This window comes from Corvus kubaryi, unplaced genomic scaffold, assembly GCF_017639235.1.
Source record: "Corvus kubaryi isolate FWS band 111438036 unplaced genomic scaffold, C.kubaryi_AGA036_p1.0 65201, whole genome shotgun sequence".
Lineage (NCBI taxonomy): Eukaryota > Metazoa > Chordata > Aves > Passeriformes > Corvidae > Corvus > Corvus kubaryi.
In genome coordinates this window covers 1-110,764 of record NW_024581834.1, presented here as the reverse complement: position 1 = coordinate 110,764, position 110,764 = coordinate 1, and the positions used below count along the sequence as shown (strand labels likewise).

The 110,764-nt window shown below is 45.0% G+C and overlaps 3 protein-coding genes across 7 annotated transcripts; 1 reads left to right on the top strand and 2 right to left on the bottom strand.

Moving 5' to 3' along the window:
- Positions 1 to 16,822: 16,822 nt before the first annotated feature.
- Positions 16,823 to 90,664, top strand: LOC121673116 (ligand-dependent corepressor). Of its 5 annotated transcripts, XM_042046181.1 has the most exons (9): positions 16,826 to 16,945; positions 27,928 to 28,031; positions 28,712 to 28,805; positions 30,348 to 30,413; positions 30,830 to 30,909; positions 45,192 to 45,324; positions 49,897 to 50,184; positions 53,036 to 53,129; positions 79,738 to 90,664. In XM_042046181.1, exons 7-9 carry the CDS (start codon positions 49,947 to 49,949, stop codon positions 84,224 to 84,226), a joined length of 4,821 nt encoding a protein of 1,606 aa, XP_041902115.1. In that variant the 5' UTR covers positions 16,826 to 16,945; positions 27,928 to 28,031; positions 28,712 to 28,805; positions 30,348 to 30,413; positions 30,830 to 30,909; positions 45,192 to 45,324; positions 49,897 to 49,946; the 3' UTR covers positions 84,227 to 90,664. The 5 variants fall into 5 exon arrangements, with proteins under 5 accessions (XP_041902118.1, XP_041902117.1, XP_041902115.1 ...); XM_042046184.1 differs by lacking the exons at positions 27,928 to 28,031; positions 79,738 to 90,664 and adding an exon at positions 55,904 to 65,426 and having other exon boundaries at positions 16,823 to 16,945; XM_042046180.1 differs by lacking the exon at positions 27,928 to 28,031.
- A 561-nt stretch (positions 90,665 to 91,225) lies between these two features.
- LOC121673117 lies at positions 91,226 to 92,598 on the bottom strand. Its single transcript, XM_042046186.1, has 2 exons — positions 91,735 to 92,598; positions 91,226 to 91,425 (listed from the first exon to the last, which is right to left on the bottom strand). The coding sequence occupies exons 1-2, from the start codon at positions 92,596 to 92,598 to the stop codon at positions 91,285 to 91,287; spliced, it is 1,005 nt and encodes a 334-aa protein (XP_041902120.1). The 3' UTR covers positions 91,226 to 91,284.
- LOC121673115 (slit homolog 1 protein-like) lies at positions 91,226 to 108,928 on the bottom strand (the record flags this gene model as incomplete). The annotated part of the gene is made up of 33 exons (XM_042046179.1): positions 91,226 to 93,536; positions 93,627 to 93,838; positions 94,190 to 94,478; positions 94,549 to 94,703; positions 94,795 to 94,925; positions 95,013 to 95,250; positions 95,717 to 95,854; positions 96,028 to 96,121; positions 96,499 to 96,638; positions 97,297 to 97,394; positions 97,625 to 97,749; positions 98,104 to 98,267; positions 99,791 to 99,862; positions 100,161 to 100,232; positions 100,455 to 100,526; positions 100,909 to 100,977; positions 102,073 to 102,205; positions 103,261 to 103,427; positions 103,545 to 103,688; positions 103,947 to 104,090; positions 104,319 to 104,393; positions 104,529 to 104,673; positions 105,123 to 105,146; positions 105,257 to 105,420; positions 105,569 to 105,712; positions 105,835 to 105,906; positions 106,011 to 106,082; positions 106,327 to 106,398; positions 106,905 to 107,052; positions 107,449 to 107,612; positions 107,921 to 107,992; positions 108,398 to 108,469; positions 108,611 to 108,928. Coding segments are annotated over 33 exons (4,444 nt in total), but the record flags the coding sequence as incomplete, so codon positions are not given.
- Positions 108,929 to 110,764: the final 1,836 nt, after the last annotated feature.

The window sequence follows — 110,764 nt, the reverse complement described above, 5'->3', positions numbered from 1 at the left end:
CCCCGCCGGCCGCCGTGAGGCGCCGCGCCGGGCCGGGCCCCGCCCTGCGCCGGAGGGGGGGAGCCGGGAGGGGGGTCCTGCCCTGCCCTTTTGTGCGGCCCCTGTCAGCGCCGCGCCCGCTCCTCCCCGCTCGGCACGGCCCGGCCCGGCCGCGGCCCCTTCAAACTTGTTTACGGCGGGGCCGCGCCCGGCGGCGGGGAGCGGCCCGCCTGTCACTGCCCAGGGGCGAGCCCGGGCCGGCCCACCTGCCCCCGGCCCGGCCCGGCGAGGCGGGAGGGAGCGAGGCCGCGGAGCCGGCGGGAGGAGCGGCGGGGGAGGCGGAAAGTTGTGGATCGCGGTGCCGGATTGACGCCGTGAATCCGGAGCGGGGCCGCAGGGTTAAAAGGATGTGTGATTGCTTTTCTGTTCTCCCCCCCACCTCCTTTTTTTTTTTTTCCCCTCCTCCTCTCCTTTGCGCGTTTCTTGTTGGGTAGGCTCCATGCAGTCGAATGTTTGGGGTTTTGAAAAAGAAGTCCCTTTCATCTCGAGTAACTTTTTCCATTCAAACATACAGATTTTGCCCTTTTCTCTTTCCCTAGTAGGAAATTGAGATCTTTTCTCTGCGTCCCAACATTCACATAAACGTCAGCTCTAGGCCAGTAATTCAGTGTGTGTCTCCAAAGAAAAAAGGTTTGAGAACAGTAGACTGTGAACTTGCAAAGTAATCTTAAAAATCCCTGCCTAGAGCATTGGTATGTTTCATCTTGTTTGGCCTTCTGTTTCTATTTGAGCACAAATCCTCGTTTTATTTTTAAATATGCAAATATGGCCATAATCTGCCAGTGACTGCTCAGCATAGGTAATCTGTAGTAACAGTCACAGATTCACTTTAGTTCCTTGTGTGCAGTTAAACCTCTTATTGTCAGTTAGGTCAGCATCCCAGTTCATTATCAGGGATTTGAAACACCATTTTTGGTTACACCAGGATGTGTAACTGCTGCTGTGTATGTTTTTGACTTCATCTAAATGTTTAATTTTCTGCAATATAAAAGTGTGCTCTAGATGCTTGTTAACTTCAGATTAATTCAAGCAATTAATTTATTTTATGCATAAAGCAATTGAAGGACAATATGTTACTGAGAAACTCACACTACATAAAAGTGTTGGGTTTTCTTTCCAACGAATAATTGCTATTTTTAGATTCAGTTTGCGGGATTTTACTTTGATTCTATCTCTGTTACATTCTATTCCACCTCTCCTTGAACCAGATTTATTTTACTTCTGTCTCCTTCTCTTGATTCCTCTTTCATCATGCTGCTGGGGTTCAGCTGTTCTAGTTCTTTTTAAACTCCCTATTTGCAGCATGTCATCTTGTCTTCCTCTCAGTCCCTGCTGCTCTAGCATTGGGTCCTTGAATCCTCCAGTGGAGCTGTCCTACTGCTTGGAGTTTAACTAGATAGCTGTGAGGAGTAAATTTGGAGGGAAAGAAAGAAAGAAGGAAAAAACCAAAAAAGAGTTTCAAAGCTGCTGTTGAAGATCTTTTGTTGGGGTGAAATGCAGGAATTGTCTCTATTCATTATGCTGCTCTTTGGGAAAATTCTGGGTAGCTAGAGAAGTTTATGTCATCTACACACTCAAAGAAAACACTACGTTATTGAAGTTCTTAGCAACCCGAAGTGCTAAAACTTAAACCAAACACCCCACCTCCACCCCCATTAATACACACCCTGTTCCATTTCCCTAAAGCCATTTAAATTGCCAGCTTCTCGTGAAGTTGCTTTCTCCCCTTGTGCCCTCCATACTCTTCCTCATACCTAAATTTAATACGTTTTCTTCCTCCAGAAGATTTCCCTCTCTGAAAGTCCCTCTGTGTGTGTTTAACAAAAGATACTGTGAACACTGTTAAGCACAGAATTGTCTGGGGTTTTTGGGAGGTAAAGTACAAAACCATTTAAGAAAAATAAAGTCCAAAGTGTAACAGTGCTCTGTGACTTTTATCTTGATGGCACTATGTCGTAAATAGTTTCAGCTTCAAATTGATCAGCTTTATGAGGTTTCAGGATCTGCCCCGTTCCGAGTATGAATCTTGCGTAAATTGTTGGGTCATGTAAATGTGTTAATTGTTACCTTTTTTGTTTTCATATTTTTATAACATTATAAAAGGTTTATTGCACTAGCCCAGGATCTCCAGCTGAAGTTATGTTGTGAATCTTAACCCCTTGCTCTAAATATACTTGTCACCTTTTTAAGTGAATTTTGACAATATTCCTCGAGATTTAGAAGTGGACTGTTAAATTATGTAATGTTCTGTTCACCTTGGCCGTTTGTAGAAATCTGTGAGAATTTTTTTCCTGTAATAAACACTCTGCTTTCCACTATTTATGTATCAGTATGGGAAAATCTTTCATGTTACTTCAGAAATATTCATTCATATTTAGTTCCGAAAGTAAATGAGGCATGTGGGATTTTCTGTGTTAACATCTTTCCCTGAAAAGTCATTCTAATACCACACCATGTGGCATTCAGAAAAAATATACCTGTGGTTTGAACTAGTGCATTTGGCAATAAAAATGGCTTAAGTAATTCACTTTCCTCTCTTGTTTCTTGGTTCTGCAGTCAGCTGCTCCTTTGGACTGTGGGTTCACGGCAATTTGTCAAACTAAGCTTGTGCTCTTAAGGGAGCAAAAACACAGAGGGTCTGACGGACCACCTGTCCAAAAGGAGCCGATTCAGGGGAGCTGTCCTAGCGGAAAACATCTTTTGGAGGGAGTAGAATAATTTTCTGCTGGTGTAGTTCCCTGAACTGGCTGGCTGTCAGGTCAAGCAAATACCAGCACTCGCACAAGGAAATGTGAGAATGCAAAGCTGGTGGAAAGGAAAAGAGTGAGAACGAAGCCGCAGAGATACAGATCAGCTTGAACTGTCACAGAGTTGCATCTTTGGTTGTCCCAGTGTGGCTTTTTGTGGGAGATAGCTCAGGGAACTGATCTATCTGAAACCTCCCTTCACTGTCATGCATTTCATCCCCTTTTTGTGAGGAGGGGAGGTGGTGAGGCTGGTGGAGCTTAGGTCTGTGAGCAGTTCTGTTGATCAGTGATGAAATTACGGGAGCAGCATGTCATTGCCTGGATATGGTAGGAAGTGTGGAGAAGGGGTGTTTAAGCCTTCTTAACAGTGAGTTCTAATGGGACTGTGGAACCACAGTGCAGGGGTAGGTGGGACTGGCACCTGGATCTTGATGCCCTGGTAGGGCTTTATAGAGACACAGTGTGTCAGATGATAACTATCTGATGCTGACATTTGTTTTCTCTGTACCAGTCTTGAGTGTTAACATCTTTTTCAGTGGTCAAAAGCAGACAAAGGCATGTGGTGATTTTAATTTTTTTTTTCTCTCTCCCAGCCTCTAATCATCTTCTGTTCAGACACTTGCTGAGTTTGCAATGGTTGATGAGGTTGGATCTGCTAAGGAATGGGGAGTTTGAGGAAGGAAATAACCCACAGATCCCTGAAACCCTCCTGACACCTTTTATACAGGCAGTAATAGCATGGCAATGCTGTGTGGTCACTGGAGTAGTAGTGTGAGGTGATTGCATGCATTTCTTCTAGCTGGTGATGCTTGGCCCTTTGTTAAATATTAGCTGTACTCTTGGAGACTCCCTGACTGAATTATGGTCTGTATTGGGGGTGTAGGGGCAGGGAGGGAATGGTTCACTACTCTTCAGCAGTGATCCTAGTTTTGGGAGCAAGATGAGGATTTCAAGGGAAAATCTGTAACATTCTTATAAGATTTCCAATCATCTTGAGCTCTACCAGTGTTTCATTGAAATGCTGCTTAGCTGTTGATTTTACTCTTATGCTGTCAAAATATGCTGAAGTAATTGCCTTTTTTTTTTTTTTTAAAAGTTATTGTTGCTGATGAAATACTGCAACCTAAGTACCTGATCTTTTTCTGTTTAGTTCATTGTATAGTGGTGGTCTTCTGTGACCTTGGATATTTAGGATTAAAGTGTGGATTCTGAGAAAGAAATATGATATATCAGGAAGTATTAGAAGCTAATAATAATCAAGAGAAGGTGTATTGCAGTTGAATAATTCTGAAATCTTTACTACTTTTCTTATCTTGATTATGGCTCCTGTATAGCTCCAGCCTGTGTGGGATATGAATTAGCTGCTGCTTCTAAACAGTTAGCTGTGTTATCTTGTTTTGGGAGTAGGCTTGAGTCTCCAAGTGTTTAATGTAGTTCTAGTTCAAAGGTCAGATTGTATTTCTTTGTTCCAAAATGAGAAAGCTTATTTATAGCTGTGATGTTGATGAAAAATAAGAATAAAAAGCAAGTTAAAGTTTAAATGTAGGGCTGTTCTATACTGGTATTTGTTTTAGATACACCCCCAGCCTTGTCCCCAGCAAATGTGTGAGTGGTACTGTTTGCCTTATCTCAACCTGCGTGCAACGTAGCTGCAGCTTGTGGCTTTTTTTATTAATATAAATCCATTGTACAGCAGTTTTACAGTATAGTAGCTGAAGGCTTGTTCAAGAAGATCTGTTCTATGCTCCAACCTTTCTGCTTGTTAGCGGTATGAATAGAGGGAAGGAGAATTACCCTTTTATGACAAAGTTACGCCAGGAAAAAAATCTGAGGCAACTGTCATTAAAAATAAAAATCCTTAGTTGTAAGGAGTAAAGTTTACAGTTTGATATTTTGCTTTACTTTAAATGTGCATGGAAGGATGGTATGTGTCTGAAGAACAGTAGAAGTTGAACTGTGGGGGATGAATCTGTTCCAAATACCTCTTTGAATTCACTACAGATCACTGTGGATTTGCCCTTGTTTCCCTCCTTGCAAATGAAGAATAACTTCTCTCCTTTCAGGGACGATGTCAACCAATGAAAAGCATATTCAAAAAAAGTCTTGATAATCACTTTAAATTATACCATCTTGAGGTCTACTTCTGATGTCTGTGACATGAAAATTCAGACTAGGCCTAATCATTTGGTTTGTTTCACATTTCAACAAAAATGTATTTTAATTTGTGTGAGGTAAAAACAGTCATTGCAAGGTGGGAGGTTTCCTTCTTGGGATATGTTTGTCCTACAGAAAGTATAGGTGTTTGAACTTTTTAATGGAGAAATAATGACATTCAGAATTCATCCGCTCTAATGGAACTTCCAAAATTAATTACAGTAATCCATTCCAAGCATGTAGAAAATAGTAAAAATCCACCTAGATAAAATCTTTTTAGCATTTTTGTTGGGATGTATATATTACAGATTTACAGTTTCATGGTACAGCACCATTTTAAAAGAGTACCTGAAGGACTGCTCCAAAATTTTAAGCCATTTCTTCATAGTTTGTGCCCTATGTTGATGGTAGGCCAAATACTGTTATGTACAGAAGTCCAATAACTGCACTTTAATTGAAAATGGGAGATAAAAAATTCCAATTTCCATGCTCAGTTGTCTAAATCATTATTGCGTGGTACTTTCATGACTCAACATTCTGCCATCTTAGGCTATCGTACATCCAGGCAAGTATTGTCATGTGTCTTTATGGGGGTTTTGGGGTTTGTTTGGTTTTGGTTTTTGTTTGCTGTTTGTTTTTGTGTGAGAACTTGTGTTCTTCCATTGCTATTGTAAAACCACGAGAAGAATATTTCCTAGAAGTCAGTTGAGGCAAGGTTTGAGGAAAGACAGGCCTTTAATAGGGTTAAAGAAAATTAGCCCTGTAGTCTTACAGGTTGGGACAGAGCAAACACTACTGCAGTATTTTACAGACTTCCAATCCTCTGCTCATCCTTCTATGTGTATATGTTTTCAGTCTTTAGAGGATGAGGCTTTGGTTCTCAAAGGTTACTGGGATGGATATTTATATCTCTGAGAAATACACAGCTTTTGGGATTGTCTGAGGGCAGGGTTGGATGGGATGGGATAGGCTGAGCCAGTTTAGGGTCTGCCTCTGGCTAAGAGGGGTTGTTAGTGCTTATTTTTACTAAACTGATAGAAGTCTGCAAAACCAGCTAATCTTCTGGTGATGCGTAGTAACCTGAGTCATCCTAGCTGGGAATGAGATGATCAGGAGAGCTCATCCGAAACACTTGATGGGATCATATCTCTGGGGGGAAGGGAAGTGGGTAGAATAGCCTATTCCAAAGGCACAAAGTCTTCTAGTTTGTATCTTGTTTCTTGTAACCATGTTACAGACTATGGTTATGTTTGACAGTAGTGCTGTCTAAACTGGCTTAAATAGTCCCCTCTGTTCTAGCGCAGCTATGTGTGGCAGCTTGGTGAAACAGTTCCCTGACTAGACCTGACTGGAAAACTATTTTTTTAAATTTTTTTTTTTGCTACAACATGTGCAGGAGGAAGAAGTGGCAGAGAATGAGGAGTTGAGACTATTCAGCTGGTATTGTAACACATGCAAAAATACATCTTTCACTGAGTAGGTGTTAATTTTTGTGTGCTTCATGTTCATTACAGAAGCAGGAAGATTGAAGCAATCTCCGGCTTCATGCTCCCTCCCTGATAATGAACTGTGGGCTTTGCTTTCCCAACCAGTTCCTCTATTAATAAGTTGCAGCTTTGTACCACCTCTCCCCAGTATCTCTGCAGGCCTCTGGGGTTTCTCATTTCTCTCTGACAAATCTATGTGGCCATTTTGGGAAATGAGAGCTTCAACTTCTTTCTTTTACTCTTGAAGAATGCCTCACTGTTATTTCTCTGGGTATCTTTAAGTCAATTACCTTTTACCTCAGATTTAGTTCACCTTGTATGTTGTGTGTAGTACCGCGTGCTCTTTATGGTGAGTTGACAAAAAACTGAACTCTCAAAGCTAAGCAGGAGATTTGAGTTACGCATCAGTACTGCTGACACATGAAAGATGAAGTAGAGGTTATGGTTTTGCAACATTTCTGCAGGACACCACTTCCTCTGCAGTAAAATTGCTATTAGATGATGTCTCCATCTGTTTTTTCCACTCTTCTTACAGAGAAGAGGAAAGATGGTACTCCTCTTACATTTTCTAGGAGGGGTGGCAAAGTGGCTGCACAGGGAAGACTTGCCGGAAGACAAAGGATGTTCCTTATGCCCTGAGGACCACGATATTTTATGGGAGGGAGTAGAGGGGGAGAAAAGAGGACTGGACAAGAGCCTAGTATTCATTAACAAAGGAAGCTTTCAGAAGCTGAATCCAGCAGTGTGGAAAGACATCAGAGGCCACCAGTCTTAACTCTTGAGCTGAGTTTACTAATGAAAACTTTTCTGGTTGTCTTTGAATGTTTTATGCATACACTTATAGTACAGGTGTTTCAGTGTGTAACTGGGGAGATGAGTCCATTGGATGTCCTTTGCCCTCTGCTGCTGCAGGGGTGGTGGTCGTTTCGAAAATAGAGTAACTGCCAAAATAGGAAGAGGAACAGGTAGTCAAGAGTCAGAGTTCTTCATTTCTTTATTTGGTTTTTTGTTAGTTGCCCTAACAAAAGGATGTGAAAGCTTCACCCCACAGCCTGTAATTCCCCACTCTTAAAACTTCAAGGTCAGTTCTTAGTCCTGAGGCTCCTTACTCTGTGCTCCTGTACATGTCATGGTGTCTGTAATGAGTCTGTAGCAATGCGCTGTTTGGCTCCTTTTGCTGCTGTGTTTATGTGACAGGAGGCAGCTTGCTGTTACCTGTGTAATAAACTTTTGAGTTCAGCCTGCAGTTTTGCAGAGACAGGCTAGTCCTGCAGCTGTTAAACTTTCCACAGCAGTTCAGATGCACAGAGCTCTTTGGTGGTCAGCCTGTACTTACTGTGCAGACTTAACATGCAGGTCAGTTTTGAAACTTTGTCACAGATTAGTCAGAGTAATGGAGTAACGTGCTTGTGCACTTCAGATGGGGAGTCTTGTGATCAGAAGAGTCCTCACAGCCTGTGCCTTGTGTCCTGTAGTCTTGGGCTCCTGGAGAAATGTTTTTATATATTGGAATGCAGAAAATGGATTTACTTTGGTTTAAACAGCAACCTGGCTTACTTCTTGCCTTCTTTGGCAGTTATTTTGTTCTCATTGTGAACAAGTTGAAGATAAGCTAGTGTTACAGCAGACCTTTGTCTCAAGTTTGGTCATCTCCTGGGTTAAGATTTGTCATTGTGGCAAAAATGATGAGAGCTGCTTTCTAGGTGGTGCTTTATCGTGGTCTTTAGATGCGTTTCTGAAAACATGCAGTTGTATCCTTTGCCTAAAGAAAATTTTTGCAGGAGTGGATGCTTAACTTCCATTTTGCTCTGCAAAAGCAAGAGAATAGGAAAGCATGGAGGTAATTTCCTTTTCTGATCTAAACAAACTTAAAAGCAATCTTCTTAAAGCAGTGATTCCATTTACATCCTTCAGAATAGGAAGGATGTAAATGTAAATGTAAAATAGCTACCTTATCCCTAGCTTTCTCTCCTGTTTTAAAGTCATTAGTGAAACTTAAGTTTCTGTGATACCAGAATGTCTCCTCTGGGGTTTCTCTCAAGGGTCTTACTTTTATCTTATGAAGAAAAAAGCCATCTGACAGTGTTAACTTCCAAACGAGCAGTGAAAAAAACTTTAAAAAAAAAACCTACTGCACTTTTATGTCAGTGATCATTTCTTCATCTAATTGTCCTCTTTGCTAAATAAGAGGAGTGTCCCTTGCTGGTTTTAAATGTCCTTTGGAAAAGTTGTGCTCTTATTCAACTGGAAATGGAAAGTTTCAGTGACCTTAGTGGTTATTCTTTATATACATGTTGTACTTTACTATCTTTCAAAATATTACAAGATTGAGAAAAGGATGAGGATGTGTGAGGGGAAAAACTAAATGTGAAATATTAGTTATGTGGTGGTTTAGGTGAATATCCATACTTCAGAATGTGTTGTGTAAGACAAGTGCTCTGAATTTTTGTCAAAATGAAGTGTCAAAGTCTCTTGGAGGGGGGAACGGTAGTTTTTTTCCCTGAAATATTTCTCATGAATGTTTAGCTTATTCGAACTTATACTTGGTGGGCAAAATCGTATCAAGTATAACTGGATATATAAGAAAATTGTATCAAGTATAAGTTTGGTATTTCTGGTTAAATGCCTAACTACTGCCCACACATTTCTCTTGGTTTTTTTATACTTTCCTCTCATCCTTGTCAATCCTGTGCATTCATACAAAATAAGAAAAATGTAATCATCTGGAACTGTATGGTAAGATGCTATGAGAACCTTGTTCTTTTATCTCACAGGAGTATTTTTTTAAACTCTTTACAAAATCTAGTGCCTTGGTCTTCCCTCTGCAGTTTTCCTTGAGACATGTGCAGTCATTTGGGAATGAATGGCTTTAGTGCTCAGTTGAGATAGGCCATGCAGATGCTGCATTTATTTCTTGAACAAGCCTACACCATTGAGAGAAGAACTGTGTTTTGCCAGAGCTCTCTTAAATCAGTGTTTTTCAACCTGAAGTTGGCAAGAAGCAACTGTGGAAAAACAAGACTATTGCCAATAGTTTAAATTGTGTGGGGTTTTTATGCTTTTCAGGATTCCACAGTTTGAAAATTACTGCTCTAAATGATTTGTAAATGAGGGCTATTTTTCCTTTCCAAAGTGGCTGTAGGTGCTAAGGAGTATGAGCTGATATTTAGTGATCCATTAGATTAGGATTGATTTTTAACTTTCCTTCCTCTTCTCATACTTTGCTATTTAAAAGTGTATTTTATCTAAAAATGGATATCATGGAGGATACTAAGCCTGGAAAACTTCATCTTGAAGGCTGACTTCTGAAAAAATGTTAGAGTGCTGTTAAGTAGGTCTGTTTACAGAACTGCACTCCCTGTATGTAGAGGTTCTGTATTTTCCCTTCCAAGAACCTTGCTATGAAGGCCAAACTCCTGCTAGTTTGTGTTAGATCTAAAGATTTCATTGCATTCCTACCTTACATGGTTGTGAAAGGAACTTTAAATATGCAGGCTTGAGCATAAACTGACATAGTCTCCGTGTGGTACATTGGCAGATGCCCTGAAACAACAGGTAAACCACCTTTCAGGTCGCAAGAGGGCATGGATTTATTTATTTTAATGACTAGAAGGCATTTGAAGTATGGGATGGATGCTAAGCTGTTTGGTAATCCCTTGGTGCACTGCTGTTCTGGGTATCAAAACCCAAATAGTCTCCATCCTGGCCACTGTCCTCCTGACTCTTTTTTGCTAGAACCATAGCTGAGGTCACAGTTTGAGCATACTAACAGTAAATTGAGTAGAATTCAGAGGTTACTCTGCTCAACAAGTTACTCAGTTTAAAATTAGATTAAAATTTGACTTCATAAGTTAAAGATGTTGCAGAACTGTAGTTGACTTTGCCATGGTGGCTGCTCTCCTTGCCTGTTACAGATTGGTTCTTGTTCCTAAATCATCTGTTTGCCTGTGACTAATGTTGAATTTGTATCTTTCTGCTGCTTGTAGTTTGAAGTGAATTCTGTGCTCCAAATAAGAACAGCAGATAGGGCTTTATTTTCTCAACTCCTTGTAGGCCAAGGACTGCTCCTGGCCCTAGGATAGGAAATGCCTTACGCAGCTTGGTATATAATGGGAGATGCTTGAGAGGAAGGCATGTATTGAGAAGTCGATCACAGCTGCTTTGGTCTATACTTACTGGCATGGTGATGAACTTTAGCAGCTAAATGCGCTTGTGATGACACCTCACAAACTTTAGAAAGTAAGCAGTTATTTTTAGGATTAAAACTACTAAACCTACTTAAAAAAAAGTCTATGCAAAAACACTTTTTCCCAGGAAATCGGCACCTTCTGCTTATCATGTTTGTGGGCATTTCAGCATCACAACCCTATATTTCTTGATGTTCCTTCTTGTCTGTCTTTCTATTGTCTGAAAGTTGGAGGGCTTTCCACTGCTGTAAGGGAAGTAGAATAGTTCTTTCATATTCAGTTAGGAGAAGGAGATAAGCAATCCTCTGATCTCACCTTTCAGGCAGATGGATCTTTGCTCTCAGCATGCCATGGTGCTGCCTAGGGGGGTCTTCATGGTTCTGCTGGTTAGCAGCACACAGAGCTAATTTCTGTGTTGCTTTGTACTAGCAGACTTGAAGGGTTAAGAGTGTTAAATTACTGTGTGGTTTTGAAACTCTGTTGGTGGTGTCAAAAATTTCTTTATTAAATAAATAAATAATGCTCTGAACACTGGTTTGCTGCCCCATAGTTTTGCCAGTGTAGCTGTATTTGATCTGGTTTTAAGCCGGGTCATGAAGTCAAGGTTTAATAAGCCTTGACTGTAATGAGGAGTCACAGGTTAGTCTGAGCAGAGACTGTGGGACCTTAGCTGTGAGTGGGCCAGAACAAGAGCCATGGATGTGGGTGTGTGGAGGAATCCCTGTGAGGGGTGTCCTTGCCTCTGGGGTAGGAGCCATCTGTTCTCAATGGCTGTGAAAGGACACCAGTGCCTGCTGGAGCACCTTGTGGTTATGTGTGTCAAGTGAGGCTCTCCTGAGGACTAATTCCTGCTTTCTGTCAGCATGGCAGCCAGCGTGCAAATGTGCTTCGGCTGTTAGTGCAATAACTGCCTCACCCTCTGCTGTCAGTCCACACTCATGTGGGGCTGGGGTCTAAAGCAGCATGAGTCAGGTGGTCTTAGGAAATTGATCATCTTGTTTCAGATGACCTCACAGAAGGTCATAAGCTTACAGTTGTTTTCAAAATGACATGTAAAATACTTGGCTGTGGGCTTTCAAACTCCTTGGTAAGGCATTCTTTAACCCAGGTGGCTCCTCCCTGTTAGTTCCTTTTGAGGGGAGGTAGAAATGAAAATTAACTAACAGGACATCATAGCCTTGAAATATCCCAAGAGTTCTTCTTCTTGGAACCTGTGAAGGAAAATGAATATCTCTTCAAAACTAGGTCTCTTGAAAATCCAGATGTGGCATAAATGAGGGTCAAACTTCACAAAGAATGCATTTAGAAAAGGAAATGATGAGCTTTAATAGCAGTATAAAGACTGAACTCTTCCAAATACATCTTAAAGCATTTTTGGGGAATGGGCAAAATGTTTCCCACGTTAGAAAAAAAAAAAAAGCCAGTTTCAGGTAACTAACTACCTGATCTTCCCATCAATGAGAAAAGTGTATTCTTTTGAAGCCTTTGCCTATTAATGTTCTAATGTAAAACTTGAGGGGACAGTGTTTGGGGAGGCACTGGTGGGAGAAGGCAGGCAGGTTCTGGTGGAGTTTTTTTTGTTTTTTTTGTTTGTTTGTGGTTTGGGGTTTTTTTGTTTGGTTTTGGGTTTGATATTGTTGTTTTAAGCTTAAAAAGTCAAATAGAAGTCACCATGAAAAAGCTATTCTAAAAACATACTGTTTTCAGTTAAAGAGTTAAAGGTTAGGACAGCTTAGAGATGTGCCTAGCTAGGTTCTCTGAACCTTTTTTTTAAGGAAATTAACAGAAAATGGTTCTCAAGAATATCTAATAAAATTACTGTTGGCTTTTGAGCCATAAGTTATTCTTTGTCCAGAATTAAGTTAAACATTATGCTATTTTTTTAAACTGTATTGCATCACATTAAGCAAGTTTCTAGAGGGCCAGATTTCTGAAAAGGCATGAAATTATTCTCTTTGCAATAGCACTGTTTTGGTGAAAAACATTGAAATGTGTTGATTATAGTTTATATACCCTAAAAGTGATGTTTAGTGTGGGGTAGAAGATGCTATAGGAAACATTAAGTAGACTTTTTTTCCTTTTTGAAATAGAGGAGGTTATGCTAGAGCAACTGTAATAAAGCATTTCACCCTGATTTTGAAGAAACTGCAAGTCCACATTACAGACCTTGTCAAACTGCAACTTTGTATTACATTTAGAGTGGGTACAGGTTTGGGCAGTAACTCTTACAGTAATTTCTGAGAAATCACAATTGTATGTCTTTTAACCTAAATGAGCAGTATGGGAGCCTATAGTTGTTTAATGCTGGCCAATATATAAGATTATTCAGGAAAGATTTTGGTTCCACCACAGGTAAATAGAATGCATGTCCAAGGGATGCATAGCAGTAAAAGTGAATTTCCTTATAAAAACACAGTTCATGGTTGCACAGCAGTTTTGACTCTCACACAGATCTAAAATGCTGCAGGAAAAGGGTGATCTTACCACCCCCTTTGTGCCACTGCCCTCACTTTGTGTAAATGCGTGCTGGGTTGGATCAGGAAACTGATCCCTGAACCATCTTGTCATGTTACTGTGCAAATGCAAGATGAGTGAGCATCTGGGGGGGTGGGGAGGATGAGTGGGATCAGCTCTTTCAGTGGAGAGGTGGATTTATCATGGATTAAAGTGCCAGGTGATCAGTAATCATAGCTTCAAAACATTGAAGATATGCTGCAGAATGAACTTCCCTGTTACAGTAACCTTCAGTTTGCAGTAATCTGTGTTCTAGTGACTTGGGATAAATGAATTGTGGAATTTTGTGTTTTCTTACTCTGCTTCTCTTAATTAACAATTTTTGCACGATACATTTTGCAGTCATACATTTTGCATGCATGTGCATTTTACTGCTGTTTAATTTTTATCACCCTCCTTTAATGCACTTGAGTCAGGCAAGCCTCATTCTACTCTTGATGCCGCCTTGCTAGTGAATGTGCCTCAAGTTGCAGAAATCTTGATAAAGATCTTTATCCAATATGTTTGTTTTTCATAAAATTAACAGGAAGTTACAGAGAAACTGATGCTGTAATGGGGACATTTGGGTCAGTACTAGTTAGTGTTAGCAAAAAGTTTTCAGGGATGAAACCAGCGGAATCTGTCTTCATATCTCCTAGTAGTCAGTCTCATAGGTATTTCCTTGCTCTGGTTCCTATGACATAGAGGTAGTCTAAATTCTCCTTTTGAATGGAGTCAACACACTTTTGAATGTTGGCCTAAAGGAAGGGATTTTCTTTATCTCTTTGGGTAATCTGTGTATTTGGGCTTTAACAAAATGACAACAGTCTCTGCTAGGGTGCCTTACACCTTAGGTTTATGATGCCAGTTGGGGAGATGGGCCGGTGCTGAAACAGCTTGCCTGGGGTCCGTGTTCTCCCAAACCGCAGGGGCAGTGGGTTTCTAGCCATGGGAACCTTCTGAGCCTCAACCCCTCATTACACCAGACTTCGAAGCATTCTTGGTCTAGTGCAGTATCTTCCATTTTCAGTGAAAACAGTCTCTACAGAGGGATACATAGGTTTGGGCTGGGCTTTCTACGTGATCAGCCAATCAGGATGCATATTCAGCATGACTACTGGTTTAGGGATTTTGTGTTAAGACAATGTTTAAAGTTGTTACAGGGCTTGCTTCCGAACAGGAGTCACTAGGGAAAAAAAGCAGGTAGAGCTAAGGGCAGTTGGCGCTTTTGCTGAGTTAATCTGAGATTCATCAGCCAGCAGCTCCTGATGGCTGACCAAGGAGCACGACAGGGCTGTGTCAGGCCAGCTCTGCATTCATGAGAGTACTGGAATAAGAACCACTCCCAGAAAACCTCTGTCTGCTCATTCAGCAGTAGGTCCCATTGCCTTCCACACGAGCTCTGTGATCCGTGTGGTGGTCTCTCCTGCAGGAGCATGAGTCTCCTGCTCCTGTGTGCCTCACCTGTTCTCTGCAGCATGCTGTGCCAAAACCTACAGAGCATGGAGTGTTGTTGACTCTCTCTCCTTTCTGTTCTAACAGGCCTTGATTTTCCAGCATCTTTGCTGTAGCATGTATCTCTCATGTTTTTCACTTGAAAAGAGTCCAGTGCAGTTACACATCTAACAAATTGTATGCTCTGTTCTTTAACAGCAGCTATGCTTCTGCTTCTGAAAAGATGTATTCTGGGATTTGCTGGCCATGCTTTTTGAGATGGCGTTGTTTAAGGCAACCCCTTGTGTTGCCACTTACACTTTTTCGCTTATTGGAATTGGGATTTGGGCTAGTGGAATCTTTGTCTTAACCCTGAGCAGCCATTCTCATGCAAGGTGAACTTGTACAAGTTACTGCTTAAAAACAAAAAAGAAGTGAGGGGTGTGTGTGCAAAACCACTTATCCTTTCTGCAGTCTCATGAACTTTTACCAGTGTAGCTGATGCAGTGTGGGAGTAGGAATGAGTGATGGAGTAGAAGGAAAGGGCTGCAAAACCTGCTGTTGCTACTGAAAGATCTGCTCAGGAGACCGTGCTTTGAATCTGTAGGCTTGATTGGAGTTTGCTTCTATGAATCTTGCCTCATGCTAGCACTGATCTTTCAAAAGAGGCAAAAGATTACAGAGATACTTTTCCAGTGTCCTCTGGTGCAAAAAGCAGAGATTAATTTTTGTTATGTCTGAAGTCTTGCATCTTCCTGAAATGCACTGAGTTCTTCAATGAGATGATGTGATTCTTGGTTCTGTACTGTCTTTATAGTTTGAACTACTTTAAAACCTGTCCACGCTGTGTTTCATGTGCCTTTGGCTTGAGGGATGCCTGCCAATCTGTTGTTTAAATCTCCTTTGAAATATACAGGATTAACCAGTTTCTGTCAAAGATGAGGGAAACTGGTAGGAGCTGTTTTGTTCTTGCCATCACATCACAAGCAGCAGCTGTAGATGTTCATAGGGTGACTTATTTCAGAAATCACATCTTTTAGCAGTTGTCAGGAGGAGGGAGAACCTTCAGTCTGCTGTTCTCTTGTAATGATGGGATGCATTGACTGGAGCATGAATCTCCATACTGGAGCTTCTCCTAAGATTCAGCAACGTGATAGGCAGAAAGATGGCTTCTGGTAAAATGTTGGACCTTTTGGTTTGGGGTAGGGGTTTTTTTGTCTTTTTCCTTTTTTTTTTTTTTTTTTTTTTTTTGTCTGTGGACTGCCATGAGTATAAAGCATCTACATGGTTGCCTCATGGAACCCTTGTTACTGAGAGAAACAAATCCTGTGAAATTAGCATATTCTGTTAATTTGGGAATGATTCAGAATAAATGGTTCTTAGTTTGTGCTTAGAAATATTTCTGAAAAACAAAGGCTTGACAGTCCTTGAAGATGTATGCTGGTTACTTTAGCTTTTAAATTTACATTTGTCTGCTGTGGGTGGAGATCCTCTTTCAATCTTTCTAAAGGTAGAGTCCGTTCTTTCCTCCTGTTATCTTTGCTGTTAAAGCTGGACAGTGCTGACATCTGCCTTGATGGATGAGTGGATGTCATTCTTGGGAAAAGTAAATTTGAGGCAAAAAGTAAATGGTGAAGGGGTTTTTTTTATTCTTCTTTCTTTTTAGTAGTTGAACTAGCTGTTTTGGTTTCTTTTCTTGAGGACCACAGGAATAAATCTGAACAATAAAAGGTTGAGTTGCACCTGTAAAAATGGATTCATTTTCTTAGCTTCCTCCTGTTCTGCACAAAGCCACAAGCAGCAGAAGTACTGGAAGAGCCTGCTGCGTAGGCTTATGCTAACCGTATGTTAACTTTGCTTAAAAAAAATTAAACCCTACCTCCTGCAGAACTTGATTTGCCATTGAGAGAAGCTTTCCACTTGCTGGGAGTGAAGGGGAATTTTTCAGTCCCTGGCAATTGTGTGGAGAGATGGCTATTGTTATTGGCTCAAAGACTGTAGAAAGAACTTTAATTTCCCTGCTCTGTTTGGTGCCTCTGCAACTCCAGACTGTCTTTCAATGCAAATATTTAGCTGACTGTCCACTGTTGCTGCTTCTAGGTTCCTTTCATTTTACATTTTCTTCCGCTATCCTTGTGGTTCTTCTACATTGAGTGTTTGGAGTTATTTTTCATGAGATGTTTTTATTTCCAAACTAATCTTATTTTCTCTTTAGGTCATTTATGTATTTGTCTTCACTAATGTTTGCAACATCTCCGAACATAGTATCCTCTGTGAATTTAACTAACGTGCTGTTTACCCTTTCTTCCAGATCCAGTTTCTGATCCTACTTCCACATTTGGGAGTATGCAAGGGACAAACACATCTCTTTGCGTAGCTTGACTGGATATCCCAAGACTAGGATGTTAGTATATTTAAACATTTTTTTTTGCATTAAAATGTTGCCAGTGTCTTAATTGCACATAGACTATTATTTCTTAAATGTAATTAACTTGATTGGCATTATGCATATTCAGAAGCCTGCTGGTGGAAACATTCTGCAGTCTGACTAGTGCTTATTGGTGACTTTAAAATGGGTGCAGGAGTAAAAAGAATTTCAAGGTTGCTTTTTAAATGAGCTTATTTAGTGTTACAGCTTTAGCACTCATTCTTGAAAATGTTGGCTCTTTGTGTAATAAGATTAACTGTAGGTTAATCCACGAACATATAAAATCGTTAGACTATGTTCAAGATATTTATGAAAGACCATTTCAGACTTCTGAATGCATGAAGAGAGATTTTTAAATACTTGAAATAGTCAAATATCTATAGAAATACTTGCATCAAATAAGCGTTAACAAAACCCAAAATTGCACACTGAAGTCTTTTTTGATTCCCTGCATCTCAAGTCATATTATTATTCTGGGACTAGTAAGAAGCCAGTTGTCTGGAAGAGTAAGCCCTATGCTAAACTCTTTTTGCAGATTTGATAATGCAGCTTCCTTAAAAATGTGTTTTGTGATTGTATCACTATTGCAAAATGGGGTATTGCATGTTTTCTGTTAATGTAAGTAATTGTATGGAGATAGTTAGCAGTTCAAAGTCAGCATTAAAATATGTGGTATTTTGAAAAATGTTGGGGTTTTGACTTGGCTACTCTTGGAGTGTTCCATGTATTCAACTACTACTATATTTAATCAAATTACTTATTGAACACTAATATAAGCAAGTATTTAAAATAGTCAACTACTACTATATTTAATCAAATTACTTATTGAACACTAATATAAGCAAGTATTTAAAATAGTGAAGTCACTAGGATACTGAATGCAGTGTTCACTGTGTAGCTGTGGATTTTGCAGGTTCCTCTCCAGCCTTAGTTTTCCAGTGTGCTTCTGTTCTTTTTCCCCTGTAAATGAAAGGAAGCTTCTCTTCATGTGGTTTGAATTTCTTTTGTTAAAACTGCTGCTGACTTTCTTGGCTATGATTTTAAAGTGATGGTATAGTTTCTCTGCTTGGATTTTAATTTGTACTGTTCAGCTCTGTACATGGGTAATAAATCCAGGTAAAATTGCAGTTCTTCTTTAGCTTGGCTACTTTGGCAAAAGAAGAACAAGTGCAAGTTGTTCTGCAGCACTTGTTCTAGTAGCCCAGTGCCTTTTGTTTTAGTGTCTGATTTCATTCACTCATACCTCTTGTATTATTGTTGTTGTTTTATAGGAAAGTAAGTGTGTGTTCTAGAAGTCAAATATTCGTTGAGCTTGGAAATATTTCTGGTGTCAAAGATAATTTTTTGAAAAGTTGGCTATATTTGAAATAATCTTCAGAGTATTTAAGATATAAAGTTGACAGTAGTGGGGAACAAGGCACTCACATGAAGTAGTTAGTAATGCTTCTTGCACACACAGTCGTCAGCACTTTACTGTTCACTCTTTATACCATACTTCATTCATTACGTGTGCATGGTAGTCTTTTTCTTTTAGAGAAACTTACATATGAAGAATTCTGTAGGGGAAAAAAATTACCCTTAAGGGAAGGTATTTACAGTGTCATAGACATCAACCAACTTTGAATAGTTGTTAGTGCTACTGTGGCCTTTTAATCCCTTAGGATCTGGTGATTAGGGTGTAGCCTGCAGAAACTCAGTTTGTGTCAAATTCCTTTACTGTTTATATGGCTGTACTGCATGCAGTTCCTAGCCATGGACTGATTAGGAAATCCATTTCTGAGATTTTGCTCTGAAAGAACAATTAAGAAGTTAGAAAAAGAGCTGCTTTGAATATAAATGATACTGATCTTAGAAGCTGAAGCTTCTAGCAAAGCAGCACTCAAAATTGTGAAGGGTTTCTGTTGTTTCTTCATATACAGGTTGTACAGATACTTCAGTCTCTTGATGAATTTAGCAGTACAACAGAGTGGGCAAGCTTGAGAAGATTTGTGTATAGGTTAACTGGAAAACTTAATTCTGATTTGGAACAAAGGACCAACTTCTGATTTGGAAGGCTGAGTGCTCTCCCAGTGTTTCTTCACTTAGCATCAAAGAATTGGTTTCAGATCTTCTGATCATCCCAAATAGTGACTTCATTCTTTGAAAATTTCTAAGGCACTAGCAGGTTTACTAAGACCTTTTTATTGAGATACCAACTGTAAAATTAGAGCAAGACTGGCTGTAGATGTCTTATCTCCAGATGTTTTGACTTTGTAACAGTTTGGTGTTCTTGACTAGAAACTTTGTAATTTGTTTAACTGTTAGCATAGCCTGAGATTCTGCTGCAACACAGTGACATTGAGAAACTTAGCATGCAGAAAGTATGGAACTGCTGTCTTCTGTCAAGTTCAGATCACAAATGATGCTTTGAAGCAAAGAACTTCAACTAGATTGAAAACAAATGTGTGAGAGTATAGGCTGGCCTCAACCAAAGTACAGTGGATTAAACATTTGACTAAAGAAGGCCAATAATAAGTGCTACGTTTCAAGAATTCCAGAAGGTCTGGAATAAATGAGATGGAGAAGGCTGCAGTGTCAAAAAGCTGCAAAGAACTGCTTGGTTTGAGGAAGACTTAAAGATGATGATAGGAACTGAAATTACTGTGTATATGACTCAGTTAAGTGCACTATAAGCTGTTAAATATACCATTAGACACCAAATTCACTGTAGCTATCCAGAAAAGATACTTGGGAATAACTTTGAAATGCTGAATGGCCATCATGAAATTTGTGTTCTCTATCATGTTACTTTTGCGTCAACCAAATCCCACGGGATCTTTTCTGGCTATGATCTTCAGTTCTGTTCCAGTAATTACTTCAGATGTCTGTCTCAGATCTGAATAAGGGAAGGGCAGTCTGAGAGAACAAACAACTAAGTCGGACAGATCTTGATTTCCACAGTGTTGTTGTCTAAGATGTCCCTGGTCCTGCCACTTGTTCCTGGTGGTGTAACTGGACTAGGCCTGGAAATTTTTCCAGCCTAGAAATAAGGCAAGCAAAAAAGATTTTTTAAAAATCTTCTATATGTTCTTGTGTAGTCATTTATATTTCCAGTCAAAAGCGTGATTAGAAATGCTGATGTTAAGTAGCCTTTCTCCTGTCCCATGTTGCTGTCAAAGAGGAAAAAGAAAAGCTCTGTGTAATCCCAATTGTAGTTGAACACAAAACGCCTCAAAGAAACGGGTGCTTCTTTTGAGAAGCTCACCTGCAAGCATAGCTTACAGAATTGGTGATGGATGTCTGAGGCTAAAAGGTTAGTAAGACTCCAAGAGTTGCCACATGAAATGATGGTAGACATGATGTGACATCAAAAGTGAGGGAGAGATTTATCAGTCACTTGCTCTTTGGGAAAATTTGACTAAACCCCAAAGGTCAGGCTTTTTTACAGCTATTTACTGTGTGTTTCTTGCATCTAAGTGTAGGTTTTTTTTCTAGAGAAGGTTTACTGTTCCTAGTCTACACAGAGTAATGTTCCATCACATCTGGCAATTTCAGTTCCCACAGTTAATTTCAGCACCAAATTGTTTTTCTGCTGTAATATTTTGTTACAAAGTTGTCAGCAGCTGTGCTTATGCTTTTCTGTTTCAGTAATACAGTAATATCTGTAAAAAAACAGTAATACAGGTGTATCTTCCTTGCCGTACGCAAGAGTGGTCATGTGCTTACTTTGTACCTTTGTGTTCTTAATACTGCTGCTGTGCAAACAGCCATAAAGCTGGAGAGGATTTTTAGGCTTGGCTTTACTTCCTTTGGGTTTGCACCTGGTGTTGTAGATTCATGGAATGCCTTGCTTGCTGGGTACTTCCAAGTGTGACTTCAGTGATGACAATTAGTCACTACAACCTGCCCTGTAGCTAGTATGAATTCTGTGTCTTTCAGTGTTAAGATACTCCTCTTTGTGTGTTGATTTGTTTTTAGGGTTTAAGGTGGATAACTTGTGATCCCCTTGCCTGCTTTCATTTACCCTTTCAGTTTTGTGTAGCTGCCTGTGTCACCTTCAGATTTTCCCTAGATCATTCTTCCTTTTCAGACAGAACTGAGCTGTCCATGTGAAGAGGCTAAGGATACTTTTCTGGAATTTCTGGGAAGCCTTCTCAAAACATCACATGTGCTTCATATTCACTGTAGTCATGATTCAGCTTTCTTTCCATGATCTAGATCTTTCTTTGCTTTTGTTAGCTTCTTAATCAGAATTTAGATATACTCACTGGTGTTGTAGTGAAATAATCACTTGACTTTTTTAAGTGCTGTATCTTTGCATACAGATCTTTCAGGATGCTGTGAGCTAGCTGGAATCAAGGTGTACTGTTCATTGAGGCAATTATGTAATGGCTTATCGTCGAGGTTTATTTTACACCAGACAGACATACAAATAACAGAGTAAAAATGCTCTTGGCGATTTTTACCTTACAGGTAAGCTCAGTATACTCACCTCTCAAATCAGAAATGTTCAATTGTTTTCATGGGTCTATTCATTGAAGATCATCAGATTTTCAATGATTGGTGATATAATTATGTTTAGTTTCCTAAACAGAATCATGTTTTCATTCCCATTTGCAGATTACTGTATAAATCTGAAAAATCTATGTAGAGATGGTGAAAGGGATAGCTGTAACTTGAGAGTGAAAAGAATAATATATTGAATTAATTCAGTAATGAATCATGGTATAAATGACCTCCTGTGGTAAAGTTGAAACTGAGTCACATTTCAGAAGTTTTTTAGATCACAGCTGTGGTTTGGTAGATGCTTTTTCTACTGGCAGTCCTTGTTTAAGTGGATTCAGCAGCTTGTACCTACCCTTTCTGGGCTGATTTTTAGCTTTGAATTATTTCAGTTAATGTGATTTCAGTAGGTGACTGTGTTGCAGATAGGGAACAATGTCAGGCAAGACTGAATTGCTGAGGGAAGGCAACCATCTTCAAACAGGACAGTTGTGGAGTGTGAAATATAGTTCATATCTCAGCCAGTTTAACTCATGCCTCTAATGCTTTTGCACTCTGCCAGTATGTGTCTCTTGAAGTTGGGGTGAAAGCCACTGGTGTCCTGTGCTTCCACATAGACAGCTTCTGTGGGAGAGGGAGGGTTCCTCCATGATTTAAAGTGATGTGGACCTCTGGTGTACTTGCTTGTGGCAGGCTGTTCCTGATTGCACACCTGGCTCTTGCTTATCTGTGATACGAGCATTACTATGGCCATGAAATAAAGTGAAGCAGTGAACTGATGCTGCTGGAAATCCCATCTTTTTTGTGGGAGGCATTTTCCAGGCAGATCAATTCCATCTACTGCAAGGCTATTCTTAAGTTTGTGCCTTAGGAGCGTGGGGTATGGGGATAAACACTAGTAGTTAATCAATGTCACCTTACCTTTGCTTTGGAGTGAAGCATTAACGGACTGTCTCCAATGGGAAAAAAGTTTCAAGTTTTTTATTTTGCTGCAGTAAGTAATGCAACACGGTTAGAAATCGAAAAAAATTGCCTCAAGTTTGAGAAATGTTTGGGCCTTCATATTTTGGTCCATGCTGCTTTGTGCTATTGTGCATTCTCATTCTTGAGCTATTTGACTCTTATATGTTCGTAAGCTTCCTAGCTAGTTGTTATAGTTTCTTATCAGTGAAAGTTGTACCTGCTGGAACTCCATACCTGGAGGTTGAACAAGTAAGAGCACTGTCTTTGAACTGAGATACTGAAAAGCAACTCCCACTTCAATTTTTAGTGTTAAAACTTGTTTGTTTGGATTTTATTTATTTATTTTTTATTTTAAATTTAGATCCTATTCTACCATTAAGTAAAACTTAAATTTTTAAGGATGCATAGAAAGTCGATAGTTGCTGAAACTCTTCTCTTGTAATTCTTTGCCATTTTGTGCTGTCTGTATTTTCTGGTTTATTTTCTAAAGTAATAAAATGCAAGTATTTACATGAGAAGATTCCAGTCAGGTCCTGCATTAGTGCTGACTGGCTGTGAAGGAAACCAGCTAGTCATACAATAAACCTCCTGATCTTGAGTTAAAATGTAAAACAGAAACCCACAACCCCTGGTTTGAATTAAGTAGCCAGATTAGTGGTACAGTATCTACAAATTGGAGGATCCTTTCGCCCCTGAAAATCCATATGAAGATTACAGCTCAGCCTGCCAGAAAAATTGCAGAGTCCTTAGCTTTCCTTGAATTCTGCTTCTGAGACTTTTGATTGGAGATAAGAAGTTTGCATGCCTTTGTGTAATTCTCAATATCAGATCGCACACACAAAAATACTCCTCGTGGGAGGGAAGCAGGAGATGATCCATATTTTGCTATACTCTGCACTCTGGCAACAAGCTTTATTACTTGTCACTTCTGGTTTTTGGGGTTGAATTTTCAGTTGTAATCAGTGAGATAGCCTGCCAGTTAGAGTGCTAACATTGGATGGAGAGTCCCGTTTCCATTTCTTGCACTGCAACACAACCTGGTAACTTGCTTTGCTTCTCTGCTCTTCCTTGTAGAGGGGAGAGCTCTCCCCTGTTCTAGGGTATTTGGCAGGGCACTTTTCTGGTGTGAGCTATAGTTCCAGTATGTAGCTGTTATGCTGTCATATTTAGCTCATTAAATTTTAAATGCCTTGCTGTGAGTTTGGGATTGCATCAAAGAAAATGTTCTTAGACTTGGTTCTCAGAGGAAAAGGAATAGCTTGGTTGAGAGAGATGCTTGGAGAGAAGAGTGAGGATGGTCTGCTGCAGCTTTTTTATTAAAATTACAGACTAATAGTGGAATTTTAATTAAGTCCTGCAGGATGAATGGTCAGTTAGAAGCACTTCTGTCAACAGTTTTTGTAGTTTTTTGCTGGTTTTTTGATTTCTTAGCTTACTGCTGTGGTAAGTTACTGTAACAGTGAAGTGGCTGTTTGGCAGAACGTGCACCTTGTTGGCTTCTTGATTGCTTCAAATGAAGCTTCTCCACTGGAGATGCTGTTCTACCATGAATGAAGCATTACTCTAATGCCAAAGAATTCTTTTTCTCTTGAGCTCCAAGGGCCTGTTTAGGGACCCCAGCACACGATACCCCTTCATTCTGTCTTGAGAACAGAAGGTGTTTTGGTGCAAAAAGCTACAGAAGAGCTGTGTGTTGCTATACAGAACTTGGATATACATCTTCTTTTAAACAGTACCTGTCTTGACATCCTTAGTTCTTTTGTATACATGTGTCTATATTGCTCTTATAGAACCAGGTTATTGATGTTTAAGGTCCCTAGAATCCTCTGGAGCAGGAATGTCTGCAGTAAGTCCCTGAACAGTGCAGTTTCATTAACAAGAATGGGGAAGCACGAAATTTGAAAAATTGGTTGATATGCGCAGCTTTTTCTTTGTTCCCCAAGAAGCTAAATCAAAGTTGATTTAACTTGTAGTTGGAATCCTTAATTGGTCTCCACCCAGATAACGAGATCTCTCATCAGAGGTGGATGGGAGTTTCTTTCATTTTGTTGCATGAATAAAAGAATATTCACAACTTATAATTATATGCATGTCATGAGACTCAGTGTATATTAATAACTGTCCTGTGACTTTTTTCCCCCCTCCCTTGTTGCTTGGTCTTGCTTTTCTATTAAGATGCCTGTGACTGAAACATTCGAGTTTAATAGATTATTGTCCTGAAAGAGACAGAATTCCCATGTTACGCATAGACTGTAGAATTTTTCTGAATTAATTTCTGCTTCAAATCCCATAGCTGTGGATAAATATAACCAATCTTGACCAGCAAATCTAGGCATGAGAAATCCAATAAAAACCTGATGTGATGGTGGTGGCTCTTGCTTCATACTAGTTAATGAGACTCCTAACATGATGAATCCAAGTGCTGGGGGAGAGGGAAAGGGAAATAGATCTTAGCGATCAGCCCATGCTTTACTAAATAACACTTCCAGAACCCTAGAGTAGGGAAAATGATGATCCAGTCCTAGAGTGCATGTCTTTTGTCTTCAGTTGGACCTCTGTAAAATTAAAGAGAGAGTGTCTTATGTCTGGCTGAGTTTGATCAGCTTCCAGTTTCAGCTGCTGGATCTGGGTATGTCTTTGAGAAGCTGTTTTTCCTGTTCCTAGATGTGTGATTTGTGGCTTTCTCCATTCCGTCTACTCCTCTTTCCAAGTAGTGTTTAATTGCATTTGCTTTGGTAAGCAGCCTCTGTGACCTGGGCTTTTTGTTACTTGCTGCTCTTCCTGTCTTTGTAGCTCCAGCAAATTTACTGACTACTTTCTTCCTAGTCACTGACTAGGACTGAAAAGGCAAATGGCACAGGGCCAAGAACCAGTACCTGATGGACCTTGCTACCAGTAGTTTCTCATTTACACCAATATTTCAAGAGCTGTCACTTAATTGACTTTTAATGTTTTGTATTTATTTGACTGGTTTTGTTTGGTTTGGCTTAGGGATTTTTTTTTTTTAATTTTGGGGGGTTTTTTTATTTCTGATTTTAGTCAAGATGTGTCATGCCAGCCCAAAAGTCTAAAAATATTATATCAAACTTGTTGTTAATTAAAATTCTGGTTTTGTAAGAGTCTAATAAGGATTTCTCTAAGCCCATGTTGACTGACATAATTTTTGCTATCAATGCTGGAGAACTGTTCATTGGTTTTGAAAACCGTTACCAATTTGAGACCCCAGTACTAACTTGTTTAATGTTGTGACATTTCAAAGAGATAATTTTTTTTTTCTTTTTTGAGCCCATTGGGACTTTCTCAATATTTCAGGACTTTCTGGAATGAAACACTGCTGCAAATACTCTTGAGTAACTGACAGAAAGAAAACTGACACGTGTCCATTGTATATTAAGACAATTAACTTACAAGTATTAGTAACACCATCTTGATAGATTTTGTTGAATGATTATATGCCTTTCTATCGAATGTTTCATAATATACTGCCATATTCTTACATATATTACCTAAAAAATCCAACGTATATGTGCCTTGGTTTTGATTTTATCTTTGCTTACTTTAAAGCTGTGTACATCTCTTCTCTGACGTTTGTAACATTTCTGAATATATCTTCTGTGCTCTAAATCTTTCTGTCCATCTTCTAACCTCGTCTCCTCTTTGTGCTTTTACTCTTAGTTACTTGGGTTTGGGTTTTGTTGGTTTTTTAGTTTGTTTTTTTTCCCCATTTAGCAGGTCAGGTTTTTTTCCCCCATGGTTTTGATGGTTTCTAATATGTCCTTAGATAGTTAAGAAATTTAAACAAAATACATAGCCAACTAATGTCTTAAGTGACTTGACTCAATTTCCAGCTTTTTGAAGTTGTCCTTTTGTGTAAATTCCTATATATTAGGCTGACTGTTTATTATAAATAAATGCTGATGACTCACTTATCTTAATTTCTATTGCAACTGGTCCATTGCAGTTGGATTTGATCCTTTTGGATCACTTTCAACTCTGGATATTCTGATTCTCTGGTTCTATGACCTACTATACTTAACTGCTGCCCTGGCTAATACTTATTTAGTCTGCTGAGGTTTAGTTTATAAATTGGTATTCATAGATTAAATTGATATGCACAGATAAGGGCTGAAGAGTTGACAGCTATGTATGTTGGTTTTTATTTTCTGCCCTTTCTGTGTTGATTTTGAGTTATTAACAATTTATGTAATAATACATTCAGAGCGATTGTAGTCTGTATTTTTTTACTACCCTCGAAATGATTTGTACCTCTAAGTTAAAGTCAAGCTTTACTGCTTTGACTGGATACATATCTTGGGCTGAATTATGTAGTGACTATTCAGAGGTATATTTGAGCTGTGCTGTCTTTAGGGGAAAAAAAGCATTGTTTGACATGCTAGGCTCTGTGTCAATGGCACTCCAGAAATGCATCCCTGTCTTTTTCTGAAGATCTTGCATTCCTGTAGTTCATAGTAGAGAATGTGTCTTTGGCTAATCCACATTGCTAGAGATCAGCTGTTGACTATGGACTATTGACTTCTCCAATACTGTTATCTCAAGGAGCCTGGTAGCAACTTAATGGTTGCAAGGGCTCTCAGTTTGAAGGGAGAAGATGACATGAAGGCCTAACTGGATTTTTTTTTTCTTTGCAAAGGTTAAATTAAACTGTTGTGTTAAATTGTTGTCTTAAAGCATTAGCTATCAAACTACAATTACAGTTTTAATTTATGACAAAATATTTGGTTATGGATGGGTAAAAATGCCAAGAAAAGATGAAAATAAAACTGTTTAGGTGCAGAGACAAAACTAGTGAAAACTGATCATGCTGAAGACTGCATAGTCAGTCAACCTTTTTTTTTTCCCCCCTTCTCTTTAGTTTTAATATCTTTCCTTGCTACTCTTAGCAGAAAAATGGCACATACATTTTTATCAGAGGATGTTTTAGGGAATGCTTTACTTGGAGAGCTAACAATTATGAAATAGCAATAAGTGTGTAACAACCTCTGCATTTAAAAAGTTATTCCGCCCTTGCTTCAGTACTAAAGGCTTTCTTTCTTTGTTCTGGGATTTATTTTTTCTAATTCTTCACTTCCTAGAGAGCTTTCTGGGAAAGAGAGATGTTTTACACTTTATAAATGTTGTACTTTTAAAAAAATTTAAATCTTTTTTTCTAAATTCTTACACTAACATCCAAAAAATGTTTTTCATTGTAAAGGTCACCAGTAACATTTGTAAGAGTTAAATATGTGGCTGCTTTGATTGTGAAGAGCATATCAGAGATCTAAATGTTACTGATACTGAAAATCTAGTCTGATATGTAAATAATACTGATTACTAAAATATTGGAATCTGCTTTCTTTTTCTTTCTTCTAATTCTGTTATTCCTGCAACTTTTCCACTGGCTCTGCTCTTCAGCTGCTGTGAACTGTCAGTCACTGAAATATAGATGATGAAATTATAGAAACTGGAATTTAGCAGAGGCAGCCATGTTAATTTCTGTTCCATTTGAAATGCAGGGAAATATCATCTGCCAAATGGAAAAGGACAATCGGTGGGAAAAGAAATGTTCTTTTCAAGCTTCTAAGAGCAGTGACAATGGAGAGAAAAAATACTATAAAAAGTAGGCAGCTCCTTTTTCAAGATTTTGTTTTCAATGTATTCTGCATGATTAACTGTACACAGTTGCTCTTTTGGAGCCCTGAATGACTGAACACGACATCACAGGGCTTAAACTGCCTTTGCTGCATTGCACTTTGCATTTGGGGGGAATAGGGCTCAGCTTTATGGCAGTTTTACCAGTCTCTAGCATAATTTTTGAATACATTCATACTTCCCTTATTTGCCTTTTTTAATGTCAAACATTGCACATAAGATGTTCTGCTGTTGCTATGCAACTGCTAAATCCAATATTTAATATTAATAAAACCCGAGTGGCATTAGCATCACTCAGAACAGTGGGCTAGCAAACTATGATCGTACAATATCCAAGCTGTAAAACTTGGCAGGGACTTCAGTGTGCAATTGCATGCATGGCAAACTGTGGGGCATGAGTCACTGGCAGTTACTATTTAAAGATTGATGAGTTTGAGTAAAATTTCTGAGGTATTTTGATTTATATATATGTATTAAATGTAAGTTTTAAACAAAAAGATAAAGAACAAGGTTGGTTAGCTATTTTCCTTAAGGTTTCATTTCAGAGTCAAATTCTGAGGGTCACTACCCATATGTTAAAAACGTTATAAACTATTCAACGTTATAAACCTATGGGTCAATACCCTGATTCTCCTATTTTTCTTCTAGGTCAGGTTGGTCGGCCCTTTCCCACTGTTCCTGCCACTTCCTGAAGCCTGAATTGGCTTTTTTTGGAGGCAGTGCTACTTCTCTGCCTGACAAGGTGCTGTTCAATGGGATGTGTTTCCAGTTTCTCAGTTTCTCCTCTTCCACCTTGTTTTCTGATTTCTCCCAATATCTCTTCACTCTTGACTGTTACGTCACTTTTTTTTTCCTTTTTTTTTCTTTTTTTTTTTTTCTTTTTTTTTTTTTGGTTCTTGGTCCTTTCTGAGATTAGATTTTTAGTGTTGTACCCCAGCAATGCTTTGGCCATCTAAGTCATGTTGCAGGCTGCAAATTCTGTAGGATCCTGCATCTGATTGCTGAAGATGTTGGTACACTGACACTCTTGCTGATACCCAGAGGGGTGTAACGCTATTTATCATTTCCTTTTGTAGACTGCTCTCCAAAATATAACTTTGATATTAGATCTGGATGGAATCAGAATTATTTTAGAATTACTGCTTATTTGAAGTGTAATAAATGATTTCCTTCATAGTACATGATCATTTAGATTTTGACTGATTTCTTAAACATTGCTATTTTGGGTAGTTTATCTGTCCCTGATTCACCCACGAAGTTTCTCTAAATTTAAGACCATATTTTTGTTTCTTGAATTTTTTGGTTTTGTTTCTTCTTGTGCCACTCAAAGACTCAAACAAGTAGGACAAGCTAGAAGCTCCTAGCTACTTGCAAACCATTCTTAAATCTACAAAGCAAGAGTATTGGGGGGGGAGGGTGGGGGGGACAGGCAATATGGTAAGTTGTAGTCTTGAATTTTTCTGGTCATATTCCCTTTTTATAAGCAGGTGGAATTTGTCTATCCTTAAGTAATCTTGGTACTTTTCATACTCACTTTGCTAACCCACAGTATTGGGTAGTTAATAGCTCTGTAGATTTTTTACTGCCAGCAGGAGGTTAGTGCAATATTGATTTAACTTTTCCAAATAATGCCAGTAATTTTGGTGCACGTTTTCCCTCTTCTGGAATAAATACAAACTGATTAGATTATTTTAAGTGAGGTATAAATCATGGCATTGAAGTAAATCGGCCTCTGTGTGTCTTGGATGCAGATCTGTAATTGAAATTTCATTCCTTAGTGATATGGCAATGCTGAATCTCTCTCCTTTTAATTTTCTCTCCTCAAAACTGCAACTCTTCGGGAAACACTGATTCTAATATTTACTGAAATTCAGAAAAGTAACTGAATGCCACTGAGATGGAAGAATGTATTTTTTTAATTGGGAAAATGTACCTTCTTTCAGTTCGGAGGCTTGTATGAGAATATTTTTATTTGTGTAAAAATTACTTGGTCATGTTGTAGAACCTGCAGCTACCTATGTTCTTTTCAAAATGGTTTATTTCAATCTTGTAATGTTCTTTGTTTTTAACCTAGCTATTTACAAAAATACAGGATTCAGTGGATTCTAGACTGTGCTATGATTTATCGGTAGTTCAGTCATCACAATTGACCCATGTATCTTGTAATACTTGGAGAAAACATGTTGAGCTCTGTTCTTGGAACAGATAAATATAGAACTGCTATTGTGAATATTGTAGTGACGTACTAATCTAGAAAGCTAACAATTCTTTTATTTGCTTTTAGGGTTTGAAAGTATTCTAGAAGGCCTGTTTGGACCTGGATTATTAAAAGATCTCAGTTTGTTTAAAGGTATTCAATCTCTATGTTTGTATCTTGTTCTGCATTTCTAATGACAGAGGCAGCCCCAGCTCTGCCTCTAGAAAATGTGTGTTACCGTGGTGATTTGTGCTTTTTTTTCCCCCTCCCCCAGGCAGTGCTCACAGTTAGTTTCATATTGGCTAAAATTACTAATGAGTGTGCGTTCATCTTTATGTAGCTGGGAGTGTATTTTGCAGTGCTCAGAAAAACAGATTTGTTGTGCATAGATAAAATGTATATAGTTTGGTAATCTGGGGATTTAGAAAAATGGCCGAAATGAAGCCTGAATCCTCAGAATGCAGGCAAGAATGTTGTGAAACAGGTATTTAATTTGGCATTTCTCTTTTGGCTCCAGTTGTGTCGTGGTTTATGAATATGAAGTAATTTGCTATTCTTCTGATTTACAGACTGTGAGCCTGAAGGTGTTTCTGATTGGTCTTTTGATGAAAATTGTCTTTTCTGCTGCCTGAGAAGAGAAAAAGTGAAGGTAACAATGCAGATGTGTGAAGGTAGTAGTTGTAGGGGAGGGACAAAGGGAGGGAGTTTGCTGCTCCTAGTTAACTGAACATGGAAAATCTGCTACCTCCTACCCCTTTCCCCTACTTTGGAAAAAGGTTTTCTGATTTAAAATATGCAAATTAATGAACAGACTTGCCTCTTTCTCTGCAACTTTTTCTTTGTAGTATGTAATGCAGCAGTGGGTTTCTTCTTATTTTCCCCTGTGCATAGCTCTTTCTGTTTGGTGTTATTTATTGGTTTTGGGTTTTCTTGAGTTCTCTGTAAGAGATCTTGTTGGGAATCATGAAACCCTCCCCAAGGGAGCCAGACTGTGGCTTGTGCATGTTTACTACAGTCAGATGGTGGGCTTATCTTCAGTATAGAAATATGGTGCATTTTAATAATCTAGAGTCTTGTTCTGTATCTTGAAATCTCCTTCTCCTGTGGGCCCTATCCTTTCATTAAAGTGCTCTTGTGCGTGGTAGATTTTGTACTGTGCTTGTTCATAACGAAGTCAGAACCTAAACATGGACAAGTCAGGTTTGCCAACACAAAAAAACTTGCAGTTCATTTTCTTAAGGAGATTATAGTTGTATGTAAAACAAAAGCTATGGTGCTATACTGATTGTTGTTCAGCCCACGTGTTGAAATTGTGATTGTTCTATAACATAGGAAGGAAGGGTCATCTGTCTTGGCAAAACTTCATTTACTGGAATTTGTAACTACTACTTCTTCCTGCACAATGTAAAACAACACCAGAATGGATCTCTATCAACTTAGGAACAAAACAAAAGCACTCTTTCCTCTGTGGCAGCTAACATGTAGCTGCATGGCTTGTCCGTAAAGGAAATTGACACTGATACTTTCCACACTGCCAGTTCATGCAATGTTTTTGTATTAGAGTTTTTATTAAGGCATGGGAAGAGGTTTAGGAATACTTGCATTTAGAACAGATGTCACAGTTCTTTCGTTGAGACTAACAGCAGGTAACATGTATATATGCTTGTGGTGTAAGGAGTTCTGTCTTTTTTCTTACCTCATCTCTTAGAAGGACAAAATCCAGTGTTAAGCACAGCTCTAGTTAAGCCATTGAATTGATTCAGAAATTAATTTTGTGGTGGGTGAGAGACCGGTCATAGTCTGTACCAATCTGACAGTGTATGGGTAGGTATTCAAAAAGGTGGTCTTACTGCCCTCCAGCCTCTCTGTCAGTTCTGTTGGGTTTGGGTATTTTGGCTTTTTGGTTTGTCTTTTTTTGTTTGTTTTGTTTTTGAGGGAAAAGTATGGCTCCTTTCAGGGTCTAGGGTTTTTTGTGTGTCAGCTGAGAGATGATAGGATGGGAGTGCTTCCTTTCCCCTGTGGGTGCAGCAGATTGCTGCCCTGCTGGCACTGATGTCATTATCTTGCAATACAGAGTTAAATATGATTCTTTCACAAGAGCCTTCAAATAATGTGAATTTGACATCTTAATTGGAATTAAAATATCAGAGACATAATGGTTAGAAAAAAGTTTGTAACTTAATTTGGTATTTAGCTAAATAATGGACAGTCTTCAGCTAATTTAGTTCAACTAAATTAGAAATGGTACTAATTTATTTGACATCTCTTCCATTGAACATCTGGAGTGATATCTTTAACTCTTCTACTTAGGGAGTTGCAGGCTGTTCATGTGCATCCTCTCACCTTGTTTGGAGAAGAGCTGGGCAGGATGGGATGATTTGGGTTGGTGCTTGTATAGTGCTGAGTTACAGAATGAAAAGGTGTGTATCCTGCTGGGAGCAGGATAGTCACAAGCCATGCATTATGATAGCGTGTGGCTGTGGCTGGCCTGTTTTTTTTTCTTCTTTTGAATGCATAATTACCAATACCTCCTTTTGCATTAGTTGAATAATTAATCAATGTACTTGATTTTCACCTGTGAGTGACGTGTAGGTACCTAGTGCAACAAGTTCAAAACCAGTAAAAATCTTCAGAGTTTTTTTCTGGATTACATTTGCCCTTAAGAATTACCTGTAATTTAGGAGACCAGTACTTGTGCATAAGTAAAAATGAGTTCTGCACTGTAGGATGATAATTGAAGGCCAGTATTAGTTTATTGGGAGAGCTGCTTAAGGGGTAAAAATCTACATTAGCTCTCCTACCCTTTCAGTCATAGTGGTTATTGCTTTTTCAAGCAGTCAGATTCAATTACATGACTTCTTCAAAGGATGGAAAACCATCTGCTGAAGTATTCTAAAAAGATTAATATATTTGTAGCAGTAGTTCTAATTGCAAATACTGAGCAAATACGAATATTTTTTGGCAGTCAAAATACAAGACAAGTTTTGATAGAGAAATGGAATTGTGTCTTCATTTGAAAGGGATAATGAAATACGGACCAAATAGGGGGCTAGCATCTTTCCAGACATGTATTTTTCCTAAATCTGAAGGGTTATGTGCAGTAATGTAGAGCTTTTAGAAACTGGATTTTTTATTTTCATCATAAAATGCGGAATACCCAATTGTTTCTGTATGGTGTGACCAGAGAATAACTGGTTACCTATGGAGCTGCTACCAGGTTGTTAACGTGGTTGCCTGTGTGCAGAAATGCACAGGTACCTTGATGAGCAAGAAAGACAAAAAGAAAACAGTTAGCAGCTCTGGCTGCCCACATGTGGCGAGAGAAAGATTGGGTTCTATGGGACCAAATCTGACTAATTCACATTTGGATAACCTGCAATTGTGGCAATTCTTTATCGCTTGTGGTTTTTATCACTTTTTGTTCTAAAAGGTTGTGGTACAGAGGAGACCCCTCAATTCGGATGGATTGAACTTGAAGTGTACTTGCCTTCTCTCTTTTTAATTATGATTCCTAATTTTTCTGTGTGGCTTATTAAATAATCTGACAGACCTATCATTACAGAAGAGATCTTCAGCTCCATGTAGAATGTTTGTATTAAATGAGATAGTCTCTAGTGTCATTTGCTTGTAGTTGGAGCTAGTTTAAGATGTTAAGCCTAGTTTAAGAAAGGCCAGAAGAAAGGAGAAACTGGAAAATGAATCCTTAAAGAGGATTCAGTTGGGTGTATTCGTGTGGAAAACACTATTGCCTGTAGTGTCATAAAATAATTCATATGTATTAAGGGAAAAAAGGAACACACGCACATGGACACACAACTAATCTTGTTAGTTGGTGAGAGCAGAACAAGAAGGATAATACTCCTAAGCACATTAACTATTTTATAGATATATTTAAGCTACAAAAATAGCAAGAGAGAAAATGACTTTTAGAAGCATGTTCTGGATTCTTAGGCTGTTGATGCCAGAAGATTGATTCTGGTTTGCAAAGTTCTCCAAAATACCTGGGCTGCAATGAAAGGACCTCTCACAATTCTTTCATTCATGAAGAGGTGTGGTAGGGTGCAGCATTTGAAGAAGTTGTTTTAAAATTCAAAATTACTCTGACATGATTTGGGTATTTTTAAAAGCTTATAATTATTTTACAGAAATCTGGTGGCCTTTCACTATGGAGGAACATAAACAATAAGATGTGAACTGTGGTAAATGTCTGAATAATTCTGAAGAGAAGTTATCACTCATCTAAAGCATTGTGAGAGAATAATTGAAGATGGCAAAGGAAATATCTGAGAATGAGTTGAAGTTGCAGAACTCTTACAATTTTTGGTGGCTTTAGAATGTGTTTAAACTGTGTACAGAGATCCCTAAGTGTGCTGGAACATGCTCTAAAACATTTTTAATGGATTTCATCACTTAAAAAACTCAAGCATTTAGACTGTCAATTTTGTATTGTGTAATTTAAAAATAATCTGATATGGAGGCTAAAACTTGAAGAGGCTGTTTGTGATAATCTCCAGCTGTGTTTAGTGGTAATGCAGGGTTGCGGCTTTGCTTATGCATCAATGTTAATGTAAACATATTGTGGTTCCAGTGATACATTTCTTCTCCCCCTACTATAGATAATAAGTGATGGTCAATAGCTATAGATCAGTCAAGTTGTTTGTTTTAATTTGATAAATATGATGTCAGTCAACTTACTATAAAAGTATATATGTTCAGTAAGTAAGAGAGGTCTTAAAACTGATTAAACCATCTGAATTTTTATTAATGCTAAGTTGGGAGCAGTTGTAGGTGCCTTAAAGGACATGCTCAGAATTGAAAATGATCTTGATAAGTTTGAAAAACAGGACAGACAGACTTGTTTTATCAAGACACAAGTTACAGATGTCTGAAAAGTGATAGGATTGTAAAAGTAGTAAACTACTTTGGGGATTGTATCAAGAGAAGAATTTGTGTTAATACCTGGAGAGGAAAACCTGAATGCTGAAGTCAGCTGAAGCCTCAGCTGACTGTAGCTTTTTGAGAGATGTAAACAAACTGAATAGCGCTGAAATGGAAGCAACAAGAATGATACTGTCTTGCAGGTAGAAGGAAAGAAGAGTCTCTGGTGCCCTTAAAGCTTGACTACAGAAAATTGTTCTCCTTTGCATTGGCTATGAATTAAAAAGACTGTACAGTCTTAAGGAAAAAAAGCGTTGGAGAAGACAGCCTAAGGATGTTGAAACATTCCTTTCTTACTCAGTGTTCCTGATTTTGCCTTGAGGTAGCATGGGAGGCTGGATTTTATCCCTAGGGTCCCTGGGTTGACCAGTCAGCTATGGGTGGTCTGTGGGCAGCCACCCTCCTTTTTCTTCCTGAAGATGGATAGGAATTATCTCATCCTGTTCTAGATTGTGGGCTCTTCCCACTCCATCTGTGCATGTCCTGTGGCTTAAACATGAAACTGCTGTTTCCACATCTACACAACAACAGCCTGCATCATACAGTTCTCTTCATGTCAGCAGTTTAGCATTTGGAATTGCTGAATCAACATTTCCTACAAGGAGGCTCTCAGGGAGCATCCAGCCCTAGTGCTGACGAGGGCGGGCTGCCCAGGATTAGGTGGTCTCACACGGTCACACATTAACCTTGCATTTTGAAAACCTGAGCTCTGTATATCTAAGGCTCTTTGACTTAATTACATAGTTATGCTGTTTATCTTAACATACAAAGAGCTTTAGCCCTCAGGGAGCATGTGCAAACCACTCCAGGTACCGTACTTTCTCTGAAGGTGTGTTGTTCAATATAGTGATCCTGCATGTTCACTGGTGGATTCCAGGAATGCTCTGGGGCATGCTTCCCACCTGAAGAGAAGCACAAAGAGAATAGAAAGAATACTGTGTTATAAATGATATGTAAAAGTAACTGATTGGTTATAAATACCCTGAAAAAAAAAACCCCAATGACAATGCTGTCTAGATATTACTGGGTTTTTCTTCTTCCTACTACCTGCATGTTGCTACTGAAAACTTGGATGTGATTTAGAACTGTAGAGTGAGGGGGTAAGCCTGAAAGTAGTGATTCTAAATAATGATTATTGGGAAGAAATGCTGGAAAATGTAAAAAAGAACTCTAAAAAATCAACAGCCTCCCACCCCAACCAACAAAAAACCCCAACACAAACCAACCAACCAGACACTCCCAAATGAAACAAAAACCGGTCACTTTTGGAAGTTGACTTTGAATAGCAATCACAATCAAATACTTAGTGTGAAAACTTGAATTTTCTTTCCAGGGTGAAAAAAACTGTAGATTCCTGGAATAATTATGGTACAATGGATAAGAAAACAATTAAAAAGTGTAATAAGCAGAAATATTTCCAGTATATTTTGCCTCATGTAGTCAGTGCTATACTGAAGATGCCAGAAGACTTTTGTTTTTCCTATGTGCAAGGTTAAACCTGACTCTTTTACGTAACTGTATTTCTTCACATTTTGATGTCTTAGCATGGACAGTGATAAAAACCATACATGTAAGGAGATGCTCCTTAGTTGGCAGGTAAAAACTAAGCACTGCCATTTTCTTGCTATTATTCCTCTCCTCTCCTGAATGCAGATCAAGAAATCCTTTATTCAGCTGTTCACCAGCATAAGCCACTTAGAATTTTTTTTTCTTCTGGCTGATCCCTTTTTCTTCGTTCCTTCTCTATGTAGCAAGTGTAGAGCTTTAGTTAGCTTCAGTAGATTAAATTGTACTCTTCTTAATTGCCTTTATATGAGTAATATAAAATACATTTGTTTATAGTGAGGCAGGGTGCTGCTGGACTCTGTTTCTGTTGAGTTTCCAGGCTAGTATTTACAGCGTATTGTTTTAGTTGCAAAAAGTGCTAGGAAGATTTAAAATGCGTTGTGTTGGCCAAGGGTTATTTTTATTTTAGGCTTCTTCCAGAGCTATAGTCTGTTAAAAGGCAGGGTATCAGATCAGGTTGAAGGGGTAATGTTTCCTTCAAGTCTGAATTCTCTGTTTTTCCCTTGAATTAAAAAGTTTTTTGCAATGATTCATGGCACTCTAGATAGAGGATGCCAGTTAACTCCAATGGATCTTATCTCCCCAAATCTCTGGGCATCAGTTTGCAAACTTTCCTTTTAAAGCAAAACTTTGGTAAAGGTTTAGAAATTTCAGTGATTATTCCAACATTTCTGTATGTCTAGCTTATTTACATTATTAGTTATTTTGCACATCTGCTTTTTCTGCAAACTGATGAGTTTACTGTTATCCTGGTAATGCCTAAAAGATAATGGAGCTGATCTCAGACTCTCTTGTCAATAACAAGGATAGATCCTGTATACAGCTTTGTCAGATGCAGCAACACAGTTTCAAAAAGAAGTGTGTTCTGTGAAGTTCCACCTGAAGAGTAACTCTCAAAAGATGTTTGGCTTACTGTCCAGAAATATCTTTATTGTGAAATCCTGTACAGATACTTAGTACAATTTAGTATCATGGAAGTACAACTGCATTTTCAATGTGTTCATAAAATGCCAGTGCACTGCTACTGGTTGCTGGTACAGGGATGCCTGGCACAGAGGTGAACACTTTTATTATAGCTAACCATCAGTTCAAATTTGTATGAAAGAATTAAAGTCTGTCACAATAGAAGCTTCTCCTATGGAAGCAAGCGGGTTTGAATCTCTCTGGTGTGGAACAAAGCGTCAGTCATTTTGTGAGGCCTTTACTTCTGCAGGCTCTTACCTTCACAGAATCAAAGATGTTTTCACTCACCCGTTACCTCTGTCATTGCATGTTCCTTGTATTTCTGTTTGTTGTAAAATACTGCTTTGTCTCTGTACCCTGTCTGAGATAGTATCTCCCTTTGCTTTTGATAGCAAGCTTTTGGAAGCTGTTGAATTCCAAATATGATGTGAAAGCCCATGTGGTTCAGGCCAGAGTCCACAGCATTTCGTTTCATTTCAAGGTATTATTACCCTTTGCATGCAGTTCATGTGACTGCTGTGTTCGTTGATTTACTACAGGCTGGTCACGTAACCTGGCTTCTTAAACCTCTTGAAGTTGAGACAGCACAAACTTAAGAATTACTTATGTTTTCATTTATTGTGATGTATAAATGAATTTCCAGTTCTTTCCTTCCCTTCTAGTCCCATGAGGATATGAATCTGAAATCAGCTTATACAGTAGAGACCAAAAAAACAGATGCAGCCTAGATATTATGGTACCTGATACTTTATAAAGGTTAACAAAACAGAACACTCCCTAAAGCCAAAGAGTGGCTGTGTATACATTCCTGCAGTAGGTAAATACAGGTATCTTTAATATAGCTTAAAATGAAAGTGGAAGGAGAGAGCCAGTAAAGAGATTGTTCTCCTGAGCAGGAGCAAGGCATTACACTGAAAGAAATGAGAAAAGGGGTGTGCATCTGGGGGTGGAACCTAAGCATTTAGATTTTGTATTTTTGTAATCTTGTCTTCTAGTTTCTTGAGTGTATTTAAAATGATTGGTTTATCCTGGCATCTCACATGCTTAATCATTGTAGTTTGAATATATTCTAGACTGTGAGAATGGATTTTATTTCATTGTAGGTGTTGTAACAGCTAAGTTAAGTTTGTTTCACATAAAAGTAGCTGCTACTGAGCCTCTTCACAAAAGGACCTGTTTGTTGATAATGCTTGGTCATTTTTTGCTCAGTTTGCATAAATGATGTATAGAGTAAGGAGAACTGCCTATGTTTTGCATTCAACAGTTATTTCTTGGATCTGAAAGTAATAGCCAAAGAACAAGTGCTAGATATGAGATTTGCAGCCAAATGTAAAATATCTAGGTTTTCTTCTTTATAAAGGGCTCTTATTTTCTGTATTGTTATCAAATCTTATCAGCTTCTGCTGCATTTATGTCTTGGGTTACTGGTTGTACTCTGGCTTTGTGGCTTTAAGCCAGTGTTTCTGTACTATTGCCTTTATTGTAATTTTCCTATTAAATTGTAGCTGTCTTGAAAGCTCTTGCAAGGTGTTTGTGTGGGGTTAATTCCTCCTGCTGGTTTACCTTCAAACCAGCTCATATTTTGGTGCCCAATGTGTGGCATCCTGAGAGAAGTTGGAATTGCAGTTTTGCTTTGTATTACAGAAACTGCCTATTCACCATGATGCTTGACATGTTTACATGGATGTTTTACCTTGCTCTCTATATTTTTCCACATATGGGGAAATATTTGCCAGTTGTGAGGCTTCTTTTGAGACCAGGGAATGGTATGAAAACTGCTTTTTAGTTTATTATGTCTATTGCATGATAACATCAGAGTCAATGAACCTCATTCAGAATGTATATTCAGTTTTGTTCACCTGTCCTGGTCTGGGCTGCTACCTCTGGGGCCTCGTTAATAGTCGCACTCAGCCCATAGGGGGAAGAGTAGAGAATAGTTTCTTCCAGCCTTTCAGGCCTGACACAGCAGTTTTTGAGAATATTGAGGTCTGTGTGAATGTCAAGGACAGCATAATCTTGTTGTTAGTTTTGCTTTGTCTTCTCTGTATGCTGCACTGTGTATACCATGCTTGGAGTTGGGACAGTGCTAGGTGCGGTAGAGCATATTCAGGAGGAGAAAAGAAGCAAATCAGCAGGCACCATGTTCACACAAACTGATCTCAGACTCTCTGAGAAGAAGAAAAAGAAACCAAAACAACCGGTGTTTTTGTGTCCACACAAACTGTCACTGAGCCAGGACACCCTAAGCCAGTAGCAGTTGCCCCGATTCAGAAAAGGAAATCGAAGAGCAAATCAGTCCATATAGTGACTGACGAGGAGGCAGCAGGACCTTTGCACCCAGCAGAGGAGATGGAGCCAGAAATCATCACTCAGTCTCTGTCCCTGGGTGAGCTGCATGAGCTGCGGAGAGAGTTCACCCGCCAGGCAAACGAGTCCATTCTCACCTGGCTGCTCCGCATCTGGGACACAGCAGCTAATGACACCATTCAGGAAGGATGTGAGGCTGGTCAGCTGGGACCTCTGTCCCAGGATGTGGTCATTGACCAGGGGATCAGAAGAACCCAGGAAACTCAGCCTCTGGCAGCGACTGCTGGCAAGTGTAAGGGACAGATACCTTTATAAAGAAGACCTCCAGGTGCACCAGGGAAAATGGAGCACAGTGGAACAAGGTATCTGATGCCTGAAGGAATTGGCTGTGCTGGAGATCATTTTCTCAGAAGACAAGAGATTCCCTGAGATGTCCAGGGATGTCCAGATGCCCAGACATCCAGATTTGCCCAGTGCGCATCTCAAATGTGGTTGAAATTCACATGGCTTGGACCAGAAATATACTCCCGCTACTTAGTAACGCTGCAATGGAGGGAAGAAGAGGACAAGGTGGATGCATTGGTCAACAAACTAAGAATTTACAAGGACGCTGTCACTGCCCTGTTATGCACTCATGTCTTGTCCATGGAAATCTGGCTGAGCATGTCTGAAGCTTGGAAGAGAAAATTGAAGAGGCCCACCAGAAGCTGAGGAAGGAGCTTAAGGAAAGAATTTACCACATCTTGCTGGAACTACCAAGAGTCTCTGCCATTAGGAACAGGTGTCCCTGTTCCTGTCTCCCCCAGCCAAGGAGAGAGGATACACTCTGCGGGATAACCTCTGGTTTTTCCCTCAGGAGCATGGAGAAAACATGAGGAAGTGGGATGGGAAACCCACCTCTTCCTTAGCCACCTGGCTACATGAGCTGAAAAGAGGAACAATGACCACAAGAAGCTCATCTAGGGTCAATGCTGCTCCGGTCTCTCATAGACAAGACTCCAGATGGTAAAGGAATGATGATATGATTAATCCTCTTGAAGGGACCTCAAGGTCATGTTTACAGGAGGGGAGAGCAATGTGTACCATTACCAGGATTAGAAGGGCCCTGCCTCTAGCCAGGTAGAGGAAAGGGACAATCAGATCTATTGGACTGTGTGGATCTGATGGCACATTTGCCCCACAAAGGTGTACGGCTTTGGTTGTTACCGGCGCTCAATGCACTCTGATGCCATCAAGGTATATGGAAGCGGAATCTATTTCCATTTCTGGGGTGACAGGGGGATCCCAGCAGCTGACTGTACTGGAAGCTGAAGTGAGCTTGACTGGGAAGGAGTGGCAGAAACATCCCATCATGACTGGTCCAGAGGCCCCGTGCATCCTCGGCATAGACTGTCTCAGGAGTGGGTAATTCAAAGACCCAAAAGGACATTGCTGGGCTTTTAGGATAGCTGCTCTAGAGACAGAGGAAATCAGACAACTGAATGCCCTGCCTGGTCTCTCAGACAACCTCTCTGCTGTGGGACTGCTGAGAATTGAAGCACAACAGGTACCAATCGCCAGACCAACAGTGCACCATTGGCAATACCGCACTGACAGAGACTCTGTGATTCCCATCCATGAGATGATTCCTGAACTGGAGAGCCAGAGGGTTATCAGCAAGGCTCGTTGATCCTTTAACAGCTCTAATATGGCCAGTGCGTAAGTCCAGCGGAGAAGGGAGTCTGGTAGTTGATTACTGTGGCCTGAATGAAGTCACACCACCACTGAGTGCTGGTGTGCTGGACATGCTGGAGCATCAGTACGAGCTGGAGTCCAAGGCAGCAAAGTGGTATGTGACCATTGACATTGCCAGTGATTTTTCTCTGTTCCTTTCGCAGCAGAGTGCAGGCCCCAGTTTGCCTTTACCTGGAGGGGCATGCAATATACTTGGAATTGACTGCGCCAGGGGTGGAAGCACAGTTGCGCCATCTGCCATGGACTGATCCAGACTGCACTGGAAAAGGGTGAGGCTCCAGAACATCTGCAGTACATTAATGACATCATCATATGGGGGAACACAGCAGGGGAACTCTTCAAGATAGAAGAGATTATCCAGATTCTCCTGAAAGCTTGCCATTAAATTAACTAAGGTTAAGGGACCTACTCGAGAAATTCAGTTTCTAGGAGTGAAGTGGCAAGATGGACATTGCCAGATTCCAATGAAAGTGATTAACAAAATAGCAGCTATGTCTCCATCGACCAACAAGAAGGAAACCCAGGCTTTCCTGGTGTTTTCCTTTTCCTAGGTGCTGTGGGCTTTTGAAGGATGCATATCCTGGAGTACAGCATGATTGTAAGCTCGGTCTGTCTTGTGTCACAAAAGAAAAGCTATTTCCAGTGGGGCCCTGAACAACAACAAGCTTCTGAACAAATTAAACAGGAGATTGCCTGTTTAGGCAGTAGCCCTTTGGCCAGTCAGGACAGGGCAGGATGTAAAAAATGTGCTCTACACTGCAGCCAGGGAAAATGGTCCTTCCTGGAGCCTCCAGAAGAAGGGACCTGGGGAGACCCAAGGATGATTGCTGGGGTTCTGGAGTCGGGGATACAAAGGATCTGAAACCAGCTATACCCCAACTGAGAAAGAGATTCTTGGAGCCTACAAAGGGGTTCGAGCCACCTCAGAAGTGATTGGCACCAAAGCACAGCTGCATCTGGCACCCTGTCTACCAGTGCTGGGCTGGATGTTTGAAGGGAAGGTTCCTTCTACACATCATGCCACTGATGCCATGTGGAGCAAGTGGATCACTCTGATCACACAGCAAGCCTGGATAGGAAATCCTGATCGCCCTGGGATTCTGGAAATCATAACAAACTGGCCCAAAGGTGATGAGTTTTGGACTATCTTTTGAAGAAGAAGAGGAGCAGGTGACATGTGCTGAGGGGGCCCCACCATATAACCAAATACCAGAGAATGAAAAGCGATAATGTCCTCTTCACTGATGGTTCCTGCCGAACTGTAGGAACAAACCAGAAATGGAAAGCTACTGTATGGAGCCCCACATGGAAAGTTGCAGAAGCTACCTAGGGACAAGGTGGATCGAGTCAGGTTGCAGAGCTTAAAGCCATCCAGCTGGCTTTGAATATCACTGAATGAGAGAAGTGGCCAAGACTCTATCTCTACACCGACTTGTGGATGGTAGCTAATGCTCTGTGGGGGTGACTCAATTGCTGGAGAAAGGTCAACTGGCAGCAGAGAGGGAAACCCATCTGGGCCGCTGAGATTTGGCAGGACATTGCCATCTGGGTAGAGAGGCTGACCATGAAGGTTTGACACATGGATGCGAATGCCCGAGAGTCAGGCTAATGAAGAGCGTCGTAACAATGAGCAGGTGGAGTGAGCTGCCAAGGTTAAAGTATCTCAGGTGGATATGGACTGACAGCACAAGGCAGAATTATTTCTAGCTCGTTGGGCCCACAATGCCTCCGGTCATCAGAGAAGAGATGCTACATACCAATGGGCCTGTGACCAAGGGGTGGACTTAACCATGGACAGTACCTCACAGGTCATCCATGACTGTGAGATGTGTACTGCAATCAAGCAAGCCAAGCAGATGAAGCCTCTATGATATGGTGGGCAGTTGTCAAAATATAGTTATGGGGAAGCTTGGCAAATTGATTACATCACACTTCCCCAAACCCGCCAAGGCAAGCGCTATGTGCTGATCATGGTGGAAGCAACCACTGGATGGCTGGAGACCTACCCTGTGCTTCATGCTACTGCCCAGAACACCATCTTGGGCCTTGAAACAGCAAGTCCTGTGGAGACATGGCACCCTGAAAGAATTGAGTTGGACAATGGGACTCATTTCAACAACAGCCTTATAAGCACCTGGGCTAGAGAACACGGTATTGAGTGAGTGTACCATATTCCTTGTCACGCACCAGCCGCCAGGAAAGTTGAATGGTGCAACAGACTGCTAAAAACCACCTTGAAGGCATTGGGCAGGGGGACCTTCAAAAATTGAGAGCTGCATTTAGTGAAGGCCACGGGCCTCCGTCAATCGAGCTGGTCCTGCCCAGTCAGAAGCCTTGCACTCGTGGACACATGAGATGTATGTTAGGAAAGATAGTTTGGATTAATCCCACCTCAGGCACAGGCAAATCCTTCCATGGGATTGTTTTTGCTCGAGAACCTGGTTACACTTGGTGGGTAATGCAGAAAGATGGGGAAACCCGTTGTGCACCTCAAGGGGACCTAATTTTAAGTGAGAACTGTGTGTAATGTTTCATTGTGTATGTATACACACATATATATATGTAAGTAGAGTTAAAGAAGGGTATTAATTTGGGTATGATGTAGATGGTGTAGAATAAGGGGTGGCTAATGTCTTGGATTACAATTTAAGGTGTAACCAGAGTATGTATTCTACCACCACCTGCATCACCTTCTGATGAACTGTTAATGGTGGGTCCTTTGCAACAGCTGCATACCCCACCTAGGAGTTGGGTGTAGTGTTCTCTTTGTTACACCCAGCCTAAGGGTGGTCATCTCCACTTAAAGTGCCATCAAGGACTCCCCAAAATATCCTATGTCTCATAGGATTACATCATTCCATTGTAAAACTCCCTGCCTTGGGGGAGGTACTGAACATACCTGCCTGGATTCAAGGGTATATAATCTCAAGGTTGGGGGACTTGGGGTAACCACCACTGGACCTCCAGAGAAGGACCAGGCCTTTCCACAGGACCACCGCTACAACAAGACCACATCCATCATTTCAATGGGACTGCAACCACCATTTAATCAGACTGCTACCACCACCCTGACCAACAGGATGCCAGGTTACACTCTGGCTTTGTCAGTTTAAGCCAGTGTTTCTGTACTATTGCCCTTATTGTGACTCTCCTATTGAATTGTAGCTCTGTCTTGAAATCTTCAGCAAGGTGTTTGTGTGGGGTCAATTCCTCTGGCTGGTTTACCTTCAAACCAGCGCAATTTACAACAAGAGAACAGGACAAAGTACAGTGTTGTGAAGCAGCCGAAAAAACAAGTTTTGATTTCAATAGATTCAACTCTGTACCTAAAGAAGTTTTGAATTTAGTAAAATATTGAATGCCTAGGGAACTTTATTAATTTTGGAGTCAGGAAGATCTTACAAATATTAAATATCTTTGCAGGAACACTTAGTCAGTCTGGATGAGCCAGCCTCGGAAGCTGGACAAGAAGCTCTGCTTAGACAAGAGCAAGCAAAAATCATTCGTTTTGAAAGGCAAGCAGAAGAGTTCCTCAATGCAGTCTTTTACAGAAAAGGTTGGTTTTGATGGGGGGAGGACGATGTGGGAAATAGTCTCTCTTGTGGTCTTTTTGCATGCAATGTAGGTATCAAAGATCTGATGTTCAAGTTGTCACTGTATGTTCAGTATTTTTCAGTCATCTTCTTTGTATATATTTATCAAGGGTAAAAATTGATTCTCAAGTAATGCAGTAATACAACAGTGTGGGCTTGGGATGGAGGAAGAAGGTATAACTATTTAACCCTAAACCAAATCTCTCCATGGGAACACTGGTGTTTTCACTTTTGGAGAGATGACTCAGTTCTTACCCAGCAGAACTGTTCCCCATAACCAGTGTTTAGGTGAGTGGGCTGTTGGGAAGAAAGGTCAAGTGGCGGTAGTGGTAATAGGTGGGTAATGTGTTTTTTTAAAAATATTTATTTTATTTTGATGGGATATGTACTCATGCAGTTTTTCTTAAAGGTCATCAGTCTTTTCACTATTGGTAATGATTACCCACACTATTCTGAACAATTTACAGTATAAAATATTATTAGAATAATGCTAAGGGGGATATATGGAGAATTCAAAATGTGATCAGCAAAAGAATTGCTTTGGAATATGCTGAGAACATGCTCAATGCTAGAAAATCGCCTAAATATCTTTTGGAAAGTTGTTGCTTAAACTGTGCTCTTAAGAAAGGCACAAAGCTCATTTCACCGTTTTCTACAAATCTGGGAAACATGAATCCAGAGGTTACTTCCAAACGCATCCTGAATGAAAGTACATCATACTTATCAGTCTAACCCATGTGTGAGAAAATCTGCCAAATCAGTAATTCCAACCTATCTGCTGGGGGACAATGCAAGGCTTCAGTTTAACAAATCAGAAATTGCTGTAGCCAGTCCTCAGCCCTTCCTTCTAGTGACCAAAATATTTAAAGGTGTTTTAAGTAGATAACAGTATCTTAGCCTTTCTTTTATGACTCGAATAAATACAAGCTATACATTATGATGCTTCTATACTTCTTGCAATACATGCAGGATGGTAGGAAGGATAGTTACTGCATTACTACTGATAGTTCAGATAATGCCTTTATTCCAAGGCTTCCTTTTCAAGTTTTCTTTTTTCTTGTAAGGTTAATGTTTCCTTTTGCTTTTGAGTTTATCCCATTTATCTTCAAATCCAGAAGGAATTTAAGAAAACTAAAGTCTAGAGACAATACAGGTTTTTTCCATATTGCTTTTTCTGGTGAGGAAAGAAAAAGCACTTCCATCACTTCCAAATTGTTTATTAAAGACTTCATTCCTTTAGCACTAAACTTAAATCTTTATGTATGATGTGTATGTGTGTGTGTGTCCTTTAGGAAAGTATGCTTTTTAAAATTTGTTGGGGAGCCAGCAGCAGATGTTGCAGTGTGCTTATGAAGGGTATAATACTCTGTCCATGGCCAGATACCCAGAATGAAGATAATGAAACATGTCAGATGTGTAAGAATCTTCGAGGATTTTTTTAAATAAACACTTGTTTTCTTTCCTCGGACAAAGCTGTGCTTGGTGCAAGAGTAATAGGTGAGGGGTAGAAGCTTGGCAGGAAGTCAGTTCTGAATCCTTAATGCATCATTGTCAAGCTTACCTGTATTTAGATTGCTTGAAATCTAACTCATGCTGCTGACATAAGATCCCCTGTCATACCAAAGAGGTACTGTCTTACCAAAGAGGCACTGTCATACCAAAGAGGACACAAAGAACGGCAGAACTCTTGACGCTCCTGCATTGCTCAGAGATGCTGAGCTCTCCTGGCTTCATGCCAGCAATTAGGTTTTTTCTTCTTTCCATCCACACTGCCAGTAACATTTGAGATGGGCATTTTGTAGCCCAGGTAGATCAGAGAAAATGCAGATGTTCTCTGAACACTGGCCACACATTAATGTACTGAATATGAATAGGGAATCAACAAGATCAGCAGACTTTTTCAACAGGTTTACTGTCCATTAATCTTATGTCCTTTCTCTGAAATTTGTGTCCCTGGCGCTCTGACCCAGTAATCCTTCCTTCAAATATTCATATTTTTCCAGTCAAAGAAGAGTGGTAGTAGTTGTACTAGTTGACTGTTACCTTTACTTTGTGGCAGGACAGGACCTTCTTCTGGTTTAATGAAATCATACCTTTATTTGTTTGATACTGCCCTTTCAAGATTTCAGTGTAAAAGTCCACAAAAACTATTAAGGCTTTAAAGCTCAGAGGTACTGCTGTAGACTATTTATAGCTGATAATTATTTGCTGTATTTTTTCTTCTCTGAGGATTTCTGTGTTTTAGTTAATTTTAGTTTTATTTTCTTAAAAAAACCTAGAAAGGTGGAGTCAAGATAAATATCTGGTTGATTTCAAGTGATGCTGGAGGGGCACCAGCACATATTTTCCACTCACTTTTGAACAGCTTTAATCCTCAGCATTCAGGCTTTATATTAAGTAAAAAGCCTTTAATGTGCTAGGTACCTACCCTTCTGCTTGAAAATGGAGTTTTGTGTCCTGAATTAGTGAGTTTATCTTGAACAGCACTTGAAAGTTGTCATTCTGGGCTGATTCTTTGAAGCTGCAAATTACAAAGATGCATGGCTGTAGGCATATGTAGTATTTTATTTCTGAATGTGTAAATATGTTCAGCTGTAAGCATTTTTGAAATGAACATATGAACACGGTGCACAGTAAAGGCCTGATTCTTCGTTCAGAAAACACAAGTGCCATCGAGCTCTGCATTCCTGCCAGCCCCACTTGTATATGCTACAAGCACATGTCGAACAGTTGGTATCAGTGTGATCATGCCATCAATTTGTGCCCCTCTGGGCCTCCCTGGAGCCTTTCTATGTCCTTCAGGAGGTTATAGTGAAGAGGTTAAAAATTGGAAGAAATGTCACCACAGCAGAACAAGGCCTCCACACTTTTCCAGGCTGGTGTCCTTGTAGACCATTTGGGAAACAAGTGAGATTATAAAATGTACCAAAATTTAAGTTTGGCTCATTTTTTGGTGTCTTCTTAAAACTATAGTATTTGATACTTAGCAACAAGTAAAATTTACAGGGTGTTTTAAAGAAAATGGTTACATATTTACATAAACATCCTGGAAATTTACAGCTATTATGCCCCTGTAAGAATGTACGTGGTGACTGAATAAGATCTTAGGTGTAGAAAGCTGTGCTTAACAAAAAAAAATTTGGGCTTGGTAATATTTAAAGGTCAATATGGTGTTTCATCAAAAAACACAGTGGCTGCTTACTGATGCTCTTTGATTTGTGGGCAGCTCTGCTCAAACCTTCATGTCAGTCATTTCTTACACATGCAGTAAAGCTGGTTTGTTGATGTACTTTTGACAAAAGTGGTAGCAAAAGGCAAATCTAACACTGAAATGTCCCATGGAAGATTTTGCTAATGCTTCTAATAGCTCAATCCCAATAGATTACCTTTCAACCTGGGCAAATTTTTAAAAAGAGGTAGTAAACATTTCTCCATTGTTCCCTCTTGAGAGCTGCTTTTAAAGATTTATTTGGTCTTCTACTGCACAATTTTTTCTGAATGTTTCTTTGGTAATAGAAAATCAAACTTTTTGAGCCATTTCTGGAATAGTGGTGTGGTTGTGGTGTGCTTTGGGATTTTTTGGGGGTATTGTGGGTAGTTGGTGTTTTTGTTGTTTTGGTTTTTTGGGGGTGTGGGTTGGTTTGTTTGTTTGTTTAAAAAACCCAAAACTGATTTGACCAGACAACACAGTGTTTGAAGTGAAGTGGCAGGACTTAGCTTCTGTGATTTAGGAGTTAGAGATTTACTTTCACATCACAAATTACTATTGGTCTAAAATAGTGATTTTTGTCAATAAAGTTTATGGTTGCCCACATGCCCAGATACTTTTTTATTTATACACTAGTTCATATAAATAAATTGGAATGCCTTCTTGTTCTGTTTCACATCCCTTACTAATAGATTTAGCAGCTCTTCTAGAAATATAATTACTTGCCATGTGACACATCTTGGGTTTTTGTGTATATGCAAGTTCTTTGCGTAATTCCTGATGCTGCGTTGATTACAATGGTAGAAATCTCAAAAGGAATAGATAGAGTGAGATGGAAGACACTTGAACATCTGATCTTGATGTGAATAATTTTAAATGATCAGATCTATAGGGTTTTATTTCTCAGTAAACTTAGAGGGGACTGCTGCAACTTTATTGTCCATTTTACCCTTCTGTAGCTGCAGGTAAGTTATGCAATTCTTCCACTGAATAACCAGTACAATGTTTTTGGAATGAGCTCTAGCTCTCCTTTCCATTTCCACACCTCTTAAAGGTCTGGTGGAATATATCTATATTTAAAACAAATATGAGATTGCGTATTTCTTTCAGGAAAGTGTTATGTTGGGAAGGCTGTATCAGAATTAGCCATGGTTCTTATTCAGGTATTCTAAGACTAAAGTACATTTTCTACAGAAACTATTTTATCTTTGGGTTTCTTTTTTTTTCCCCTATTTGTTTTGGATTTTTTTTGTAAATAAACAATGACTTAATATAAAAGCTGTTTTATTTAAAGTGCTTCCTTAAAAGAAATCTCTAATATTTGCAGACAGTCCTAGGGTCTCTGACCCCAATATTCCCCTAGTGGCCCGTGAGATCATGCAGCGAATGATCCGACAGTTTGCTGCTGAATATACCTCAAAAAATAGCTCTACTCAGGACTCCAGCCAGCCCAATAGCACAAAGAACCAAAGCCTGCTGAAAGCATCTCTGGTCGCCTCCTCTCCCACGGCTGCAACTGCTCAGAACCCTGTGCTCAGCAAACTGCTCATGGCTGACCAAGACTCACCTCTGGACCTTACTGTCAGAAAGTCTCAGTCAGAACCTAGTGAACAAGGTAGGACTCATACCAGTGTCTTGCGTCCCGTGGCAATCCATTAATGGCATTCTTGTTGCAGAACCAGACAATTAGAAGGTTGCACTTTTGCATAAAAATTAAAGTGGAAAAGCAGTAGATGTTTTTACAATAAAAGAATGACTAGTTCAGTGTGTCTGGGAGAGAAAAGACTTTTTGAAAGAATGTAGAGCCATAGACATGAGAGATTCTTCTGAAGAAGGGCAAAGGGGATGGACATGCTCTAGACTCTGAGGATAAATGTGCTGTTCCTACAGGGAGCTGCAAGAAGCAGTCTGCCAAAATAGACTGTACGCTTGCTGATAAGAGAAGTTCATTTGGTCATTAAAATCATAATGTTGTCTCTTCTCTGAAGATTAGTACACAGTTTGACTGAAGGGCTGATTTATTTTCTTTCTGGTCATGGTGTGAGAAGAGTATCTTTTAAAAGTCTGTGAGAAATTGCCTTGTGAAGGCTGTAAAAACTATACCCATGAACTGCACTAAACTTCCAGGTTTGTGCATTTGGAAGAAATGTCTCTTTTCTACCTTAAAAATAGATTTGTTCTGCAGAGCACAGATTGAATAACTTGTAACAGTGTTTCAGAGCTTATTTTAATTCAAAAACCTTGCTTTCCATCAAACAAGCCTTTTTTAAAAAGCAAATTCTGTGAGTGATATAGTATATGAACTTTTCTGTTCTGAAACTGTTGAATCCTAAGTGTATCGTACTGGTTAAAATTAGACCCTATACCCTTCTTTAGAAAAATGTTAGTGCTTGAAGTCATTCTGTCACAGTAAGTTGTCCATCTGCAAATGGAAAAGGTGCCTTTAAAAAAAAAATCTAGCTAGGGCAGAAGAGTAGGTATCCCTTTATTCTTTTAAATTGGGTTTATGAAGCCTTTTGTAAACAGGTTCATTTTATGTTTCCAGTAATATGCAGCTTGGACATCTGGACACATACTGCACTTAGAGCACTTACTGAAAGCTGTCATTGCACTTCAGTTACAAACTGCAGTGAGAGGTTGAATAGTGTCTCTCTTGAAATGTGGCCCTGTACAGTTAGCTGATAGGCATTTGTTTCTAGCTGTCTTTATTATAAATGCATTTTGTGAGTGGGTTTTGCATGTAACATGTTTTACATTTAAACTGTTCTCATTGCTAAACTTTTTGCTGAAAGAAAGAGGGAGAGAATCAGTTTTGCTCTGTTTCTTTTTAATTAGAGGATGATATGGTGAAGAGGAAAGCACGTACATGAACTGTTCTTTAGCTACCATGTGATGGAAAAAGCTGTAAGATAATGTATAATGTTCATAACACTTGTTATGAAAGTAGAATATGTGTGTATTGATTTATACAGTAATCTGTTTGCTGATGTGAAATTTTTTTTCAATTTACATTTAATGTAATTGGAAAGCGATTTTGCCAGACTTGTTAATGAGAGATTTCAGAGGCTGTCACGAAAGATTGCTGGTGGTGCTTTGTGCTATATTTTGTTCTAGTGGGTTGAGGGGAACCCAGCTAGCTGTAAGCTTCTCCCTGGGGTATGAGGTTGGCCCTGCGTCCCCTCAGGGGCTTCTGGGTCATACTGACCCTTCTGAGGGAGGAAGCGTGGATGCAAGTACCTCGGGCAGCTGCCTGTGCTGTCCAGCCTCTTGAAAAGGAGGAAAGACTTGATCCAGTCTGTGTCTCTTATGCCTGCATAAGTGTTGTTCAGAAAGAAAATTTAATTTTCTGCCTGCTTAAGTTTGGGTTATGGTGTGTTCCCAAATGCAGTGGGTGGAACAGCTTTCCATAAAGTTAATTCTAGTTCACTGTTTATCATGTTTTTTCTCCATATGTCAAATGAGAACTTTAAGCAATCTGAAAGCTGTCTTACATTGTTCTTGTGTTGGGTGGTATTTACTTGATTAGATGGAATGAGTGAGGAGCTTTGATATGTCTTGAGTTTACCTTGCCAACAGGTTTCATTTATCTTTGCCTCATAAATTCCTTGTTTCAAAGTTTCCAGGAACTTCAGATGCCTGGGCTGCTTCAATGACAATGTTGCCCTTATTAAAATGACCAGAATTTCAGGCTGCTTTAGTGCAGTAGGAGCAAGGCTTCTCTGGTGAAACACGCTTCCTTTTCTGGTGCCTGTAAATGCAGAGCTTTCTTAAGGGTTTTCAGGGGAGCATGGGGGGAGTGTGAGGAAGTGCCATTAGTGGGAGTGGAAGAAGCAGTCTAGCAGGAAAACCAATTTGGCGTATGGAAGAGAGGGAATAAAATGACACAATAGAGGAGAAAGGTAGCAGCTTTTCCAGTAGGGACCTGTGGGAGACATGGAAAAAAAAGGTGAAGCTGGCTGCCAACTGAGAAGGAATCTCACATCTATATGTGTGTTCATTTAATTTCCAATATGAAATTCTCAATGAATTTTTCTGCAAGATATTTGGATTTAAAAAAAAAAAAAATCCAAATACTGGCTTGCAGCCTCCCTTTAAGGAGAGGAATATCTCAGGAATTTGAAGATTGTCTCATTTTTGGACCACTGAGAGGTAGTTATGTGATAGGCTCGTTGTATCCAGAACTGTCATTTGTAGGTAATTTTTTATGCTATGTCTCTTGTAACAGATGCACTTTCAATTTTGTTAATCTTTGTTGTGATTTCTGAAGACTATATTGAAGTCACATGTAAACCATTTGCAAAAAATTCCAAGCCTTACTTTGTTTAATAATACAATAAACCAAAATATGTTGTGTGCTAAAAACGACTTTAGCTCAAAAGATTTGCTTTGTCTTTTCAGCTGAAGACAAGATCAGCATGGCTGATCCTGCTTCTTCAAACACTGAAGTCATTCTTTTGTCTCTACAGACGGTGTGCTTGATTTATCCACTAAGAAGAGTCCTTGCGCTGGCAGCACTTCTCTGAGTCACTCTCCAGGGTGCTCCAGTACTTCGGGAAATGGGTAAGAGAAAGCAACTTACTATGACCTTTTAAAACAGTTTTTTACTAAAAATGTGTGCTTAGCTCCTGTTAATTTTAACTTACTTTTGGTGTTAACCCTTTGGAGTAATGTGTTTTCAACTTGTACTTTTGGCAAATACCTTCACCCCACCTGCCAAATAAGAGTTGTTGCCAACTGAGACAGGTTTAGCTTTCAGTTAATGACTCTAATATCTGTTATTTTGGCCAGTTTGGTACTTAGCCAGAGATCTTTCCATTACCTGTTTCTTGGGTTTAGTGGTAGGTGATTTCCATGGAGGTGCAAGTTCAGTTAAATGCATGAAGAGTCTTAGAGGCTTTGCAATATATTTAGACTTCATTACACTTAGAGCAAAGTTAGCTAACAGGAAAAGTTTATTTTAGTGGTAACAATGATTCCGGTGATAAACCATGCTGGATTAGATTTAAATCACTGCATGATTTTTGTTAATATTTCCTAGCATAAACCACAACTTAAAAAAGGACATGGGACAGGGAGTCTGGTAGTTCAGAAAACTTTAAATGTGACTTTGGATTTGCGATTGTACTGTAGTACTGAACAAGTTTTTTAAAAAAATAATCACAAAGTACGTGGTGTACTACTCTTGCCTAGTCAGTTCAAGTTGTGAAATACTGTTAAATTAAAAAAAAAATCTTCAGGTTTTGTATTTCTAATGGTCACCGTTTGCATACATTTAGAATCCCGTTACTCTTAGCTAGGGTTGTACTGGAGAGGCTGACTGGGACTAAGAGGGGTTTTGGGTGTTGATTATCTTGAAGCTACTGTGAACAAATAATTTTTTTATTGAAGTACAGAAATAGTATATGGTTTAAAGTGCTATTTAATTGCTGGATTTAGCTTTATGATAGCCTTTGAAAAACTTGAAAATCTGAACTAACAACCCACTCCCAACCATCAGTCCCACGTACTGCTAACAGCTGATTGAATTTTTGCATTTCTCTTTGGAAAAATATTACTGTCTCAGATTTCTCCCTTCAAGATTACTTTTCCGTTTAATATTTCTATTAATAACATACTTCAATCCTTCTTTAAAATTTAGTCTTAATACTTTTTACAGTTCTTTAGCATAAACATTCCCCAGCAGCGCTTTTAATTCTGAACAGGTTATTTCCAGCTTTATTTTCCTAGGAAGGCAGCAGAAGCCACTGAGGCTCTGTACTGTTTGTTCCCTTGTTTGTGAATCAAGTGAGGGCCAAAGTCCAACACACAGGGATGACAAGGCCGGCATCTGTTACTGTCCTGCTAAGTCTTGTGGGTCCAGAGAGGATGGGGCATACTGGCACCTGTGGTTACTCGTACAGGTGTGTGGTATATGAGGCTGGCTGCAGTTTGTTTAGCATCACTAAGTCAGGTGTAGCATTATTAGCTACCACTATGACCTTTATTTAGGTGTAGAATCACTGGTGCACACTGTGATGCTGATACATGCTGTAGAAGGGGTGGAGAATGCACACTGTCTGAGAGGGTTCTCTGGAACTGCAAACTTTGATCCATTTCTCTGGATTTTGTTCTGAATCCTTGTTGACTCTTGTTGTGCACATCTATGACTTGTTGCATCCTGGAGAGAAGTAAACAGCATGTGTATCAAGCATTGTGTATGTTACATACCAGGTCCTTTCAGTGGATGTCTTTTCTCTAAAGACTTTTTAAAATCCCAGTGTGATGTTAAAAATAATAATGTAGCTTTTCAGTACTATATGTCCTATCCTTAAATAATACTGACTTACCCAGAGGGCTTTACACCAGTATAGTGTCCGAGAGCATCAAAATAGATCCTCTTTGTTAATTTGTATGCTGAACGTGGAGAAATTTGGAGGTGGATTTTGAAACCTATGTGACTTAATAACTACAGGGGGCTAAGCAATCAAAGCGTTAAAATAGATGTGATTCTCTGCAGCAGTAGTACTTTATGGCATAGAAAAAACATTTGTGATGAAAGGGAAATGGTAAAAATACATACCGCCTTTTTTTTGTTAACCCTTGATCTGGATGACAGTTGGAACTTAGATCTTTCTTTTCCTAGCCATGCTTTATATCAAATGAGATTCAGGGCTGTGTATATATGCAATTAGTTGTTAAGAGAGCGGTTTGGTAAGTCTAGTGTAATGCAGCGTTTTTCTTTGTGATCTGCGGTATCCCAGCTTTCATATTTGGTGCTTAATGAAAGTCAGGCAAATACCTTTGAGGCCTGCTAAGCTTTTTCTTTTATCCTGAGCAGCAATTCTTCAATATGATGTAAGCAAACACTGTCCAGGGTTTCCACCTATGTATAGATACTGCAGGTGGCAGTCATATTTGCATGTTGAATATGTTGCACTTTGGCTTACTCTTTTATTACTGTGCTTGTTTAGTGGTAACGTCACACCAGTAACACAGTTGTGTGTAGATCTATGGCGATTGATTACTACTTTGTAATTAAGGTGCTATTTTCAGACGCTTGCGCGAAGTCTTTTCTACTCCGAGAATTTGTGAACCCAACCAGAGACCAGCCAACAGGTTTCATTTTTCTTTGCCCAAAAAGCTTCTCTTTTTTTGCGAACAAGTTTTAAAACTGACTGATGCTGAGACTTAAAAAAAAAAAAATTAAAATAATAAAAAAAAAATTTAGAGAAAAATAAATAACACAAAAAGTGATGTTACCCAAGCAAGGCCTTCTAATAAAGGAGTGGCCCCCTCACCCATCCCTCCCTACCTGTGCAAGTCCTGCTCACATCAGTTTCCTTCCATCCAATTAGGCGACCTGGGAGACCCAGCCAGCACCATCCGGAGGGACTACAGAGTGGTGATGGGGTACCTCCAAGAAGCTTGCAGGATGGAACCAGGGAAGGTTATGGCCACTCCACATCTCTTAAAGTACCGCTGGCTCGATCACTCCAGATTAGTGAAGAACTGCTGAGCAGAAACCAGTTTTCTACGGCTGCCAGCCATGGGCCATCTGGACTACAGAATCATGGACAGCACTTAATATTATCCAGGGAGGCTTCTTGGGCAAAACCACACTACGAATTCAATTTCAGCCGCATGAAATTCAGGGGAAATGGTGCACTCAGCAACATCAGTGACCTTCCTTTTCTTACAGAAAACTCTGCCTTTCAAAAAATGGCACTTCAAACTAAACAGGATGGGAAAAAGGACGTGAGCCATTCATCTCCTGTGGATTTAAAGATACCACAAGTTCGAGGCATGGACCTTTCATGGGAGTCCCGCACTGGTGACCAGTACAGCTATAGCTCTTTGGTAATGGGTTCACAAACGGAGAGCGTGCTTAGCAAAAAGTTAAGGGCTATCCTTCCAAAACAAAATAGGAGAAGTTTGCTGGATGCTGGACCAGATTCCTGGGGCTCAGATGCTGAGCAGTCTACCTCTGGACAGCCATATCCCACCTCCGATCAAGAGGGAGATCCTGGCTCCAAGCAACCTAGGAAGAAAAGAGGGAGATACAGACAGTACAACAGCGAGATACTGGAGGAAGCAATCTCTGTGGTTATGAGCGGGAAAATGAGTGTTTCCAAAGCTCAGAGTATTTATGGGATCCCCCACAGTACACTGGAGTACAAAGTTAAAGAGAGGCTGGGCACTTTGAAAAACCCTCCAAAGAAAAAAATGAAATTAATGAAGTCGGAGGGGCAGGATGTTTCAGTAAAGATTGAATTAGATCCCCAGGGAGAAGCAGCACAAAGTGCAAATGAATTGAAAGATGAATAGGGATGTTGTAGAGTGCCAATTACTTTGCAAACTGGGTGAGCACTACTGCATAGTTCAACCATCACTGAGCGCACCTGAGTCTCCTGTTTACTGCAATGCTCTTTCCTTTGCAGTTCAGCATAGACTTATGTGAACACAGGTGAAAGATGTGCTCTGAATGTCACATTTGTAAATTTTTCTAGCCTGGTATGGCACAGTTTCCCTCCTTCACCTGCCCACTGCCCTCTTTCTTTCTTTGTTCCTTTTTTTTTTTTCTTTTGCCTTTTGCATGTTTCTCTGTAATAGAGAGTTACCTCACAAAGAATGCAGATCTGTGGAAGTGGACATCTTGCCTGTAGAGCCTGCCTGAACTTCTGATGTTGGATTTTTCTTATCTGCCTTTATATAATAAGTCCACTTTGTTAAACTGACACTCTCCTAAAACCAGGCAATTTTCAAATGAAAATCAGACTGTCATTCTTCAAAAATGTTTCAGAAATCTTTTTTCCCCCCTCTTATTTTTGTTGATCCAGTTGATTGAAAGATTTAAGCTAAATCAAATTATTTAGGAATGGTACCTCTCTTGAACCAGATTTGTCGACTAGATAGATAATCAATTGGGTCTAAGTAGGCTCTCCACTGTTTTCTTTCTAAATTAACCATACTTACCATTTGCTATCTGCTTAGTGCTCACCCGGAGGGGAGGGGAGGGAAAACTTACATACACTACCTTCAGAAAATGTCAGTTAATTATTTATAACACTACCTTCACTGTAATTTTATTTGGTGTTTTTGAAGGGTGATATTTAGACTCACCTGCTTGAGGATGTAGCCTTATCTCACGGAAGACAAGCTTCTCACAGTCAGGAGCAGTCAGGGTACACTAAATGATGTATTGGGGTATGCCTCATTGTACCAGAACTATGGTTCTTTGTGACCTTTACGCTTTTTACAGACTTGATTCTGAGTTTACTAAACTATGTGGTTCCAACAGCTAGTTTAAATGACTCTAATCCAGGGATGGGGGATTTGCGTAACAAACTACTGTGATACTGCAAAAACAAAAACAAAAAAAAAAAGGAAAAAAAATAGCCCACAAAATGGTGATCTCAAACGTTACAACCTCAGTAGTCTGCCCAAATATCCACATTAGTGAAGGAGCTTGTTAATGTTCAGGGAAGAAGTATAACACTGGTAGCCTGATCTAATTCAGGCTCTGCATCATATCTATCTGTAATACTGTCAGGGTCGAACACTCAATGAATGGGTGTTTCCTTTTTAAATATTACAGTTGCCAGTAGCAGGAATTTATTTATAAAGTCCTGCTTTTTTGTTGTTGTTTTTATTTAATCTATTTTGATAGTGGTTTAGCACATGCTAGAATAAGCATTTAAACACCACAAAAAAAAAGCACTCCTTAAACCACAAATCTGGGTTTTTTTCAATATGGTGATACCGTTATGATTATCTGGAGATCCAGGATAAGTTTTGTACTGAACTTTTATCTTTGATACTTTCTGCGGGAGTGGTCAGTAACTAAGTGGAGCTTACTGGATTTACCACAACATGACCAAATCATAATTACTGGTTCTTCAGGTAGAAGCAATTTGGTCTTAATCTGTGCAAAAGGTAGATAGAAATTACCATTTTTTTCCCCCATTTGCACAACCAAAAGAAGCATTGGAGTTTTTGTTTGAGAGCATTAAGTGATGTCAGTGAAAGTGGTTTCTCAAAGTTCATGGGAGGGTGGCCTAGGTAGCCCTAGGGATGCTGAATGACTTCTGGAACAATTGACTCTATTAGCCTCTCCCCACCCCCAGCAACTTCGTATTTTCGAAGGTTAGGCACACCATTGCTGTTGTTTTAAATATGCACTGCTCATTCTTGAAATGGACTGGGCATTTGGCCCCAAGTATACTTTATTTTTGTTTACTTAATATATTTTAGTCCTCAAAATCCTGGTTCCTTGTAGCTTTCTAGTTGTCATCTTGGCATTTAAAGCAGTTTAAGCTCAGTAGCAGTATATAAACTCTGCAATACGTTCCAGTTTAGCTGGTGATTGCAATAAAGGCTCAGTTTAAGGTGTGGTTTCATCTGCTGTTGGAGGTTATGGTAGAAAGTTTGTTGCAAGCTTAAAAAAAAAAAAAGTAACACAGTTTTACTGTTGAGAGAGGTTTAACCTTTTGCAGTTGTCCTTATTTAAGCAACATGAGTTGAGTTTTATAAAACTTGTCACTGTAGTGTAAGTGGAGTGCTCATTTTACTAACCTAAATATTTTGTATGTGTATGTTTAAGTGGGTGACAATCGTGCAGCAGAAGAATGGTGTGCCTACCCTTTAATGCTGCAGTTTTAAAAGAGAATTTGTCTTGTCATTTCAGACTGTAGGCTAAGAATTGTAAATAGATAGTGAGAAGTTGAGTACTCTTTATTTGCTTTGGTTAGAAAGTGGATTTAAAAAAAAAAAACCAACAACAAACCAAACACGTAACTTTCTCAGTTTATATGTCCTGAGACCTGAAGATTGTAATACTCATAACTGCAAAGCTTTTAAACACAACACTTGATCTGTGATAACTTAATATTCAGGTAATCTTTCTTTTTCGAGAAGCTTTTGAACAACCATATTTCCTCCAAAGGTCTCTGTTTAAAAAGGAAAAAAAAGAAAAAGTGTAGATTATTTTTTAAGCACTAATTGCATTACGTTGGTAACTGCAATATGAAATAGCCATTATTGTTTTGTGAAGCATGGTTGAGATTAGTTAGTGGTCCCTTTTTAAAATTTCATGAGCCTCTCAAAAAATAAAAACAAATTTAAAAAAAAGCTGCTGAATATTCAAAAGATATATATTTTACCTTATTGTAGGTTTTGTAAATTTAGTCTGTAATATTCAGGTGCACCTTTTAATGTTACCTTTTTGTTTCAAAGTCCCATCTAACGTATTTTCTCTGAGGTGATTCATCACTTAAGACTAGTATCACTCTAAGTGCTGCAGTGATCACTAAGATTTTGTTTCAATTTTCACTACATATTTTTTGCAGGCGCTTTCAGTGTAGCTAACTAGTAGTATTTGGGATCATTTTAAATATATGATTGGAATTAATGTTTGTCCATTAGCATGCTTAATTTTCTGCTGACCAGCAGTTTGCATGGCCAGAATCCCTGGTTGACCATATTTTGGTGTGGGAAGGTGTGGTTCATTGCGGTCTTTGTAACAAAAGCCTTGTTTCTCATCTTATTTCTGGCAAGTGGATGCTTATGTTACTTGGATCACTTGGACAGGAGAAAGATTTTTAGACCCTTCTCCTGCTGCTCTTCTGAGATCGCATTAATGTGTAACATAGACAAACTGCAACCCTGTAAAAATCGAGACATTGTTAGGAGGAGACCTTTCGGGTATTTTTTGTCACTAGTTTTCTCTTACTCCCGAGAATGTCCATCCAATGTAGTTATTGGACTTAACAGTATTGTTGTGTACTACGTTGATGTAGCTGAAAAAGCCTGACAGCAAGAAACTGTGAATTATATTTGTGGCAGTCTCTGAAAACTAGTTTTTCAGTCCAAGTACCATGAAGGAGAATCCCCCTCCCTACCCCATCCTAGAAAAGTAATCTTCTATTTTGTGTGTATAAAGTTTTAAGAATCGAAGTTTCATATTGTACTGAAGTTTAGGTGTCGCTTGGTAAATCTTTGCTGCAGCATATAATTGAAGATGAGTAAGGCTTAGTGTGGTAGGGGTCCTGGTGTGGAGTTAATTATCGTACAGTTCTGGTGAGAAAGCCCAACATGTATGAAATGTGTCCTTTTTTTTTTTCTTTTATTTGGACTTGTAAGATGTAAAAGTGCTTTTTTAGAACTCTGACCTATTACAAACTATTACCTCACTTTCAGCCAGCTGGATCCTCATTCCACAGTGTTGTAGGCATTATTGTGGCCGTAATGCTTAAGTACAGCTATAGAGTTGAACGTTTCCAGTTAGATATTGTAGGGACACGTTTCTGGACTTGTTTTTATTTCTGTCTAAAGATAATTTATTTTCCAGTCACTCCCTGATTTTTTTCTAAAGGTTCAAGACAGTTTTCTTTAGAATTTCTCATTTTTTTCCCTGTTGCACAGGAGAAGTTGCTGCATAAGCAATACAGGTATGCCTTTGCTTTCTTTTTGTTGCAGAACTCGTAACTTGATGCTTGCATTACCAACCCTACTGCTAGACCTGAAGTGAAACTCTGAACTTTTTTGGCAATTGGAGAAAAAATTATTTTTAACGGTGCAGGGGTACATACAGGATAATGCCTCTAGTAAGGGAATGTGTTCAGCTTCTGTGTTCTTCTGCAACTCCTACACAACCTTTTTTTGTAGAACTTTCCACCTCTGGAGGATATTCCTAAACACAGGAGGTAACTGCACATGTGTTTAGACTGGGTAAGAGCAGACAAGGAGTAGTCTGTGCTTTGTCTTTTGGGAGGCCAACATTTGCACCTAAGTATTTCTTTCATGAACACCCGGGAGTACATTGCCTTTCCCTGGAAATTCATGGGAGCTGGCAAAGTGATTCAGGGGCTTTAGGGTTGAGTAAGCTTTGTGAAACAACTTTTTAGTTCTGATTGAATTGCTCTTTGTATCATCTGCAACAATTGTTATACAGGCAAAACTGGAATTGCCATGTGTTTCTTTCCAGTTTACTTTCAAGTAATGCTCTTAAGATGTCTTGAGTCTTAGGAGAAGAACACAGTGTCCAAGGAGTGAAGGGAGCACTCTGCTGTTCCCTTTTTTCTCAAAAACGGTGTGGCTGCATCTATAGTGTAAAGACCTCTTTCTTCAGTGAAGACAAAATTTTAACTCTTCAGTGTAAGAATGCATACTCTTGTTGCAGTCCAAACTCTTATGAAGGCAAAATTATTAACCTTACTGAAAGCTTTGTCACAATATTTTAAATAGCTTAAATTCTCTGCCAAATGTTAGAAGTAGGATGGGAAGGGTTGTTTCCTTCATTTTCATGAGGATCAGAAACTTCTAGGTATTCCCACAAATGTTTCAGAAATTAAATGTAATTTCAGTCTAGGTCAATGTTGCTTTTTCTTGGCATCAGTACATAATGTTGACTAATATTGTTTTGAAAAAGGTGTAAAAAATAGTTTTGAGCTAGTTTGGTACTATAAAGGTTTCTACTTGATCCTGAATTATATTGAAAATTCAGTAATTGGAACCATCAGAAACCTGAAAATCTGCGCTGCTAATTATATGCAGTTCTGATGAATGTAGCAGATAAAGTAGCCACTATAGTAACTCATTTCAAATTATCCAGTGTATAAACACAGTGTGCTGTGATGACCACTAGGCAGAGAGGTATTATAAACTCAAAATGATCTGTAGATCCACTTCACGTATACCAGAAAAAGCTGTTAAGTATTTAGAGCATTCCAGCATCCACCTCTCTCCCTCTTTCCTGTTCTTTCTTTGATTGGGGCCAAGTCTCTAAACCAGTATTACAGCAGCAGTTTTGGACCTCATGTCCTACTGAATTATGCCCATATTCAGGTATTGTCATAAACCCCTTGATATTAAGAGAGCTTTATTTAATCCTCACAAAAATCTCTTAGCCCAGTTGCAAAATCAGTTTTCCTGGGTGACGTACTAGGAAGGAGGACTTTTTTCAGCCTGTCCAGGGCATTTAATTTACCTTCTTAAAAACAAACATCCCCACCCATGCCCCTGTGGTTGTCTCTATTGAATTGGTAAGTATAATTTAGGAGGACTCAAGATGGTAACTCTACCTTATGGAGCAGGGATTAGGACAAAGGCTTCATTCTGACTGGAGCAGGAAAAATTAATATCAAAAACAATTTCTCTCATCATCACCTAGTACAGTTTATCTTAATATTTTTTTCCTACTCAGAAATGAGGATACTACTACAGCTACTTAAACAGTTTATCAATTACTTGGTGCTACATTTCTCAAATATTTTTGCGGATAATACTTTTTATGCCTGCGTGAAAGCATGTAAACTTTTACTGTCACTATAAAAAGCACTTGTCTGACCTATTCTAAAGTACCAGAAAAGGGATAAATAACTGCAGCACTTTTTCTGTTACAATGCCAGAGTCTTAACTAAATCTGGTCTTCAGGTTATGAGATACTTTAAATGTACAATCTAGGATCATTAACAGCTTTTCAGGTCAGATCACAAGGTCTCTTGGTATATTAATCTGTCTTTTAAAGACTAGTACAACAAAATATTCTGAAGTTCAGGCAGGGGATGTATATATACATGCCTGGTATTTTTAATTAATCATTTCAATAGGCCATTTCAGGGCTTGACATTTGGAATCTGGGATGAAGGGTAGGGAAGGGAAATTTCCCAAAATGAAGAAATAAACATTTTGGACCATTCTTTAATGTTCAGTTTGAAAACTATATCACAAGAAAAATGGGTAGGGATTCTTTCTCCCTTATGCCTTCAGGGAATGAGTAGTATTTAGAATCTCTGGCTGAAATTCAAGCCTTTTTACCGTGTAAATTTTTAATATTAACTCATTGACATGCTTTTTACATCTGAGGACTGAAAATGGATCTTAATGTTTAAGTTGTGGAATGGTATATTTCTTAAATGAAGGGGGAACATTAAAAAAAAAAATAGATTAGAATACCAGCATTAGTGATCTTAAGGAATTTTAGTATGTAATAGCAAAGTATAGCAAAGTATTTGATTAAAAAATTAATCTTGAATTGCTAGTCTGTAACTAGGTGCATTCTAATTTAGCAGGTGAATATTCTTTACTTATTGATATATGATGGGCTTTTTGCAAATAGAAACCTTTATCTGAGTCCCACGTGTTGCTTGTACTGATGGGATGTATGCTTACAGCAGCTTACTGCTGCTTTAAAATGTATAAAATGTTTTGAGTGTTTGCTCATAACTCTTTTTAACCTCCACTTGTTAAATTGTCAGACATTGGTATTTTATCAGTCCGCAGTGTAAGTTTAAACTAATGTTCTTAGGAATCCAACTTGTACACACACTGTTTAAAAACCCTCAGGGACAGTTTACACACTATCCTCACTCAATTCAGGTACTTGTACTCTCTTCTTAAACCTAGCAGTGACTTGTATTTTTGTTTTGCTTTTCTTTTGACGTGCTGATAGCACATCCTTGATGAATGTCAACTTAAAACTCAGTTCAGGTATCCAGGTATAACTCAGCCAAACGGATTTTAAAGCTGCATATTTACTCTCCAGCACACAGTGCCTCAGACACTTATAGTGGCATTCTGTATATTCAGTTATTACTACTGAGCAGATCGCGTGGGGGTTCCTGGTATGTATTGTAAGAAATTCCTATGTATATTATATAATATGTATTATATTATATACATATATAGTATATATGTTATCTTAAACTTATATATTTTAAAATGCCACTACTAGCCAGCGCAGCTAAAAATGAAATACATTCCCAGCTGCTTCTGTGAACAGCAGAGGCAGCTTCTTAACGTGGCTCTTGCTTCTCTCTCACCATAACTACTTCTAACCTCAAGCACGGGTCCTTGGCTGTCTGACCTCTACACTCTAGTTATGCAATGTCCTTAGAGAATTCTGTGCACTGGCCACTGTGATGGAAACCAATGGGCCGGGAGTGCTTTGAGTTTATTAGTAATTGTTCTGCCAAAGTTGGTGTTTGTATGACAAGCGTGTAAACCTGTCAGATAATCAGCAGAGGTCCAGGCTGTCCATAATCACTTCCACCTCCTGGGTAGGACCAGACCTCACGAGGTGCCTCCTTTCTAAGGCCGAGCGCTATTCACCGAACACCTGCAGTGCCAGGCCTCTGTGCTGCGCTCACCTGGAGGCCAAGCCTGAAACTAAAATCTGCTGTTCTGCCTTCATGGTGATCCGTTGGCAGTCGCAAGTCAGCAACACCTCTGCTTTATTATTTGACACTTTACATCTAAAAAGTCTTCTCTTTCTATTTATGTAACCCATAGTCTTTGAAGAGTATGGAAAATGGCATTTCTCTCTGACCTCTAGAAGTTCAAGTGTCATGGGAAAAAAAAACAGGAACCCCCCCTTTACTCTTATGGACCTCATTTCAATATACTGTTTACAGTTTGACGGAATTGTATAATTTAATATTTCTCTTGTACTGTAGTTTATATTTATTTACAGATTTTTTTGTACTGTGTGATTTGAATTTTTTTGTTCCTTGCTATGATCAATGTTTTATGTAGTAGAGCACTTATGATCACAAATTAAGGTTTTTGGTTTGATTGCACTACATTAATTTTTTTAATGCAGTTCTGATTTTTTGACTGGACTAAATAAGCTGTGTCTTAATGTATGTGATAAGTACTTTTAAATTTTTATTTCATGTGGTCCATTTATTTTTTGCATTGTATGTCAAAGCGCTAATTCTCTTGTTGTGCATGTGTAAGATTTAATGGCTCCATTGTATTATTTGACCATGTCATTTTGGAAACACATTCCCAGCTGTAACGTTGTGTATGGTAGTTTTCACTGGATGCTAGACTTTTCAAAACCACTATTCTTCTAATAAATTTTGTTGTGAAAAACTTCAAGGGATTCCTATTCTGTTGTTTCTAATGTGCTTTCTAAATGCCTGTACTAGTAGCCCTAAGGATATGAGATGCAAACTATTGCAAATGGGGAGAAGCAGGGGAGGAAGTGAAAATAGAAGGTAAAGCAATTTCTGGCTGAAGGATTGAGCTTTGGAATCTCCATACTCTGTTGGGTTCTTGTCCTAAATAGGATTGACGATAAAGCTGCTTTAGCAGCTGGGTAGGGAATACATGTGAAAGCTGAAACAATGTCTCATAGCAGCCCAGTCTCATGAACTCCCGTACTCTAATTTGCGCTTCCCTACTGGCCACCTTAATTTCCTTAATGGTAAATAATTTATCCAGTGAAGAACAAACAGTCTCTCAGGAGGGAAAATAAAAGGTGATGGGTGATGTAGTGATGTTCACTGAGCACTTAGTAATGAGCCAAGGTAGGCACGGGGGTAGTGAAAGCGTGGCCAGAGCCCCACGCGGGTCGGTTCTGGACTGTGGGGTGACAGCGGGCAGAGCGCCGGTTTGGGCAGCGGGGCTGTGTACTGGAGCACACGTCATCAGGCACAGGCACCTTGCTTAGCTGCTCACCAGGGCACTGGTGATGCTTTTTTCTCTGCAGCTTTGCTTTCTCTGCTCTTCTTCTGCAGAGGGGGCAGGTCCCCAGCTCCCCATTAGCACAGGGAAAGCTCCAGCTACTCCATCTTTTTGTCCCCCTGCACAGGGGCACAAGGCAAATCCAGCAGTGACACCACACTGCAGCCGGCCCTTCTCCAAGATCCATGTTTACTTTCTCATGATTGTACTTTGGGTTGAACTACTTTTGATGTTATGCATTATTGATACTGAAATGCTGAATACTAAAAAGTAGGTTACAGTAAGTGGTGTGTAATGGAACCCACGTGAGTTTAGGCATTTCTGCTAACCTTTGTGTTCAGTTCTGGGATGATTTTGAGAGTGATGCATAGGGATTTCCTAGCTTTAGGAAAATTCATAATGCTGCACAATATCTAGCCCAGGTTTCTTTTCTCCTGAGAAATTACCTTTCTTAGCATATGGTATTGAAAAGTAGGTAATTTAGGGTTTGCATTTTTCCGTGCCTTTTTTGTTTTTTAAGATCATTAAATAACTGTTACATTACAAACTAATTATTGTATTCCTTGTATACTAATACTGGTATTAAAAACAAAAAGCAGAATGGTAATTGGGTGTTGTCATTGGTTTAGCTTTACCAGGCAAATCTCTCTTAAACAAAAAACTTGGTTTAACTAGGGACTACATCTTACACTTATTCAGGAATAGTGAGTTCTTACGTGTAAATAGCTTGAAAGCCTTGTGCAGTAAACTATCATTTATCATATTTTTTTTTCTGTATATCTGAATACATCTGTCAAATCTATGAAAATAGCCTTTGAAAGTGATGAACCATATTCCCATCTGCCATTCTTTAGGATGTATTACACTGTGCAGGCTTGTCCCAGAACAGTTTTAATCGACACTTAGTCCTGCGATTATCACAAATACCAAGTTTTTCTGCTTTTCCTGAAGGACTTGCTGATAGTTTCTCACTGCTAAGATGAAATTGTTCAAACTTAAAGGAACACAGTCTTGATTTCTTCTTTTAAAGCTGTTTCCTGTATCATGACAAGATTGCACAAGATGTTGCACCCAGACCCAGAAAGAAGCTTCCATGCTGTTGTCTCTTAGAAAAGTAGAAAAGAAACACAATTAGCCCTGTTAGGCAGCTTTAAAAGTCACCTGCTAATTTCCTTCAGCTTGTTTGGACTCAGGGTGCGTTTTGAGCTGCTCGATCTGTTATTGGAAGAGGCAGCTGCCTCTTTGGAAGCTGCAGGAGCATATCTGGTCACCTTCTGAAGTAACAGATCCTTTGGGGAGTAGCAGTGGACTGTAACCCCACATACATACCACCTGGGTCACTTGCTACAATGCAGATACTCCCTCAGATGTGAAATGAGAGGCTCTGCTCATTGCTCCTCTGTGAAAATGAGAGCTGCTGGGAGGGGAAGAGCAGGAAGCTTCAGCTTCCAGTGCACCTGCTAAGTTTTGGTGTTTAAACTAAACCTGTAAGGAGGCAATTCCCTGAGCTCAGCATGAAGGATCTGAAAGTTGGAAGTAAACTTAGGTTTTGTGAGTGAAGCTGGTTTAATTAAGGGAATTCCTGAACATCAGAGTTTCATCTGCCCATGTAAGCAAAGCTGAGCCTTTGTGTCGTGGCTCCTCAAACAGCAGCAGTGCAGAGCTCGCTCTGGTGTCTGCAGTAAGACGGATCACCACTGGCTTTCCTGCCTGAGCATGCTGAGCTCTCTAATTTCCTAGAGGCATGACAAAAGTGGGTCTCGGGGAGGGGGAGGATTTAAATCCTGATTCAGGAATATACTTCAGCAAATCACTATTTTCTTAAGCTGCAAACTCTGCTCTGGCAGATGCCTAAACAAGGGTACTGGCTGAATGGAGGTTTTAACTGGAAGTGAGTAGCAGGTTCTTGGACCTGTTTAGGAATATGATTCATGTACAGAGGAACAGAGCTACAGATGAAAAGCAATTTCAAAAAACTGAGTTTGAAGTGTTAAGGCAAATCTAGGATTATGGACTTTGATACAATGAAGATGGAAAAGAGATTAAAGAGAAAGTGGATCTTTTTAATGTAGTTATTCTTGAGACACTTTAATAGATGTTACAATGCTGGAAGGGTCCCAGTTTGTGAGACTGCTGTTTCCCCTGATCTGGTACATTTGATGCAGACTCTGTTACTTGAAATCCAAGGTGTTCTCAGCTGTCTAGTAGGAAAATCAAAAGAAATGTGAATGACTTCACACCTATGAATTATGAATTAATTAAGTTCCTTCATACCCACCTACTCGAAAATTGCAGACAACACAATCTTTAAAAGCTCTCTTTTGGTATCATGAAGAGGGAACATAAAGCAATTGCATCTTGTTTTTACAGGTCACTTTGAACATATCAAAATTACAGATCGCAGTTGAAATAAAACTCCTAAAAATTTTCTCTTGCTGCCTCCTCCTCTGCAGGTGTCTCACAGCTCTGCAGGAGTCTGTTCCCTACACACTTAACTAAAAGGCAGATTTTTGTATGAGATGACTACAGCTCAGATTTCCAGGAATTGTTTAAAAGCTCAACTAAAATTAGAAGCCCTTAAGGTATACTTCAGAGCATAGAAATAAAAGCACTGCTGCCTGAACATACAAAAGTTGCCTGTGTGAAAGTACAGCTGCATCCCCCTAAGGAGCTGACCGGAGTCCTGGACCATAACCTACCCAGCCCTCACACTAACGCCATGAGGGATGGGGCAGAGACTTCAGCTGTCGCCTGTATCCGAGCCTGCAGTGGATCTGTCCATGTGTGACTCCTGCCTTGTCTCCCTGGCTGTGGTTTCCAGAGCTTGCTTGCCTACCTTTGCTGGGCTCCTGCTCCAGGTGCAGATCAGCCAGCCGTGTGCTGACAGGAGGAGTGGTTTGTCTGTACAGAATTATCAGCAAACTGCCTGTAAAAATTACAGTGATAAATAGGTTACACCTGCTAAGGCTTGGAAATTTTTTTTTTTTTGGTGATGTGTACCAAGATCCCATTGTCACATGTCCCAGATCCCTCCTGCCCAGCTAATAACGTGTAGGGCTTGCTTAACTCGTTTTGGAATTACATTCCTAACTTTGAAAGGGGCTTTTATGGTTTCTTTTCTTAAAGCCAAGCCTTTGACTGTGCTTTTCTTCTCCCTGAGCTTTAGAGGAAGGCCCTGACACTAATTGTTGAGTTACTCTGGGACTGCAGGGAAAACATGACACCAAGAGAAGCTGAACAGCTTCCCTGCACATGTGAAGGGGTTTTTCATACACACAGCCAATATTTGTGCTGGGTCCCTTGCTGTAATCTAAGCCTGAGGTGGTTGCTTGGAGGATCCACTAGTTTTCACCACGTTCCCCTTTCAGTGAAGGTAGTAGTATAGTTTTTTCATGCCTTCAGGTGCACTGTCATCAGACGTGGTATCTTTCTCAGATTTCTTTCAGGCCTTTAAAGCAACTAGCTGCATGTGAGGTGTTATTAGGAGTCTGAAACAAACTATCTGACTTTGAAAGGAGACTGTAAGAAAAGCCTGAGTAGGATTCTGGTTTTGCATAAGAAGCTGTCATAGCAAATATACTCTGTTTGTACAGAAATACAAGTTTCTTTCTTGTTTCTATCCGTCAAACATCAGCTCAAGGTGTGAAAGCTAAACAAGCTTACTTGGTACCTGAAGTGTGGTTGTTAATAACTAAGTTCTGGTCCGACCATGGTGGCACCTGCCTGACCTCACTGCTCACTAGAGGTCCATCTAGCTGTAATTCAGTGAGCTTTGCTGCTCATGCACAAAAACAAGTAGATTTTTGGTCCTGTTTCAGGCCCTGTATTGGCTTTTCTCTAACAGACACAAGTGTGTGTGGTAAGGGTGCTGCTTGTCTGCTCTTTAATTCTAGCCACCTTGCCCATACCTGTCGTTACGTTGGTGCCTTTAATTTTGTTTGAGTGTAGACTGGATTGCTAATTGATAGAAGGAAAAATAACTCTGGATTTAAAAGAAATATGCTTTGCACCCATTTAATGATATTATTAAATTAGGAATAATAGTTACATAATACGACGTAATATTGTAATAGAATAGAATAATAGTTATAAAGCTTAAAATCAAAGTGACAAAGGTAGTGGCTTAGTGCTGGCAAAGGGCAGATTGATGGGGTTTGGGTTTTGGCTTTTTCATCTGTTCTTTTATAGCTCATGAGTTAAAAAAAGGACTTTCATTGCAAGGTTTAGAAGAGTAGCAAGGCCTCAGCAGAACAACAGGGGGTTTGGCACTCAGCCTTCTGTGGGTCAGAATTCCCATGATGTGCATTGTTGCGGCTCTGGTGTCACCGTTTGAATATCTGAGTTGCTGCGAGGAGGATTTTTCAGAGGTGGTTTAGCTGCGATTTCTGGGTATGGTCCCGTTCTGCATTTCTCTGGTCATAAAAAGCACAGTGCAAATGCCAACATCCCATTAGCACTGTTTGTCTCGTTACAACTGTATGGTTAAGTGTGAGTTCATTTCTGTGAGCTCTCAGGGTTTGCGTAGTGCACTTACTGTTAATAAGATAAAAAACGTCTGCGGTAGAGGAGATCTGTGATTGCTTGATGGGCAGCATGTGCTAATGGGTCATCATGGCTTTGGCTTTCTCTGCAAAGGTTAGGGACTCATTTTCCTGCTGGTGGGACCAGGAAAGCACAGAAGTCAGAGGGAGGCAATCTGTGAAGGCATCTCGGGGGGATCTGCAGGGCTGTGATGCTTGCTCCTTCCTTGCTGCATGAGGAGTGATGAGTCACTTCTGCTTTTTCCAAAGGGTCTGTTCCTTTGCAGGCATAAGCTGTTGTTGGTAATTTTTTTCATTTTATTTTTCCTTTTATGACAAACCAGCAATTGATGGGTTTTGTCACCAGTATAAAGAAACAAACAATACCTATCATTATGCCGCAGAAAGGAAAGTTGTACAGAGATAAAGTACATTTCAACTGCAGCATCCATTTATAAAAGGTAAAATGCCAACTGAGGAGGCTTTAAATATGGTAAATACCCCTAAAGTAAACTGGGTGTATTAGTAGTGATGGAATGTTATTTACTAAGCAAGGGGTAGTTCCCTACTTCAGTTTACCACATAGCAGCACAAATATTGTCCATGTGGGGAAGATGGAACCTTTTTTAGTGGACATTTGCAGGGTCAGATGTGGTTTGGATTTGTTAGTCTTCCTCTAGCATTGAGATATGTGACAATATAAACAAAGGAGAAAAATAATTGTGGGCCAGGATATCAAGGTGAATTTTTGAGAGGAAGAATAGGCTCTCTTAAGAGAGGGGGGAAGGACAATAGTGTGTAATGACAAGGGTTAAAAAAAAAAGATGATGTGAGGGATGTGGAGAAATGGAAGGATGAGAGGTTTGAGCTGAAGGGGAGGGGTGTGCATTAGCGCAGAGGAAATCTCTCCTTGCTGATATGCATAGAGACATTTCCTGCCTTATGTTTTGGTTTCTTAATAGTTATCTGACTATAAAATTAACCTACATCATTTAATGGTAGTTGAATGGCAGCTAAATTAACCCACTTTCAAAATAGAGCTTACCTAGCCCATCAGCTCTGAGACAGCCTCGTCCCCAGGCATCCAGGGCTGCAATCCACTTCTCTGCCTTAACCTATTTCCCAAGCAGCCAGCCAAAGTGGTGCATCAGAAAGAGAGTTTGCTGCTCAGCCCAGCAGCTGACAGAGAGTACAGACATGTATCAGACCGCTAATTCATATTTCACCAGGCATTTCCATGCAAGGAGGGATGGCGTCAGCACGTGGGGAGTGCCGCCGTTAGGAGTTGCGATACTGTTTCTATTAACAACGTGGCCTTGATTATCTGAGGCCCAATTATCTGAATCTCCAGGTTATCTGAAATGGGGTCATATCCCCCAACATCTGTTAATTACACCCAGGATACCCTCTCCTCTCCAGATGTCTCCACTGGCCCCTCCCAAGCTTTGGCTACCAGGCTGTGCTGGGTGTGGTTAGCTCTAGCGAGCGCTCTACCTAGCTGCTGCATTTGATTTTTCATATCCATGTTGGAAAAAAAAAACAACCTGGATAACTGTAGAATTTGAAATCCTTGAAGACTTCTAGGAGTAGGCAGTGGCTGTGCATGGCAACCTGTCTGTTGGAGCTGGGACCAGAAAAGTCTTAGGAGAGGGTGTCCAATGCATTTGGGTTTTCTTCCACCTTTCAGTGTATGTTCAGCTTAGGAGAGGAAGGTGTGATTTCTCGCAGCACAGCCTATTCTTCTTGCAAGCCCTCATTTACTGCACCTTCAGTGGGAGTTTGTTGAACCTGTGCAGTTGCAGTGACTCCAGCTGACCTGTGTTGCATGTCTGAAGGTTCGGGAGGGCTTTGTCCCCAGTGTGCTGCAGGACAGATAGGAACTGACAGCGATGGACTCAGAGCAGGGGAGAGGCCGTACACCTGCCTCACCTTGGGTCCAGAGGCAGTATGCCTTCCCAACTCATACCTGGGACTGTTGAAGATACTCAGGGCATCCCTCCCTACCCTGTGGTTCGTTCTCCCTTCTCTTAACTGGGTGCTGCTTTTTTAAAAACATGCAAAGCTGTGAAAATCATTGTAAGAACTTTTTTTTTTTTTGCCCTGCTTGCTTTTGTTATCTGTCTTATGGTGCTGTCTGTTTTTCTATCTATTCTGGTCTTCTGGTGCTATCTCTCCTTTTGGAGCACCTAGCTCAGGGAAGATTCTGGGTACCGCCTCAGAAAGAAATAGTCATGGTAATTTTTTTTTTCCTTAAAGGGAAGATCCCAAATGATCTTGATAATTAGAAAAATTAGCAGGGACAATTCTGGAAAGGGTTTGAAAGTTGGTGTATAGAATAGTATTTCTAACGTGATAAATTTCCCTTGGTTTTAAAGCAATAGCTCAGTTGTAAAATTTTTAATTAGTCATTAAATATTGTATCAGAAGTATCACAGTGATGATAAACTACTATAGAGTACTGTTGGGTTTTGGGCAAGGTGGGAGTCGAAGTTATGACAGGAATATAAAAAAGCAAAACTTATTTGAGGCTGTTACTGGTTTTCTTTTAATGTAAAACTAACTTTGGTTTGTTTGATTTCTATTTGGTTACAGGTGGGGAGAAGTGATTTTTAATGTTTAACTAGTTCAAAAAATAAATAAACAAATAAAAGACACTGCTCTGAAGGGTTAAATGTCTGAATCTATAATGGATGTCTGTTATTTGTCCAGTCAGTTGGCTTATTGTACAACCTGGATATGTTGATGAATACATGCAGCTGACAAAAAACCCCAGCCAAACAAGACCCATCTATAACTTCTTTCTTCCTGCTTTTCCGTTGAAATACAAGCTCAGTCCATCCCCATGTGCGTCACCAAGGACGGAGTAAATTCAGGGGCCTTGAGAACCTGGCAGCAATATTTCCATAGTTATTTTGGCTGTGCTTTGAACAACTTCAGCTTTTAATTTAGAGAAAGAAAGAGCTTTTTCTCTTTCCTAGCTGTTATGTGGAGCCGCAGCTCTTTGCATACTGCTTTTCTATTTTTTTTCAGTGCAATGAGAGAGAATTACTGTAGCACCCACAGAGGTGTGAAGGGACTCATTCATCTGTGTGGGGAGTGTTAGGTGCCAGGCATATTTCTGAGGATTGAAATGCAGGCATTTAAACTGGTGCATCCACTGTCAGCCTTTAATTGGGGCTTTGAAAGATGAGCTCCAGCAAATCTTGCTTCAGTGGCTTACACTATTCGTGCCCACGGCTGATTTGCCCAACGCCTGCAAGGGATCGCCACATCCATTCTGCCAGCAGAAGGATGCGCGCCCTGCACCTCTCAAGGCACGAGGTCTGTGCTGCAGCTGTGAGTGGAGATGGGTTTGAGCACGGTCAGATGGTTCCGTGCCTTTCCCAGAGTGTTTGCTTTTGCACGGCCGTTCCAGCAAGCTGAACTGGGACTGGCAGAGAACCCATTTCCCCCTTCTTCTGGGTGAGACCTCTGCATGCAGCCCTGCAGCACAGGCAAAGCAAGCCCATCCTTGGGAACCCATAGCACAGCTGCTTCCAAGTGCACGCTCAGCACGCAGGATTCACTGCACCCCTGGGGCTGGGGTCAGCTCACCTGACTGCCAGCAGTGAGCAAGTTCCTTTTAAGAGGCTGCTCTTCCTTTGCAACTCCTCAAAACAGCATTTCCACTCACCCTGAAAAATAAATTAAGTGGTTGAAACCAGCAGGGCTGGAGGTGCCACCCAAGGGCAGTGGGACGCTGCCTCAGACCTTGGCCTCACAGTGGGCATGGTCAGTACTTTGAGGTCAGCTGATGGAGGGCACTGCTCGCCAGTTAGTCTTTCTCCTTAGTCATCCACGTTTCTCAAATCTCTGCTTTTAGTCAGGTTTCCAAAACACCCTTCCAGCTTGGTGGGGTACTCAAGTGGTACCTCTGTTTTTGGGTGGTGCAAGGCAGCTCTCTGCTGACTGGCGCAGAGTCAGCTGTGTGGCAGCAGGAGAGGGAGGGGAAGGGTCATCCCTGTAAAAATACTGAATTGGATTTTATAAGTTTATAGCTATGTTTTGTTTCTTTTACAGAACTATAATCCTGGTGCTTAGAGTGGTCTGAAAGGAACAGAAACACTTAGCCTTGAACTTTTGTTCTGCTGCTGCTTCTTGTGCCTCTGAGGTACAAAACATACCTGTAAACTTATAATCAATCAAACCAATGTTCAAGGGCTAAAAAAAGAAACCCAAAAAGGTTACAGGCTTCATGTTCAATAGTGAGAAACTTGGGGGGGGCAAACCAGAAGATTGCAGTTGGCAATTGACAGGTTTTCGGAGACCGGCTTCCCAGGTAGGTTGGTATGAACCAGCTGATTTCTTTCTGCCTTTCTTTTTTCCCCTTTTGCTGCCCCCCCCCCCTTCCCCCCCAAATACACTCTAGAGCCAGAGGCAGGCTGGCTGCCCCTAAAACTCTTTTTTTATGGCATTCACAAGCAGGGCAAGCACAGTATCACCCTGGTACAACAGGAAGGAAGAGATACGACAACCCCACCAGTGGGCTGGGGCCACTGCAGGAGCTGGGAAAAGCTCCTCAGGCTGTGTAAGGGGAAACAAGATAACTTGGCCCTTCCTCCCCATACTGTAAATCCTCTATCTGTGCAGTCTGTAGGTGTTACGGACTGACAAACCTCTGCCTTCCCCCAGCCCCTTCATCCCCAACCATGTGGCCTTTGTTGGAAGCCCCAGGTCCCCTCCAGCAAGAGCTGGGGGAGGGTTGACTTCAAACTCCACTAAACAGTAGAGGCACAATGCAAACAAATGTATTGCAGCACGCAGCTATGCAAATAGCTTCAGAGCACAGCACGTTTTCCCCAGCATTAATTGCTGCACCGCCAGGGTTGCATAGCAACAGCTCCGCTTGTGCCTCTGACAGCTCCTGCCCCTTGATGCCTCTGACACCTTCTGTGGCAGGCAGGAAAGGGGAAGAGAACAGGGCTGCCCTGGGAAATGTAGAAGGGCTGGGAGGTAATGAGGGGCTCTGGTGATAAGATTCACTTGGGACAGTGGGGTTGTCTTCTGCTGGCCCAGGGCAATGTGTGCAGTGGGGCTGGGAGGAAGGTGCTGGGGCACAGGAACAGAGGAGATCTGGCAGCCACAGCCTTGTGTAGGCAGCATTTGAGGCTGGCGGGCAGAAAGGGCAGACCTGCCATCTCCCAGGCTCTGCAGGAAAGCTCACTCTCAGGTGGGCTGTCTTTCCCATTGCAGTGAATCCTTCTGGGCACTCCATACAGGTTTGTGACTGCACTTCCAGCTTGGCTAGAGGCATAGAGGGTCCCCAGATAGTTGCCTCTCACTGGTGGTGAATCTCCTTTAGGCTCGTGGCTTTTCCAGCCCTTGAGAGATGGTTTATTCCTCAGGCACACCCAAACCTAAGAGAACCCTGGGCCAAGCCCTATGGGAAGGAGTACAGGCACCAAATAGAAGGCTGTAGGTGGGATGGGCAGTCCTGGACCCCCTCTCTGGTCTCTCCAGCCCAGCAGCTTCTGTGGGGCTGGCCTGTGTCTCCCAAAAGGCAGGACTCTGCCTGCCTGCCTGTTCAGAGGTAGGACTGGCTGCCTCTTGAGAATAATTTTTCCTCGTGTTTAAAACCATGTTCCCAACTCCCATCCTCTGTGTTTACCAGTCAGTCTTCAGCTCCCGCTGTGCTTTTGCTGGGCTGAGGAATTTGTTTGCACCCGGCACCTTTCCCTGGGAAAACACTTCAGCTCTGCAGTCAGCTCACCTCTCCTCTATTCTGATAAGCCACATAAAAAAAAATAGTTTCTCTGCAACAGTTTGTACTGTCCATAAGCAACTCTGCCTGAAAATGTGGGGCACTGGATGTAAGTCTACTCTTATATATGAGCTGGAAGCAAGCTCTTCTCCAAAACTGCCTCGAGTAGGGAGCATGTGGGCAATCCTGTGTCCATCGGTTGCTTCGCAAGAGAATGCCCATGGGCATGTTTTATTTAATAGTGATAGCCAGAACAGACACAAATAGTGGGAAATGCTGGATAGGTACCAAGGCTCACAGATTAGCAGGCCCCAGGGAGCACAGAACTGTGTCTGGGAGATCTGGGGATGGAGAGGCACCCTTGGAGGCACAGGGAGAGGAAGGACAGAGCTGAAACCCAGCCACGCTCAGAGCCTGAGCCTGAGCAGGTGGCAGGGAAAGCTCTGCCCCAAGGTTATCCTTAGACACCCAGAAAAAGGCGATGCTGCCTGCAGTGCCCTGACAGGGGTGAACTGGGGAAGGAGCAGATGAGCTCAAGGTGAGAAGTGGCCTCCTATCTTTCAGCTGAAGTGGCATAACACCAGAGGACCCTGAATGCAATGTGCCAACTGAACTGTGTCACAGTGTGAGAGATGGGTCTTCTAAGTAGAAAGGGCATCAAAACTGAATGGATTTATTTCCTTTATCGAGCAGGAAGAATATTTATCTCTGTTTTTTAAATTTACAGCTTGACAAGCTCTGTGTATCTCTGATTGTCTCCTTGGAGTACAGTAGGGCAAATAAGGTGACAATGAGCACAAAGGCCTCAGTCACACTTCAGAGGAAGAAACTAGGTGAAAGACAAAGCAAAAATGCCACTGGAACCTTCAGGATCAGGGAGCCCAGGTCCTCTCTGCCATACGAGCTGGACATGAGCCTTTTCCAGTCCCACACGCCCGTGCAAAGCAGGTGTGACCTGCAGCTGGCTGTGTTTGGCATCATGGCTGCAAGGCAAGAAAGGACAATGCCCAGCCACTTTGGTCCCTTCTGCCAGACCAGGCTTGCAACCTCTTCCTCACCAGACGTCACCCAGCCATTCCTTTCTTGCCACCCACCTGGGCAACCACTTCACCTATGCCATGGATTCTTCCTTCACAACCATCGAGTGTAGCACCTGAGGGTGCCCCAACAAGGAGTGAGTTGGATGTGTTGCCACCATAACCCCTTCCCACAGCTGCCCAGGGAGCATGGCAGTGGGGAGGCCAGGGCAGGGCCCCAACTCTGCTGCTGTTGTTATAAATTCAGTCTTCCCTGGGGAAGATGGCTGCTGCTCTTCAGAGCTGGGCTTGTAAGTAGGTAAGGGGAGTCACTGCCCTCTTTGCAAAGGTGGAAAAAAAATTACACTGAGCTCTGCCTCTTCAAAAAGCCCCCTGCTCCAAGCCCAGGGGGTTGAAAGGTTTTTTATCCCCTTTTGTTATTCAGCAGAGCGAGGGGAGGAGCTGGGCCATGTAAGAGATCCTGGCTGACATAACCCTTCCCGTGCAGGGCTCTGGAGAGGGGCCAGGTTGTACCTGGGTATTTTTATTTAAACTAATCCCAGGCGTTGCAAATTGAAAGCCATCGCAGCGTCAGGTAGGACCAGTTGAGACGGTTGCTGGCGGGAGTTTTTCTCACCTGGGTGTAGTAAAGCAGTCTCAAGGTACGTTGTTTATTGCTAACCCGGGGAGGATGTTCTGGAGGTGCCAGCACACATTTGGCAAGCTGAGCTTGCTCAGCCTTTTCAGGTGGTTTTAGGAAAACCCTGCCTAAGAAGCCTCTAAGGAAACTGAGGGTGGGCTTGAGAGGCAAAGCCTCATTACGTGTAAAACACATTATGCCTGAGCGAAATGGAAAGCAAAGGGCTGGGTAGCAGCTGCTCAGGACAGGCTTGGCTGCAGCCTGGCATTTCTGGGCTAAGAGGAGACCTGGTCAGCCGTGAGCCTGAAGTGGCCCCAGGTGTCTCTCCCTGCCCACCAGCCCAGGGAATCAGGTCACTGGAGGTGCCTGTCCAGTGTGTGTCAGTTCAAAGAAAGCAGCCAGCAAGCAGTAAGTAAGGAGCAGGTGAGGGCTGCCCAGGGCTGGCCCTGGCATGCCTCATGCCACTGGGCACGGCTGGCTCCAGCCACTGGCTTTCCCTTCTCCATTTCTGTGCTGATGGCTCCTCCAAGCTGGAGCTCTTCCTCGTCATCCACCTGTTGAGCCCTGTGCCTGGCAGTATGGAGAGGGAAAACCCACTCCAGATGAAGCTGCTTTTCCCCACCCTGGCCCTGAACCCTTTGATAAGTGTTGCCCCCCTCGACCCAGCTGAGTGAGCGAGGTTGGTGTCTGATGCTGGCGGGGGCCAGGCAGAGAAAGGCTGTAGGGGAAGAAAGGACTTTCACTCCTCCAGTACAAGGCCAGGAGGTGCAAAGTGCAAATGTTGCTGCAAAGCAACCCTGTGTTATTGGTAAAGATCCTGTGTCAGGCAGTATGGGTGCCAAGGAGTGGGGCCCTCTCGGCGTGGTCAGGACTGGGTGGGAATCGCATGTGCTGCCGTTGGGAACAGATACGGTGTTGATAACAGCACCTGGCATGGCACTCATGATGAGTTCATGCAAACACTGGGTAATTATCCCTTAACCTCTCCACCAGTAAGTCCTAATTAGTTGCCTCTGCCAAGCAGGTAACTGATAATGGCCTGGGTTTGAGCGCTAGCTAGTGGCAGTGACCCTGTGCTGTAGAAGCCCACCTTTCTGTACAACTGCTGCGTGCTGACAGCCCATCAGCTGCAGGAACACTTTATTAAATGGCAGCTAATCAAAGGTCAGTGCAAATGGCACAACACTGCACAGGGTGCATTGCTGCCTGCATGTCCTGCAGGCTGGAAGCTCACCAGAATTTCTGTGCTGATTACAGAGAAGGCTCAGATCTGCTCAGTTTGGCCCCAGACCCATCTTCTCCACTGAGGTGTAAGGAGAATTTGAAGACTTCGAGTAGCTGAAGATTCCTGGCATCTGGCTGCTCAGCTGGGATGCTGCTCTGCTCCCACCCAGCCTGGCAGTGCAGAGGGAGGGAGCAGAGGTGTGCAGCCATCCTAGAAATGCTGGGCCTTCTACACCAGGTGCCGTGCAGATACTAAGCCTGATTCTTTTTAGGTTTGCTTTGAACACATGACATGGTGCCTACACACTGGGATGTCCTAGGCAGAAGTGTAATTATGGGCTCTCTGGCAGTGGCAGACAAACAAAAGTGCAGTCTGTGTCCTGCCAGCAGTGTGCACATGTAAGTGTGCATGTTGGGACTGAAGGGACACCTGCCAGCCCCAGGAAAACAGGCTGCTTGATTTCACCTGGAGGTCAGGCAAGTGGTGTGCCTGACTGGGAGGAGAAGGGTTATTCTGGTTTTGCAGCATAAACTAATATTCCCTGGGACATGTTACTGACTGCTTCTCTCTTTGTCTCTCTAGTGAGGATGCAGCAGAGACAATAGCAATAGACTCTAACAATCAGCCGAAGTCTCCACTGGAAAAATTTATGGTCAGACTGTGTACACATCACCAGAAGCAGTTCATCCGTGTGCTGAACGACATATACACTGAAGTACAACCAGACTCTGACAGCCAGCAGTTGTCTGAATCTGAGAGCATGGAGGCCTCTACTTGTGGCTCTGGTTGTAGCCAGCGAAGCACTGAAAATCAGGATAAGGGTGCTACTTGTACTGAATCAAAGCTCCCTTCTACATTGGACCCAGGACAGTCAGGGTCTGATGGTCCCCTATATGTTACAGGACAAGCCCTGAAGCAGCCAGTGGAACTGAAGTCTCTGGACAGAGCAGAGAACTCCAGTCCTGCTTTGAGAAGGGACTTCTGCGAGCTCCCCATCACCAGGCTTCGCTCTGCTAGTCCAAAGGATAGCCCCACCCAAGAATACCTCAGCACGTTGAACTCTTCCTCTTTGAATTTCCATCATGCCGCAAAGACCCTGGAAGGGCAGCAAGCTGCTGGACATGAACAAGAAGCCGGTATCAGGAAGTGTGAGGATAATAAAGAGCAGCTAGCAGGTAAGACTCTCATGGAAGGTTATATCTCAGTCAAAGTGGCAAATGTGAATGGCAGCGAGGACAGCTTAGACAGCTGTCTGGGGTCCCAAAAGAGCTCTTTCAGGGCTCTGCCAGAGGAATCCTGGGATCCTGGCTTTGCAGTGACCCCCCCTCGCAGAGCCGACAAAGAGAACACTTTGCAATGCAGCTCGAAAGCATCTTTGCACCAGGACTTAGACGCAAAAGAACAAGATGTGAGACCAAAGCAAGAAAACCACCTGCATGCCGTGGCCAAGGGCAAGGCAGGCTGCCACCTGCATCCAGCCGACAAGGGCACGCTCGACAAGTCCAAAGAGGGCTGGCTGCCCACTGGCGCCATGCCAGCTGCTCACCGGACCCCCAGTGGGCACCCCCGTGCCAAGACAGCCTCCCTCAGGTCCTCTCGGAAGAGCAAGAAGACATCGGGGTTGAGGATCAATGACTACGACAACCAGTGTGATGTGGTGTACATCAGCCAGCCCATCACCGAGTGCCATTTCGAGACCCAGCGGCTGGTGCCGTCCCGCAGGACGGCGAGAAAGAGCACGCGGGGGTATTACTTCAACGGGGAGTGCTGCGAGCTCCCCACTGTCCGCACGCTGGTTAAGAGCTCCCGGGCGGAGGAGAGGGTGAGCAGCCCGGCACTGCGAACAGAGACCCTCGTAAGTGCGAAGCCACCCCTGGTGCTGTCGGTGGAGGGGTCTGCAGGGGCAGGACGGGAGGGTGAGAAGAGGGTTTCCCTGAGGCTCCTGGCTAAAGTGGCACCAACCAGTCGAGAAATGAAAGAGAGAGCTGAGCTGGGCTCCATGCAGCTCCGGGATACCCGAGCACTTCGGTCGAGGGAAGCTGCCGTGGCCATGCCATTCTTCTCCCTCTCTGCTCCACCCAGCCCCCAGAAAGAGGACAGCTTAGCCGGCTCACTGCCCCCTGGCTCCCCTCCTGCTGACGGAGGGGGGATGACAGCAGGAGGCACTGTCACCTGGGAGGCTGGCAGTAGCCTGGGCTCCTCTGGGGATGGCAGCAGCGGTGGGCAGGCTGCTGATATTGCTGCCTTTTCAGTCTCAAAAGCACACAGTGAAGAGGAAGGTTGTCCAGGCTCTGACATACAAACTGTTCCAGACCTCTCTGCCAGCCCAGAGCCAAAGTCCTCCTCGCAGCTCTCTGCCACTACAGACACAACACCTCTGCCCTGTGATGGTGCCAGGGATCCTGCCCTGCTTCTAAGCTCAGGGGCTGCTGAGCTCTGTGGGCAGTGTCTGGCAGAGCCCTCCCCATGCTCTCCAGGCTTGCAGGCTCCTGGTGAGCTCCCTGCCACCATGGATGGGGAGAGCCCCCTGATGCCCTCTGCTACCTTGCAGTGTGGGGATGTGAACAAAAGCATCGATGCTAAACCAGAAGCTGAATCATCAGTCATGGTGGGTGATGGCCCTCTTGAGCAAGAGGATGCTGTGCTCGTCAGCACACCCCTCCCCAAAATCTTGGAATTGGAGGCAATGCAGAATAACAGCACAGCAGGTGAAAAAGAGCCCACTGAAGGGGAAATGCCACCCGACCCCAACAGCTCAGACTCTGTCCCTTCCAAAGACAGTCTAGACAAGAAGCGAAAGAAAGGCAGGAGAGCACTAGTGGCATCAGACCGGTGTCTCCGAAGCCAACAATCCCAGTCACCTGCCGAGGGCAGTGCTGAGGACTCTGGTTCTTCCAGCTCTGTGCAGCTTCCTTGCCTTCAGATCAAATTCTCCAAGAGCCCTGACGCTAAGCGGTTCAAGAGAGAAGTGCAGCTGGATGAGGCAGCATCTGTGCACTTCCCAAATGACTGCTTCCCCAATGTGCTGCTCAAAACCAGTGAGGGGCCAGGCATTGGCCAGGCTCCAGAGAGCATCGCTGAGCAGCAGCCAGGTGAGGAGAATGGTGTCACTACCAGACAAACCTATAAAAGCATCTTAGCAAAAGAGACTGCTGCAGAGGGAGAAAATTACTCTAAAGATGACTCCTCTGCTAACAGCAGCCAAAGTCAACCGGGTGAGATGCTGGAAATCAGCATCCAGGCTGATTCTGAGAAGAAAAACATTCTCCTCCCTCCAGAGAACAGTGTTCCTGCAAATGATGCTGAGCAAGTGGATGTGAAACCAGTCAATGCCAGTGCAAAGGACGAGGAGAGCTCTGACAGTGCCAGGGATCTGGACAAGCCAGTGAACTGTGAGCTGGTGACTGATCTGCCTCCATGTCCCAGCAGCAGAGGTGGAAGCAAGCATCTTCCAGCAAAAACTGCAAAGCATAAAAAGGTTGCTCTGCAGTTTTATAACTTACGACATGCACCCGCACCTGTAGACAGTGCAAAAAAGAGCACACCAGGGAAGGAGTCTATGCAAGCAATCCCCAAACTGAGGGAAGAACACAGTTCAGGGAATGATGACTGCCCAGCACTGGAGGACATAGACATGGCTGACAGCAAACCAAAGTTCATGGAGTGGTGTGCTGAAGAGGAGAACCAGGAGCTCATTGCTGAGTTCAACACTCAGTACATGAAAATCCAGAAGGGCTGGATTCAGCTGGAGAAGGAGGTCCAACCAACCCCCAAGGTTAAGAACAAAGCCGACAAACTGAAAGAGATTTGGAAAAGCAAGAAAAGAACACGGAAAAGCAGGGGCTCACTGGACGTGCAGAAGCTTTCTCCTGTGCAGATGCTGTTTATGAAGGCTTTTAAGCTGTCTGACATATGCCAGTGGTTTCTGGAGACAACTGAAACCAGGTCTCTAGTGATTGTGAAGAAACTCAACACGCGTCTCCCAGGGGAGATTCCCCCCCTGAAAGTCCCCATGCAGAAATATTCTTCCTCTAGTCTCTACCCCAGCTCACTACAAGCTGAACGTTTGAAAAAACATCTCAAGAAGTTTGCTGCCACTACCCCAGCTCGGAATAATCTGAAGAACCAAAAGCTTTGGGCCAAAATTCGTGAGAATGCTGATAAAGCAGAGGCTGAAGAAGCCACCACTCCCAACCAGACTTCTCCCACTGATGCCAGCACCAAGGAGCTGAGCGAAGACAAAACCATCCAGCCTGCCCTCAGCTTGCCCACGCAGGCCAGCACCAGGATCCTGCGCAAGTACTCCAATCTTCGGGGCAAGCTGCGAGCCCAGCAGCGCATGGTGAAGACAGAGAAGCAGAGTGATGGCCCAGGGGACCATCTGTCCCTGGAGAACAAGCAGAGCCGGAAGAGTGTGTGCATCAACCCCCTGATGTCTCCAAAGTTGGCCTTGCAGATCAAAGCTGCTGCCTTTCCTGCTAAATCTCCCTCAGTGGATGGGACGGGGAAGGGGCGGAAGGGGAAGAGCAGGTCCCAAGAGGACTCCTTGCCCAAAGTTGACCTCCAGCTCAGCAAGAAGAAGAAGATGCTGAAGGAGAGCAGAAGCACCCAGGAGCGATCCAGCTCCTCCACCAAGGACAAGCTGCCTGCCAAGAAGGCTACTAAAATAAAGCATTCAGAGGTCAGTGCAAAAGCTCCCGCCACCCGAAAGCAGGCTGCCATGGAGCGGAGCAATAAACTGGCCAGAAAAATGTCTTTGAAAGAGAAGAAAGTCCCGAAAAAGCAGCTGGAGAAGATGCGGCTCCCCATAAGGAAGGGCAAGGAGAACACAAGCAGACGGGCTGTGCTGCCTCCCAGTCACGAGGAGCTGTCCAAGTGCCCCAAGCAGAAGCCCCTGGGAGAGTCCTCCACACGGTCACAGAAGATGGCCAACAAGAAGCACAGCAGCGGGAAGACCCTGACAAGGTCCATGAAGAAGATGCAGGAGAACAATGTGTCTCAGGGCAAGAGGAAGCTGAGGGCAAAAGTGGACTGTTCGCACAGCAAACGATCACGACTGGACCCGAAATAGCGAAGAACCGGTAGCCATGTACAAAACTGATGTATAGTAGTAACCCTTTACCATGCATTAACTAAAGCTGCTTTTATAAGCTGTAGCAAGCCTTTAAAAATCTGCAGTTAAAGGATAACGTCCATGATTTTAGGCATCAGCAGATGTGTCTTGGACAGAGAAGAGGTTGGTCTGTCTGGCTCTGCTGTTCAGAAAGAAGTTTCTGCAGTTCGAGTGTTCCTTGGGTTCTTTTAAACTTGGAACCAGGCAGTTTTTGTTAAAAGTACAGTGCCTTATTTATCACTTTAAAAATAAAAATTAGAAGCTCGTCTGTGTGATTTGGAGGCTTGCGTTTTATACTTGAGGCACAAGCACTTGTACTGTAGCAGAAAGAAAACCACCTTCGTGCACATGAAGTAGCTTTTGTCTGCCTTTGGGTGCACACAAACATTTCCCTTTCTCTCAGAGTCCTCCTTCTGTCTGTCTTCTTAGTGGCATTTAAAGCAAAACCAAAATCATTTCCCATCACTGAGGGAGAGGAAGGCGAGTCTGTCCTTTGTCGGTTCGCTGGTAGCAGCTGCTGGTGTCCCAGACTGTTACCTGCATGAGAATGTGAAGTAGCTACTAGTGTGTGTACTGCTGATGGCTGCCTGCTCCCCACTGCACAGCCCGTGGGTGGGGAGGGCCTGCTCAGGCTGAGGAGATGCTGTGGGGGCTCCAGGTACCAGGCTGCCACATCCACTGCTGCTGGCTGGGCGTGCTGGGCTGTATCTGTCTTTTTTCTTGCTGGCTTCAGGGATGAACCAGTCTTGCCATGCTCTGCTTTTGGATGGACTTCCTTCTATTTCCCTGCCCTCATGGTTATTTCTGTGGTCTCTGATGGCAAAGCTTTTTTGCAGCACTTCACTGAAGGTTGAATCTCTCCCTTTTTAAGGGCTCGAACTCCTGATGTTGGTGCTCTGCAGGAAGGGAACTCTGGCCCTCACCTTGTGCTTTTGTGCACGTCTTGCCTAGTGCTCTCTTAAGCCAGGATTTGCAGTTGAAATAGGGTTGGAATAAGGGACTGGCTTGCATTTATTTTTTACCCTAATTTGCATTTCACCCTTTTACTAGCAAGGTGTGGGAGGTTTGTCCTTGTTTGTGTCACAGAACAGGGTCATAGTGCCCGTCTTCTCTGAGTAAAAGCCTGTTAGAAGTGCACAGAGTGTATGGCTGTGCTGGTTCTGCTGGGCAGAGATGACCAGCAGCTGGGGAGTGCTGTGATCTCTGCTAGGGAAACGCCCCTGCTCAGCCATTGCATCCCTATGGCTTCACTTTCACATTGCTGCACAGAGTCCATTTGCAGGAATCCCAATGCCAGCCTCTTTCCACACATAAAGCTGCAGTGCCTAGCAGGGCACTGTGTGGGCCCTGAGGCTGCCAGACCTTTAACAGCCACCTTGCTGGTCCTTGCTCAGCTGCTTGTCCCTGATGAGAGCAAGGCTCTGGTGCAGCCCATGAATTCAAGAGATGCTGGCCCTGGGAGCAGAGGCTGGAAAGGGATTGGCTGCAAAGGGAGTTGCTTTTTTCAATGGTTGGCATTGAACCCCAGATCTCAAAGCCTGGGGGCTGGAGGTGAAAGGCAGATAAGTGTGTTTAAATCTTTCATTGTACCCCTTCAGTACAGAGGATGAAACCAGGTGTTTGATTTGCACGCCCTTCACAGAGCACCTCTGGCTCTCTTGCAGGTATTCCCTTTCCCAAGCATTGACACACACAGTGCTGCAGTACATTTTTCTGTTACTGTGAAATGGCTGATTTAAAAAAAAAAAAATCCTTTACCTTTCCTTCGAATTGTGCTAGAGTAAGTTAACTCTCTGAACAGCTAGGAAGTGATTAAATCTAGCCTGTCAGTCCCTGTACAGATTAATATGAAGTTATCTATTACTTTAATTTTTACTGCATGCATTAAATATGTCAAACATTCCATCAGAAAAGATTTAAAAGCGTTTCAGGAGAGGTGCAAGGCAGGAGGGCACTGATGGCAGTTAAGTGACTGATCTGTACCTCTTTTGCATGTTGTCTCTCCCTCTTGCTTCTCCATCCCTACTTATGGTCCTTCTCTAGCCTCTGGCCCAGCCACATGTGCCCAGATTTCTTCTCCTTCCTCTGGGCCGGGTGTGTGTGTGTGAGCACGCCTCTTACCTTTGCTCCTCACACCATTCCCCTGCAGCAAATCCCCTCTCCCCATCCTTCACCATCACTCCTGAAGCGCCTGCACCAGTCACCATGCACCGAGTGTTCCTTGAGGCTTTCCCTCTCTCTTCTCCCATTTTTTAGCTGCTGGTAAATGGTAAATGCAGGCTGTCCTGCTCCCTGCCTTCTGTGCTTCTGGGAGCAGGAATCCCATTAGGATAAAACCCTATAGAAAGTAAGTGGAAAGAGTCTTTCTAGATGGGGTGCTGCTGCTCCAGCCTCCCGGGTGCCTTCCTGGTGCTTCACCAGCACCGATTGGTTCGAGCATGGCAAGGTTGGGGGACGGCAGGTGTCACATTGGTGCTGGAGTGGAGCAGCTTCTGGGCATCTGTCCCAGTTGGGTGTGCACTGCTTGGCTTAGGCAGTGGTGGGATCAGAACACTGAGCTTCCCGGCAGTGTCCCTGACAGGCAGTGGTGATGTGTGCTGCTGAGGCACAGCCCCTGCTTTACAGCCGTCTGCTACCAATGAATGCAGCTCTTACACCATACAAGGGATGCACAGGGAGCTGCAGATGAGCTTAATGAATGGAAGAAAATAAGCAACATGATTTATTACCTTATTCCACATGGACATGGAGTGTGTTTCCATGTGCTACAGGCACAGAGTTGCCCACTGGCACTACCACAGTGCCATCCTCAGATCCACAGTCTCATTGTGCTCCTCTTCCCCTGGGCCACCCCAGAGCTCCCTGCTCTGCTTCTTGAGCTCTGGATTTCAAGTGCTACATCCCACAAAGCAGACCTCTTTCTGTTACTTTGGCTTTTCTTGCTGGCTACTCTCTCATCCTATTGAAACCAGTCTCCATCATGCACCCTGGTCCATGAACAAGGAGCAGCTGTGCACCTCCACAGATGTCCTCACTCTCCCTCTGCTGCCAGCCTCCCTCTCTCATTTGCATGGTTACCTTTTTCTCTCTCTCCTTGTCATCGGCTGCTGTGGGTCTTCACACTTCACATGTCCAGGATCCGTCCATCTTAATCAACCTCTGGGAGGAGCTGCGTTTGCCAAGCTCAGAGTCAAAATTTATGTTGGTGCTGTAGCAAGAGCAGTTTGAGCCTGAGATGGCTCCTTCTACCTGTAGCTGTTAGGATCTTGTTTAGCAAGGCCAGCCCTGGAATGGGTTTCCCTGCTGACAGGGTGTGTGATATGTACCCAAGGTGTGCACATATTTATATTCATCACTTACTCATCCCTGGTGAGGTCCTGTTTGCCGGTGTTTGCTCTGTGCAGTGGGGTTTCTGTAGTCACCTGCCAGCATGTCAGGGAGATGGATTTGCAGCAAACCTTCTCTGAAGAGCTGACCAGTCGGCGCTGATGCTTCTGACAAACTTTCTGCTGCATTGCTGATCAAGGTCCATCAGCTGGGAGAGCAGGATGAAATTGTTCCCGCTGCTCTCTGCATCTGGGCTGGGGGAGCCATGCAGGGCTGGGCTGAGCAGGCTGGCTGGCTGCCCCCACCACTTTTTGCTGGTGTGCAGATGAGCAAGGCTGCAGCCCAGCCCGTGTCCCAGCTGCTCTGTGGCACCTCTGGAAAAGCTCTGCTAACTCCTAGTAACCTCCCAGGAAATAGAAATGCAGTCAGATATACTGGTGCCCTGTTTTTAAGACTTGCTGATGGACACTTTTTCTCTCCAGCTCATATACTTCTAGCCTGACAGCTGCATTCCCAGTTGAAGGTGACTGAGAAAGCTGTGATTCCCAGCCTTCCATGGGCACAGGTAGTGCCTGGGGCAGCATGGAGGTGCGGGTGGCCATCCAGGTTGGGCTCTCACCTTTCCACCATCAGCAGTCATGCCGGGGGGAGGAGGGCTGAGCCCTAGCCAGGGTGTACTTGGGTCTGCGTCCTTGGGCTGTTTGCCTGGACAGCCCAGGAACAAGATGGGGATAGGCTCCTCCTTGACAGGGAATGCCACTGCAGCTTTTCTTGTAGCAGTAGGTTTTTTGAGCAAACCACAAGGCTATGATGTCCCCATGTCGCGTGCGTTCCCCCCGTGTGTCGTAGCATCCATTTGGCCCATCCTTTAGCTTGGTGGTTGTGAAATGAATCCATCTGTTCTAAGATGTTCTCAGGAGTTCTTGTTGTATTAAGCTCACCCCTAGGCTTAGCAGAAATCACAGTCCCCATCCTCCCTGCTCCCCTCCCCGCGGACAAGCCTTCTCTCTCACGAGCACTTCCACCTTTTCCCCAAAGGGCAGCAGAGGGCAGCTGGCGGTTTTGATTCAGGGCACGTTGGCAGCTTTGGGGCAGCCGAAGGAGCTGGGATGCAGCCGGCCAGCATTTGTGACATGGGTCTGGAGGCCAGGCGGTCCCACGGGCTGTGTTGCTAGCCAATGTTTTCTAAGTCTGTTTGTAAGAGTACCTAATTTTAAAATGAAATGTGAATATATATTATGTGTAGGTGCCATGTAAGATAGTGTTGTGCTAGGCAGCAGGATGCTAACCTACTTTTTAAGCTTTTTGGGGGCAGGAAAAAGCATTTTTCTCTCACTTCATGCTCACAGATCTAATATTGTAAATAGGTTTTTAAAATATTTATTTCATGGGCTTTCCACAGGTTCTCGTTCTGACTGGTGTGCGGTGGGGCTGTATTGCCCAGTGTGCTGCAACCAAAGGGCTGGCGACTGCGTGGGGGATGGGATGGGGTGGGATGGGTGGGTGGTGGTGGTGTTCAGTTTGGTTTTATGTCACATCAAAGCTGAAGCATTAACTCTCTTCATCTCGTTTTGATGATGTCAGACCTGGTCGATGGCCACAGTCCCTAGGGAGGCTGTGAGCTCCCATGGCTGGCCAGGATGGCTGTTCCCCAGGACAGGGGACACTGCAAGCAATAAGATTTGTAGTAATAATGTCTGCTTTGATGGCAGGGGCTCTCGGGGCTCAGGGCCAGGTGGGAATAACTCTGCTCCCAGCAGGCGCTCAGTCCAGCATGACCTGGAGGTGCTCAAGGAAGGGTCCCCAGGGATGCAGAAAGTGGGGGATGCTGTTGCCCCCAAGGAACCCCCCCCAAACCATGGGGGTAGGGTAGGTAGCTGCTGGTAGCAAACTCCCACTAGTGAATTACTGCCTTTGTGGGTACAGGTGACCCAAGGGAGCACACTGCTGTCACTGCTACAGTCCCAGGGCTGGCTCCAGAAGGTCATTTGCTCATTTGCTTGTCATTCTGCAATTTTAATTCTCCTTCCAGGAGGTTTGAGGTCATTTCGTAATTTTTTCTTAAGTGGATTTAGATTTTTTTTTTCTTTGTTAACTCCTTTTTGCCTGGAAGTGTGGCTGGCTCTGACCTTCCAGCCCAGCTGTCTGTGTAGGGCAGCATCAGCAGGATCAGGGCTGCTTTTATGATGATGGGTCTCTGACTTTGGAGGATGGAGTGAGGGGTGCTGCTGGGTGCCAGCCCTGCAGGACCCTTCGCCAGTCCCACACTTCCTTCACCCTTGGAACAGGTGTGTAAAAAAAGAAAAACAAACAAACAAACAAAAAAGAAACAACACAGTAATTTTTTTCTTAAGATGCAAAATGTTTAAATATTATCTCCATCCTGATGGCAAATGTTTTTCCTTCATCTGTGTCTGCTTCCCTGGGAGAGTTTTGTTTCTCTGTTTGTTTCTATATGAATTTTAGACACTGAGCTGAAATTCCTCCTGTCCGGTACTGTATGTTTGAGCCCAAGCAATGTGAACTGTACAGACCAGCAGTGGGAAGTGAGAGCCGGTGACTGCACCTGGGAGAGCCGTGGCTTGGGACGGCATTCCCAGTTGGTGTAGGGAGTGGGAAGTACTGCGCCACAAATTGGGAAAATGAACTGTCTGCTGTGAATTCTTGGTTGGAAATGTGGAGAGGAGTTTCCATTAGATAATGTTTACATACCTCACCTGATGAACCTTTGAAAGTGTATATATAAAAAAAAAAGAAAATAAAATTATATTAAGTTGCTTTAAATCAATATGTATAGCTATAAGAGCTGGGTCATTTGAACTTTGAATATGTATTGATTCTCTAAATGTTGACATTTTGTGAACTCTGTGCTCCTGTCTTTTATTTCATCCTAGCCTATGGAAAAAGTTGTGTTCTTGTTCCAGGTAAAAAGTCCCTGACTCAAATCTGAACTCCTCAAGGATTCCCACCACCTTGCTTTCTTTTCTTCCTCACTGTCAATATTCACCCTATGAGCTTTCTAAAGGTCCGTATTTTATTGCAGCTTATTAAACGTTTCTTTGATATCAATGTTTGTTTGGTGTGGTAAGTGGGGAAGAGTGAAGGTGAGTGAGTGCATGAGGTAGGGCACAGCAGGCTGGCACCCTCCAAGCGTCACACCCTCCCTATGGAGAGGGGTATAAATGCCTGTGCGGGGTTTCAGTGCTCCCACACCAGTCCCTGAGCTGTGGCAGACTTGTGTTTGTGGCACCAACAGTGCAACCTCTTGGTGCTCCTGGGGACTGCTGCCCAGACCCCCTCTTCCCTTCCCCAGAGAGCTACAAGTGCCCAGTTTCCCCTGGAGCCATTCCATCCCCACAGCAGGCGCTGGCCCTTCAGCTTCCCACCTGCAAGACCCCGGCAGTGATGGCTGCTTTTGCAAGGCATTGCATGGACAACCCTGGCTGCTTGTCCCTGCACCATGGGGGCAACACTTTGGCCAGAAGTGCTGGCCAGGGCTGCTCCAGGAGTAGGAAATCATCCCCCAAGGCAGGACCAACTCTTTCCATCCTGTGCCACCTCCTCGCACACTCAGCAGCTCCCAAGCATCAGCTTCCCCCTTCTCCCCACCAGGAAAGAAGAGGCCAAGCCTCTGAATGAATAAATGTCATGTTCACATGGAAGACAACATAGACAATACCAAACATCTCCTAAAACAATACAGCCTCTGCCAGCGGAAGGATGCCCAGCGCCTCCCTCGCCAGCCTAGTACAAACCAGCGTCTTCAATAGTGACACACACAAACCCCACGGGCCAAACAAAGCCACCGTCATTTTCCTGCCCAGTAGCATCTGTAAACAAAAAGAAAACATCATTTGTTGACCCCAAACATATAAAAATACTATAACAAAATGAAATACAAATATATATTAGAATCTGTAAGTATTCTGTATAAAGAGATACTTTAGCGGTTAGCGTACAGCAAGAACAGAAACACAACACAACCAAGCCCTGGGCGGGCCACAGGCAAAATGAGTCGCATCCCAGCTCCTCTGTGTGGCAGAGGAGCTCCCATGGAGAGGGCATTTGTGGCAGAAACACATCCCCGTGGTGGCGGAAACGCCCTGGATGCTAGTGGTGAGCAGGGATGGTGACAGCACCTGCAGAGCTGGGTGTATCCCGTGGAGATGCCTGGAGCCTGGCCGCAGCTGGCAGTGCAGACCTGAAGCCGAAGTGCTGGAGCAGTGTGATAGAGAGACCCAGGACTGCAGCTCTGGGATGAGTCTGTCCACCAGGGTGATGTGGTGTTTCACTGTCCAGCCATCTGCAGTGTCCCAGGTTGGGCACCCACTATCCTTGGCCCCCACAGTTGTAGAGGTGATGCTGCTGTGGATGTTGGGTGCATACTGTACCCCGGCACAAGCTCCCCATGTGCCCCTGCTCCCACACCAGCCCAGCACATGCCCTGGCACTGTGGGCTTTGGAGAGATGCTGGGTATGGGCACTTCAGTCCACAAGCTGGTGGATCCTGCCCTGGCAGTGGTGTTGGCTCCAGGCTTGCAGGTTTGGACATCTTCAGCCTCTTCACCTTGGCACGCACAAGACTGAGGCCCAGTGACGGGCATGGCAAACCTGCACCCCAGCTGTCCCAGCAGCCTCTTGCTCCTGCTGGCTGGGTCAGTGGGACATGGGGTACTTTTGCCCAGCTGCAGGCCTGCTCCCCTAGGACAGAGCCTGGAAAAAAGGGATTCCTGTGCTGCCCTCACACAGCTCCCACCTCTGAGCAGAGCCAGCTGGCTGAGCCAGGGGTATTTGGGGCCCTCTCCACATGAACGGCACAGTGCTGGCCCCCATGGCACAGGGCAAGTTGGCACTGGAACCCTCAGGGACATCTGTGCGTTGCTGCCTGTCCCCCACACAGTGTGCCTGGCGCTGCCCTGGTCCTGCTCCACCAGCGTGGCCCTGATGTGACCACAGTGGGCTGGACCCATGCGTGCCTGTGCACTGCAGAGCCCAGCCAGCATGCACGGACTGGGGGCATCACCAGAGGGTCAGGCTGTGGCCACAGAGCTGGTGACATTATCTGGGGTACCTTGGGCTCCAGCAACCTGCAGGGAGAGAGACCAGGGCTGCTGGAGGAGAGGACGGGAAACCAGGTCTGGGCTCACCAGGACTGCAGGATGCTGGCTGCACCACGCAGCCCACTGTAAGCCACAGCTTGCCATAGCTCACAAGGCTCTGCCATGTCAGGTCCCCCTCCTCCAGTCCCAGGTGTTGAAAAAGCCCTCAGATTGCTGGGCTGATGCAAGAGATAGGGATGCCGGAGGGGACTCGCTGGGGATGCAGGCACTGCCCTCCGTGGCTGTGGGGCTGCACTGGCTGGGAGGCAGAGTGCCACAGGGAGAGGATGGGGCAGCTGGGCAGGGTTCCCACTCCATATCCACACATCTGTGTAGTTGCAGTTCTTAAAAAAATTCTCTATCTACACATTTGCTTTGTTTGTGGGGTTTTTTTCCTTTTTTTTTTTTCTTTTTCTTTTTTTTCTGTTTCCTTCCCAACCTTCTAGATGCACCAGCTCTACCCTCTGCTGGGCTCCTCAGATGCAGCTGCAGTTCGGAACACCCAGAGAGCAGCATCATGCCCGCAGGGCAAAGTGAGGTCCTTGGCTTGGGGGCGTCTCCCCGCCAGCCCCCCGGCTCTGCAGGGCGGGTGGCTGCTCACAGACACTGGCTGCAGCCGCACTTGCTGGGCTTCTCCACCTCCTCCACAAAGGTCGCACCGTTGCTGCACTCGAAGGCGTATTTCCTGCGCCGGAGCCGCAGCCCAGTGCAGCAGCTGGCATCAGGGCCACCGCAGGTCCCCCGGCATTCCACCCAGGCCACCGGCCGCGTCGTCTGGCAGATGGTGTAGCCCCGCTGCACCTGGTGGTAGTCCCGCACTGGCTCCCCGCGGCACTCTGGCTCTGTGGGACAGTGGGACAGCAATGGTCAGCCTGGTGTCGTGGCATAGGGCTGCCCTCCCTGGACACCCACCTCCTCAGCACCTAACCTACCTTGGTCACAGAGGGCTCCAGTGTAGCCATCGTGGCATTCGCAGGTGGGCTGGCCACCTGGGGTGAGATGGCAGTGGCCATGGACACAGGGCTGGTGGCGGCAGGGGTCGGGTGGTTCGGCAGGCTGGTTGCAGAGCGCACCCTGGTAGCCCTCGTGGCACTGGCAGCTGTAGGAGAGGGCGTCGAGGGGCAGGCACAGCCCGTGCACACACCTGTGGGCACACGGTGCTGTCAGGACCTGCTGGCGTGGCACCAGCACGCACAGCCCACCAGCACTGAGCACGGCATGGCTCAGCACCAGTACTGCACTGGGACTGGTACAGCACCACCTGGTACAGTACAGCCATCATGGCACAGCACAGGTGTGGCTCTGGCATGGCACCACCAGCACAGAACAGCCTGGCACATCTCAGTGCTAGTGGCATGGCAGGGCACTGCTGTGGCACGGCACCACTGAGATGGCACAGGACTGACACGACACAGCACCAGGAACCAGCCATGGGGCAGGGTGGGCAGCCAGTGGGAGGGGCGGGTAGGGCAGACAATGGGGTGAGGGCACTCACTTGTGCCCCTGGCAGGGACCGCCGCGGGGCTGGTCGCAGTGGGGCCCATCCCAGCCAGGCTCGCAGTGGCAGACGGGGCCCTGGGTGCCCGAGGGCTGGCAGATGCCGTGCAGGCAGTAGAGCTTGCGGCAGGGCTCGCAGCCCGGCACCACCCCCGGCGTCATCCGCGTCTTGGTGAAGTCCTGCAGCTCGTTGTTGATGTAGAGGTTGCGGATGCATCCATGGAAGCTGGTGCCATTGAGGAGCTGCCAGAGGCGGAAGGCAGCCGAGTTGACATCCACAGGCATTCCTGGGGAGAGCAGGACCGTCAGTGCAACCGGATGCCCCTCATGCCCTCCATCACCCAGTCCATGTCCTACCTCCCACGTAGAGGGGAGCCTCACTGTTCAGCGTGTAGTGCTTGCCCGAGTTGTCCATGGTCATGGGGCTGCCACCATCAATGGACAGGTTCACCATCTGGTCAAAGGTCACCAGCTCCACGGTATGGAACTGCCCGTCGTTGATGGTCTCAGCACTGGCGGGGATGGCTGGGTCACCAGGGACGCCCCCAGGCCAAAGCAATGGGGGTGGAGGTCCCCAGTGAGTGGAGAAGGGGTGCCAGGTACCTGTAGATGGCCGAGCTGGGGTGGGTGCCAGGGTCATAGCTCACCCTCACATGGCCCTGGTACAGCTCCACAGCCATGTGGTCACTGTCACCGTTGTACAGCAGGATGCCATTGCCTTCAGCCGTGGAGACCTGCCAGAGAGAGAGGTGGGAGCCCACATCTCTGGGGCAGACCCACAGTGCCATCCCTCAATGTGCCCACGCCCCCCTAGCCCTCACCTGAAGGGTGATATTGGCCCGGGGCCAGTCTTGAAGGTCAGTGAACTGCAGGTACGTGTCACGGTCCACGAAGTTGACGCTCAGCAGCTTCTCACATTTGGGGCCGCCGAAACCAGGCAGGCACTGGCAAAGGGCGCGGGCACCCCGCTCCACACATGGGGCCCCGTTCTGGCACTCGGCTCGCTCACAGAGGCCAGGGTGGCCAGCGGTGTGGGGTGGCATCTCACAGAGCTGGCCACTGTGGGGCCAAGGGTGCTGCTGGGCTGGGAGCTGGGAAAGCACCCTACATCCTGCCCACTGCCCCATAGGGCTCTGACAGCATCCCCCTGATTTGGGGTCCCTGGGGAGGCTCTCCAGACACTGGCATCAGAGGGATGCCTGGATGCTGAGCTGTGCCCTAGGGTCCCTCCCCAGTGATGCTGGCTCTCCCCAGCCTCCACCCCTAGACACACACTCCCAGCCTCACTCCTTCCCCTCACACTGAGAATGGATGGATGGATGGATGGATGGATGGATGGATGGATGGATGGATGGGTGGATGGGTGGGTGGGTGGATGGGTGGATGGGTGGATGGGTGGGTGGGTGGATGGATGGATGGGTGGATGGATGGATGGACGGACTTGGCAGCCAGGACTTGTCCCTTCTGCACAGCAACACATAACCATCCCCACTACCCCAGGTGTCCCATGTCTTCCTGGTGGTACCTGTAGCCCTCGGTGCAGAGGCAGGAGTAGCCGTTCACCTCATCCAGGCAGCGGGCGTTGTTCTGGCACCGGTGGTCCTGGCAGTCATCGAAGTCCTCACTGCAGTTGCTCCCCACGTAGCCGGGTGCACACTCACACCTGGGGTAGGCAGGGGGCTCGAGGCTGCCCCTTCCTTCCCCCCTGCACCAGTGGGTGCCTGCTCCTCCTCCTGTCACCTGCTTCTCCATGCCCCTCACTGCAGTCCCCAAAAAGCAAATCTACCCCACCCCCAGCCAGCCAGAAAAAGCGGGTTTGGAGAGGAGGGGGCTCACCTGGGCCCCTGGCTGGTGGAGATGCAGGTGGAGTCATGCTGGCAGGGGTTGAGCTCGGCTGAGCAGAAATTGGGAGGCTGTTCACAGAATTCCCCTGCAAGGCAGAAGAAGGGGTGCCCAGCAGCTCCAGGACCAGAGGAGCAGCCCCAGTCCCCCTGGGGCAGAAGGAACCCCTGGGGGACTCAGCTTAAGGCAGGGAGCTGCCAAGCCCACAGCTTGCACCCCATGGGCACAGGGCTCTGCTCCCCTGGAGGCAGCTCCCACCTGAGCCAGGCAACTGAGGGCATCCCAGGATGTGGGGTTCAGCTGGGTGTACCCAAACTCAAGACAGCTAAACCCAGAGGCCATGCAATGGGCATTGAGACAGCAGGCAGAGGAGCTATTTAGCCCTCATGGGTAGGTAGAAGCACTGGGCACATTCTGGTGCCAGGTCTGTGACATTTGGGGATGGCTGGGCCCCATTCCAGGTACCTGTGTAGTGGGCAGGACAAAGGCAGGTGTAGTTGGTGGCACTGGGCACACAGGAGCCCCCATTCTCGCAGCTGTGCTCCTTGCAGGGGTCGCTGGTGGTGTGGCAGCTTGGGCCCTCGAAGCCCACTGGGCACAGGCACCTGCCACAGGGTTGGGGCAGTGTCAAGGAGGAAAACGAAATGGAATATTTTGGGGTGGCTCCCCCAAAATGATCAGCACAGGACCTTGGCACAGAGCACACATGCACACCAAGAGCTGGGTTTGGTGTCCTCCTGTCAAATGCTGGGCACAGGGGTGGTGCCCGAGGATGCTGTGTTGCCACGACAACAGGCTGAAAGGCCTGTCAGCTCGGAGAGGGGCTGCACAGCCTACCTCCTCACCCCAGCCTGCCAACTATTTTCAGCTCTTAATTGCAGCCTGATTCCCAGAGTGGCCTAAAGCATTCAGGGCAGTGAGGGTTTTGTGAGGGTAAGGCAGCCCAGCAGGGAGCAGCAGCGACTCCGGGACGACAGCAACCACTCCCAGTCCCAAATCCCTCTACCTCCCTGTCCTCCTGTGGTGCTGGTACCCTCCTCTCCCCCACTGACCTCAGCCTAGGAGCCTTTTGGGCTGAAGGCATGGGGAGGTGAAGTCAGACAACATGAGCTGGAGCTCCCATGTGAATGCAGTGTCCCAGCTATACGCCCAAGGGAGCATGCAGGAGGTGAAAGAAGTATCAGAACTTCTCTCCATGGGATGCCAGGGTCCCTTGCTACTGCCCAAGCATTCATCTTTCATGGATTCCTGTCCAGCACTCACCTGAACCCAGCTCCTTCCCCCTCCTGAGGCTGGCAGGTTCCCCCGTTGGCGCAGGGGTTGGAGGAGCAGCCACTGAGTGCCACCTCGCAGTCCCTGCCCTGGGGAAGGACGGAAAAGTGGGAGCGAGGAGGGTGCCACAGCACCCGCCCAGCTCTCCCCATGCCTCTCAGCAGGATGCTGTGGCACACAGGGAGGGTAGGTGGACCCGAAGACAGCAAGCCCCAGGGGCATGGCAGAGGCCCTGCTCTGCTCCCCTGCCCTCTGCAGGGACATGTCCCCAGGCACTGGGGACCCCTGGGATCAGGGTACCTTGTAGGGACCAGGGTACCTTGTAGCCACTGGGACAGGCGCAGCGGTAGGAGCCAAGGGGGTCATTGTGGCAGGTGCCCTGGTTCTGGCAGGGGCTGGAGAGGCAGGGATTGCACTTGGCCTGGACGCTCAGGGCGGGTGGGCCTGTGAGACGGGAGGCACGGAGATGACCATCAGTGCAAGGAGTGATGGGGACACGTCCTTTTGTGGGCACCAATGTGGGGGTAAAGCTGGCACCCCACCGATGTGGGGGAAAAGTGTTGCTGGGAGCAGAGCCTGTCCTGCCAAGGGGCTGTGCACCAGGCAGTGGGACAGGCATCAGTTTGCTCAGTCACCAGGGATGTGCCACCAGGCAGGTAAGAGGATGGAAGCATGCTGCTCCCCCTCCTCCACAAGGCAGCTCAACAGATGAAATCCTGGAGCCAGCCAGACTCACAAAGCATTGCTCTGCTGGGTGCCCAGGGGAGGGCATGGATAGACAGCGTGGGCACCTCTCACCTTGGCACTCAAATTTCTTGGCAGGGGTGGTGAGCAGCAGCTTTCCTTCCATGTCGGGGGGCCCAGCGCAGCGGGCAATGCCTGGCTCCTTGTAGCCCGTCTTGACCCAGCTGGAGAGCCAGCGCAGGTTGCAGCTGCAGTACAGGGGGTTGGCCCCAATGGCTCTGCATGAGGAGAGGGGCAAAATTGCACCTGCTGCCACACAGAGGGAACTGGGCACAACTCTGTCACTTGACCGGGATGCCACATGATGGGCAAAACAGTCCTCCTCCATTTCTGGACCCACCAGAGGTGCTGCTCACAATGGGAGGACTGGGACACACAGCCCCACAATGCTGCCCAGTTAGACCACCCTGCTGCCAGACCCACAGCCCATGCAGTGCTTCGTGCTCTGCCCTCTTCGGGCTCTCCTCCACTGTCCACACAGAAATTCTCGGCAGTCCCTCTCCAGTACATGGGCAAAGCTGCCTGGGGCCAGCAAACTGGACAGAGTACCTTGAGGCCATGCAGAAATAACAGGACCTGCATGGGAGCTGCAGGGCCAGCCCGGGCTCTGCCACACAAGCCTGCAGGACAGAGACACAGGAGTGGGCTGGTGGGAATGAGCAGTGGGTCACGGCCAGAGCTTGTGCAGACAGCATTGGGGGAAAGTGAAGAATTGCTCTGGGAAAGGAGGAGGAGGATGGAGGGTTGCTCTGCTCCACAGCAGAGAAGGGTACGGAAACAGTGGAATTTGTGGGAGGCGGAGGGCCTGGGTGTCTCTTTGAATCCTCCTTGACTGCAAAGGTCAGCAGTGATGGAGGGCTAATGTGACCAACACATGTGACAAAGGAAGGAGATGGCAGCCCAGAGGGCAGGCAGTAGGGACAGCAGATCTGCTGGGGCTGACAAACCCAGTCCTACAGCACCCACAGCGCTGGCTGTGGCACAGCTCAGCCTGTGGGAACCAGCAGTGCCGGCTGGCAGCAGTGAAGGCAGCACAGCCAAGGGAAATTGGAGCAGAGCAAGCAGTGTTGCTCCCCAAAAAACAAGGAGGCCAGGATTGGAAATCAAGATGCTCTTTGCAGACTGACAGAACAGCCTGAGACCCCCAGGATGCCAGGAGCAGGCAGCTGGGAACAGCTTAGCAGAGACAGGGAGGGGACCAAAAAGACACTACGAGCAAAGTTAAACCCTGGCCCCGGGTGGTGGGTATAGGGCAGTGCTCCTGGGGTGCAGGCTCACTCAAAGAGGGGCTGAAACACCACCACTGGCAGGAGGATACCTGATGACAGACTGGGGGGCTGTTGCAGGGAACTGCACTGGCAGAAGGCAAGCAACACGCTGGTGTGTGTCAGAGCAGCCCCTGGCAAACCACAGCTGCGACACTACTTTGCATGGCTTGACCTACATCTTGGGGGACCCCAGAGATCTGGTGGGTTGGGGAAGGATCCTACACCACATCTACCTAAGACCATAGGGACATCCCAGCAGCACTGGGAGACTCAGCGGCACATCTGGATCTGAGCCTGAGCATGGGCAGCAGGTCACAGCGCTATCCAACAAATGATGTCACAGGTACCAGCCCAGAGAAGACGGGAGAAGGCAGCTCACCCTCCAGGGAAGCCAAGCTCAGCCCAGTGGTTTTTAAAGGTCTGTGGAGCCTGCATCCAGCCCCGAGCCCCGAGGAGTGGGAGGAGATACTCACAGGTGGGACAGGGAGGTGACATCTGCGAAGATGCCCTCAGGGAGGCTGGAAATGTCATTGCCATGGAGAGACCTGAAGAGAACACAAGGTCCTTTGATGCCCAGGGCTCCAAGGTGGGCAGCAAGGACTGCAGCCCCACCCCACGGGTCCGGGTGTGGGTGGCAGAACTGGACCCCCACCACAGTGTCACTGTAGCAAATGCACCGTCTGCTCCGAGAGCATATGAACCTTCCTATGCTCCTTCTGCAGCCTCTACCTTGCCCACCTGCCTGCACCCAGCTCCAAGCAGGCACAGGGGACACAGGGACACAGGCAGCAGCAGAGAAGGAGCCAAGCAGGGCTGTGAGCAGGGCTACGGGCCGGTACTTACAGCAGCCGCAGGGAGCGGAGGCCCTCGAAGGCCAGTGGAGGGATGCACTGCAGGGAGTTGTAGCTGAGGATCCTGCGGAGGGAAGCAGACAACACAGCTGTGTGTGTTGCAAGGAACCCGCCCTGGGCTACACGCTGCCCCTGCGTGAGCTGCATCTCAAACCACAGCTTCACCCAGGCCGAGGGTGGAGACCCTGGTGTCCCCAGCACCCCCCAGGCTTTGGGGTCCCCTAGAACAGCCCACATGGCTCAGCTGGGCTGCAGCCCCGTGTGGCACTGCAGGGACCGCACTTACAGGGTGGTGAGCTGGCTCATGTTGGTGAAGGAGGAGTTGCTCAGGGAGCTGATCTTGTTGTTGCTCAGATCGCTGGAAAACAGAAACCCCAGGTCTTGGAGCCAGCTGGGCGCTGTCCCCTCTCCCTGCTCCCCAGCCTGCTCAGCTGGAATGGGGTGCAAACAGCAGCAGAGCACAGCATCCAAGGGAGCAGCAGGGCTGTCGCACAGGGTGATGGCAGCAATGCCACTTGTCCCCCCTCTATTCCATGCCAGGTGGTGAGCAGCCAGAGGCTGAGCATCACTGCCAGCCAGCTGTGTTCCAGAGCAGAGGGGGGACACAGAGGGATGCCAGGGGTCCCCTAACACTGCCAGACCCCTCCTCAGGATCACACACCACAGAGACAGCCCCTGCCCTCACCCACAAGTTCCAGCAATGCCTCCAGCTGCCTGGGCTCCTGCTCCCGGCTACTTACACAAGCTGCAGATACTTGAAGGTAGAGAGTTGCCCCGGGACCTGAGTGAACTGGTTTCCATCCAGGTAGCTGCAAGGGACAACAAAAGCACCTTGGGGCGAATGAGAAGCAGGAGATCCCTCCCTCTGTCTCCCCTTTCATGGGCTTAGGACTGCAAGAAGCATCTCCAGCATGACCTCCCTCCTGGACCCAGGGCCCAAGGTGCTCTCGGGGGACTCCTAAGCTGGCAGGGGAGCTAGAGTGTGAGTGCATTAGCACACCTGAGTTTGGAGGCACGTCCCTGGGGATGCTCTCCCAGCAGCCAACGCGTGCAAGCACAGCCAGCCACGTGCCACATTTACACATGCGATGTGAGCGTGGGAGGCTGTAAGTGCTCCCAAGGCATGTGTGAGCATGTGAGAGATGGCGGAGGATGCAGAGAGAGGAGGAGTGTGCAAGACAGCGGGGGGGGGCGTGTGCAGGGGTGGTAGGTATATATATGTATATATATCTGTGCCCAGCCAGTGCCTGCAGCCCCTGCGCACAGGACCTGCTGCCATCGCTCATCCCAGAGGGGTACAGAGCCGCTTTCGCAGCGATGGGCATCACGGAGCCTGCACATCCAGCTCTGGCATGGCTGCGTGGGTATCTCCCTGACACCCACGGTGACGGGTGGCTGACCCCAGGCAAACCACATCCCATTGCCCACGTGCTTGGGGCTAGCACTGCCAAGGCATCCCTGCAGCTGTGGTGAGAGGGGATGGCAGAGGCAGAGTGCCCCTGTCCCTGCTGCCGATGGCAGGCTCCTGGGAACCACAGAGCCCTGAGCTGCATGGCTGTGTGGGAACCACAGCTGCAGGGGGTGGTTGTCCCTTGCTGTCCCTTCCCAAGGGCCAAAGACAAGGGTCCCAGCTGCTGGGTGACAACACCTCTTGCACAATACCCTTGATAGCCCTGAATTGTAAGAGAGACTCTTGCTGAGCCACTTGCTGGTGTTGGGGCTGGATGGGATCCCTTGGATGGCTGGGGGTCCTACTCCCACTACCAGGCCAGAATGGGGGTGTGGGGAGGAGCCCAGGAGTCTCTACCCTGACACCTGCAACCCCACAGCAGAAGCCCCTCACCCAAAGCTGTAAAGTAGATGGAGGGTTAGGGGGAGAGCTTGGGTACTCGCCCACTACTCACAGCTCTGTGACATTCTTGGGGATCCCCTTGGGCAGGGCCTTGAGGTGCTTGTTGCTGCAGCGGACAACAGTGTCGAGGCAGGTGCATTCCTGCGGGCACTGGGGCCGGGGGATGCAGCTGGTCTCCTCCTTACCTGCACCAGGCATGGAAAGCCACTAAGTCACCAGGGTCCAGCCCTTGGGCATCACGTGAGGCCAGATTCAATGCCTTGTGCCTGCCTAGGATGGCTCCCCTCCCATGCCAACCATTCTCCCCTGCCTCCAAAACAGGATGTTGCAGGCAAGAGCAGTCAGGAGTTAGCAGTGCAGGAATTGCTCCTGCACCCAGAAATTGCCTGCCCCACTGGTGTGGATACCACCAGCTCAAGGCTGCTCTGATTTTCACCATTTTCATGCAAAAATGCAGTCACAGGGACAACAGAGGTAAAGGCACAGAAGAAGGGGCTCAGCCCTGCAAATCCTCCTGAAACAACCTCCTTCATCCATCTCCCAGACACAGGTTAGATGGAGCTGAGCCTATGCTGAGCAGCCAGAGGAGCTGGCACTGCTCCCCCTCCCTGCCATGATGCTGGAATCCTGCGGGAGAGGCATCCCTGGGACAACCGTATGCTATCTCGCAGCGTTAGGAAAGGCGCAGGATACAACCCTTCAGTCTTTGACGTGGTGGAGGAGGGAAAGCAGAAGAAAGGATGATTTGTTTGTAAATATTTTCCAGAGGGCTCAAAAGCTGCTCTAAATTTAAAAAAAAATATATAGAAAAAAGGTTTTTTCCCCACGCACACTCCCCGTCTGCTCCATCTGCCCAGCTCTGGTGCATGTGCAAGGCTGAGAAGGGAAGGCGGGAAGGAACAGGATGAATCCCAGTGGGCTTTGCCTCCACATCTGCTCCTGTCAGCACCCAGGGCACAGCGTTTGCCAGCACAGACTCACCTACATACAAGAGCCTCAAGGTGCAGTGGTTGCAAACCCCTCTCCTGGCTCCAGAGTGGATATCTGAGTGCAGCCCCAAGGGCTGGGTACCAGGGAGGGAAACTTGTATCGTTAGGGGAGAGCATTCATGGAGCCCCCTTAACTTGCCAAGGGCACATCCTGGTGGCAAGGATGGTGCTGGGACAAGGAGCACAGTATCATCCTGGGAGGAGCAGCCTGGTCTCCCCTCACCCTCAGCACCGCAAGGCCCACGAGTTACCTTCCTCACACCTGAAGTCGGGGAAAGCCACATCCTGGAGTGGGATCTGCCGGAGGAAGTCGGGGTTTTGGCACCGAGGGTTCCCTGTCACGATCTTCCTCTTGCGCAGCCAGTCCCCCAGCCAGGCCAGCTGGCAGTTGCAGTTGAAGGGGTTGGCGAGCAGGTTCCTGCACATGGGAAGGAGCACAAGGGCAGCACCCGAACAGCCACCAGGCAAGGGGACCTGCAGCCCTCCCATGTCATGTGGACAGGCTGGGAGCATTCCCCCGGAGCCCAGGACATACAGTGTGGAGAGGGACTGCAGCGTGTCAAAGGCACCCGGTGCAATTGTGCTGATCTGGTTGTCGTACAGGGAGAGCAGGCGCACGTTGCGCAGCCCTGTGAAGCTGTCGTTGTGGATGCAGCTGATGCGGTTGTTCCTCAGCATTCTGCAGAGGGAAGAGAACAAGGGCACCTACAACACGGGCAGGCGCCATGGGGGAACCCACCTTAGCAGTGCCCGGGCTGTGCCCACCTCAGTGCTGGGCAGCAGAATGAGCCTGAGCAAGTCCCTGAGCAGCAAAAGCCTGCCCCCCCAGCACTGGATACAGCCAGCTGGTGGGCAAGGCACTCCTGAGGTGGCCCTGCAGGGAGGCAAGGAGTAGGGATGTTCCCATCCGGGTGCTCATGGAGGAGAGGGGACTCACAGTGTCCTCAGCCCGTCCAGGCCCCTGAACATGCCGCTCCGCACAGACTCCAGCTGGTTGACAGTGAGGTGCAGCTCGTTGACAGAGGATGCCCCCTCGAATGCCCCATCCTCAATTTCTGACACCTTGTTGTTGCTGAGGTTGCTGTGAAGAGGAAAAAGCAGGCTGGGATGAGGGCTCTGCCTTGACCTCATCCTGAACTTTGCCTCCTCCAGATCCCACTAAGCACCCTGTGATGCCAGTCCCTCAGAGGACCCTCAGGCTGGGATGTGGCCTCCATTTCATGCCTCTGTCTGCCCTGGCATCAGAACCCCCATGTGCCTTTCCAGCCCTCAGATACTCCTGACATGGCTGTGCCTGCCCAATACTCACATTTTCTTCAGATGTGTGAGTTTCTTGAAAATGCCAGTGGCCTCCAGGATGGAGATTTCATTGTTGTTCAGGCGTCTGGAGTGGGCAGCAGTGAAAAGAGCTCAGCAGATGGCTGCAAAGTGCTGGCACAGCCAAACCCTGAGCCAAACCCCAATGCCAGCAAGATGCCTGCTGCAGAAGGGAAGGCAGAGTGAGCGAGGAGACTCTTACAGCTCAGCTGTGGACTGTGGGATGCGATCTGGGATCTTGGTGAGTTTCAGGTTGGAGCACTCGACCACACCGGATTCACAGCGGCATTTTGGGGGGCAAATCACGTCACTGTTGCATTCACTGTTCAGCTGGTAATCCTCTGTCCCTGTGTGTTTGTGAAGGCAGCATGGGCTCCCACGGGCAGAGGCACAGGAGGCTGCACCTGCCCCGTCTCCCTCTGATCCTCCCACATCCCTACTCGGTCTCATTCTCTTCCCCAGCTCCCCTCATTCCAGCCCCTGTGCACATATTACTCTTCTCCACACCCAAAGCAGCTTATCTGCAGGGATATTTGTCCTGGGTACACTGGGTGCTGCACTGCCCACCACCCTCCTGTGAACAGAGCTGAACCCTGGAGACGCCTCTCTGCCTGCCCACGCAGGTAACGGCACAATGGGAGATGCCACAACGCATCCTGGTACCCAGCACATGGGAAATGAAGCGTGGTTCTGCTGGGCCAGACCACAGAGCTCTCGCACAACACCCCTGCAGGCAGCCTGGCCAAAAGGGCACCATGTACACACCCATGTACACGTGTGTGGCTCCTCCGCTCACCTGGGATGAAGTACTGCTCTTTGGCTGTGGAGAAAAAAGCACATCAGCCTTCTGCACACAGACACCAGGCTGCAACAGGGCCGAGCACAGCCGGGCTGCAGGATGCCTGTGACAGGGCTGGGGACAGCTCTCACCCGAGCAGCGGAACTTCTTGCTCTTGATCTGGCCGATGCGCTTGTTGGCCAAGCGCCGGGGGCTGGCACAGCGGGCTCCGCTGGTCTCCACAGGGTTGGCACGGAGGAAATCTGCCAGCCACTTCAGGTTGCAGTCACAGATGAAAGGGTTCTGGGCCAGGTGCCTGTGCCAGGGACAGCGGGTGACACATTGCCAGGGACAGTGGGTGACACACCACCAGAGGCAGTGGGTGATCACCAGCTCCAGCCCTGGAGATGCTTTTCCCCCAGAGGCTCGACTGCCCAGGCATGGGAGCTGGTGCGGACACTCACAGAGTCTGGATGGCCCGCAGGGAGGTGAACGTGCCTTTGGCCAGGCTCTGGATCTTGTTGTCATAGAGTGAGAGCAGCGAGAGGTTCTGCAGGTCCTGGAAGGCATCTGCCCGCACACAGTTGATCTTGTTGGCATTGAGAAGCCTGGCAGGGAGGGAGGGATGTGAGTCTGGGGACCCCCCTTCACTGCACCATGGGTGCTAGGCACCTCAGTCCTGCTTCCCTGTGTCCCTGAAAAGCATCCCACACAGCCACTGGCGTCTTACAGCAGCTGCAGCGCAAAAAGTCCTCCAAAGACACCCTTGGGGAGGTCCGTGATCTTGTTGCCATACAGCACCCTGGGAAAGAAAGGCCAGTGTGTGAGATGAGAAGAGCAGTGTGGGCCATGGTTAAGGGGGTGCAACATCCACCCCACCCCATCCACACCAGTGTAGGCACTTACAGAGAGTTCAGAGAGCGCAGCCCCTGGAAGGCATCAGGGGCGATCTCCGAGATCTGGTTGTTGCTCAGGTCTCTGAAACCCAAAGGGAGAAGGTGGCCTGGTACCCTCTTCTCTTGTGCCATGTCCTCACCCTTCTGCTAGTTCCAGGGGACCACCCCCAACACCCAATATCCAGAGCTGGGGTTATCCAAGACCAGTGCTGCCATGTGGGGCACCCATGTCACAGCAGTGCCCCATGTCTGTCAGCTCTCAGCAGTGGCCGGCAGGGTGAAGGGTATTGGGTTTCAGGATGAGCTGGTAGAGGCTGCACACTTACATCCTCCGCAGCTTCTTGTAGGGTGAGAAGGCTCCTGGGGGGATGGACTTGATGCCGTTGAGTTCCAGACGTCTGCAAAGAGAAGACGGAGACATGAGGGCTCTAGGGCTGGCCAAGCCCCAGAACCCCACCGACAGAGCTGGGGGCTGCAGGACCTACGGCCGCAGTAAGCTACCCCACATGTGTGGAAATATTCTGCCCAGAGACAACTTGCATCCTGTGGTTGGGGCTTTCTCCATCAGGGAGAGGTGCCACGGGTAGGGGAACCATGGTGGCTGGGGTGGGGGAAGCACCTCTCCTCCCCAGCACCTTGGGTTTGGGGGTGCCTGCTGCCTCCCACATGCTTTGTGCACCATCCCAGAACGGGCTTTGCACCATAATTGGATTCCTCTAAGGAGATTGTTTCTCTATTTACATTTTTAATGCAGCTAAATCCAGGGCTAAATCTAGGCAGTGTGAGAGAAGGGCAAGGAAGGCCTGCTGCCCTATGGAGCAGCTGAGCTGTGGGGCTTGCTCCTGTGTTCCCAGTGCCTTGAGCCACCCAGAGCCCCATGCTGATGGTGTGGGGCCATACTCACATCTCTGTCATGGTCTCGGGCAGGTTGGCGGGGATGGCCGTGAGCCCCTTGCCCCGACAGTCCACAATGCCATTGCTGCAAGTGCACATGGCTGGGCAGGAGCCAGAGGACAAGCTGCAGAGCTGGGCATGTGCTGGGTCCGTTTGTCCTGCCAGGGAAGCAGCCAGCATTGGAATTGCAAAGAGCTGAGCCAGGCCAGTATGTGCCAGTACCCTGAAGAAGGGACCTTGGTGACAGCTCAGCATGCAGGGACAGTTCATGGCACCCTTGAGGGGGTGCATAAGGTCTTAGTGCACCCCAACCCCCTGCAAAAGCTCCAAAGGCACAGACTGATGTACTGTCACACTGATAGGGTGGCATTGTCCCCATATTTTCCCCATACCAAGGACTGTGCTGACCTGAGAGGAACCCACAGCGTGGGTTCTGAGGCTCTGAGCTGGGGCACATAGCAGGGAGCAGAGATGGGGTGCATTGGTGGCACAAGCCTTGTCCCCCCGGCCCATATCCCTGCCCTGGCACCCACCACCTCCCCTGCCCCCCTCACCAGAGCAGCTGAACTCGTTCTTTTGGATCTCAGCCACGTTGAGGCCGCGAAGCTGGGCAGGAGCAGCGCACTGGGTGAAGAGCCCGATGGTGGGGCGCTGGCGCAGCCACTGCGAGAGCCAGGCCAGGTGGCAGTCGCAGAAGAGATGGTTGGAGTGCAGGCGGCTGCAAGCGAACAGGGCAGTCAGCAGCCACAGGACAGCTCCTGCCCACCCCACTGCCCTCTGGCTGCCCCAGCCTAGCTCATTCCAAAGGGTGGGCGCATTCAGACGGAGATACAGAGGGGCCTAAGAGCATCTGCGCCTGTTGCCAAGGCCACCATGCTTGGGATGCTCTGCAGGGGTGTCCCCTCCATACCCTCCCCATGGTGCTGTCCCAGCACTACTGAGCCACCAGCACCAGCAGCAGAGCTGGGGACATCCCACTCTAGCCCAGGAGGTGACTCCCACCACCACCACGGCCCAGGCACTCACAACGTTCGCAGCTTGGGCATGTGGTTGAAGCTGGACACAGGGATTGAAGTGATATTGTTGTTATTCAGGGTCCTGCAGGAAGACAAAGAAGGGCAGGTCAGGGCAGACAGGCTGTAAAAGGGAACGTGAGACAGTCTAGGTGGCACCAACCCCTGGGAACAACCTGGCATAGGGTTAATGGATGGAGAACTACAGGCTGGGGACAGCCCAAACCCCCAGCAGGACTTGCTGTCCTTTCCAGGCTTCGACTCCCCACAGCCAGTGGCACCCAAGTGGCCCCCTGGGGCATGATCCAGCCCTGGAGCACAGCTCTGCAGCAGTGGTACCAGAACCCTGCTCAGCCCCTGCTCCAGCCCAGGGAGAAATGGCATGCTGGGGATGTCCTTGTAGCACCTCAGCAAGTGGGGACACCCAAGGACACTCTCATCCTTCATGGGGTTGCAGGCTGGAGGCTCCAGCATGTCCCCAGTCACTTACAAGACCTCCAGCCCCCGCAGGGCACGGAAAGCCCCATCTTCAATGCAGCTGATCTGGTTCTTGTCCAGTTGGCTGCAGGAGAAAGAGAGAAAAAAGGAGAATTGTTGGGACAGCCCAGGCAGAGAGCAATCAAGTACTCCTGATCACTTCCAGTACCTTCTGCCACTGGACCTGACCCCAAACTCCCTCACGCCCAACACTGCCAGGACTCACAGGTTCTTGAGGTCGGTAGCCCCACGGAATGCTTTCCTGGGGATGGCCTGGATGAAGTTCTCACTCAGGTCCCTGCAGAAGGAAGAGGCAGGAAGGAAAATGAGCAGTGCCCGCAAAGAGTGATGTCCCCTGGGAGCAGGGCACCACAGGCAGCGGCACACCCCGGCACTCAGTGATCCCTCAGGGACTCCGACACAGTGTAATTTGGCTGCAGGTCCTTGGCTGACCACTGCTCTGCTGGCTGTTCGGAGGCAAGTCTGGCTCCATCCATGGTGGCTGAAAGTGACTGGGGCTCCCTGGGCACTGCAGTCCCTGGCTCTGACAAGCAGAGCTGAGTGGCACAGCTCTGGGAAAACCCTCCATACTTAAATACTCTCTGACTGCTATAATTACAGGTCCCTGCTGATTAACTGGTAATTATACTTAGTGGCTCCAGGAGGAATTCCTATGGAGCCTGACCTACACTTCAGAGGGCACAAATAATTGGGTCATTATTTACTTCATCACTGCAAGGTACTGTCTGTGTAGTCACCTGCTCTGCAATGCCAGGGCATGCCAAGCCAGCAAGGGCTCTGTGTTGCAGGGCTGGCAGCAGGTCAGATCCCCCACCATGCCTGGGCTGGTTTTTAAAGACCATGAAGACCACAAATCTCACTGCAAGTAGGGTTTGGGTGGACTGGCTCAGCTCTGGGAGGACCTGTTTGTTTTATTTGCTCCCCGTGGCTCCCAAACAGCCATTCCCTCTCCCACCCTAAAAGTCAGAAGCTCCTCCAAATTTGGCTGGCAACTGCATTGCCTTTTCCCAGCCCAGTGCCAGCACAGTCCTGCTCCAGCCACCTCTGGGGCACAAAGTCAAGTTCCCATCTCCTTCCTGGCACAGGGAAACTGAGGCACAACATAGCATTTTCCCTATGCAAGTCCATGGGTGAGTGAGAAGTAGTACCAGGGCATCCTGCACAGATTAAATGTCCCCAGAACTACACAGGCCAGACAGACACCCGCATCCCAACCCACACAGCATCTCAGGGTGTCCATAGATGTCAGCATTTCACACACAGTGCTCACCAGCTCTGCTTCAACATAACAAAGCCTGTTCGCTATCGATACCCTATAGCTGGACAGGGTCAGGATGGAGGCACAGCATCCATGTTGCTCCCCATGCCCTCATTCCCACCAAAAAATGGGCTCAACCAATGGGCACAAGCTGCTTGCAAAATACCTGGAGGTCTTCAAACTGGGACTTCACCCCAGCTGAAAGCTTCACTGCCACAACAAGAAAATGTTCCCAGAGGGAAGGACCAGTGTTACTTGCACAGATGCATGAGGAAAAGGAAAACACAAGGACAGTGGGCTTGCCTAGCCCTCCAGTGGGATTCCCGGCCACCAAGGAGATGCCTTACAGTCCCAGCGTGCTGCACCAGCCCCTGCCCCCTGCACAGCTTGTGTATCACTCTGGGTCGTTCCTGGGGAGCCAAACCCGGCTGGCAAAGCATCATTGCTGGGGCAGAGGAAGGGAGATGCTGCCCTGGGAGCTGCCCAGGCTGCTGGAGAAGGAAAAGCCCAGATCCTCTGCGAGCAGCAGGCGCAGTTTCACAGCAACCCACGTGGCGGCACTGCCAGGCTGCCCTGCCTGTTTGTGCTGCCTGCCCTGCCTGTGCTGCCTGCCCTGTTTGCACTGCCTGCTCTGCCTGCCCTGACTCTGCCAGCTACTCCCAGAACTCCAGCCCGACCCCCTCCCTCCAAAGGGGAAGGACCAAACACCTGCAGCAGCCTCCGATACCCCAGCACTCCTTCAAATACGAACATCTTCTCTTCATACTATGTTGGGGATGCGATGAGCGTGGGGACCCCCAGGAATTGCACTGACCTTTCAGGAAAAGACAGCATTGCACCAATTCCTCTTTTAGCTCCCAGAAGGAATCCCTTAGAAAACTCTTCGGAAAAGATAGCAACTTTTTTACATGGGCAGACAGTGATAAGAGGAACAGTTTTAAACTAAAAGAGAGCATTTTTAAATTAGATGTAAGGAAGAAATTCTTTACTGTGAGGATGGCGAGCCACTGGAACAGGTTGTCCAAAGAAGTATGGATACCCCATCCCTGGAAGTGTTCAAGGCCAGGTTGGATGGGGCACTGAGGAACCTGATCCAGTGGG

Excerpts from the sequence above, each read along its gene's own strand:
- LOC121673117 (XM_042046186.1), bottom strand. The coding sequence starts at position 92,598 with ATGCTGGCTGGGCTCTGCAGTGCACAGGCACGCATGGGTCCAGCCCAC. Across the intron at positions 91,426-91,734 it reads GGATACACCCAGCTCTGCAG|ATGCTACTGGGCAGGAAAAT; the intron begins GTGCTGTCACCA and ends TTTTGTTTACAG.
- LOC121673116 (XM_042046182.1), top strand. The coding sequence starts at position 49,947 with ATGCAGCGAATGATCCGACAGTTTGCTGCTGAATATACCTCAAAAAAT. Across the intron at positions 50,185-53,035 it reads GTCAGAACCTAGTGAACAAG|ACGGTGTGCTTGATTTATCC; the intron begins GTAGGACTCATA and ends TTGTCTCTACAG. Across the intron at positions 53,130-79,737 it reads TCCAGTACTTCGGGAAATGG|TGAGGATGCAGCAGAGACAA; the intron begins GTAAGAGAAAGC and ends TTGTCTCTCTAG.